This window comes from Enhydra lutris, unplaced genomic scaffold (assembly GCF_002288905.1).
Source record: "Enhydra lutris kenyoni isolate GAN:26980312 unplaced genomic scaffold, ASM228890v2 scaffoldscaffold62, whole genome shotgun sequence".
Classification (NCBI taxonomy): domain Eukaryota; kingdom Metazoa; phylum Chordata; class Mammalia; order Carnivora; family Mustelidae; genus Enhydra; species Enhydra lutris.
Window position 1 is genome coordinate 9,893,035 of NW_019154146.1, and position 144,179 is coordinate 10,037,213.

The 144,179-nt window shown below is 44.9% G+C and overlaps 1 protein-coding gene across 2 annotated transcripts; it reads right to left on the minus strand.

Moving 5' to 3' along the window:
• Positions 1-3,642: 3,642 nt before the first annotated feature.
• LOC111158655 (sorting nexin 9) lies at positions 3,643-108,720 on the minus strand. Of its 2 annotated transcripts, none has more exons than XM_022520846.1 (18): positions 108,461-108,720; positions 59,746-59,832; positions 56,576-56,650; positions 55,227-55,352; positions 41,274-41,439; positions 39,174-39,324; positions 36,661-36,745; positions 35,377-35,502; positions 35,140-35,257; positions 26,745-26,875; positions 22,222-22,325; positions 20,629-20,732; positions 16,706-16,783; positions 12,246-12,322; positions 11,041-11,130; positions 8,920-9,034; positions 7,028-7,119; positions 3,643-5,357 (listed from the first exon to the last, which is right to left on the minus strand). In XM_022520846.1, the coding sequence occupies exons 1-18, from the start codon at positions 108,470-108,472 to the stop codon at positions 5,310-5,312; spliced, it is 1,785 nt and encodes a 594-aa protein (XP_022376554.1). In that variant the 5' UTR covers positions 108,473-108,720; the 3' UTR covers positions 3,643-5,309. The 2 variants fall into 2 exon arrangements, with proteins under 2 accessions (XP_022376554.1, XP_022376555.1); XM_022520847.1 differs by lacking the exon at positions 108,461-108,720 and adding an exon at positions 62,435-62,461.
• Positions 108,721-144,179: the final 35,459 nt, after the last annotated feature.

Consider the following 144,179-nt stretch of genomic DNA (forward strand, 5'->3'; position numbering starts at 1 on the left):
GGTGCAACTGGCGGCCGGGTCCTGCTTTTGAACTGGCAGGGGTGACAGGTGATGAGAGAAGGTTCTGGGACACACCCCACCCTGCCCTGAAGCCCACTGGGACTGTGTTCCAGAGGGGTCCCTTGGGGTGGCTGTCCCAAAGAGGTGCTGTCCCCAGCTGAAGCCAGGAGGCCGTGGTCCTCGGGCCCCCAGCCTCCTCCTCTCTAAGTGACTCACGGAGATTCCCAGGGCCGGGAGGGGTTCTGGGACAAGCCCATGCTCGTCCTGGCGCTCCGCAGAGAAGGGGACTGAGGGCAGAGAACTTGTGAGACTTGTTCAAGGTGACGGACGCTGCTGTCAGACTTGATGCTCCACCTCACAATTCAGGTGTCTTTATGCTACGGAGGGTTCCTCCAGGGGAAGGCCGGTCTTCACACTTCGGGGGGCTCCTCGGTGCCGGGGCTGAACCCAACAGCGTGCGCTGAGGTCTGTGCGGTGTAGAGGGAGTCTGTCCAGAACTCGGCTCTGCTCCCTGGTCCCAGTGCTGCGGTTTTAGCCTCACCGCATCTCCTGCTGCCTCTATTCCCCATCACCCTGGGCTCTTTTTATATTTTACCGACAACCGCGTGCATTTATTGAGCATTACACTTATCCTCGTCCACGTGCATTTACTGAGCACCTTCTGTATGGACCCGGCACCATCTATTAGCCCCCAGGCAAAGAGTAATTGTCTGTTTGCTTTATATATTTTTTAAAAGATTTATTTATTTGGGAGAGAGAGAGGATGCATCTGAGTTGGGGAGAGGGGCTGGGGGAGAGAGCCTTCAAGCAGACTCCCTGCTGAGCGTAGAGCCCAACTTGGGGCTCGAACCCACCACCCATGAGATCATGACCTGAGCTGAAACCAAGACTCAGACGCTTAACCGGCTGAGCCCCCCAGGTGCCCCTTGTCTGTTTGCTTTAAAATAGGGCTTCCCAGTTTGGGTACTCTGGACATCCTGGGTGGATAATTTTTTTATGGCGAGGGCTGTTCTCCACATTGGAGGACGTTTAAGGCCTCTCGGACTTCTCCCACCAGACCAGAGGACCAGCCTCAGGAAATGCATTCTGGAGGCACCGTGACCTCAGGCTGAGAAGCCCTGCAGGATAGCCGAGGGGGCTGTGTCCCCGCTCCCCCGCTCCCCACCACATGCTGTGACGTCACTTTATCCCCAGGGAGGAGCACATGACTCCGGTGTGCTGGTAAACTTAACATTACTTTCGGGAAGTCAGTGGCTTTTCTCCAGAATGAATGACTCACCACCAACCCCACTGCGCGGGCTTCCCCGACTCTGCTCCAGGCGCTCCCTCTGCGGTGGAACTCCCCAGAACACTAACTTCACATCTTCAAGCCGCTGGTCTGGCCTGGCCCAAACGACACCCCTTACTGGTCTCTCTAGCCCCCCCCCCCCCACCCAGAGCTCTGCCAATCCCAAAGACCAATTGCTTCCTTCAACTTCTTGTTTTGGTCTAAGATGCGGCCTGTACTTCCACCTCCGGACCTTTGAACATACTGTTGACCGCCAAGCGGAACAGTCTTCTCCCCAGAGGTTCCACGGCCTTTAGACAAACTGGCTCATCGTTCCCTGCTCTGTCTGGGCCCTTCGCCTGCTGCAGGAGAGGCGTGTGTGGACGGCCTTGGCAAGGAGACTGACCCCATTCTTCCACTTTGCCTTCACCTCTCCTCTCTAAATACTGATTTTTACAGGGTTGAGATTTGTAAAGATTATAAGTTATTCTGTAATTATAGCTCTTCTGTGATAAAGTTTGGTACAAATAAAAATAAAAAATCAATATATCCTATAGGAACCACAAAATCCACCCTAGGTCATTAAAATTTTGCCACTTGAAGGAGCATCTTCTAAGCATCAACGTTGCAATGGGTAATTTTTTCACTTCCAAATTCCTGTTACTTTTCCTGGCTCACAGCCAGCTATAATTTTTCTGAGTATCTCCTGCCATCCTTTTTCCTTAGGTTCCTTTTTCATTTTCCTGGCCTCTTCCTCAGACCAATAGGGCCACCAATAGGGCCATCTGTACAGGGTGTACAGATACTTGGTGTGGGGCCCAGAACAAGAGACGGCTTCCCAGCAGGTCCAGGCCGCCAACACAGGCTGCTCTGCTCCCAGGCTGGGGCCGTAGGATCCAGCACGGCCAGTGGCACCTGGAATGTCAGAGCAGTCAGGGAGGCCGTCTGGAGCCTTCGGCAGGGCCCTAGAGCTGAGTAATAAAGCAAGCCCTTAGGATTTTGGAGCCAAGTCTTGCTATCACCGTCCCCCCACACACCCCTGCCCCTCTCCTTGTGAGAAACAGCTCTGGGTTTGCTACTGGGCCTCGGTAGAGACTAAACGCCTACCCATGGGCCCCCAAGCTACCCATCCTGACCGCAGCTGCCATCATGAACTGGGTGCTACCTGTCCCATCGGGCCGTGAAGTTGGGCACACAGGGCAGCACCCCATCAGCAAAGGGAAGTGGAACATATGTGAACAGGCCCTATGGGGACAAGTGGCCCACATGCCCACGGTCCCCACTCCAGCTACACCATCTTCCCTCTCCCAGCCTGATCTGTGGCTGCCTGGGGAATTGTCGAAGGTCCGCCGACCGACGAAGACAAGACTCAGGCCTGGTTTACAGATGGTTCTGCATGGGATGTAGATGCCACCTGAAAGCAGACAGCTACGGCACCATCTTCCCGGGACACCCCTGAAGGACACGGTGAAGGGTCAGACTCCCCGTGGCCAGAACTTCGAGCAGTGCGCCCGGCTGCTCACACAGCTTGGAAGGACAGATGGCCTCATGGGCGACTGGTTCCCTGTCCATTCTTGGGCTGTGGCCATGGTCAGGAACAGGACTGGAGAACTGGTGAGAAAGACATTTGGGGAAGAGGAATGTGGAAAGACCTGTCCTCAAAAGTGAAGATCTCTGAGTCCCAAAAATGCCCGTGAAAGATGGCCTCAGCAGAGGAGGATTTTAATCTTCAAATGGCTAGGATGGCCCAGTCTGTGGACACCAGTAAACCTCGTTCCCCAGCTGCCCCGGTCACGTCCCAGTGGGCTCCTGAACAAAGTGCCACGGTGGCAGGGACTGAGGTTATGCGTGGGCTCGGCAACGTCCACTTCGCTCACCAAGGCGGACCCGGCCACGGCCACTGCTGAGTGCCCATGAAAGGATTTTAACTGTCAAATTTTCTTATTTTGTTTGAATACTGTGTGCGTGTGTGTAGAGCAAGTATTTGATTTCTTTCCCCTCTTATTCTCTTATCTTGTGACATGAGATTTTTACACCACAGGATTAGGTTACAGCACATGGAGACAAGCAAACATCACTTCTCACACGCGCACACGCGAACACACCCCCGTCGGCTGCTTCTCTACGGATGGCTAATATGCTTGGTCGGCATCAGGATCTGTGCTTACAGTGCTCTGGTGATTAAGACGTGCTTCTAAGACTGGTGGCTCTGACTTAAGGAATTAAAATATTAATTCATATCAGGAGAATTAGGTTTTGGGGAAAAATTCATTATCTGGACTATTTTTAGGAGCTGGAAGCAAGAAGCGATTGTCCAAAAAAAAAGGAAGGAAGAAAATAAATCACACAAATACCAAAAAATGTTTTTGAAAAAGTGCTTTCAGAATTTACTGTACAGTCTTTTTTTTTTTTTTAAACAATTTACTTATACGTTGGCTTCTACATGCTCTTACATTTGTGTAAAACATTTATACATATTCTTTACAATTTGTACATATATTAAATGGCTGTATCATAAACATTGTTCTAGGAGATTTTATAAAAGAAAAATCAAGTAGGGAAAATTACTTATAAAACATTAACAAAACCCGTGATATTAAAGAACAAGAAATTCTCATACTCCTGTTCATTCGATTTCCTCTGCTACTTATTTTTTGGTTTCATTTTGTTTGTGCTGGCCCAAACCTTGCATCGCCTATACTGTCATCACTAGGTCAGGAGAATGGAAGCAGTGGGGAGAGGCGGTAAGGCAAGTGTGGAGGACGGGCTCACTGGGCCGCGGCGGGGGGATGGTGCAAGTCTGAGTGCTCGGGTTTAAAGCTGACGGTCGGCCACGATTCGCTTTCGCTGCGCGCCTCCGTCTGGAGGCCGGGGATCGGAAGAATCCCGTCGCGAGTTCCGGATGCAGTCAGGAAGAGCGTCACTCACCATCATGCTGTCCTTACAGAGACCAAAAGCTCCAGGGACCGCTGTGCAGGATTCAGCCTGTGACCCCTATCAGTCCCTAAGCGCTTCCATCCGGGGACGGAGAGGCCTACCACACTGTGGTTTCCACATTTTCAGGTAACACCCCCGCTCACTTGTCTACCCTCCAAAGTAAGTGGCAAATCACGGCCTCGGAAACAGGTCTCGGTACTTCTGCCTCAACAGCTGAAGACACCAATGCGGGGCGAAGCTCTATGGGGAGCATGTCTGTTCCCCAGAGCAGAGGCCCCAGCGCAGCCAGCTCCAGCCCTGGGAGCAGAGTCAGAGCCCTGTAGACACGTGCCCACCCCTGTCAACGTATTCCTTCTGGCAAGAACCATGCTTTCACCAGGCCTGGGGAGGAAGCCCCCCCCAACCCCCGTGGAAGGGGACAGTAAGCAGCGTTCCTGAGGGAAGTGGGGGCAGTGAATGGGATCCTGGGCTTTTGCCACACTGCACGCTCTGACGGGACACGTGAGCCCCCTCCCCTGCCCCGAGCCTCCTGGGAGGGAGCCCGCAGCCCCCAGGGCCCCTCCTGGCTTCCTCCTTCCTGGAAACAGAAGCACTGGAGTCATAAATATGTCAGTGAAAGGCATGTAGAGCTTCCTAAGTAGATAGGAATCCCACGGGACTGAAAAGAGTTATAAAAATATACAAACATATATATTTTTTATTCTGGTATATTTCATATTTTAAAGAAAGCAAATAGTAATTATCTGACATTGGGTAAGACCCAGAAGATCATGGACGACGTACAAATTACAATTTTATGTAAAATATCAGTGGGGGAACCCCTAATTTTCCATTCAAAATTCTGATAACTTTAAGTACTTTCCAAAAATAGAGACAATTTCCATTGTTTTCAGTAATGGATGTGGAAACGAACTGAAGAAGACTAACCCCACGAACCGAGGCATTTAGGTTGGTTAATAAAATAGACGCAGTTTTTTACAACTCTTTCTTTTTGGCTTTTGGTCTTTTGTTCCTCTTTGTTTTTGATGAAGGGGGAAGAAATAAAATTGCATTGCCCAAAGTCAGAAAGAAGCACTTCGGAGCTCTCTTGGTGTTCTGTTGTGTTCTACATAACCGGGAAGCGGCCGAGGGCCTGCCTCAGCTTTTCTGCGATCTGGTGAAGAAACGAGACAACCTTGAGATGCGCAGTCCCACCAGGACCTGACAGCCTTCTACTCCTGCCACCTCCTACGAGTTAGACACTGCAAACATTTCAGAGGCTTCAACTGGGCTAAGCTTCAAGTCTCCTCCAGCACCAACCAGCCACGGGGTCCCAAACCCCAGCTTGCAGGAGGCCCCCCTTCTTTCTGGCACAGCCACTGTCTCTCTCAGGAGCAGTATCTCCAGACCAGGGGTCTGACAGGGGTGGGTGTCCTACTCGCACGGATTGCCCTGTCTTGTCGGACACCCATGGACTCCCGGGCCCCCACTGCCGGGCACGCCTCCCAGACCGTCGGCGCCTCCATGACAGAGCCGGTGCGGGACTGCAGCCGTGGCTACGTGCCCAGGCCTCCCCCAGGGAGAACACACGCTCCCTGAGGACACGGATGTCGCGGCCGTTCTTGGAGCCCAAGCACCTGGTGAAAGTACTTAGTATATACTACGCGCTCAATACAGGTTTGCTCCACTGAAAAGCATGTGAACTTTAGCATTCAAGCATTGCTTTCTCCTAAAACTGTTACATCCGACAAGGGACACTGGTTAAATGTCACTGAGTCACAATGTCATTGATAATTAAACCTCACTTGGGCTTAAGATTATCTAACAAATCAACATGATCGGAGTTTTAAGAGTTGCCCTTCAAGGCTCTTCTAACGCAGAACAACAGCAACCTGGATTCCAGTACGCGAAGGCAACCGTACGGCAGCGCTAGTTAACACAGAGAGCCCAGGAACTGCACGCCGGAAGGGACAAGTGTGCTTAAGGGAATTCCTTCTGGAAGCTCAGCTCCCAAACCAGCTGCTTCCCACACACGATTCACACCCTGCGGCAAGCACCCTGGTCACAGCTGCCGTTCAAGGATCTGCTGCCGGAGCCCGACACTTCCCGCACCGCCTCGCCCAAAGACGACACGTGCACGGACGTGAGTGTGGGGCTGGCCCGCCATCGCCCTCAACACACGCGGAGCAGAGCATGGTGCGAGTGGGACACTGAGGAAGAAGCAAGGCGACCCGCACGGGGTCAACGACACGGTTGGGAACTTGCCTTCAGGTGCCGGAGTTTCCGCTTACACGCTACGTCTTTGTTCTCTGCACACACCGGTAAACAACCCAATGACTATGCAGAGCACAGAAGCTTACATTTTAGTGACCGTTCCCTAACTGGAAATATTTGAGGTTTCTCTCTGTCTCGTTTTCTGAGGTTCCTCTGGTGCACAACGAAAGCTCCTTCATGAAGCCTGCCCACGGTGCCAGGCTCCATCCCCGCTGAGGCCTGCAGAGCCGGGGGCCCCGCTGTCCTGCACTGTCCCCGGGCACAGAGAGGCTGGGGGTGGGGAACCTCCCACAGGACTTCTAGGGGCCTCACAACCAGCATCCACCACCCCTTCTCCCTTAAGAGAAAACTTTTTTAACCCAGTGGGATACAAAAAGGAAAAGGCCGATATAATTCAACGGGATTTAAAAAACCCCTACTCCATAATTAACCTCCTTTGGTTTATTACTTAGGATTAAAAGATACAGGCAGACTAACTTTATATATGGTCAAAGTTACGAGAGCACGCGTCCTCCGTGTGCATGCATGCGTGTGTGCATGCAAAGGGCCCGGGGAGGGCGGCCGACTTACTGTTTCGTAGAACTGCACCTGCTGCTCCAGGTACAGGCGGATGACGCTGTTGTAGTCGTAGATGCGGTTGCTGTGGAAGTGATTCATCTCAGCTACAACCAAAACCAAGGTATCAGTCAGTCCCCCCAGCCTTCCACAGGCCACGCGGGCTTGCTCTGCTCCGTTGGCCCGGCTGGCCTCAGGGCAGGGCCAGTCCCTGACAGATCACTTTACAAAGAGGCTAGAAAAGTCATCTGCATAGCTGAGGGCAACCATACTTTCCCCACAGAGGGGTGAATCTGTTGACATGCGGATGAGACACTGTGAAACCCAACATAGACAACCACCCACGTGTGGACTTTGCTCTCCCAGAAGGGACGGAGCAGGAGGCCGGCGTGGGGCTCCCTCTCTGCAGACTGTCGGTGACACAGGACCCAGTGAGGCACCCAGCAGGTCCCACCCCGGCCCCTCTTGCAGCTGCCTGGACAGGTTTCTTGGGGTGCCCTTGAAAGGCTGTAGGGATGGGGGAGACGCAGGGGGACCCTCTTCTGGATGGAGTTGGCTGCTCAGAGCATCAGGGCTCCCAGAACCCAACCTCTTGCCAGGTGAGAGGCTCTGTTCTCCGGACCTCTGGACCTCTGTTCTCCAGCTCTGCTGAATTTATGTCCTCACAGATGGCTCCCTTACCGCATCTGTCTCTCGGTACCAGCCCCGCGCCCATCACCACCTCGGCAGAGGCCTTGTCACACCTCCACCTGCCTCTTCCCTCATTCTGTGCACCTAGAAAGCCAGCTGCTGGCATACACGCCCACCGTAAGGGCGCTGTTTTGAGTCTTGTATTATCTGAAGTTGTACAAAGCTTCTCATTTATCTGTTTGGAAAACTTCACACACAAGTTCAAAGCCAAATCCCCTGTTTCAACCCCTTCGGAAGCCAGATCTTCTCTCAGATTTTTCTATTCCTGCCCCTAGCCGCCTCAGCTCTGGAACCCTTTCAGACACTCTTGCCTCTGACCCATGCACCTCCCTGAGGGCTGTTCCTTGGGCAAGTCTGCAAACGCGCTTCCTTCTCTCCCCGAGCACCATGTCTTCTTCGTGCCTGCAACTCTCAGACCACAGAGGCAGCGGTGTCCCGCGTGGGCTTTCTGACGACTGCCCGCCAACCTCTCCCACCCTCTCCCTGAGGTACCACCTCTCCCTGTGTACCTCTCTGCCCCTCACCATAAAGCCTTCCAGTGGCCTCTTAATGCCCCCAGTAAGACCAGGCTCTTCTGCCAGCTCTCAAGGCCCGCCACCACCACCGACACTCATTCCCCAACAGCCTGTAAGCCGATCTTACTCCTGAAGACCAGTGAGAAAATCTTGTCCCGCTATTTTGTGTGGGTTTGTTCAAACTAGAACATCCTTTCCCTTTCTCTTTTGCCCATGCCTGCTCTGTCTGTCCACCGAAACAGGAAAAACCCGTTCACGGCTCCTGTGTGCCGGAAAGCACTCAAATATATAAAAATTATTTAGTATCTTTTTACCAACACTCAAATTTTGCCGAAAAAGCCATGTCCAAACTCCCTTTACATTCTCTGGTCCTAGGGGATAGAGGTTACAAACTGCTGAAAGCTGAACTTTGGCATCTAACACAGCGTCACGACAGGAGCTGAGATGAAGGGTTATAAAAGGATCTTCACGGTCTCTGAGACACGATAAAGAAGCCTGGGCTTAATCAGGCTGGCACTCCTAGCTGTCTCAATCGGGTCCGTCTGCATTAACACCGGGACCCTGCAAACAACGGGCTTGGGAGGAAACTCTAAATCAGCTCTTATCTGCTTAGCTGTGGTCCATGGAGGGCCTTCTCTCCAGCCAGGGAAACAACAAGGACCGAAACCGTCTCTGCGAGCGATGCCCGAACCCGGGCCTTACCTTGCAATGCATAAGACATGGTGCCAACTCGCTTCACCATGTTCTGTTTGTCCTGGGGGGTGATTTTACTGGTGGCCACCAGCTTATCACTTTCTTTCACTTTCTCTATCGCTCCCTGTGAGATATGAACATAAGAGTGTTAACAGAACGACGCTCAAAGGACCAGCCTTTCATTTCACACGCAACGACGCCAACGTCTTCTACAACTTACCGGCTACTGAACAGAAACACGTCCCCACAAAGTAAGAACGTAGGAGAGCGCCTGAATGTAACTTCCTGCAAGTCACTTGGAAGCAAAAGGGTTGCTATTCTTGAAAAACAGAGCTAAGCCAAAATGGACAGTTTTCTGCTACAGCAGCATGAAAAGCAAACGGCACTCTGTTTCTGTAATATCCGAGCCCGTGCCAGGACCAGAGGCGCGCAGGAGACGGACACAGGCATCGGGGTTTAGAATGATGAGGGACATGGGGTGCCTGGGTGGCTCAGTGGGTTAAGCCTCTGCCTTTGGCTTGGGTCATTATCTCAGGGTCCTGGGATCGAGCCCCGCATCAGGCTCTCTGCTCAGTGGGGAGCCTGCTTCCTCCTCTCTCTCTGCCTGCCTCTCTGCCTATTTGTGATCTCTGTCGGTCAAATAAATAAATAAAATCTTTAAAAAAAAAAAAAAAGAATGATGAGGGACAGTCTGTGCTTGCACCTGTGCTCTCTGTCTCTGTTCGGGGCGTGCTGGCCGGGGGTGCTGGTACGTGTGGGCTGTCACCTTTACTTTGGTTTCTGGGAGGAGTGCTACCTTGATTTCAAATTGATACTCAGGTGGAAGGAGTGAGAGAGCTCCTGAACGTTTCCCACTCCAGGACCATCATGTGCTCGTGAGAGCGGTCTGGAAAGAAAAACTTTATGCTCGTGCATAAACCAGCCACCCTGCCCAAAACTCTTCATTGCTGGCCTCAATCCCTATGACAAGCTGATTCTTCTGAGTTGGCTTTTTTAACTGAGGTTTTTACTTGTGTTATATTTACTTATGTTATTTCCCCCTAGTTTTGTTGAGCTGACATTCAGCACTGCGTGAGTTCAAGGTGAGTGCAACCATGATGACCTGACGTCTGGACCCCAGGACAGCGACCACAGCGACTGCTGTTCACATCCGTCACCTCCCACAAGGACGAGTCAGTCTGATGTTTCCTTTGTGGGGACAATTTTTCAGATCTATGCTCCCAGAATCACTACCTCTGAGAGACTGCTGTGCTCTCAGGCTCACTGCAACCTTACACACAGCAGCCTTGGTGTGGAAATGCCTGAGTGTCCATTGGTGGACGGTTTGGTAAAGAGAATATTCTCAGTTTTATATTAAAGTATCTGAAGTTGTACACTACCCCTTCCCAACACTCGGATCATTAAGCTGAACGCTAAAACGGCCACACGCAAGGACTGCCAGGGTCGCAGACCAGCCCTCTGTAGAGATTATCCTAATAAATCCAAGTACATCACAGTCCCCCAGAGTATGACAGTTGACAAAATGCCCCTATTCTGAACAAATACGTAGAGTCTAAAACAAGCCAGAGCTGAAATGCGAGGATACCCAAAACATTTCGAAATTCAGTTTAAAAATACCTTTATGGTGGGAATTATATAGTTTCCTTATTAGTACAAAAATATAAAATCGATGTTGATCATTTAAATTTTCATTAGGAAACCCTTTGTCAGGCCCAGGGGGACAGAATATCTGTGCCTCGACGGGGAAGGGTCTTTGAGGACCCGCCCCAGCAGCTTACAGGGGTCTCATTAGCAAGGGCAAACTGTATTCCTAATCTTGTCTTGAATTTGCAACAGTGTGATTATTTTGTCTGCTACCTGGTCTAAGTATAGGCATAAAGGAATCTTTTTTTCACACTTTTGTTTCCTCAAAGTAATCTTTTTACGGAATGGAAGAAACCAGAAACTATGCATAGTGTAACTGTGTTACAGGATCTATTTCAACAGCCCAAGGGGACCTAGTCGGTTTCAGAAAGCTCCCTCCCCCGCCCCCCACTCAGGGCCATGTTGAGTGACGGGCCCGCGCGGTGGCCGTGGGCCGTGGCCCTGGCTCCCCATATCATCGTGTCCGCACTTCTGTGATCAAATTACCTTGTGGGCACCGATAATATCCGGGAAGCAGCCGAGGAAACCTTTATACTCATGATTACACTCCATGAGAAAATGGAGATCTTTCTTTGGCTGCAACAAGACACAGGTTGGTTATTACTGGCAGAAAAATCTAGACCGTTGAGGATAAGAAAAGGGTCGTACTGGAGGACGGTATGGGCCAAGCCCTTGGTACAAGTTACCGTCTATCAAGGGCTAAGGCATTCAACATAGTTTTCCTGCAAGAAAACAACCCTCAAGGCTATTACATTCTCAATCGTAGTTTAGAGGGAAAATAAAATATCAGATCATTTTTAGGCTGGTTGGTCAAGTTAGTTATTTTGAGGCGGTTTAAAATATGACACTGTATGCGCAAAAAACTAATACTATTTATATATGAGCAAATAAGATGTAATCATTTAATGTCTACATTTTAACAGAGAATATAAATTATTATTAAAAATCTGGTAGTCATCTTAAGTGGCAACTTAAAATTTTTCTATTTTTCTGAATTATAATTTTTAATAGCTATGTTAGGCACAGTTCTAAAAATTCATCTTCTCCTCCAAGCAGCGGTAGTCCGTGACCAACATGAAGGTGTGTGTACGTGTGTGCGCGCAGAAGTATGTTATTTCAGGAGGTCACCTGAGAAACTTTAAATAATTCGGGGACTTGAAACAACATCAATGTCTATTCCCCTTAAGGGAATCTATTATCAGTTATCAGTAAAAAGAACTGGGAACTGGACCACTGAAGGCGCCAGTAAAAGCCACGTGGCTGGAACAAAGACCCGCCCCTTGCCAGGGCCCTCATGGGTCCCTTCTCCTTAGTGGCTGCCGAAGGCGGAGAGCCTGTCACGGTGGGGTCCACAACTGCCATTACCAGCCGAGTAAAACAAGCCTCAGATAGGCTACCGGTCCAGAAGGGGGGGGGGTAACCGCAGCTCTTGCTCTAACATCCCAACCCCCGCAAGGTGGTGGAGGGTGGGTCCGAGCCACCGACACTGGAAGGCATTCATGTCCATTTCTCCATGGTCAGTGCGTCCACCGTCCACCACTGCGGCTTAGCGGAGAAACACGACGGCCATACACAATGAACAAAGAGAGAAGAGGAGATCTATCTGCAAAGTTTGTTCTACAAATTGGCTAACTGAACACATGGTTCCGACAGCCTACAGTCCGCTCGGGAGCCCGTGTGCGTGGGGATACCTGCTCTGCCACAAGACCGGCGATTTCTTCATAAGTCTTTCCTGCTTCTGTTATCGCAGCGTTGAGATCTGTTTCGCCTGGAAATCAGTACAGCTACGTCAGTGCTCATGAGTATTTTCTCTTTGTTGATATTACTGAAAAATTTTATTAGAGCAAACACTACACTTTTCAAAACTAGAGGCTAGTGTCATGAGTCCTCCTCTACCGATACCCCGGCTTCCCAACGAACGGTGCGTGGCCAGTCTCTCTGCACCTGCACCATCTACCCCTCACGTCCCCCTTTGCTGGCCACAGAGCAACACACCCATAAACTACGTCAAAGACAAGCACCTTCAAAAAGCAAGGACGATACCAACACCACCCTGGGGAAGTGAGAACGGCTCCTGACAGAAATGTCTGGTCAGTGGGAGGCTCCCGGTATCTGGAATCAAGCTGGCCGCTTTCCGATGCAGAGAAAGCCCACGTGGCAGAGAGCTGTGTTTCTTCCATCTATAGGTTCTTTCTCCTCCCTCCCTCTTTTCCCACAAATTTCTTTTGGGGGCAGTGAAGAAACCAGGTCCTTGCCTTGGTGCCCACAGCCTGGGTTTTGCTGACTATGCCTGTGGTGAGAACACAGTCCTCTGTCCCCTGTACCATCCAGATCTTTCATCTTAGGAAAGGTCTGCAAAGTGTTGCTGTTCTACTCCTGGTACTCCTTCTTGATCTGAAGCGTTTCTATAAAGAGAAACTCTCCTTTATTGACTATCTGGTTACCTTGGGGTATTGGCAGAGAAAAAGCACATTAAGTGTTTTCTTTCTCTTTACTGTTTCAGAATAATGAGCTGATCCTCTAACCATTCCCCAGAGGTAACAAATTAACTTTTTAAAAAAGTATCACTGCAAGTTTGGATTTAAAAGTACTGATAAGCTTCACTGCAGAGAAAGTATTATTTTCACTAATGCTCTAATTTTCTCTTTATTGGCCAGTGGAAGGCTTTTCAACTCAGCATCTGGGTTCTGCTAGGAGCTTGGGTCCTTCTGGGTGGGACGCAGAGCTGAGAACTCTCCCTGTGGGGGGCGCTAGAGGGGCTTCTTGCGACTGGCTTGGATATTTTGGGGATTTTTCAATGAACAGAGCAAAGCAAACTGTATTTTTTTTAAAAAGAGGAAAACCATAATGAGCTCATATAGATATTTCCAATTCAAATTTAGGACTTGAGGATTTTTCATAATGTATTTTAAAATTCATTTTTATGTTTAGCTCTTTCATTTAAAAAACTTAGTTCCTAACAACGGAAATTTAATTACATGTTTGCTTTACCCTACAATATGTAAAAGTTTTTTTTTTTTAAGATTTTATTTATTTATTTGAGAGAGAGAGAGAGATCACAAGTAGGCAGAGAGGCAGGCAGAGAGAGAGAGAGAGGAGGAAGCAGGCTCCCTGCCAAGCAGAGAGCCTGATGTGGGACTCGATCCCAGGACCCTGAGATCATGACCTGAGCTGAAGGCAGAGGCTTAACCCACTGAGCCACCCAGGCGCCCTATAAAATAGTTTTAGAAGGCTTTAGAATAACAATACTAACATTTTATTGCTTACTATATGATTACTGAAAACAAAAGATTTTTGAAGTCTTTTTGACTTTAAGGTATCTGCTACTAGGGACGTATAATCAAAATTCAGTGTTTTACAGTGATGTGAAATAATTCTTCCCTACATGGCTATGCCTTTACTCTGATGTATCAAGTGATTTATTTTGCTTTCGCTTTTTAGGGATTTTTCTTTACATTTTAATTTAAAATTTTTTCTTAGTAATAAATGTAGAATAAATAGACATGTAAAACATGCCCATGGTTCCAAAGTCAAGTCTATACAAGCTAAAACCAGAGGTCTTGCTTCTATACTTGTTCCTCTTCTCTGCTACAGTTAACCACTTCAATATTTTTATCAAGTATTTTCCACGGTAACCCGTGAGGATAGGAAGTGCCTCATGGATCTGTGCAAAGGCCATGTTCCAGCTCCGCATGCTCCAGCGTCAGTGTCTGCACTCCCAGAGGGAGCGTGGAAATTTAACATAATCCGAGACTTTCTCAGGAACTGGAAGCCTCCGAATTATTGCAAGATCAAGAGTGCAGCGCTGCCCCATGTCACCAGCGCGTCTGAGCGAAGGAGGACGTGATAAGACAGCGCTCGACTCTGTTGACCTTCATTTGCCTTGAAATGTGAAAAGCAAGTCCGGGGGGACTTGAGAAGTTCTTTGAAAACAAGATCTCTAGGAAGCTGAAGGACAGTCCCCGCACAGCATATATACTGAGTTAGCACTGCTAACACTGGACCCAGGGCCACGTGCAGCGTGAATGCCGGATACGCACCGACTGACAGCCCGAGGCAGGGCCAGCGGTAAGGAAGCGACGGTGCTTCTGTGCGGCTCGCACAGGTGGGTGCGGTGGAGAAGGCACAGTGCCTTCAGGGTCATCTCTCACTCCGCCCCCCACCCCAGGATGCCCCCATCCTGCAGGGCTCTCCCCCCACGGCCCCTCGCAGCCCTATCTATCCTTTCTGCCGGGTTGCTCTTCATTGAAATTACAGACAGAAAATTCCAGAGAAGCTGTTCTGAAGGTCTGCGGATTCTACTGAAATTCACAGAATGACAAATACATGGGATGATTTATGTATAGTATAAGGTACCAAAGAACATCTTCAGGACCCATTTCCCAGATTACCAACTGCCTTCTCCTGCCCTCTTTCCAAGACTTCTGGTTCAATTATCTGCACCCTCTATCAATGCCACATTTAGTGAAGGGTTGAGTGAGTGTCTCTGCTGGCATTGAGCACGAGAACAAGTGAATCACTGCGGGGTAGCTCTGAATGATTTTTATGTTTTTCTATCTGACTCCAAGGAACGGAAGTCCTCAAGTCTAGATCCACACTACTGGAAGGACCTAACAATGGCTACACAGCTCATCTTGGAGCAGTTCCATTTCTAGTTAGGATGGGGACAACTGCAGGACTCTTGTTCTCTGTGTAATAATACCAAATACGCTAAAACATCAGCCTTCTCCGTCAAGTCTCCTTCATCCTGTGGGGAAGAAGAAATCCAAAGGAACTCAATTCAGAAAGGCCTGAGTCTGCGCCCTAGGCAAGCTGCGGAGTCTGGAAGCCCTGGGGGAGGAGAAAGGAGCCTTCCACGGGCAGAAGGGCCCTGTTGGGACGGGAGGCTCTGCTCTGCTTTTACCAGATGCGTGGGGGCTGGTGTGAGGAACCAGCACCTGGGGGAGCCCCAAATGCAGAGCCAATCTGCCCACAGGGGTTTTGGACACTAAGGGGTGATGGCGGGAAGTGGGGGTGGGGCTGGAGGACAGAGAGCTCCCGGGGGAGGCTTAAGGAAGGTGAGATTCAGGTGGGCTCCGACATGGACACGATGGGGGTCCTGCATCTTCACTCCGGTCGAGATGCCAGAGAAGCACAAAGCCAAGAGCACTCCGGGGGTCCTGCCAGCACCTAAGCAATGGGTGGGGCCCGACCCCTGGCGGCATGGTGGCCAGAGGACTGGTCATTCCACGCCCACATTCCTCATCTTAAACATGAGGGGCCCGACGGACCAAGCCTCAGAGCCCCCATCCGATCCGAAAGTTGGGACGGTGAGGCACAATTCAGCCAGGACTTACGCGGGAGCCCCGGCTCCTCCATGCTGGCGAGAGACTCATTTCTTGTTCCTGAAAATACTCAGACACTGACGTCCACAGACCCATCTCCCCTGAGCATCAGAATAAATACCGAGACCAAGGTACCAATTCCACCGTTTCTGTAAGCGACCGGACACACTCAAATTTAGCAGTGCCGCTCACCTGACAAATAATACTTTTACTTGCTACCCGCTCCACAGAGCAAACTAAGTAAAGTTCACCGAAACGTGCTTGTCCTCACGAGTGCTGTCAACGTAAAGCGACAATGAATTCGAGACAGCACGGGACAGACAGACAGCACGGGACAGACAGACAGCACGGGACAGACAGACAGCACGGGACACAGACAGCACGGGACATTGCCGAGAGTAACTCTAGGTCGTGGAGAGGCCCGAGGCAACGTGAATTTGTTACTTAGTCAGAATGTTCCCTCCCAATGGCCTTGACGAGCTCCGGCCTTCGTAGCAGGAAGACCTGGCCTCTGAGGTCGGCGGAGAGATGAAAGCCAGACGGGGGTGACCGGTCACCGCTGCCTGCTCTGGCCAAACACAAGAGCCGCCTCCGAGCACAGAGAAAGGCGAAGAACGAGCACGAAACACGGACATAAGCAGCCTCCACCTCCACCTTCCCAGAAGCAGTGAGGGAGGTCGCAGGAGCGCTGGGGGAGCAGCGCGGCCCAGTCAAGGGTCAGTGACAGGGTCCCGAGCTGTAGCGTCCCTGCGGGGGCACAAGGGCCCGAGGGGGGCTGGTCAGCACCAGACGCTACGGGCCCAAAGGATAAGAAAATACGCACGCACCCTGGTACCCGCTGGAGCTGAACACCGTCGCTAAGCTCTGCAAGGCCTTCCCTATCTTCTGGTACTCCTTGGGTAACGCTGAAAGAGAAAAAGGAAGACGCTGGTGACGGGCCCCCGAGCGAACGGCAATGGCATCACTATTTCCCCAAAGTGATTACTTTCATCATAAAAGAAATCTTTAGCAAAATTGTCGGCTTTTTTAAATTATTGATTTTTTTTCAGTAAAATCTGCTATTAACCAATTGTTCAGTTCATGGTGGACGCGCTCATTACGAACGACCACCCCGGCGCGCCTCCTCACTCACGGCGCGAAGCCGGAGCCGCCGGGGGCTCGTCTGGAGGAGGATTTCTAGCGGCCGGAGTCCTCGCGCGTGCCCCGTCCTAGGACCACCACGACAGCCCCTCTACCGGGGCAGGCACACTGTCTCTGTCCTGCGGGATAGGAGAACAAGGCTTCGCTAAGTAAACGGGCTTGCTGGGGGTCGCATGGGGAACAGGTGGCGGATGTGGCCTCTGAGACACCTGCTTTCCCTGCGGTTATGTATGCGGGACTGATTATCTGCGAAACAAGACTAAAGGCAACAAGGTGTGGGGAAAAATGTGGCAGAAGGTCTCATAGGGCCAGCGAGGACGGATTTGAGTTTTTTCATCTGTATAACATTGTAACATGATGAACGAAATGATCTCTGAGGGTCCTTCTAGGGCTAAAATTCTAGGATTCTAGGATCATTCTGGAGAACTTTCTAGAAGAGTCTCTGTATTTTAAGCTATTTTTTCTTTGCATCTATAAATAGTCCCCTTAAACACATCTACCGCTTTTCAGCAGAATGCCTTATTTGCATTTGAAGAATTAAAGTGCAGTATTAAGAAGAAAAATTCAAATGTTTCTTTTAAAAAATCTAGTTCAGAGAAATCTGAAACATGGTCTTTAAGTTGCAATAATCAGGGGACACGATTTTAAACTCCATTAGCTTAACTTTAATAAACTGTTTGCCTTTTTCTAACTATATACGGGAGGTTAAAGACATCTGCCATGTGCTTCACTATACTTACTACGCGTTAGATTTCTCACTTTACAGATGAGGAATCTTAAGAAACTATTTTGAAAGAAAAGGGGAAAGAAGATATGCTTCCCTCAAATCCTAAACCAAGTGCTTCAAACTCCTCTCCTCCCAAAAAGGGAGCAGCCTTAAGCCAACATCCTCTATTTCGTAAATTTGACCTGATGGGTTATATGGGACATGAAGCTGACCGGATGTTGTCAGACATAGGGATTTAACTTTTTTTTTTTTTTTTAAAGTAGGCTCCATGCTCAACGTGGAACCCAACGCAGGGCTCAAACCCTGGACCCCGAGATCAGGACCTGAGCTGAGATGCAGAGTCAGACACTTAACCCAATGAGCCACTCAGGCATCCCAGGGATGGAAAGAAATCATAAGCCCAGATTTCTGTGAGATCCTTAAAATTCTGATTAAGATTTATACTCAAAATATTTCTAAAAAATAGAGCACGGCATTCAAAGAATATGCAGATTTCAACGAATAACTATTATTATGGCCTCATAAGAGCTTACAGCTCAAATTTATTATTTTACAACAAAATCACTGTTTGAGAGAAGCGCCACTCCCCTTGTTCATGAGTTGACCCTTTGTGACCACAGGCTGGTGGTGGCTTTTGTTCTCTAATGCTGCATTTGTGTACATTACCATTTTGGGCCTAATCAGTGCCGCACCAAGGACATGGCGTCGCATTTCCACGCCATGAGAAAGGAGTCACCGTCCTCGAGTGGGAACAGCTGTCCCGCCCCAGCATGTGGTTCTCCTGGTATTGAGGCTCATGTGAATGGCACAGGGTCATGCAGTGAGAAGCAGGGTCTTTGCTCCCCCCAGCAAAGGGCCAGACCATTAAATATTTTGGGCTCTCTGGGGACACAGGTTTCTGCTGGAAGTACTCGACTCAGCCACTCTAACAGGAAAGGAGACATAGCTAGCATGTAGGGAAGCGGGCCAGGCTGTGTTCCACTTTACAAAAACAGGCAGCAGGACGGATCTGGCCGCCAGGCCACGGTCAGCCAACTCCTGGTAAGGCTTAGATTTTATTACTATTAACTGTGCTCTGCTATCTTAGTTCAGCCACAAGTCACCCCACATTCAGCTTCTTGTTTACTGAAATTGTTTTCTGACTTCAAATTTTATTCTTTTCCCCTTCTTTAGAAGAAAAATATAACTTGTTAAAAAATCTTTTTACAAAACATAAAATCAAATTCCTTCCTTTGCTGAGGATCACGGTTTAATAGTGGGTATGTATGATTTTTATTATTCAAAGTAGAAGCCATTTTTTTTTTTTTTTAGTAGAAGCCATTTTTAAGAGAAAGACAAAACAGAGCTGAGTATAAATAGTATTCTTGTAGGGCGTCCATGTGGAAGGCCAGAACATTCTCAGATACCGGCCTCACGGTTGGCCTGCTGGCCTCCCCATAACCAGAGCTCAGTTTCCTCTCTGGGACTCAGATGTCTGTTCTGGTGATAAGGATGGGATGGGAGGACAGGGGAGGAAACTCCGGAGAGTCAGTGGCCCTCGAAGACAGTGTGAATGCTACGCAGTGATGACCCGGCCTCCAGAGCCCGTGGGGCCTCCAAGGTGGCAGGGTAGCTGGCTGGCGTGACCCCCGTGGCTGACAGGGTCGGTTTTCAGCCTACGTTATGTGACATGAGGTGCTGGAGAATGTGGGACACCATGGGTCAGCAGAGTGATGGTCTAGACACAAAGGGAAGGGGGGTGTGGTAGGCTGGGGGTCAGGATAAGAAGTCCTCGAGGGTGGAAAGGCATGATTGGTGGAGCCACCGGGGTTCACACTTTCCTAGTCTGACCCAGCTCATGCTCTCCACAGCCAACAACCCCAGCCTTTCCTAAAAATTAGATTGTAGTGGTTGCCTGGGTGGCTCAGGCAGTTCAGCGTCTGCCTTCAGCGCAGGTCATGATCCCAGGGTCTTGATCGAGCCCTGCGTCAGGCTCCCTGCTCAGTGGGGAGTCTGCTTCCCCCTCTTGCTCTGCCTGCTGCTCCATCTGCTTGTGCTCGCACTCTGTCAAATAAATAAATTCTTTAAAAAAAATTAGGGCCGTAGCCAATCCAGATGGCCCCGACTTAGCAATTTATAGACTTTATAACAGTGTGCGAGATCAGAACATGCACTCATGGGAAATTGTACTTGGAATTCAGTACCTGGTTCCTGCCTAGGGCTGGTGATCTGCGGGAGGACCCTCTCCGCAAAGCAGGGCCGTGGCAGCCCCACCAGCTGGAGACCGTCCTGCACCCGGACAGCCGTCCTGTGCCCCACTTTCAGTACAGGACATGCTCGACACCGGACTATAAAACAGGCTTCGTGCGAGATGCCTTTGCCCACATGCAGGCTGACCTTCCGAGTGTCCCGAACACACTGAAGGGGGGCCAGGCTGAGCCCCGGCGTGTGCGAGATCAGGCATATTGAATGCATTTTCGACTTGGGCTGTTTTCCACTTAGGATGGGCTTACCGGGCTGCAGCCCCCGTGTAAGCTCAGAAGTCTGTACACAACACCTTACCGAGTAAAGACTACGCGGTACCGTCCTGAGACAACAAACACTCTCAAAACACGCAGAAAGATGAAATGCCCATAGGTTACAAACCCCAACTAACTGGAAACGTTTAAGGCAACATGGTGTTTCATATGGGTTCTAGAATGGGCTTTGTTGGAGAAAATTCTCTGCTGTCTAAGGAGGGCTGACAAGTGAGGTTCGCCCCCGGGCTGTGGCTATGACCTGACTTGCGTTCACCACAGGCATCTCTGAGAGACGGCTCCTCAGTGCGGTCAAGGTCACAACATCGAGCTTGGACCACCACACGTGGAGCCTGTAGCCCCGAGCCGGCCCGAGGACGGCACTTACGTCCTGTGCACCGTTTCCAGTGCTCCTGCCCCACGGTCAGCAGCTCCTTCACGCCGTCGTCCATGGCTTTGGTGAATTTACCGACAGCATCACACTTCTGTTCTCTGCGGGGCAAAAACACAAGAACGCATGTCCTTCACTCTGCTACCAAATGGTCAAACAGTGTGACGTGTAGGAAGAGAAAAACCAATACAGTCAGGGGAGATTTAACGCCAAACCTGATATTGGGGGGGGGGACTTGTTTTCTTGCATTGTAATAACTCCTCTTAAACCAGGCTTGATTCAAATTTTTAAAAAAGGGGTGCCTGGGTGGCTCAGTTGGTTAAGCATCTGCCTTCTGCTCAGGTCATGATGCCTGGGTCCTGGGATCGAGCCCCTCATTGGGCTCCCCGCTCAGTGGGAAGTCTGCTTCTCCCTCTTCCTCTACCCTTCTCTCCCAGTCATGTTCACACTCTCTAATAAATAAAATCTTAAAAAAAAAAAAAAAAACCCAACATATTTTTGAAGAATTGCTTAAAAATCTGCCATTTAAATTTTAACTGTTCCCCTCCCCCCCTCAAATCCATGTGAATTTAAACTAAAATTATTCTAAAGTACCCCAAATACTGATTTCCTGACTATCTGATTGAGCAGAATTCTATCAGTGGTGGTACTGAGTGGGTCTTTATGCGTTCCAGCAAGTATGTTAGTGAATTGCAGGTAACCTCAATACCAACCAGGTCAGTGACACTGAACATCTCAGTTCTTTGAAGATGTAAAAAGTACTAACCTGAAAAACTCATCCCCAAATCATGTTAAATGGAAAAAAAAACAAAAACAAAAAGAAACCCCAAACAGATTTTGAGACAGAATGCACAGTGTGAGGTCTTTCCTGTTTCCACAATTTTCCCCTTAGATACGTATGTGCAGAGGACATTTCAGAAGACTACAGAACTGGGCCAATAAATTAACATTTATTTTTCTCTGCACAGTTGCAAGATGGTGTTTGTTTTTCTTTTTTCTTCTCTTCTTATGTTTGGTAACACATAAGTGGTAATTGTATAAGAAAAAAACTTCTTAAAAAACAAACCCAAGATTTCTTGTTAGCCTTTACATAGAAAAGGAACTACTTTTCAAAGAAAAATAAAATTTTTTTAAATTTAATTAAAAAAATTTTTTAAAATTTAAAATTATTTTTAAAAAATTACATAATTAAAAACAACAAATTGAAAAATAGCACAAAAAAGCAGGCTGACATTTGCTTCTTTCAAGGTGATGTTCAGAGACTTCTGCTTTGTTCACAATTATGTGGGTGCGCTGGCTCTGGGCTACTTTGCTTTATCGTGCTTTATTAGAAATGACTAGAAACACTGTTGTCTGCTAGGAAACCACAGACTTCAAGGTAAAAAGGAAGCAGATTTTAATCTGATGCTACAGCTAAAAACACCGTGCTTTCCTGTGCAAGGGAGGTTTTCCCAGTCACCTGACTGTGGTCCCCATACGTTCCCACAGACACACCCCTCACTCCAGCTGCCCTCGGTCACACCTGCGGAGGCCTGCGCGCACAGGAGGGGCCCGGGCTGGGAAGAAGGCAAGTATGACAACAGCGCTCACATTTCTATTAAGTCCAAGTCGGGTGCCTCTGGTTCCATGGTGGAAAATATCATAACTCCCACCAGCTCATCTCTCTCGGCCTTCCTCTTCCCACTTTTCCATTCCTGCAAAGAAGAACATTATAATGTCACAGTGGAGAGCGGAGTCAAACTGGTCTTTCCACTCCCTCAGGCAATCAGCTCGCTGACGGACTAGCTCTAATTTTCAGCAGCAGCTCCACGCCACTGTCCTCTGTACCATGGGACATCTGTACGTCCCAAATGCAATCTCGGTACGCGAACAGTGCCGAGGTGCGCAGGGTCCTGGTGAGCTGGAGTTCCATCACTTTCTTTCCCCGTGCACAGCAATGGAACACAGTGAACATGAGCACCCCTACAAATCCTGAACAAGGGCCTCAAAGTTGCAGGTTAAATGTTTTCTGAAAAAGACAAAAACTTTTCTAAAACACAAGATAGGAACCAATAGCATAAGCTATTTAAAAAAAAACAAAACTATTTTTGCAAGATACACCTATAAATATATAGCTCTATATATACATAGAAAAGTGCCCCCAAATAAAATCTTTTTTAAAAAGGGGGGGCACCTGGGTGGCTCAGTGGGTTAAAGCCTCTGCCTTCGGCTCAGGTCATGATCCCAGGGTCCTGGGATTAAGCCCCGCATTGGGCTCTCTGCTCGGTGGGGAGCCTGCTTCCTTCTCTCTCTCTGCCTGCCTCTCTGCCTACTTGTGATCTCTTCGTCTCTCTGTCAAATAAATAAATAAAATCTTTAAAAAAAAAAAAAGTGCCCCAAACACTAGTGCACAGCAACCAATTCTCACAAAGTGAGTATGTGTGTAAACTACCCCAAGGCCAAGAGAAAAAAGCGAGCATTCCAGAAGCCCCCTCGTGTCCCTTCCCAATCACCACCCCTTCCCTCCTGCACTGAGGTGACCAGTTATCTTCTCTTTAACGCCGCCCAGTTCCTCATGTTCCTTCCAAGTCGCGTGATCTAAGTGCACGTCCCTCATCTGGGTCTGCTGGTTTTTCTGAAGACCACTCTGGGTGTGTTCTCGGGTGTCCTGGGCTCAGGCTGTGCTTAGGAGTGAGGGCCACAGTGCTGTCAGAGCGCTGTCTCTGGATGCCACTGGGGCACGACGCTCCATTCTGGGCACACTCCCCAGTTTATTTATCCATCCTCCTACTGGGACCCCCCCCCACCCTGGGCCCCCCACGTGACGAGCACAGCTGCTATTCCAGGTCTCCCGGGACACACGTGCACCCATTTGCCAGGTGGGTGGAAAACATTCCACTGTGGCGGGTAATGCCGGCCGCTTTTCCGACTGGTCTTGCCCACTTGCACGCCCGCCAGCACTGTGGGAAAGCCGCTCAGCCCGCCAGGAGCTTGGTCTCTCGCTCTTTCTCACGTCCGCCGTCCCGGCCAGGGCCCAGGGGTTTTCACGGTAAGTTTACCTTGCCTGTGCGTGATGACTGAGGAGGTTAAGCCGTTTCCTACCTTTGTGGATGACCCAGACCCTTTCTTTTACGAAAGGTACCTTACCAAATCTCTTCTTCTACTGGCTTATCTTATGGATTTGTATGGGTTTTCTTCTGTTCGAAAACACAGCCCTTTGTTGGTGATAGAAGTTCAGATCTTTAGGTCATTTTTAGCTTTAAAGTCTTCTTCTGACACACAGCAGTTCTTCATCTGAATGTAGTCTAATTTATCAGCCTCTTCCTTCCCGTGTGACCAGTCATTTCTGTGTCAGATTTCAGAAATCCTTCCCTACCTTAGGGGCATGAAGATATCCCCCCACACCCCGTGCTACCTTTTCACAGCTTTATTATGCTGCCTTTCACATTAGACCTTCAAACCAACTGGAACAGATCTTTTTTTTTTTTTTTTTAAAGTTATACAATGGAAACATTCAAAGACGTTTAAAAGTACAGAGAAAAGTCTAATCCTGCCCAGACTCAGCTGTCACAGGTATCAACATTTTGCTGGTCCTGGGTTTTCTATTCTCCTCCATTCTACCTTTTATTTTCTTCTTGCGGATTTTATTTTTTTATTGGAACTTCCAGATTTTACTGGAGGTCCCAGCCATCGTATCATTTCACCTGTAAGTACCTTTCATAGATAAGGCCATGTTTTAGCAATAGAACCACAATTCCAGGGTCAACCCTAACAAAATCAACAGAAGATCATTATGAGGTAGGGACTGAATTTCACTTTTCCTCAATGACGCCATCCAGCTGACCTGGCACCATTCCCTGGACAGGCTGTCCTATCCCCCTTGTACTTAGCCCCATCTTTGCCATAAATCAAGTGTCCATTCTATTCTGTTGCACTGGTCTGTTAGTCTACCCTCATGCCAATACCATGCCTTTACCATTAGTTCAGCTTTGTACTGAGTCTTCATAACTAGAAAAGGCCTCCTCCCTCTCCCTTCATTCTTTTTCAAGAGTACCTTGGCTATTTTTAGTGCTTTGATTTGTCACACGTATGTAACATCTTTTCTGTTCCTCAATCCATGAAACAGTACTGGCACACTTAGCTAGGTTTTATTTTGCTCAAAAATGTTTCATAGTTTTTTATGTAGCGTTTCTCTGTACATTTTCTTATACTTATTCCTAGGTACATTTTTATGCTGTGACAGTTTTTTCAGACTTTCATTTCATTATCATTTATTGCGGGTATGTAAATATGTAATGTCTTCCATCCAGCTATCTTACTAAATATTTATTTCTAGTAACAGAAAAATTACTATCCATCCATCTATACAAGCTACTTCTGGCCAAAGAGTCACAGTTTTTAGTGATTATCTAGTTTTACACAGTCATTTAGCAGATGAGGAAACTGTGACCAGGGATTCAGTGCCATGGCCAAGATCACAGAAGGAGCTAGAAGCAGAGTCCTGACTCCCAAGTTCTTTCTTTTTCCTATTCTATCAAATTCACCCAAAACCCCAGTGTCTAGATGTATTATTATTATTATTTTAAAAAATATATTTCTTATTTATTTATGAGAGAGAGAGAGAGAGAGAGAGAGAGAGAGCATGAGAAGGGAGAGGTCAGTGGGAGAAGCCGACTCCCTGCCGGGCAGGGAGCCCAATGTGGGATTCGATTCAGGTATGACCTGAGCTGAAGGCAGTCGCCTAACCAACTGAGCCACCCAGGCACCCTAGATGGATTATTTTTAATAATAATATTTTGTACAAAACACAACTTTCAGAAGTGCTTTCTGAATCAAATCTTCAGAAAACCAGGACTTTTGTTCAAGGCAATAAACTTGGGAGGGGACTGCATGCAGTTTTTGTGTATACAAAGTAACAAAACGGATGGACAGAACTCCCTTGAAGAACCCAGTTTCACTACTCTGTGGTTCCAGGGAATACTGTGACTGATCATGACAGCTCACCAGAGAAATCAGAATTTTCCTGGGCCCCTTGCAAGGCTAGAGCTACGACTAGACAAGAAAGGACGAAGCACCTCCACGTTTCCCAGCTCCGGGCTTGGTTACATGCAACCCACTCGAGTGAGCCTGCTGAGTCTAGAAATCAGCAGCAACTGAAGATGAGGCACGATTAGTCATACTATGTTACGTGTGTGCCTACGTCCGTAAACACACACAGAGCCCTTATTACACCTAACACATAAATGTGTTCACATGAACAAGGGTAAGGAACTACAAAGCAGTTTAGCAAGTAAATCTCTGTCTGAAAGTTCCAACAAAGTACATAATATTCTGGTATTTGGTTAAACATGAAACTGATCTCATGACTTTTTTTCTTAGGATTGTAATGTATTTTGTATCTGCTGTTGGCATCTGAGCTAACTTACGCTTTCACTCTTTGCATTGTTTTCTAAGATATGTGATATTTGTTATGACAGAAATACAGAGAAAACATCTCTACAGAATAAAAAGATAGACTATAGAGTAAAAGCTTATTGAGAGAAAAAAAGCTATCTCCAAAGCAGACAATAATGAGATGTCAAACAGCCAATGTTTTCTTGATTCTCAACAAAGAACACACAGCCATCTGCAGAATGAGTATCCACGGGGACAAAGACAGAGCAGCATTATTTACTCTGAACGGGCAACTACAGTTTTGGAAAAATGACTCGGTTTTGAGAAGGATGGTCCACTTCTGAACCTTTTTTTTCATGACATTATTACACTGCAAGGTCAAAACACGATCTTAAGGAATCATTCACTCTATCTCCCTCACTTTATGTGGATAATATCCTGCATAGTTTGGGGCCTCTCCTATTTTTAGAAGCATCTAGGGAAAAAATTCCTCACCCTATCATATCTTTCACCTCCTGCCCACTCTGGGCCATTCCCAAATTTATGGAAACCACTCGGGCAAGCATTCTTCCTCATAGTGTGACTAACTTCCCACAGGAGTACTAAGGTTTCGGTCCCCTCTTATCTTTGGAGGAAATGAGAAATAGCTAACCGACATAGTTTTAACTTTCAGACATGAAACTGATGTGAACGTGATGATTCTGAATATGACCGAAGACTATCATAAGATCAGGGCCTACCTTTTCATCTCGGAAATTTAGAAACTGCTGGAAAAGCTCGCTTTCTGAGATCACTGGGTGCCGACACATCCTGGTCATCCACGCCTGGAGCCTCTCCATGCGCATTTTGATGAACTCTTCTTCGAAGCGACCTGGAAGGGAAATAGCAAGAGTGACTCGGAGCACGCTGTAAAGCAAATTACTGTCACACAAAGGAAAAGCCATTTGTATCTACTGGGTGCTTGGTAGAAAGTAAGGTAGTAACAGGTAAAGACCATGGCAATTTTTCACTAACCTAAAAACAAGCTGTAATACAGCGAATGCTCAGAGAGACATGGGAAAGGTATGACAGACATTTTAGTTTTTAAGAATGAGATTCTGATTTAACAAATTAAGAAACTTTTTAATTGTGACAAGAAAAATCACAGCCACAAAGTGCGAATTTCTTCAAAGATCCATAAGTACTCAAATTCAAAAGCAAATCTTATCTAGGTATGAGAAACTTTGTCTGATAAATGAAGACGATCTCAGTTCTGTGTGACCACGTGAAATCTATAGGCAGGAAAGGGGGTGAGAAAACGGAATTTAATAAGTAATTCCTACAAAGGGCATAAAATTTCTGTATTTATAAAAATATGTCCCAACACAATATAATCTCAGATACACAAACTTAAATTTAGTATTTATGAAAAGTAACTCAGGACTGTAGCTCTTTATTCTGTTTGTTTTTTTTTTAAATTACTTAAGCCAAAAACAGAAAAAGACATTTTTCATGAATGCAGTAGTGCAAGCTACCATCTACCATCTCAGAACTTATGACCATTCTAAAACATAGCTTAATGAGTGATATTTCTGTTTTAAGAGCAGAAAGTCAGCTTAACAAGCCTGACATAGCAGTCATCATGTGAACACTGAATGTATTTATAAACCTCCCAAACAAAACCACTATTAGGTAAAAGGCTAGCTATAGTTGAGCAAGGCAATCAGCTATCCCCATCCCCCTAAAACAATTCTAAAGCTGGAGAGAACCCACCAAAAGTAAGTGTTCTGGAAATCAACCAAAGGCCAACAGCCATCTGAGAAGTGTTTATATTTGCAAATCTGCTGAACTTTACGCAAGAAGCGTGGAAATCTGTGGCACTCTGGAGTGGGGCGGCTACTAACTCCCTCCGGCTGCTCCTGGGCCTCCCCACCCTCTCCTCAGTGGACATGGAAGGTCTGCCAGTAAAGGCAGACCGTGAAGACCGGCTACGGCAGGTCCCCTGGTGAGGTGAGAGGCTGGCCTGATGTGGAGTGGGGGGACATGCCCATGCTTAGTGGTGGTGGCAGGGACAATCCAGAGGCCAGTGAACAGAAGGGGCCAGTGACTCCACTAGCCAAGGTTGCACAGTTGGGCCAACCATATTCCAGGCTGAGGCTGTGTGCAGAAACAGTGCAGGCCAGATGGGATCCAAGCCAGCCACACATTCCTGGCCAACGCTGTAGGCTGCACACACTTGTGAAGGAGACACAAGAAGGCCCACAAAAAAGTGAAAGCCAGGACAGCCAACTTGAAAATTATCTGAGCTCTGAATGCAGTCTCCTACCCACACGGAGATCCATCAGTAGAGGACAGAAGCCTTAGTGGCTTGAGGCAGGCTTACCACTAATCTACACAGACACAAGGGTGAAGCCCAGGAAGCCAAACTTACAGAAAAAAAAAAAACACAAAAATCATTGAACTTCAAGGAAGAGAGATTTCAGAGACTTAGCCTGAGCAAGTTACTTACCAAATAAACCAATAAACATAAAGTAGCAACAACAACCTTCAGAGAGGAAAAATCAGAATCAAGAACTGCTGAAATATATTCTCTGAACTCTTCCGTTTTCAACAAAATATTAAGAGATGTGCAAAGAACCAGCAAGGCATGACTCGTACCAACAAAAATGTAATCAACAGAAACTGTCTCTAAATGCCTCTGGATGTTGAATTTAGTAGACAAAGCAGCTTCTAGAAATACACTCAAAGAACTAAAGGAAGTCATGTTAAAAAATGTAAAGAGGGGGTGCCTGGGTGGCTCTGGGTTAAAGCCTCTGCCTTCAGCTCAGGTCATGATCTCAGGGTCCTGGGATCAAGCCCTGCATCGGGCTCTCTGCTCAAGCAAGGAGCCTTTAAAAAAAAAAAAAAAATGCAAAGAGACATAGGACATAAAATCACAACAAAGATTCTCAGGAAAAAGACAGAACTTATAAAAAATTAAAATGAAAAGTTGGGGAGTTGAAAATACAATAACTGAAATTAAGAAATCACTCTAGGGGCTCAAATGCAGATTTAAGACGACAGAAGAAAGAATGTGGGAATCTGCAGATCAATAGAAGTTACCTAGTCTGAAGAACAGAAAGGAAACAAAAACAAAAACAAAAAAGGAAGCACAATGAACAGGCCTCAGAAAACATAAAGCAGGGCGCCTGGGTGGCTCAGTGGGTTAAGCATCTGCTTTCTGCTCAGGTCATGATCTCACGGTTCTGGGATCAAGTCCCACATTGGGCTCTATGCTCAGCAGGGAGCCTACCTCCCCCTCTGTCTCTGCCTGCCTCTGCCTACTTGTGATCTCTGTCAAATAAATAAATAAAATTAAAAAAAAAAAAAAGAAGAAAACATAAAGCACACCAAGGTACTGGTAATGGAAATCCCCAAAGGAGAAGTGAGAAAGAAGAAGAAAAAATATCTGAAGAAATAACAGGGGAATGTTTCCCAAATTTGATGGAAAACTTTAACCTGTACTTCTAAGAAGCTCAACAAACCTGGATAGGATGAATATGAAGATAACCACACCAAGATACAGCAGAATCAAACTGCTGAAAGGCAGAAACAAAATCTTGGCAGAAACGAATGAAAAATGCCTCATGATGTATGGTGTGTGTGTGTGTGGTCAGCAGAAATCTGTCAGTAGTCATCTGACTGACACCATGGAGGTCAGAAGCAGGGGAAAGACAAATTCATCATGCTGAAAGGAAAACTGTCAGCCATGAATTCTACAACCAGTACACCTACACTTCCAAAATAAAGGCAAAACAAAGACATCCCCAGATAAACAAAGATGCAAGAATTAACCCATAGCAGACCTGTGTTAAAGAAATATTACAGGAAGTCCTTCAGGCTAAAAAAATACTACCTCAGGCTAAAAGGAAATTACCCAAATTCACAGAGAGAAATGAAGAGCACCAGAAATATGTCAATTAACATAAGAGATGCATTTTTTCTAGTTTCTTCTCTTAACTTCTTTAAAAGACACAAGACTGTAGAAAGCAGAAATTATCACACCATATTGTTCAATTTATAACATATTGATATAAAATATACAATGATAAGAGCATAAAAAGAGGGAAACAGAGCTATACTGGAGAGAAGTTTCTATGAATTTTACTAGAATCGAATATGAATATGAACTGCATTGTGACATTCCAGAAAGATGCGTATTGCATCCACTGAGGCAACCGCTAAGAAAATAATTTTGAAAATTTAGTGGAAAAATTAGAGGAATTAGAACAGCACATTAGAAAATATTTAACACAAAATAAAGGCAGTAAAGAAGACCAGAGGAATACATAAGACAGAGAGAAAATATCAAAATGGCAAATATAAGTCTAAATGGGTCAATAATCATTAAATATGAATGGCCCAAAAACTCTAATCAAAATGTAGAGGTTGCCAGACTTGAGAAAAAAGCAAGCTCCAACAATGTCGTCAACAAGAGACACAGACTCAAAGACACTAACAGACTGAAAGTAAAAGATGGGAAAAGATACTTGCACACAGTAACTGTAACAGAACCAGAGTGATTATATTAATAAATACCAGACAAAATAGATTTTAAGACAGGAAATTTTACTAGAGACAAAAGGATGCATTTTATAATTACAGAAGAGTTACATCAGGAAGATCATAACAGTCACAAACTGTACATACACCCGTCAAATAGAGATATATAGATATCTACAAATTGACTCAAATTTATATGGAAAGGCAGATGAAAAAACAGTCCAAAATTATTTTGAAAAAGAACCAAGCTGGAGCATTTACACCACCTGATTTAAAGATTTACTAATCAAGACAGTGTGGTATTGGCATAAGGATGGACATATAAATCAATAAAACAGAATACAGTCGAGAAATAAAACCAAATGTTCAATTGATTTTTGACAAAATGCAAAGGAAATTCAACAGAGACAGAATACTCTCTCCAACAGAGAGTGCTAGAACTACTGGATACCCCAATGCGTGACATAAACCTCTGCCTTATGATACTTCACATCTTACACACTCACTCACTCAAAACGTATCCAAAACTACAAAACTCTCTGGAGAAAATATTACCAGGAACTTGGGTTAGGCAAAGAGGTTTACATCATGATACCTGAAACACAATCCATAAAAGAAACAACTGGTACTTTGAACTTCATTTAAATAAAAAGCTTTTGTTATGCAAAAGACACTGTTGTGAGAAAGACAAGACCAGACAAATTATTTGCAAATCACATTACATGACAGAGGACTTGTTTCTAGAATATAAAGATTTCTCAAAATTTAATAATAAGAAAACAACCTAAAGAGAAATGGGCAAAAGATTGAAACAGATACTTCACCAGAGAAATATGGAAGGGAAAGGAGCACATGAAAAGATGTTCAGTACTGTTAGTTACAAGGGAAAGGCAAATTAAAACAATGATGAGGTACTACTACATATCTAACAGACTTGTTAGAAAAGAGAAAAACTAACACTATCAAAAAGTGCAAGTTAGGATGTGGAGCCCCCGAAACTCTCACCCACTGCTGGTGGGGGTTCCAAGATGGTAGAGCCACTCTGGAAGACAGTCTGGCAATTTCTTAAACATGAACCGTATCCTTGCCAAATGACCCTGTCATTCTACCCTTAGGTATTCACCCAAGAGAAATGGTAACTTACGTTCATACAAAAACTTGTATGTAAGTGCTTCTAGCAGCTTTGTTTATAAATGCCCCAAACTGGAAACCCAAATGTCTTCCAGTGAGTGAACGGATAAAAAGATACACACAAGATGCGCGAATCTCAAAGGCATGATGCCAACCGAAAGAAGCCACCACCAGAACAATACACACTGGATGCTGCCATTTTCCTTTTGTTGTTTTTTGGAACCAGGGTCCAGTTTCATCGATATGTTCTATTGTTTTTTTTTTTTTTTTTTAAGTTTCTATTTCATTTATTTCTGCTCTGTATTTTCTTTTTTCTACTGGTTTTGGGCTTTGTTCTTTTCTTTTCTAGCTCATTAGGTGTAAGGTTAGGTTGTTTGAGATTTTTTTCTGGCTTCCTGAGGTAGGTCTATATGCTTGGATTTATAATAATACTCTGGAAAAGGCAAATTACAGAGATGAAAAGCACATCACGGGTTAGAGCTAGGGGGAGGGGCTGAATATAAAGGGGCAGCTCGAGGGAATTTGGGGGAGTGATGGCTGCATATAGTGATGGGTGTTAAGAATAGTGGTAGTTGTCAAAACTCAACACTATACACCAAAAGGAGTCATTTACTCTATAGAAGTTTACAAATTTTTAAATTTGGTATTTCCTTTAGAAATTACAAGTACAAGTAAGTACAGATTTCTTTTAGAGAGAAGAGCACTACAGATCCACACAGCGAAAACTCATTACATAAAAGGTGTCACATGGACAGCATGCGGAGTCTGGCCACTCCTATATATTCAGACACTTCAATTTCTGCACTTCCTGGAGGTAGAAATCAAGTCTACAGAAGATTAAACTATGAAGAAGCAAAGTTTCACCCCCTCGGAAAGAAGATGACCCACCTCCTGGGCAGACAAGACCCAGTAAGTCAGCATGAACCTGGGTTATATTCAATTCTCCATTTCGAAGAAAGTGAAGCGTTTATAACCTACTCATCAACTGAAATTTACTAATTAATTGATGATGCTTAGTATTCCTGAAAAATTTTCCGACATTGTTGGTTTGTTTCCAAACTCTGACTTCAGATAGTTATTTTGTGCTCGTTAGGATTTTCCTATCAGGTTCCAGAGAACTAGAAAGAAGGTCGGGAGAAGAGAGGGATTTCTGATTCCCCATTTCCAACTAATCTTAGGTTTTCACCAAATATGTGCATATACCAGTTTGCACCCAGGAATAAAACCAGATTCATTCAATATGATTTCACAAAGAATAAAATCTATCAACAAATAAAAAACACTAGCTGGGAGTTTCTCATGGATTGATTATCAAGTCCACAGAAATATCATGACATCATCTACTTGGCATTCCTTTCTCTTTTCTCCAGGATGTGAGTGAGAGGCAAGTTTATATAATAACGATCTTGTGGGGATCACAGGCAGGAGGCAAACGAGAGAAGGGAGAAATAAAGTGGCTTCTGTGCTTTTCGGTTTCCTCGGCACATATCCCAGTCAGTGAATCAAAGCTCAACTTTCTTCAGACTGAGCGGCTGTTGCTTCCTCGCTTTTCTGTGACACCCCCCTGGCTTCAGGCCTGCACTTGAAAAAAAAAAAAAAACACCAAACCTTCGTATGGGGGGAGAACTGTGACTCTACAATGTTTTAAAATAGCACTGAGTTATCTTGATCCAGAATAAACAATGTATTAAAGCCTAAAAGACGAAAGAAATCCCTACAACCCTCAAGCAGCTCATTAGTCTGTTTACCTGGACACCACGAAGCACATATCGTGCTCATCAAGCTGATACAGGAGAATGTACAATTCAGGAGAATAGACTGAAATTTGAAAAGAAGGAGAAAGGCAGGACTGAAGTCTTCATGGAAAGCAACTTATATTTGCAAAAGGAAAGCTGTGATGTCGAACAGTAAGGAGGGACAGTGAGTATGGGAACTGTGAGCGCCTGGGGTAGAAGGAAGCAGCGACCCATCTATGTCACCCCGGCCGCCCTGGCTCCACGAGGGACACAGGGAGCCGCCCCAGGTGACGGCCAGGCTGTGTCAGCCACTGGGCAAGGCAGCCCCATTGGCTCTGAAAATTTTGAATTTTTTAAAAATTTTCCAAAAAAAAAAAAAAAAAAAAAAACCAAAACGCCACAACCAAAACAACTTCTGTAAAAACAAAACTTCAAAAAATTTCAGAGAAACCTAAACATACACCAAAGTAAAGCACAAAGTAAAGTTTTAAGGAGACTGGCGTTCTTATCCTCAGGGAACTCGTTCAAGCTCTGGCATCAGATTCCAGGTCCTGTTCGCGCGGTGTGGAGCAGAGCCTGCCGACCGGCTCGGCCGTGAGATGTGCACCAGCGGTGCATAGGGGATACCCGTCTCCACGACCCTGGAAGCGTCTGGAGCTGGCTCGGCCATTGGCTGCCGGACTCGCTCTCCAACAACCACCTCAGCTCCCGCTGAGTGAGGACTCAGCCTGCTCTGTCCTCCCTGACCCCCAGGAAAGAAGCCTTCCTTCACGGACTCCACACATCCACCCTCTGGGCTTGGGTCAGCCCTGCGAGGTTGCTCTTCCTTCGAGAACCCTCCAGCGCGGACCTTTTAGGCCTTGACCCTCTATACCTACTAGTTTCATTTAGCTGCAAATCTTCTAGCCCCGTGTTAAAACTCTTCCTCATCTCCAGTAAAGCTCAGCTTCTTTCTGTATTAATTCCAAGACAAACATACTGAGTCCCGAGTACTGATATTCCAGGTGCTGTACAAGGCTGGAGGTTAAAAAAAAAAAACAAACCCGCGACACTTCTCAAAGCAGACAGGAACAAATACTCTGTGTGTTTACAGGAGCTGTGAATTATCTACCAGAGGATCACGTGAGGCAGGGGGAGCAAGGGACACAGGACACTTTAAATAAATAAGAAAAGGGATGGAGTCATAATCAATGAGAAACAAAAACACTTAGATACGAATAGTTGCCAGAATACTTGAGCGGAAAACCTGGCAACTTCTTACGTTAATGCCTGGAAGCTCTGCGGCTCCTGCACCGGACGCGTCCCTACTGCCAATGAGAGCAACACGGCCGGACCGCACAGCATCATTTGGATCAGACGTTTTTATTTCCCTTTCAGGCTATTTGGATCGTTTCTATTTTCCCAGGTGTCATTTTTCATATTTAAAGAATTCACATATTTCTTTCACAGGACATCGTGTAGCAAGGATGACACAACGACTTCGCTAGAACTTAAGATACGTATACAAGAACTCTGACAGAAAATTTTATGAAACATTCTCGTGAGGTGTATATACTATACGTAGTATATACGGATGCACAGTATTTTAGGTGTATATACTATATACAGTATATACGGATGTACAGTATTTTCCAAACTCACACGTCTTATTCTTCCAGAAGATGAAAATTCATTACTGATTTACATTAGGACAGATGCTCTACCCACTGTCTCGTTACTTGTCATCCTGAGCGTCACACGCACTCACCTGTGACTTGCTTATCTGGAAGAGACGGGATTGGAATGGCTGACCCAAACTTAACCAGGAGACGTTCATATAACCAGTCAAAGTGCTTATACCTGTGGTTTACAGATCGATTAGTGTTCTATAATACAAGGGAAAGAGAAGAAAACGTTACCAATGCCAACTACAGAAAATGAAGAAAAAGCACATTTTTGCTAGGAATGCAAGCATGAGTCTGTTTTTGGTAACTCAGATACTCACAGTAGGTGTTAACTGATATTCAATGTAGCTTTTCAGACCGTACATTTTGGAGCCTTTCCTGGGATCTGCTACCACACAGTCAAATGTAGAGGTAGGATAGACCCACATTGGGCCATAATCTCCAACCTACAAAAACGTTTCAGGGAGAGTTAATTTTGTTATATGGAAAAATAATATGTTTGATATAAATCATCAAATGATTCTTGTTAGGACTACAAGTCCTTTGGACGGTCATTCTTGCTCTTTGAAAAATTCTATGAATGCTCTCTGTTCCTAATAATGTTATATTTAGAGATACACTTGCTAGGTCTCCATGTGGACATCTCAGGCCATGGAGAAGAGAGCTCTGTTTCCCTCTCCTCCATGGTAGTGCAGGACAGAAGACAATTTCCCCCTCTCTAGTCCAGTTGTCTAGTTCTATGTGATGAAGGGCTAGTTTAAAAAAAAATTCCCATCTTTTCAAAGATGTAGGAACAAGTAATAATAAAAAAAATCCAGTGTGATTTCTGCATTTTATCAAATTTCCTAGGACCCAGAGGTTATAGAGTAAGACCAGATGTTTCCTCCTCGTTTGGGCCTGTGGTGATTACACTCAACCCCGCCCCCATCCTATAGTTACTGGAGTAAGTCGTTAGGGTCCAAAGACAGCCAGAGTTCTCTTCTCCAGAATTCATCTGGAAATACAGCACTAGATAATGCTTAGAAAGAAAATCTATCAGCAATCAACATTTGGGTGAACCCAGAGAGCTTGTGTCATAGTATGTAATAATCAAGTTATTCTAAGAGAGAGATTCTTTACGGTGTCACTAACTCCTACCCTTTATTTGCTTGCTCCTTCCTGTGACCTGACAGCTGGTTTACTGGAGGAAAGACTAATTATTACCAGCACAGTGGGAAGAGCATCTTATTTGGGTAATATACACATACTTTGCCAGGACAGAAACCTAAATATTTGAATTGGGTTTACTAAATACACAGAGTCAGTAGGAAGACAGCATGTAAAAGATGACATCAAGACGCGTCCGAGAAGAAAAAAAAGACTATGTACTACAGATGTGGTTAGTTCAATTACTAATAGTCTTAGAGATAGAAATTTAAAAATATCTACATATAATGACAGGCATTCTTTGATGCTAATTACCTTTAGTACTCTTACAACATGAATACATACCATCAAATGTGTTACCAAAACCCTCCAGAAGACTAAGAACCCTCTCAGCTTTAAGGTAGTATAAAAGAGCTTAATTATAAACGAAGCAAGCAAACAAAAATGAACAAACTTACAATGATGGGAATCTTCTCTTTGGGTTTTGCTAGCTGCTTGGCCAACAAATACTGTTCCATTCCAGGTTTCGCAAATCCAGGAAATCTGGTCATGAAGATAAATGCCCGTGAAGATAAAAAACTCCGTCTTTCCTTATAGAATTCTACGACTCTCGTCCACCTTTACTTAATGCAACAGTTTTAACCTTGTTCTGCCTCTCAGATGCACAAGGACTAGGAAACTGGTAAATGAAACCTAATGTAATCAGATTGTTCGATGGCCAATTAGTCATTTAATTAAGCTTTATCTGGTAAGAGGACAGTCTGACTCCAGAAGGTGTGATGTTTATGGATGCTCCATTTGCTTAACTGGATCAGAAACACTCTATCGCCCCACGAAGAGTGAAGGGCGGCCTAGAAAACTGTCCCCTGGGGCACGGGAGGAAAAGCATTCAGCCCGGCCGTTAGAACACACGGAGCAGTGGCCACACGCCAGCATTTCTAGATCCAAATTAAAGCCACCTTCCAGCATACTCGCTCCAGGATGCCACAATTATCCCAGAGAAACCGTCACTATTCATAAGCACTTGTGCCATTTTCTTTTAGACTCGTCTCAGAACTGGTTTATGAGACACAAAAGGAAACCAGTCTCCCCCTTAGTAAAGAGACCCGCAAACATTCTAAAACTGGAGAAAAGCTGGGATAAACACACAGCCATCTAAAGCACTACTTCTAAAGAGGACAAGATTAATTTGGGTTTTAGTATTTTTTTAATAAACAGGAAAAAAAGACCCTCAGGAAGCAAAATCCCTACAATAGAAAAAGAAGCATCATTTCTACAAAAGACCAGCGACACTACTTCTTTTTCATTCATATCCCAAATTAAAGGCTGATGCGATGGCTTCAGGGGCCTGCCTTTTCCTTCACCCTCACACGACTTACCTCTACCCTCTTTTCCCTAGACAGTCTTTAGACAGAGCTAATACACGAGAGAACAAAGAGGGGTCTCAGAGCTGGACAGTCCTGGGTTTGAGTTCCAACTCCAACAATTAATAGCTACGTGACCAGAGCCTCCCTAAGTAGCCGGGAAGGCGCGGCCACGCACACGATGCAGAGTCTGTGCTTCCTCGTTTTCAAAATGGGGCTGAGAGACACTTTACAGTACAATGGGTTTCAATGCACTTGCATTTACGCTTATTTACATCACTGCAGACCACACTGAGAACTTCACCTTCCACTTTAAGAAACAGGATAGAAACAATATGAATGACGAATTTTACCGTGCATGCAACTGAGCATGAAAACACCTAATGGAAGGAAGCAGATACAGAAGGAGGAAGAACGTGTAGCTAAAGGGCAGCTCATCTAATCATTTGATGCTACGTAAACGTACTGAGGGGAACTGGGGGGACTCAAACTTCCGTGTGCAGATCTAGACCCAGACCTTGACAGCCAGGTACACAGCATTCTGTTTACAACTGCTCCCAGACACAGATTAACAGTCCTTCCTGCTTTGAATCATGGACTTGGAACATGGACAAATAGTGGTAGTGATTTTAGAAAAACTCTATTAAGCACGCTGCTGTAAGAAGGGAATTTGAGAATTTCTAGGGAAGTCATACAGCATGTCTCCTCTGAGCTACACCGTGTGAACTATAGACTCATGCGGGACTGCCCCCGGGGAATCCCACAGTCCTCTGTCCACACTCATCCCTTCCCACACGCGTCCCTGTCAGGCACTGTGCCTCCAAGTACTGGCCAAACTCTTCTTGTTTTAAATCATAGAGGAATCTAAGTGAAAACAAAGTCTTACAACATACGAGGCATAGTAGCTGAGACATGGAGGAATGGACGGGGATCCTGACTAGATCACTTCCCACCTGTGCAAGCCTTGACACTTACTTAACCTCTCTGGGCTTCAGTTCCTCCCACAGTGAACACAGAGGACCACAGAGGGGTATGAGGGTCACATGACAGCACACAGAAGCCATTCTGCACAACGTCTGGCCCACAATAAGTGAGCAACCAACAGGAAGACATTGAAAGGAGAGTTGTTGTTATTATTATTATTATTATTTTTTTTTTTTTTAGCTTTTCTGTGATGTCAGTAATGAGACCTCAGTGTGCCAGGGAATTCACAAAGGTAAAAGCAGTATTTGGCAGATCATTAAACAACAAACACTTCACTTTCAAATGAAAAAAAATTCTTTCAATCAGCTTCTAGAGCAAAGAGCCAAACAGAAATGATCAAACGACACCCCAAACTTCACAGATCCCTGAAAAGAGGAAAGCCTCCTTGGATCTCCCGTCTGTTTCTGCGTGTTCATGTTCCCCTGCACCCTGTATTTTTTATTTTATTTTACTTTTTAAGATTTTATTTACTTGAGAGAGTGAGCGAGGAAGAACACACGAGCAGGGGCAGATGGGAAATGGGTGAGACTCGATCCCAGGACTCTGAGATCATGACCTGAGCCAGAGCCAGACGCCGAACTGACTGAGCCACCTCGGCAACCCCCTCCGCCCCCCAAACCTACTTGTTGAGTGGCAGCTTCATAGAGGAGGAGCCGGCTCGGCTGTTGCCCCGCTGAGCACCCCCTGCTTCTGCTGCCTCTGAGTCCTTGAAGTAGGGAGCGGCAGACTTGGGGTCGTCCCAGTCTTCATCCCATTCGTCATCGTCACCAGTGGCTGGAGGCGGGCACAGAAGATCACCAGTGAAGAAAAACAAAAGAAAAATGGAACCACTTCATTTTCTGATAGGACTACTGACTGCATCAGCCAATGAAAGCACGAAGGAGAGAAGGTGTAGCACAGGCTTAGAACGCAGATGCGGCGCACTGGCTCTCCGGTCAGTGCTGGGCTACAGCCAGGGAGTCTGCCTTTCCATGCAGAAGACATGTTAGAAAATGAGGCTGTCAGGGTAACCCAGGCCAGGGAAGCGCAGGCTAGCGGCGGCTCCCAGAAGGATACATAAGCCAAGGCCGGCGCACAGATAACTCTCACTATAAAGCTGTAAATAAGCAGATCAAATACCCATGAATATCACAAGTATTGGGGAGGAAGGATGGAGGGTGGATAATACATTTTTGATGGGGAATTCTTTTAATTTAATTTAATTTATTTAATAGAGCACGTGTGCACAAGCAGGGGGAGCAGCAGGCAGAGGGGGAAGCAAGCTCCCCGCTGAGCAAGGAGCCCGATGCAGGACTTGATCCTAGGAAGCCGGGATCATGACCTGAGCCAAAGGTAGATGCTTAACCGACTGAGCCACCCAGGCCTCCCAGGAATTCTTTTAACACCAAGGTTAATAATACAGGTGAGGGAAGGACAAGGGGAGGGGCGGAAGAAGGGGAAGAGAAGAAATGAGACAAGGGGGCATCGACAGACCTGCATCCTCCTATTCGAACGCTGGTGTCTGTCCGTGCACAAGCTGCAGCCAGCTTCCCCCCTTCCCTCCCCGCCCTGCTGCCTGCGCCTGTCTCCCACCCTGATGGCCTCATGTGTCCTTTTATTATTAGGCAGAAAAATGCCCTGGGATCTCTGCCTTAGGGGTGCCACCAAGAGAAGCCAAGAAACAGACGCCAAAATGAAAATGATAAAGAACAGAATGTACTGGAAGATCGGGCCGAGCTGGTACAGAACTAGGGGCAAGCAGTCAGCTCGCAGTCCTTCCACTGGCCCATGGCTCTTGGCTACGAGCAGGAGCCACTAGCACAGTCGATTCTCCGTGTGATGTGCTCACACACCGGTCATGAAAAAATGAGGGGCGGATATCGGTCTTTTTCTTTAATTTCAGAACAGGCATAAACATCCTTTCTCTTAATCCCTGAATTGTTTTCCCACCTATAAATTCCTTTTTTGCCTCTGTATTTCCATTAAAACAGGTAGTTCAGGAAAAGGTAAAACCATTAAGTCAGAGATCATAAACCAGCAGATGATAAATCACATTTGCTCTGTATACACATTTTTTGGGCCCAAGGTGTTAAAACAAATGTGTGTCAGCTGCTAAGATTTTAGAGTGGGAAGAGGACATAAAAACAGAGATGACCAGTCTCTGGCACCGTGGAGGTCCAGGACCACGGGCTGGGTCTCCTGCACTGACATCATTCCGCTGGTGACAGGAGGGCTGCCCCTTCTCTCCCGCAGCCATAGGCTGCTCTGCTCTCCTGCCTTGTGAACCTGGCCCCCGCAAACATTTGCGACTCCGCGACAGATCATGGAGCTGGGACTACAGATTATAATTAACGACTACCCACATTTGGGTCCAGAAATCTAGGTTTGCTATTAATGACAAGGGCAGCTGAGAGCACTCCACTGATTAAATTCTATTTTTAAAATATCTTTTATTTTTTTAAAAAGATTTTATTTCTTTATTATTTGAGAGAGAGAGAGAACAAGCAGAGGGAAGAGACAGAGGGAGAGAGGCAGGCTCTCTGCTGAGCAGGGAGCCCAATGTGGGGGGCTCAATCCCAGGACCCTGGGATCATCACCTGAGCCAAAGGCAGACACTTCACTGACTGAGCCACCCAGGCGCCCCTGATTAAATTCTATTTTTAACTTGGATGCCCTCCCCAGTCACTTCTACGCTGAACCAAGTTCAGGGTGGGCCTGATCACCAGCAGAACCCTCTTCCTCACCTGGTCCTTGGTAGGCCTGGGGGTGACCAAAGGCAGTGTCCCAGTTATTGGAGGTGTTTCTTTGGGCCGCAGCCCCCTCTGGCTTAGCCCCCCAGCCATCCGTGCTGTCCCAGTTTCCAGATTTGGAAGCACTCCAGGCTGACCAGGGGTCATTGCCACTGCTGACCTGTTGTCAGGGGTTAAAAAAAAAAAAGAGAGAGAGAGAGAAACAATAACTGTTCTGTCTCAAAATCATTACTTAATTCAGAAGAAATCACCTAACACTGATAAAATAAAAAAGCATGTTAAGTTTAAAACAATTAAAAAATATATTCTTAAAAGCTTTTATGTATTTTTTTGACAGGGAGAGAGTCAGCAAGAGAGGGAACACAAGCAGGGGGAGTGGGAGAGAGAGAAGCAGGGAGGCTGACTCAGGACTCAATCCCAGGACCCAAGGATCATGACCTGAGCTGAAACCAGATGCTTAATGACTGAGCCACCCAAGTGACCCTAAAACAATTTTAAAAATTTAAATAATAAATTTTCCATTTAAATAAACAGTTAAGAAACAGCAGCATCAACCTGATTTTTTTATGTTAACCTTCTGCCCTGCTTCCTGGGAACCTGACAACCAGTAACAAAGGAACTAGGACACGGGGCCGCCCAACTCCCTCTTTCTTCTTCCCTCCCCCAGTAACTACTCTTCTGAACCGTAGCCATTCCTGTGGCTGTGGCCGTCCTTCCACGTCACAGTCCACGGTCATGAACAACTGCGTTGGGTTCTTCAAACTGACATACACGGCATCACATGGGGTGTGTGTCTTGTCTGCACTTCAGTCATGTTTCTGCCATTACACATGCTGAGAAGGATCTGTTTTATTCACCTGAACTGCTTTAGAGTAAATCCACTGTATTTTGGCTAGGTTTTAATTTTTCTATGGAAAAGTCCCACCTTCCCAGTAAAAAAAAAACAAACAAACCCAAAACGCCAGCAGAATAAAAGGGTACGTACACCCTTTAAAAAATACACTTGCGGGGCGCCTGGGTGGCTCAGTGGGTTAAGCCTCTGCCTTCAGCTCAGATCATGATCTCAGCGTTCTGGGATCGAGCCCCGCATCAAGCTCTCTACTCGCTGGGGAGCCTGCTTCCCTCTCTCTCTCTGCCTGCCTCTCTGCCTACTTGTGATCTGTCAAACAAATAAATAAAATCTTAAAAAAAAAATACACTTGCCGCTCAGTCATTATCTCCTGACAGCTACCACCAACGAACTCCTTCTAGATACTGCATTGAACCTCCCACAAGCAAGGGCCCTTTTTGTTAAACATTTGTGCTCTGCACTTGTATTCGTTTTTCTCACTTGGTGACCCGATACGTCCTCTGCGGTCCACCAGCACTTCTGGCTGACGTGGCTCTTCCCCGTGGCCTGTTCCGCTGCCTTTAGCTCCCACAGCTTCCCCGGCACACGCGGATGCTCCAGCACAGGTCGCGCTGCTGCGTTTCGCTACCGTAAATACCGCCGCAGCGCACCTCCTTGTACATCCTTCCACACGTGTCCAACACAACGACTAAAATCCCCAGAGAGCAACTGGGGGGCTAATGAGAATGGGCTTTTTCAGCGGACAGAGTTTGTCAAACTGCTTTCCAAAGAGATTGTACAGCCCCATTTGACAGTTCAGTTCCTATGCTCCCCCCTGACTTGCCAACGGGCTCTGCCATGCATAAAAGGGGGTGCCATGCTCCAAAATTCATTTTAAAATATTTGTGCCCATTATTCCCTTAAGTAATTTTACCATTTAATTATTAACACCACAAATAAAATCTTGGAAAAGACAATACATGGCGCCCAATTTCAAGGACTAGTATGGTAAGAGAACCTGCAGCCCACTTCTCCCCTGGCCCCGTTCACTTGAGGTAACTACAGTTTTTTTTTTTTTTTTTTTTTTTTTGGATTTCCTTGATTTAAAAATTGTAAACCTTTGATTTTCCTAGAATTTACTTTGGTGGAGGAAATAATGTGGGAATCTGATTTAATTTTTTCTTGTCATCAGTCTGCCTAACACCAGTTACTGAAAAATCTGTCTTTCCCCCACTGAACTGAAATGTCACCTTACTCGTAGGCTGTCCTTGGGCCTATATCTGAGCTCGCTCTTGGCTCCTAGGAATCCATTTGTACAAGTACCAAGTGACTTGCGAGCCCATTAGATAAAACAGTATCAGTACTTTAGCATAAATCTTTTATCGGTTTATTTTTACACATGAACTTTAGCATCAGCTTAATGTTTTAAAAGTAAAACCACCTAGGGGCACCTGGGTGGCTCAGTTGGTTAAGTGTCTCCCTTAGGCTCAGTTTGAGATCTCAAGCTCATGGACTGAGCCCCCTGTTGGGATGTCTGCTCAGCGGAAGGCTGCTTCTCCCTCTCCCTGCCACTCCTTCTGCTTGTAACTCTTTCTCTATCAAATAAATAGATTTATTTTAAAAATTTTTTAAAAAATTAAAAAAAAGTAAAACAATCTAAACTTTTGCATTAGAATGTCAAATTTTGAAAAATGTGTTGATTTTTACTTGTACCACCTTAAACTTACAGATAAAATCAGGGAAAACAAATAGTGCCTTAGAAAAAATTTCAGTATTCAATCTGTTTATCTAAGAACACGGAATAGCAGATTTTCCCCTTGAGTCTTCTTTCTCACATTAAAAAAAAACCAAAAAACCAAAAACCAGTGTTAGTTTAAAAAAAAAAAAAAAGAAAGAGGGGAATCTGCAAGAAAGTTACCCAAACTGTCTAATATACCTAATGCTCTAGAATACTATTGTGTTGGCTTTTTTTTTTTTTTTTTTAATTCTTCACTGACAGATGTGGGGACAACTGCCTGCCATGCACCAGAACCATAAAAAACAGAGTCTATGTTTTACATGTGAAGTACAATTCATTCAAACATCTATCTTCAAGAAAAAGAGTGAAGTTACTAGTGATTGGCTCTAAGTCGAATACCAACAGAAGGACATTTTGTCCAGATGCCTGTGATTTTCTCGAATATGCCGCATGGTGATACGCACAAGGAGCTCTCGTGGGTTCTGTAGATGGAGGCAGTCGTGCTAAGGGCCTGACAAGCACACTTCGCTTAGAAGAATCCCTTTTGGTGCTTTAACAAATTTGAATAATTCTGTTTCTACTGTGATTATCTCCATGTATAAATCTTGAGGTATTGGGTACATGGATGCATATTTTCTGACTGTACTGTTATTTCCTTAAAGTGAAATCTTGATTCCATTCATTACTATTTCTTACCAAATACAGTGTCTGGCAGATGCCAAATAAATTTACATTGAATAAAAGCATTAGAAAAAAAAAAAAAAAAAGAAGAATCCCTTTTTCCAGTATATACTCTGTACCCTCCAAACTCTCAACTGTGAGGTTTTCAGAATAAGAACTTCAAAAAGTACAGAAATTTGGGACAATAAGAGGACAGTGAGTATAGACACTCATTTGTCTAGCAGTTCCATCAAGGCCCGACTGAGCGGGTCTCGCCGTGAAGTGACAGGCTGAGGGCAGCACAGTGGGGGTCACGGGCTCTGGTCAGGCCGCCGGTCTGACACTCTGCTTCTACCTCTTTTCAGCCGGGAAGCTTCAGGCTAGAATTCGAAACCAGGCAGCCTGCCTCTGATTCGGAAAGGCTGGTGGGAGTTACAGGAGGGAAACAGAGAGGGAACAGAGGGTTATAACGCAGCACAGGAGTGATGCTCAGCGCTGCTATGACATGAAGACTACAATGTTAGCAGAGAAAGGTTTTCGTCAACACCGAAGAAAGAATCAGATGTGAACTATTCAGAGGAAGTATCCCTAAAACAAACAAAAGATGGTTCCTTTGAAAACTACTGTATTTGAACGAAAACGCTGATTTGAAAAGATATATGCACCCCTATGTTTACTGTGGCATTATTTACTGTAGCCCACGTGTCCATGCACAGATGAAGGGATAAAGAACACACACACGGGGGAATATTACCCAGCCATAAAAAGTGATTTTTGCCATCTGAACAACACGGATGGACCGTAGCATAATAGTAAGTGAAATAAGTCAGAGAAAGACAAACACCATAGGATGTCACACATACACAGAATTTAAGAAAAAAACAAACAACGAATAAAGGGAAAAAGAGACAAACAAAAAGAGACTCTTAACTACAAAGAACAAACTGGAGGCTACCAGAGGGGGGGTGGGGGAGGGGACCAGTGAGCTGTGTGAAGGGATTAAGAGCCTGATCAAGACGGACAGAAAGAAATGTGCAGAATTGCTGAATCATTATATCTGGAACTAAAATAACACTTCGTGTGAATTATACTTAAATTTAAAAATAAATCAATGAAATTTATTAAAAAATTAATTAGGGTAAAAATAAATAAAACGACTTTGTTTATAAATTGCTTGTAGTAACTGCTATTATCTGGTCATCTCTATGATCTCAGCTCCTACCTAGGTTATGAAATCCTTGTAGGCAAATCTAGTAACTATTCGCTTCCTTCTCTTTGTTTTCCCTGGGACATTCCCTCTATCTTGTTTCAAGGTGACTCCTGCTGATAAGTATTTCAAAGCCTGGCCCACTGGACAGCTCTCCAGCTTTGATCACCGACTTCTCTCTCGCTCGCTCTCTCTCACTCTCAGATGGTCTCTACGGAGTCCCAGGGCCCCTCCCCCTCTAAGACCAACAACCCGCAGCAGCTCACACAGTCTGTCTCCCTCCTCTGAACCCACTTTGCCACGCACAGGTCTCTGACATCTCTGTTTTCGATTCCCAGTACCCCTTCTTGGGGCGCGTGGCACAAACATTTTCTGGGGGCTAGATGCCAGAGCCTTTGAAGTCCAACCCCTCCTGTAACAATCTGCAAAGGGGACCAGGCTTAATGACGCTATGGCCTCGGACTCCTTTGTCCTCGATCCCAATAACCCTTGTGCCCCAACCACAGGCATTTGGCCGGACAACCCATTCTGCTTCTGAGCCAAGGCTTCTCTCCTTCTGCAAGGTCTCCATCCTCTTCCCTGTCTGCCCTTTATGGTACCAAACAGCTCCTGACTTTGTGAACCACGTGATTAAGACCCCCTCATTAGCGCTCACTGTCCATGGAACAGACTGTCCACCGAGCCTCAGGGATAAGCTCCCCTAGGTGCGAATCCCAGCTGCCCTTCCAATCCCTACCTGTTCCACCCCTACGTCTCCGCGCCCCAGGAAGGCCTTCGGTAAGATACTTCGCCTGAAACAATCACCTCGCTTGGGGAAAAGGGTTACTCTGAGGAGTTTGAAATGTTTATTTCCTCTTGCATTCCGGTTTGAATTTTACCTTATTTATGGTAGGAGAAGGAGAAGATGAGGAAGGTGGTGACTGGCTGAGACCTTCAATACAACCAATCTGAGCCAAAATATCCACCTTAAAACAAAAAGGGTGCTCAGTGAATGCAGGAAAAAAAGAGCATACCAAAGCTTTTAACTAGAAATAGCAAATTTGTGACAGGGCTAAGGCCACCAGAAAATTCTAGCATGCTGTTCATTCACAAGCCTTCCGTGCAAAAGCCAAGCCCCGACTCTGGGGGAGCAGGTGATAGTCCATGCACGTTCCGGAGAGCGCTGCTGTCACATCGCGGTATCCTGAAGCGCCAAAAATAACCCCAGGCAGCACAGAAGGGGTGAACAAAATCATGCAGGTCACACAGCCAAAGGAAGAAACTCCAGAGGAAACACAAAGCCAAGCTTTCCAAAATGTTAAGATGCTGAACGAGTGTTTTCAAAGCCATGGGGCACGTGAGATGAGCCAAGCCACCTGGCCGGCACGGAGGCGGCACAATGTCGCGGTGAAGCCTGGCAGGCCCAGAGGTGGGCAGGAGCAGCCGGCCAGGCCATGCCCGCAGGAGCAAAAGTCTCTGGTGTGTGCTGCGGAGGCTCTCACTGGCTCGGTACATGGCGTCCTCGTGACAGCAGGTAATGGACACTCTCCCAGGAAGCTAATTGATGGCCACACCAGCACGGTTGGTCAGGACAGCTGTGGGGCCAAATTCCAGCAGAAACAGTTTTCCAAGGTGGCAAACTAGCTCCAACGGAGAAAGGAAAAGTGCTATTTTAGGGAAGAAAGCCACTCAGTAAATGTGGAAGAAATCGCTGTACTGATTGAGGCAAGGATGTCAGCTGGGGGTAAACTATGAGGTGAACGGTTAACAGCACTGAATGAACAGCAGAGAGACTACCCTCTGGTCACAGGGAGAGGACATGACTAGACGGTTCCACCTGACCAGCGCATCTTCTGATGTGATGTAGCATAAATATACACTATCCCTATGGTATACTCTTGCCCAGAATGTTCTGTGCCTCCTTTGAGCCTTTAGGTACAACTTCCAATTTATACGACAGACAGAGGATAGAGGAACAACTTGGACAATACCAAAGGAACCACCAGACAAATCCAAAAGACAGCAATTCCACAGGAAAACCTACTAAGAACAGAAAACTAGGGGCTGTGCTGGAAAGAAAGGAGACGTGTGAGGGACACAGTAGACAGAACCAGACATAATGCTTGGCCCTACACTGAACACCAGTTCCTAAACAAGCTGTAAAGGACATTCTGGGGTCTGCTGGGAAAGTTCAAGTTGGTCTGGATGTTACATAAGATGAAAATTTACCGAAAAGGATTGCCAACTTTTAAAAAGGCTACAAACAGCATGTCCTGTATGTGTGTCGTATGGGTACACACGTGGATAACCGTGTTCAGCAGGGAAAGTAAAGCATGAGCCATGGTGTAAATGGTAGGGAATGGTGGGGACGTTGTCTAGCCCGAATTTTCCAATATTCTACAGTGCATACGTACTGCTTCTATGATAATAAAGTGCTCTAGTTAGAAACTGCTTTTAAAGAAAATAAAAACCCTAGTGCATAAAAATGACAGGCTCTGGCTGTGTCCTATCTTGCTGTATTTTGCTTCGTATAGGACATCTTTGGGGGGACCTGGACCAGTAAGAAGCACACTGCTACTTCCAACAAGAGGGCAGGGTCTTTTTCGGATAACAGTGGTGAGATCTGGCTCGTCCACTGGTCTCGCAGGAAGCAGCTGAGACGTGGTCTGAGAAGGACAAATTTGGCTGCACACATTCCGAGCACGGCCACATGGGAGCTACGGCGACAAGACGCAGAGAAGGGTAACGGGTCCTCCCACACTAGGCTGGACACTGAGGGTGACTGAGGTCTGAGAATTAATGAAAAAGATAACACGCGTATTTCATCAAGGCTGCTTCCTGCCAAACCAGCAAACGCAAGTACAAAGGACAGACAACGGCTCAAGGAAGCCGGTGGGTGCTCACAGCTCCGGCTGCCCACCTGGCTCCTGAGAGGAGATGCTCCCATCAGTACAGGTCAATGCGGACCACACGGTCTGGTAAGTCCGCCAGGGAAGAGGCGGCCTGACTCACAGGATCACTACCTTTCACACTGTTACCTTGGGGGAGAGGCCGTGGAAGCAATCGAAGGCTCTCCTTGTCACCACACAAGGGAGTACTCGCAGTGCCTCCGTCCCACACTCATACGTTCTGTGTGGTGTTACCTGGCTTGCCGGCCACGGCCTCTCTTTCCACACTATACCCTCATGAACGGTCCCCTGCTTGGAAGCACAGATAGAAGCTTCTAGTCACAAAATTCCTCCCTTCCAGGGCAAGACTTTGTCCAGGAATTTGCTACAGGAATGAAAAGAAAGTTGCATGCTCTGTGAAGGCTGACGTGATTTATGTTTTTCTTCTTCTTTTGTTTTGACAACTCATCTGCATGACTGGGGCATCAAAGTCTTTATCTGACATTTCTCCATCAGACACGTAATGGCCACGTGCCAAATGTGTCAGAAAGTAGGGGCAGAAAGCAAATACTGTGATGCCCAAGAACGTTCAACAGTTCCTGACAAAGACTGAACTCTTCCTCAAAAGGGCCCACAGAGGGCACAAAATTCTCTTATGTAGAGAGCCCAGCCATCTCCACTTAGACTGTAGAAGAATATGCAAAATTTCCTGTTTTGTTCCTTACAGATCTTTTGCTCAAAGGATATTATCTAACTGTAATTCATTTATTCAGATGAACCTGTACTATCTTCACAAAACCATTGGTCAGAATATAAAACTTGTACGTTCTTTAAAAAAATGAGTCTAGATCATAAGAACCAATTAAACCTGTTTGTGCTGATTGGAAATGACCCAAAAAAGCTTAACTGGTTTAACAAACCCTTTGTTAACTCACATTCTGAACCCATCGGTGTCAACCGCAGGTATCTATTTTTTAAATACAGGAAATGAAAACTTATTTTATTAATTTGTCCTAAGAAGTGGGAAATACTTGTATTAGAGCGTTGACTTATTTTGTTAGCACAAAGTCTTAAGTAGGTAGCTTTATGTCCCAAACAGGAAGATGCTACGAGCAGCTTCCAGATGGGTCTAATAAAAGGCCACGAGAGATGGGCTTACGGATACCTCTGATGACAGGCTGTGTTGCAACAATGCTCACTGGCCCTTCATCAAAGCAATATTCAGGTAAAAAGCAAAACAAACCCTTCCCTTCTGTCATTTGTTTCCTGTTCGACGAAAACAAACAATGACAAGCCACCCTCAACAATGAACGTCACAGCATGTACTTTTGGAAAGGTTCCCTAGACGCATAAAGCAGTCTTAGTCAAAGCAAGGATTCGGGATCAAAAAAGCATGGAAAGTTAGTACCACTAGCCTGATGCAGTTCTAGAGAAAAATGTCAGCAAATCCTTTAGACAGAGGTCTACAGCCTTCCTTACAAAGCCCTGTAACCCATTAAAAGGGGTTCGTCTGGGGGGTGCGGAGAAAGAGAGAACCTTTCCAACAGGGTTTTGTAAAGAGGAAATCTCAACAAGCAATCGTGAGAAGTCTACGGCATTACAGATCTTATCTGAGATAATGAAATAATAAGCAAACTTAATACCCATGGAAAGCATTCCTTTGCTGATTTATTCTCAAATGAATTACAAGACAGCCTTAAAGTGGCCTAAAAATGGATTTTTTTTTTTTAGAAATGAGAAAGCAAAATGTAGCTCCAACGTAAAATTACTATTGCCTTCTTTATCCCTTAACCAATTAAAAGTCCTTCATAACAAATATCATTACACTGAAAATCTCTGAATAAAAAGATGTCATTTCCCTAAATACCCACTTAGCTTTGAGCATTTGTTTAATATCTAAATGGTTTAAAATAATTAGCAATCCCAGTGAATTTCCTGTAAGGGAATGAACCACTACTGACTTGGTAAACCGGCAGACGGTAGAATGAGGTGTTATGACGGTTCCTAGTCCTAGGCCGATGTTGAAAACGACGCTACCTCCCCTGACAGAATTCAGGCTGAATGAATTAAATACAGGAAATGAAAACTTATTTTATTAATTTGTCCTAAGTGGGAAATATTTGTATTAGAGCGTTGACTTATTTTGTTAGCACAAAGTCTTAAAATAGGTAGCTTTATGTCCTGTTTGGGACATAAAGCTACATCTCATAACATTTTCCACCGTGATATACTTCCACTGGATTTAGGGAAGAACGACAACAACACACCGTTCCAACGTGTGCAGAACACGATTAGATGCGAGGCCTCTTACAGGTTACGGGAATGGGAAAAAATAAGACAACAATCTCTGCTTCTCACCAAGCTGGCAAGTTCACAAATAATTTGCTGGAAGAGTCAGAAACAGCGCTAAGGGAATCGAGAGAAGGAAAGACCAAACGAGGCTTCATAAGGGGCGCAGTACTGAAGCTGAACCTTGGGGGCTGTGCAGACTTGAAAGGTAGAACGAGTCATTCCGTCCTTCTTGGAGAAGAGAGTAAGAGATGCAAAGTCAAGGGCGGCCAGCACGGGGCACATTTGGGGAAGGGCCCGTCTGGCTGGAGCCCAACGCAGAAGGACGGAAAGAGTGAGGATGGGGCCATGCTGGGGAGTCAGAGCAACACCACCGAGGTTGGGAAAGTATCGGTCACGCAAGTGCAGCTGAATTTCTTACACGATTTCCCCACCATGCGCTGTCCCAGGTCTGCCCGATCACTGACAGGACGGTGACCACCTGCCCCACAGATCACTCCCTGGACATGTGCAGTTGGTCACTTGGTTCGGGAGGCAATGGGGCAGCCCCGAGAGTTTCTCAAGCAAAGAGCTGACACACTGAATGTCTTGTTTTAGAGGCAGTGGCATCTAGAATACCAAACCAAACAGTTACGAAGTCCCTGCTGAGTACCCAGTACTGCTCCCAACACTCCGGAGCCGTCTCTCCATCTGTGTGTTCCTGCCGCTCTGCGGAAGTTTCCAGATGAGGACCTGCAGGCACAGAAGCGATGGGGCCCGCCGAGTCACACAGAAGCGGGAGTCCTGGCTTGAGAAGCCACGCTTCCCGGCCCTTCCCCATCTGCGGAACGCAGGCCAGGCCCGTGAGTAACAGTCCCCGTGAGGGTTTCACAGAGGAACGAGAGCAGGGCGGTAAGAACATTCCAGAGAAATGACACGGGAAGGTGAGAAAGAGAAGCCAGTTTTGTGGGGAAAAGGCCGGAACAAGAAGCCAGGAATGCAGCAAACTGAAGAGAAAACTCAAGACTGGAGAGACGTCTCCGTGGCTGGGGGAGAGGGAAAAAGGCTAGAGCAAAGCGGGCTAAGGCCTCGGGAAGACCCCCTCGGAGAAGGGCAGCAGGGAGGCCGGAAGAGGAAGTATCTACGGAAGGTCTCTTGTGCGCTGACAGCACTTCCTACGAGGGGTCCAATCCTCCCATTCCAGAGGCTGGGACAGAGGAGCCAGCCTGTCCCCCCGCGTATGACCCCCAGGCTCAGGCCCGTGACCCCGTGTGGCCCCAGGGCACAGAGTTGCAGCTGGTACCGGCTCGGGGGTTCCTGCGCTATCTGAGGAAGACAGAAAAAGCCTCTCCCAAACCTCCAGAGGAAACGTCTGGGTTCCCAGAACCTTCCATTGACACACAATCTGGGGGCAGCCACAGAGGAGGTTCGGAAACATCTACCATGAGCAGCTTTTCAGAACCAAGGCGATGGCGTGATTTAAACACGGGGAACCGGGCGCAAATCCAGACGGGGACAATTGTCCACACGTCCCTGAAGGAGCTGGTGGCCCTGCCGCCCACGTGGGTCGCCCCTGAGGCTCTAAAACCCCAGACAGAGAAGGAACAGGGAAGCCAATGCGAACCACTAAAGACAATTCTGCCTTTCTAAAGGCGCTGCGGTGGCGGTCCTCGTGCAACTCAGAATCTGTATATGAGTAAGAAAACACTGAGAATTCGATGATTTGTTCCTGAATATTCTGCAGTTGGCATCTGTGGCGTGTGTATGCTCGAGCCCAGGAGAGGTAACACGATCCCTAGTGCTGTGCCTCTGGAAACAACCACACGCCCACATCGCTGCATCCCGGTGGAGACTCGAGCTCCCCCAGGAAGCCACCTCCCCCCTGCGTGGCGGCCCTGGGGTCTGCCTGGCCAGGCCCCTCCAGGTGACGCGCGTGTCCCAGCCTCCCGCTGCTGGAACCGCACTCGGCGAAGCTTCTGCCCGCGAGGCTGTGTTCCCAGCTCCACGAACCACTGCTGGGTCAGAGAGTGCGTGCGTTTTCAGTACGATCGTTATCAGACTGCCTTCCAGAAGCTTCGTCAACTCATCCTTCCCCCAGCTTTGCATCGGAGCGCCTACCTGCGCGTGCCTTCCCTCACAACTCGGCCTTAAAACTATTTAATTCTCTGGCCATTTAACAGTGGCCTCTGCAAATGAGTCTTTTCCTATGTGTATTGGCTGTTTGCAGCTTGCCTGTGCGGGAAGAAGGCCAGATTCAGGAGAACCGGTGCTAGGACAGCAGACGCACGGATTCCAAGTGAGCAGCGTGCCACGGGGCAAGGGGGTGCGCCCTGCGGGGCCTGACCGGGGAGGGCCAGAGCGGGCCCTGCTGACACACTTGCCCTCCGAGTAAAACTGATGTCTGGGAGAGAACATACTGCCAGGGCAATGAGAAAATCCCAAGAGGCATATCCCTGGAACAAAAATAGCATTTTCCTATTGACATTCAGAGAATGAAAGAATGAGTAAACCTGACAGCAAAATTTTGAAAAGCCACCAATTAAAAATGCCCATCTGGCTTCTCATTCGTGACATTTTTCATGGTATTTATAAACATACCACCATTTTGGCCTATTTAAATTATTCTTCTATCCCAAATGACTGAAAGCACAGATGGCTATTAAAATTGTTTTTACTTGAGAAGGGGGCCCCTGGATGGCTCAGTCGGTTGAGCGCCTGACTCTTCATCTGGCTCAGGTCATGATGTCAGGGCTGTGGGACAGAGTCCCATGTCCGGCTCTGCGCTGGGTGTGGAGCCTGCTCAGGATTCTCTTTCTCCCTCCCTCCGGCCTCTCCCAACCTACTCTCATTCAAAAAAAAATGTTTTTTTACTTGATTTAAATTAAATCCAAATGCTCAGTTAATTAATTATGGTCATGCTTTCTGTATTTTGTTACTTCTAGTTTCAGTTCACTTTTTCTTTGCTTTTAAAGGATCTGGTTAGATTTAGCATTAGAATGGATTAGTAAAATCCACCTTTAAAAAGTTCATTTTATTTTTTTCTAAATAACCTGGAAGAAAACACAATTTGACTTATGTTACTCGGTCCCTGCTGCATGCTTAAATGCCGAGGAAGCTGCTTCGTAACAGACCAAGACTAAAGCCAGACGGTGAACTTGTGGTCAGAGTGCTTCGGTCCATCCTGGACAGTGGCCGGTGTAGGTCCCTGAGTTAAAATAGGATGAGTGTTCTTCCACCTCTTGCCTCCTTCGCTGATTCCTTTGCTTATTCTATTCTAATGTCCACCAGAAGCTATTTAAAAATGTATAAAATCGGGGCGCATGGGTGGCTCAGTTGGTTAGGCATCTGATTTTAGCTCAGATCATGATCTTGGGATTTGGGGACTGGGTTCCCCCCCACCCCCTACCACGTCAGGGCTCCCTGCTCAGCAGGGAGTGTTTTCTCCCTCTCCTTCTGCTTCTCCGCCCGCTCATGCTCACTGTCTCTCTCAAATAAATAAAACCTTTAAAAAACAAGTAAATAAAAATGTATAAAATCTGCAGTTAACATACGGTAATAGCACTTGGATAAACTCTCTTGGATGGTTAAGATATAAACATTCCGTAAGCAAATAATTACTAAGTGATAGGACTGTGAGGCTTCACATAATTTAAAACCTTCTATGTAGTTAAAGAATATCAAGAAATAACATCCCCTAAAGCCCATTTGTTTCTGAAGATGTAGGAAGTGGTAACATTTTGCTCTCCATCTTCTGACATTCCTCGTTGCCGCTCACCCAAGGTAATCACTTAACGATAACTGAACTAGGTAAAGTCATCTAAGCAGGTCAGACTCTCATTAAAATTAATGCCGAATTTCAGCGTATTCTTCTCAAATCAATGCCGAATTTCAGCGTATTCTTCTCAAATCGTCCCACAGTTGTGAGTTGCCTAAAGGCAACACAACAGTGCTAAGCACTGAGAGCCAGATCTGCGGCCACGTTCACCTGCCCTGTGACTGTGAAAGTGTAGGAAACATGCCAAGGTCAGAGAAGTCATTTCCTGTTTCAGCTGGAGCTCTGACACTCATCGCCTGAGTGTGGGACCCTGCCTTTCCTCCCCCTGCTTGGGAGAATATCTGCGCCTCATAGTGTCTATGTTCATATAATGCCAGACTTCTAGAAGCAACTCTCAATGAACACCCTGCATTCTCTCTTATAATCAGCTTTAGAAACAGGCGTCAGCCAGTGTAACAGGCAAGTTCTTTGTTAATGCCCACAGCAATGCCACACAGACATCTACCAGCTACTTTACGCTGTCAGGAATGGCACCCTCGAGAACGCACCACGAGCCCTCACAGATGTGCCGCTCTCAGGCCAGCCAGAGGACAGGAGACTCACCTGGTTGTTACTGTTGGCAGCTGATGAATTGGCTTGAGCTGTACTTGCTGAGAGAGAATCGAGGAAGGCTTGATCAGCCACTGAATTTCCACAAGAAAATGGGTCTTTTCCATCGCTGGGTAAAATCTGAATATTAGAAAGAACATAGATTTTTCATAGATTAGGGGCATTTCAGAGTTAGAGCCTCTAAAGACAAGCAAAAATTGTGATCTACTATGGAAAAGGAGTTTATGTTCTTAAAAGGTAAGTAAGCCTTTGAACATCTCTATTAAAAGTTCCCTTCCAGAAGCATACACAGTTCTAGGAAATGCAATTAATGCCAGCACCAACTTAAACCCTCAGATTTCTCTCTTTCTTGTCCATTTTTAGGATCCCGCCTACACAGTGCGCAGAGGTAAAACAGGACATAAACCTAAGAGCGGTGGGCTGAGTCCAGGGGCCTGTGAGCCCTCTGGAACTGCACAGGCGAGCTCGGGGTGCAGGCACACACACAGATTTCTGAGAAGTAGGGCCACAGTTTCATCAGATTCTCTAGAGGGTTCAAAACTCCCCACCCCTCATCTCCATCAGGAACAACAGGTAGACAGCGCCCAGGACATCACCCACCCCGGGCATCATTCCCCTCTGCTGGAGGGGAACCAGAAGCACCTTGTTCCTGATCTCACTCCTGTTTCACTCACAGGGCACCAGGCAACCTTGGTTTTGGTTGGTCACCTGAGGTGGGAGAGGCAAACCGACCAAGGACCCAGGATGGAGTTTGAGCGACCTACGGGCAAACAGCAGGGGGCGCCGGGAGGTTGGCTCAGAGTGGGGTTGTCAGCTGAGTGGGTGTGTCCCAGGTGGGAGGCTCCTTCCAGGGGCAGGTACACTAGCCTTGCTTAGCCTATAGGGGCTCAGAGCTTAAGCCAGGCAGCAGCTCCCAGGGAGCTCATCCAAGACCCTCTATGGGGATAGGAGAAGTTGAGGGATGGGGCCTAAACCAGCACAGAGCAAAGGGAGCTATGTCAAAAGAATCTTTTTAAACTTTGTAAATGAATCCTGTAATATAAACAGTATTATTATAGGCAGCAGCGATTACACAATATAAAGAGGAAAAATACGGACATTTATTCAGAATAACAGAAGGAACTTAATCTAGATACCCGGAGTCACTCCTTGGAGCTTATGTCTACAGGTAACATTTTTTTCTTAGTTCTACTTCAATATATTTTTCACACTTTACATAATGAGCACGTATTACTTTTACAGCGTAAATTTTTTTTATTAAAAATGAAGTTGCTACTTTCCATAATTCATAAAAACATGTCTGAAAGACCAGGTTTAATTACTATAAGACAGTAAGTTCTTACTTCAACATAGTCTGTGGGAACAAGCCCGCGTTCTCCTTTGCTGTTTCTTCCTTCCAGCCACCCTCCACCAACATCCTAATAAAGGTACAAAAAAAAAAAAAGAAAAGAAAAAAAAGATGACATTATAGTTGAAATTTCCTACAGGAATTTTGCTTTTTTATACATGAAAAGTAATTAATGTTAAGCTCTTTATTACTGCAGAGATAACACTATTCAAAGTTATAAACACTTTTTTAAAAGGTTTATTTGAGAGGGAGGAAGTGTGTGCGAACGAGGGTGAGTGAGCACAGAGCCTGACACGGGGCTTGATCTCACAACCCCGAGATCACAGCCTGGGCCAAATTGAGAGTTGGATGCTTAACGGACTGCTAAGGCACCCAGGTGCCCTCAAAGTTATAAATAATTAAGGCTTCTCTTTACTCCAGAAAATGACATCATCTAAAAAGAAGAAAAATCAAACAAGTGATCAAAGACTGAAAAGCAGCCCATTCAATAGACGAGAGTGCCATCCACGTGCAATTCCTCTCGATCCACTGGTTGGGGGCAGATGACAAAAATGGCTTGTAGCCCCAACTGTCAAGAAGTAGAATGACACCCCCATTTCTGTGGGGTGAATCTGTGTTATCCTTTGTGACCCCTGTGGCCAACAGAATGAGGTGAGGTGGAAATAATATGGGGTGAATTGAGTCTGGCCTCAAGAGGCTTTGCACACTTTTTCCAAAAGAGCTGTTGAATAACCTGGGTTGCTAGAAGACAGAGAGAAGGCCCCGTCTCCTGAACACCCCACCCCAGGCCAGCCAACCCTCAGCAGGGGACCTGCCAGACACCTGAGCGGCACATGTGAAAGCACTCAACCCCCAGCTGCCCAAGTGCTGACTGCAGACACGGAGGGAGCTCGGGTCAGGGGAACCATCCAGCCAACCCGGAGGTTCCTGAGCAAGACAACAAATGGTTGTTCATTTAAGGATTGCCTGTTACCTAGGAAAGCTAACTGATCCACGGTTCCTTTGATCTTCTGGATAAACAATGTTAAACTCAATTATAAGATACTGGAATTCCCACTTTTCAATCCATTATCTCTACAAAGTCCTACTTTTTCACCTTAAAATAAGCGTTCTTAAGTTCATAAATCATGTCTCAATTACCTGAATCTAGATAACACTTTTTTTTTTGAAGATTTTATTATTTATTTATTTAGAGAGCAAACACGCATGCAGGAGAAGGGGCCGAGGGAGAGGAAGAGAGAATCTTACGCTGACTCAGCTGGGAGCCTGACATGGGGCTTGATCCCATGAACCTGAGATCATGACCTGAGCCTAAACTAAGAGTCGGATGCTTAACTGATTGAGCCACCCAGGTGCCCCGATAACATATTCTTTTTTAAAAATCATTTTAAGGGGCATCTGGGTGTCAGATGGTTGGTTGTCTGCCTTCGGCTCAGGTCATGATCTCCAGGTCCTGGGACTGAGCCCCCAGTCAGGCTCCCAACTCAGCGGAGAGTCTGCTGTTTGTTCTCTCTCCCTGTGCCTCTCCCCTTGCTCATGCTCTGTCTCTATCTCAAATGAGTAAAATCTTTTTTTTTTAAATAATAAAAATAAAAATCACTTCAAGCCCCACCTTTGTCCATCTTTGTGCGTAACAGCAATTTAAAGACAATACTATTCTACCAAGAAATGAAGACTATTTTTTCATTTAAAAAAGTCATATGGATAAAGAATCTTTAATCTCTCTTATGATTAAAAATACAACCTATTTACTAACACACACCTAGCATATTATCTAAAACTATATATACTTTTCTTACCCAGTAATTCTTTTTTATATCTAAAACATATAAAAAAGGTTTTGAAAATACTTCCAATATCAAGAAGCCACCACCCTACCCTCTGTTGGTTGCTCCCCACTCTCCTTCCCCGGTCTCTGCACTGCCCCAGCCCCCTGTCCCCCCAACCCGGAAGAACGCCTGCATTACCTCCTTCCCTTCCCCCGTGTCCCCGGCTGTCCCCACAACCTTCTTCAAGTGCTACTCTCAGAGGTGTCCCAGAGCCAGCCTAGGCCCAGCCCTTGCCTCCAGCTCCGCATTTCCATTTTTAAACTGATACAAAGCTGTAGGGAAGAGTTCATTATTTACCGTTCTTCAAGCTTCCCTTATGTAACAGTAAACTCCTTTTATCTTTCCAGAGAAGCTTTTCTCCCTGACTCACGCACTTTAATACATCCACCATTCACTCAGGCCAAAGGCCAAAATCTCCAGGATCCTTGCCTCTTTTCTCTCCAACAGTATCTAATCTGGCATCGAATCCTCCAGGCCGGACTCGGCAAGGCCTCCTGTGTTCCGCTTTTTCCATTCCTGTTGCTATGACCCCAAGGGGCATCCCCGGGGTTGCAGCCACACCAGTCCATTCGATACGCCTGTGCCAGAGTAATCTGGAAATGCAAGTCTCACCACATCAACGAGATGTGCCCTTACATCAAGGGGATGTTACAGCCTAACATCAACTAGAACACCCTTAAATGAATCCACTACTTACAAATGAAATCCAAGGTCTACATCCTGGCCCACAGGTTCTGTCTGACTGGACTTGGAGAGCCAGTTTTCTTAGGCTGTCTGCTACTGGCCCAGATGCACCCTGTACCCCTGGGACGCCTGTTTACATGCCGTGTTCCCAGCAGAGAGAAAAAGCAGAGGCTCAGAGGCCGAACAGATGTGGTTTTGTGTCCTTGCTCTGCCACTTACAAACAGAATGATCTTGGGCAAGTTTGCTTGCCCTCTAGTCTCATTACCCTCATCTATACAACACAGGTTAGGAGGCCCTAGCTCGCAGAGGTCATGCAGAAAACACATCAAGAATACAGGTGAAGGGCTCAGCTGTACACCTGGCTCACAGGCTGTCGTCTGTCAGCCACAGCTGTGACTTTCCAGAAACACTGAATGTTCCCATCTCGCCACCTGTGATCAGGCTGGAACCTGACTGGGACATCTATTTCCATTTCTGCCTGATGGAACCCCATCCAACTACCTTTTGGGGGCTTAACTTTTATTCACCATCAGTACTTCATAAACAACAGCGCAAAAATCTGTGCGGGTTTTAAGATCACCTTATTAAAAAAAAATAAAATCCTAAAAATGAGTCCTTAAGAGACCATCGGATTTTTTTAAAACCTCTTACCGGATTTGTAATTGTGATGATTTCTCCTTCATTAACGGTCAGTTCATTATTTCCGGGCTCAGCAGCAAAATCATACATAACCCGCGCCTATTGGGAATAGAGACAAACAGAGGAAGTTACAAATGTAAACTTCACAGTAAAAAAAACAAACAATCTTCATCATACACTTTGTAAACATGCTCATGCCTGTGGCTGTGGTTGTTTTGAAATAAAGGAAGACATATTACCAAAATGATTCATCAGCCCTATTGTGAGGAAAGAGGACACCAACAGTGAGAGCCCCCTACTCTGTTGTGGAAACGGGGAAGGTTCCTGGTAGCTGCCCACACCACCTTCAGAGATGAGCTCTCAAAATGGTCTCAAAACACACCCATTTCACCAAGGTGGGGGCGGGGGGGGGGAAGGAAGTGTGACTTTTCTTTCTTTCTTTTTTTTAAAAGATTTATTTATTTGAGAGGTGGAAGGCCAGGGGCAGAGGGGGAGAGAATTGTGAGCAGATCCGCCCCGAGCGCAGAGCCCAACACAGGGTCAGACCTCAAGACCATGAGATCACGACCTGAGCCCAGACCAAGAGTTGGACGCCGAGCCAACTGCGCCACCTAAGCGCCCCAACACCCGTTCCTTACAGAGGTCAGAAGTGAAAGCAGAGATCATTCATTCCGGGCACACTCACTCTCAGGGACTGAAGGAACCCACGGATGCACTCATACGAACACTCATGTAAGAGCACACGTGTTCAGATGACTCCTGGGCCGTGAGAATGCTCACTATTCTTTATCTAGAGCCACTGGGATGAATTTCATAGAGCAGTACCCCTAGCCAACTCACCTCAGAATATAAGATCCAGGGAGCGAGATATACTTAGTTCTTCCGCTAGAATACTACCCACTCTACAATGGCCTACGTGGCTGTGCATGTCAGCTAGCCTAACAGCTGTGATTTTCAAACTTTTCCTACAATAAAATCTTAATTCCGTGGAAAACAGACTAAAGGGAAGCTGTTCTGGGTGACGGGAGGTGGGGCTGCTCCTTTAGCCTCTTCCTCAAGAGGCTCCTCCTGGAGTGCCTCAACCCAGACACATGATTCCCACAAACACCACTATGTGCGTATTCCAAGACGATCGCTGCTGTGAGCACCTGGGGGGCTCAGTCCAATAAGCACCTGCCTTTGGCTCAGGTCATGATCCCAGAGTCCTGGGATCGAGTCCCGCATTGGACTCCCTGCTCAGTGGAGAGTCTGATTCTCCCTCTGGCCCTCCCTCCCCCACTTGTGCTCACTTTCTCACAAAAATAACTAAAATTTTTATGTATAGTACTTAATATAATTTTTAATCAATTTCAAATTCTAAATAATTGTCTTTCATTGGACTATCTCATTAGAGAAGGTCCATCTTACCCAATGGAGGGAACATGTACCTAGGAAACCGATGATTTATTTGAAATATAATTGTCCTTAAGTGGCAAGTTCAGGCATATTACAGAGCTAGTCAAATAGGACTAATGGACCTGCACTCATTTAACAAATACTTACTGAACACCCGCCACACGGTCAGAACTGGAGGCCTTCCTGCCTGCCAGTGCACTCGCCCCACACTTGCTTAATGATGCCTGAAATCCTCAGAACAAGGAGGAAGGATTCATAGCTACTGGAAAAAGGTTAAGAAAAAAACCCCCAAAACCTCCAAATACTAATTTATTTTGATATACATCAAAAATAAGAAGACGGACTGAAGGATGAATGTGCAACAAAGAAGGGAGAGTGAGATGTTGTTTACAGGCGCTAGGTGGTAGGTTGATGGTGTTCAATGGAAAATGATTTTGAGTTTTCTATATGTTTGAGGTTTTTTCCATAACAAAATGTTAGAAAGAAACAAATGGTCCGGTCTGTCAGTCACAGAAGGGCATCGCTCCTGGCCTTCTGGGACTTCGTCCTGAGAGGCTAGGAAGGGGGAAGAAGGGGTAGGCTGCAGGCATGGAGAACTCCAGGGGTCAGCACACGGGCCTTTCTCCTACTGCTGAAAAAGTTGATACAATTCTGCTGGACACGTTATGGGGTATTTTTTAAAAACCACGTCACCCAAATCTCAAATCTCATGCATGGAGGGCAGATGCAGATAAATGCATGAGGTGGGTGAGGAGGGTCCCTGGGCCAGGCAGGCCCCCAGGACTGCAGGCTTCCTGGGAAGGGCCTGGTGTGCACAAAAGGGTCAGATGAGTAACCTGTTGTTTGGTTATTGCTCCTTAGGGATCCTGGCTAACAACTTGTTTTTTTAAATGCAGCTAAATCCAACTAAAAACCACTACAGAATTCTAAGGCCTCTTGTGTACCAAATGCACAACTTGATGGAACAAGTTAAAAACTAAAACTGGAAACTCCCTTCCACATTTAAATATTACTGGACTTTAGTCATGGAAAAATGTATATAAACATTGTAGGTTTGTGTAAACATTGACGTAAGCCTTAAAAAGAACCCTAGAGAGGCTTCTTAAAAATTAGAATTGAGAGAAATTTTAGAGAACAAAAAATGTTAAAAAGCATATCCCCAAATGAGCGTAACATGTCATCAGAAAACAAAAATGAGCAACCACTCGTACCAAGCTTAGCTAGCCTGGAAGCCTCTAGAATGGAAATCCTCAGGGCGCTGTCTCCCTTTACCTGCGTTTCTGGCCCCCCATCAGTTCCCCTATGCTTCATATGGCCTTGAGAAAAGGTCCATTTTTTGATACTGCTTTCCCCTGTGTTGGCTACACTTTAAGAAATAACCCAAGTGATTTCAGGAGCTAACTCTCTGCACAGTTCCTGGGCAGCGGGAACAGGATTCTCTGTGTTGAACACATACTGTCAACAGCAATCTCTTCAATGCCAATACCAAAAAGTCTTACAGACAAAGGTGAAGGAATAATAGACAGCAATCTTAAACCCAAGTTCCATTATTTAGCTACAGTAAAACAGACATCAGCATATCCAAAGCTGTCCATGTCCCAGGCACTGGAAGAGACCTGGTGTGTTGATACTCCATCATCCTTAACACATATTTCCCTTTGAGAGAGGAGAGAAGGGGAGCAAAGTATTCAATCTCCTTGACCACACTGTAAATATCTGTCTGCTCCATATCCCTTCCTTCTGGAAACTTCCTGCTTGACTCCAAGCCACTGGTAAGCATATAACCCAAACAGGGATAATCAGAACTCTTTCCCAGAAATTGATACAGATGCTGGGGAGCATGAGTCTTTTTCCCTGAAGATGCTGCCAGTGGCTAACCAGCAGAGATATGGAGAAAGTCCACCTTTGGTGGAGTGGAATGGCAATCCTGCGGAGATCGCTGAGGAAGCCTGAGGCTGCTCTCCTGCTCTCCGACACAAGAGCCAACGGCTCTCCTTTCATGCCTAAGCTGAGTTCAGATTCTATCGCACAAGGCACAACAGAGGAAGTCCAAGCTGATACAAACCAATAGTCCCAAACCAAAGAATTTATTAAGAAGACATTTTAAATAAAGAGAAACACTGGATATAGTAAGTACACTACTGTGTTTCCAATTCTGCAAAACAAAATACTAGAACCTAAAATGAACAAGAGAATTAAACAGTTCAAAATGACAAAAAACCAGGCAGCAGAAAGTTCCTGTGGGGGTCCGAATGTAGAGCACAGGTCCTCATCCTTAAGCATCTGCTTCTCTGGGTTTACATAAATCACAGTCAAATCTTGGGGGAAAAACAGCAAATCTTCAGCAATGTAGCCCTCTCACTTCAAAAACAGAGACACTCAAATAAAAATTAAATTGAAAAATTTCAAGGGATGGATAGATCCCCTGACAACTGAAGTTTTGCATGTGGTATTTCTATACTAGTTCACCTTTTCAGATGCCAAGCTTGCTTTAAAAAAAAAAAAAAAAAAGATTTTTAATTTATTCATTTGAGAGACAGCACGCATGTGCACGAGCATGACTGGGGAGGGCCTGAGGGAAAGGGGGGGGAGCAGACTCCCCGCTGAGCAGGGAGGCCCAATGCAGGACTCAAATCCAGGATCCTAGGATCATGACCTGAGCCAAAGGCAGAGAATTAACCAACTGAGCCACCCAGGCGCCCCTCAAATGCCAAGCACATTTTACTTAAGCATGCCGTTTGCTTTCTGTGAAATCGTATATAGTTAATGCCTTCCTCTATCTTCTTTTTACACAACTATCCAGACCATCAGAAGAAAAATAACTTCATTTAATAGACTCTGAAAGTATTATCACAGCCTCAATATACACAGATGTATTTGTCCTTATTGTAAATAATTAAGACTTAAATGCTTTTCGGTTTACAACAATCTGTGATTTCAGTTCAATTCTGGCCTGTGCTTGCTCAGTTGTTAATTTGCATCAAACAGAGAATCTTAAATTACCCCTCTAAAACATCCTGTTAGATTTAGCCACTGCTCCAACCTACTAAGTTTTCTGAATTCTGAAGCTATCGTCAACTATACCCAACTACTGCTTCTCCCCTCCTGCCCACGGTCCTCAGAGAGCCTGATATGCCTGCTGTCCACAGCTCCCCCTAGGGCATTACTAGAACTGTTAAAGTAGGGCAGGGGTGAGGTCCCAGACGGCCACCCACGCTAAGAAACTCCTTCCCAAAGGACACGGATCGATTATCTCATTTTGGGTAGGTGGCTCTTAAAATTTCCGAAGAATGCAGGGGCCAAGGGCAGGCTGCCTCCAAGATGGGCCTTGTGAGCGTGAAGATTATTCTGAGCTGAAGGTAATTAAGGCCCTGCAGCCTGAGAGAATGGTCTGTCCTTCCTTAAACTTCGGAGAAGATTCCACGTTGGGGGTCTTTCCCAGAAGGAGGGTTATCAGCAGAGATAAATTTTATCCGAGTGACCCACCCGGACAGCAGGGCAACCATCTAATTACGAGGTTATCCGCTCTTCTCATGCCCTGGGAAGTAAATTCCTTTCCCCTGAAGCCCCAGACCCCTGGCCCCGTCTCCTTAGGCCAGAACAATCTATTTGGAGGAGAACTTCAACCACCTGCATTTTGACCTCAAACTTTCTGATTAAGTTCTTCTGTCCAGCTTATCTCTTAGCTCAGGCAAAAACAAAAAACAAAAACAAAAACAAAAACCCTGTGGGCAAAGCATGATGAGAACCAAAACTACTCCCTTAAGCAATAAGGTCTGCCCTGAGCCAGTAAGACCCCACATGCCTGACCCCAACATGTGGGGCCTTCACGGCCCACCTGCATGGGCCCAACCACCTTCGTCCCCCAGTTTCCTTCTATAAACTTGAAGTACTTTCTGCACTTTGGAGACCGACATTTAGATGCTAGGGTGCCGTCTTCCCGGTTGGTGAGCTCAGTGAAATCAATCCCTTGTTTTTACCTCGGCTCCTTTCTCTGCCTGCGGATTCTGTCGGTGGCAAATGGCCAAACCCAGTCTGTCTGGCACCCCTGCACCCCGGCTACACAGATGCCTCATCTTGCCTGTGTGGATTCCCTGTATGGATGCTACTAAATTTCATTTTCTCTTGTTATTCTGTCTCTCTTCCAGTCCAGCTAGAAGGACAGGAATGTCCCTAGAAAGGGACGGGAATTCTTACACCGGGACAGCTGGCGTAGTTGGCAGGATACTTTACTCGCTGGCCACCTCACGCCCCGGACGCAGCCGCAGCAGGGAGATCCTGGGACATGTGACCAGCAGCCACAGAAGGTGACATTTCTTAACCATGTCAGCCTCCCGGAATCTTTACCTGCAGAATTGTTGGAGGAAGGCTGGTGAGAGCCCTTTTCTTACTTTCTAAACTTAGATTAGCAGGAGAAAATGTTTGTGGAACTAGTTCTTTGGGCTTAGTGACTCTGGATCTAGTTGGTTCCTGATCCATTTCCTCCCAGAGATGGTCTCTGTTCTCCTTTGTGTCTCTTCATCATCTGCTGCCAACAGACATCTTGAAAGCCGAAGCATAAAATGAGTGGGCAAGTGAGCACGTAAAAGCTGCCGGAGCACTGGCCCCTCAAGAAGACTCCGTGATAGGAGAAGTTGGTCCCAGAACTGGGTAGACTGACACTAGGTCACCTGCTGACCTCAAGGAAGCTTCTGCGCAATGAGGTACGCTGTAAGACAACACAAGGTCCCCAAGTGCACAGCACGTCCCTCCCGGGGATCAGCGTGGCTCTGGCAGACCCAAGGCTTACATAAAGCTGTTAGAGTTCTCCTTTCATCTGTTCCGCGTCCCAAAAGCTTGGCTTTATACCAGTGGGAATATTCTCTTTGGTCTCCACCATCCAGAGCATGCACCTTGGGGGCCAGTTGAACAGACTGGGGATCCAAGCTGCTCTCTCTGTCCAGCTGTGCCCGCTTCGGGGTGACTGTCACGAGAGGTTCCAGCCCAGAGGAACTTTTGTCATCTCAACCGCCACTGCTTGATCAGGGCTTGAGAGTCCCATTCCAGAAGCACCTGCCTGCTGTTCCAGATAGCAGGCCTGTGACGGGAGACATCTCCCGTTCCCGGGACACTGGAGACACACACCGTCCTTACTGCCGTGACTCTGCTTTCTCATACTAGTTTCAGGAGTAAAGCTTTTGGATCATGGGGTCCACATCACCTATGCCCTTTTCTGGAAACCTCTTGCAACTTTGCTTAAGCCACTAAAAGGCTTATTAATTTGAGTTGCTATTAATAGATCCTACTCACCAGTGGCCAGACAATGGATTCTTAAAATTGGCTATATTAAGAAAGAGAGAGAGAGAGAGAGAGAGAGGGAGAAGGAGCTCTCGGTGGTGTTATCAGAGTAATGGCTAGCCTCAGGGACTTCCCTGGACAAGGTAAAAGGACAGAAATTAGCCTTAAGACTTAAAAATAAATGTCTACACCCAAAGTAAATTCCCCTTCTTAAAATCCAGGCTCATCTGCCTGTTTTAAGTTCCCTTTCCCTACAAGGTTTACAGGGATCATTCTGGTCTAATCTCTAGGCTCTAAGCATCTAGGCTGCTCATGTAAAAGCTGAAAGCTAGATGATAAATCTAACAGAAGCACCTGAGACTGGCACCGAGGCTGGCCTGGCTCCCCCGCCCCCCCCATCCCCCGGGGCTCTGGGATCGCTCTGCCTGCTTTGGGCATTCTGGTACAATGTCCTTTTCTGCAGCTGTCTCCTAGATGACCTGCTGGGAAAGAATTCGCATCCCCTGGACAGCTACAGATCTTTTATATTATAAAATCCTTTTACCTCTACTTTCAAAAGACCCTACCCAATTTAGAAAGTAATTAGATAGATTACTTGACTATATTTACAACTTTGCCTCCACTGAGGAAATTGACGACCAAAATTTCTCCTCGGCTATTATACAAATGATCTGTGAAAGGCCAGTGTCTGGGGATTAACTGAAGCCAAGGGTAAATTTTTTGCTAAAGAAGCAAATTTAGTTAAAATATGGGCTAATCCCTTGAGTGTCAGGCTATAATCCAGGTCTTTGGGGAATTAGGAACCACTGTCTTTCATAGACAAATCTCTACAAAACCAGAACCGCAACTCTAGAAACACCTTAAAGCTCACCAATCTTTACCAATCCCCAAGCCTCACCTAGTCCTCTCAAAATGTTTGTACATACTATAAAAGATCAAGATATTGGAATGTAGTTAGTTGTTCTATACCTAAAAAATATAAATAAGTTTTAAATAGCAATTAACAGCAATTACCCTGAAAGTCTAGGAAAAAAAAATTTTTTTTACATTCTTTCTCTATCCCTTGAAATTATAACTCTTATCATGTCTTTGAAATGTAAACACAATCTCCTGAGACTGAAGGAAAAAAAAAGAGAAGTATTTAAAAATTGGGCCTGTAATATCCTCTCCACAAATAGTGGAAATAAAATTAAGATGCTGTCCGTATCTTGTCTGCGTATTTTTTTGTGTGTACATGTACACATACATGGTAAATGTGAGATATGTTCTTTACCTCTGGATGGTATTGCTAAAACGATCCTATAAAAGAGCTTTAGTTGATTTGGAGTCAAGCACGTGTAAGGACTGGCCATCCTAAAGCTAAGATGGAAACTCACCCAGTACACCTGGGTGGCTCAGCGGGTTAAGCCTCTGCCTTTGGCTGGGGTCATGATCTCAGGGTCCTGGGATCGAGCCCCACATCAGGCTCTCTGCTCAGTGGGGAGCCTGCTTCCCCCTCTCTCTCTGCCTGCCTCTCTGCCTATTTGTGATCTCTGTCAAATAAATAAATGAAATCTTAAAAAAAAAAAAAACTAAACTAAAAAAAAGAAACTAACCCAAATATTTTTCAATTTCAAGTGATCTGGGGCAATATTTGGTATTAAAACTAACTGAAGGTTGCTGGTTTAATTAAAGCAGATATGCATGTAGAGTTATATATAAAACGTTTATTCTGCTTGTTCACTAGTTTACTAAAAGTCAAATAAGTTCATGGTATCTCTGTTGCAAAATCTCCCAGAGGGAAAAAAAATACTTAGAATAACGGCTGACTTCGTCTGCTGCCTCATCAAGTTTTATGGGCAGTCTAAGCATAACTGTTGAGAACAAGTAAATTAAACAGATATAAATAAAACAAAAAGGTTTGTATGTAAACTTTTAAATAGCTTCCGAAATCTTCCGTCACCTAAAAACTTCAAAGTCTTGCTAAGTTCAATGATGAGTTAAGTTCACTGATTATCTAAGATCATTTCCAATAAGATAAAATAAGGAAACATTAAGTAATGAACATGGCTTATCTGTCTTACAACGCAGAAACTAAGGATAAATTTGGGTCTGCTAGTAATCATACTTCATGCTTTACTGAAAGACTATTATGAAAAAAAAAACTACATTCTTTAAAATATAAATCCGCCAATCTAAAGAATTCTGGCATGACAGTTCACAATTGAGTACTACTTAGTTTCCACTAGAAATTAAGGTTGCTAAGCATCAAGAATTCTAACAAATATAATCAAAATCACTGGAAACAACAAGGGAAACAACTTGGTATGCAAGGAAAATGGGAAGTGCTTTTCATAAGAAAAAATATGAGGAATGAAAATACATATTTGTTGGGGAAAAAGAAAATAATTTTGTCCTCGGGTGGGGCTGGTTATTTAAAGAGGGAAAATAAACTTGTAGAAGGTTTATGAAGAAACAATCTTCAGAAAGAACTTTATTTGTGGTCAGTACTGGTTGAGATGAGGATAAAATTTAAGTAAGTAAATGAGTATTAATATCAAAAGTACCCTGGTACAACTTCTTTTTTTCTTTGTTAAAAGTACAAAGTTCTCTTGAACTATTGGTCTGCTCTCCATAAGATGTAACAAAGGTTTTTCTTTACCTTTTAAGTTACCTGCATAAGAAACAACTACTGTTTGCCAAAATAATTTCCTATGGCTTATCAGCTCTTTGATTACTTAAGAAAACGGAGTCTTAACAGGAAAAGAACTAAATTTTGCTCACAACTATGTAAACTGTATTTGCCTCTGAAATCTTGTACTCTCATTGTGGTTAAATGGATAATTATGGCCTCATAATGACTTGTGATTCTATTTAGCCAAATGTCCAAACCTTTGGATACTTCTGACATACTTCCCCAAAACAATTTCTAAAATTAAAAGTCTTTTGACCACATAATCTGAGTTGTTCCAAAGGGCCCACAGAATGTTTCAAAGATTTTTTTTTGAGAAATTAAAGTAATCAGGCTTATCTGGTATGTTAAATTAAATGGGAAGCATTGTCAAATAAGTGATATTCAACCCTGCTGCATTGCACTTACATAGACATGCTATTAAAAAATAACGTGTTTTAAAAATTATATGAAACTCCTAGAAATACGATGCCCTGATACGTTATTATCTTGAAGCATATGTCACGAAAATAATCAAATTTCCCTGTCAACTGCACAGTAATGAATTATAATCAGCTCTTCAACCATGGCCATTTTTAAGTTTCTTATCATTTATAGACAGTTATACTTTGTAACTCAGATACCTCTATAGGAAGTTCCTGCAAAAGTGCTACATCTTTGATGAGACGCATGGAAAAAGCTGAGCACAGGTAATCTGGTAACCTTCAGCTCCTAAAACAGTACTAGGTAAAAATTTCTGGGGATTTGAGAAGAAAAATTAATAATGTGGAACTGAATTAAGTTGAGGAAGATAATGGCACTCTTTATGACTTTTTGTTTGGACCACTGCTGACTTTTTATAAATGTTTTGTTTTTCCCAGATTTAAGAGAACTTTTTCTCTTAAACCAACTCATTGTTGTTTGATAAAACACACCTTTTTGTACAAATGGAAACATTTATACTTTCTCCCTAGCTGAACCCTCCAGAATTCAGAAACTTAGTGAGTACTCTTACATGTTCATAGCAATCTATTTGCATAGGTTCAGGAAGAATCTGTTCTCCTTATGACAAGACGCCACTGGAAACACTGTATTACCAAAGTCCAGACTGGAATGCCATATTTGAGAGAAACATGCATAGATGCAGATGGGACCAGACAGTTTTAGGGAACCAACACTGACTTTATGTATCCAATCAAGCTCTCCTGGACACAGCAGCCGATTGCCTTGCTTACAGAGTCCCTAGTAGCCTGACTACCATAGGCCTACCTTTGACAACACACCTGCCTCACCACCTCCTGAGATGACTTTGTCCCAACTGACCTACTGTCAGGGCTAACAATCTACCAGCTCAACACTTTCTAAGTAGGTTCCATGTCCAGCGTGGAGCCCAACACGGGGCTTGAACTCATGGCCCCGAGATCAAGCTCTGAGCTGAGATCAAGAGATGGATGCTTACTGGGCCACCTGGGCGCTCCCCCTATCAACTTTTAATGTGTGAAACTGCGGGCAAGTTTCAGAGGAGGAACTGTAGGGGCTGAGGGCAGGCCACCCCGAAATGGGCCACTCTGGCACTTGGATTATTCTGAGCTAAAGGGAACTGAGACCCTGAGGGCTCAAGAGAAAGTTCTGCCCCTCCATTAACTACACAGAAGAATCCAGTTGGGGGTCTTTCCCGGAATGAGGCTTATCTGTTGAGATAAATTTTATCTGAGTGAGCCATCTGTACCGCCAGGCAACCATCTAATCACCAAGCATCTACACTACTTCTCAAGCCCTGGGAAGAGCATTCCTTTCCTGGAAGTCCCAGACCCCTACCCCCCTCTCCTTAGCTCAGAAGCACACATACCCTTCATTTTGCCTGTCACTGGAATTTCCACGTCTATGTGAACTCCCCCGGGTGTATGCTATTAAATTAGATTTCCTCTTGTTAATCTAGTCTCACGTCAATTTGGTTCTTAGTTCAGCTAGAAGGACCCTTGAAGGGACAGAATTCTCCCTTACAAAGGAAATAGCCTGCGGCATCTGGGTGGCTCAGTCTGTTAAGCATCGTGATTTTGGCTCAGGTTATGATCCCAGAGTCCTGGAACCAAGCCCCACATCTGGCTCCACTCTCAGCGGGGAATCTGCTTGAGGTTCTCTCCCTCTGACAACCCCCCCCACCAATTTGTGCATGAGCATGCACACACATGCTCCCTCTCCCAAATAAATTAAAAAAAAAAAAAAAAGTCTCAAGTGTTCACAAACAATGTGTTTAATATCTATTCAAGAATACAGTCAGGATGATAAAGTTCTGTTAAAGTTTTATTTTAATAGCTGCTCTAGTAAAAGATCTTCTCCCAAAAGAAGAAATTTCTACAAAGAACAGTAGCAGCCATAAAGAATGGCTGAAAGCTTTTCTTATGCAAAAATTTCAGAACTACCAGTGAAATTGTTATGTTAAGTGTTTTTTCCTAAACTGGGCTTATATCTATTTTCCTGAAATATGATGCACTTAGAGGAATTTTTTCACTAGTGATCAATTCGATGAGGAATTAGGGAAATTTCCAAGACAAACAGAAATATAAATAGAAATTCACTGAGTATAGGAATATAAACTTCCAAGACATATTTAGAATAATCTTAAATCTGACTGTAACAAAGGGCAATTATACAATCACAAGAGGAATAGGAAAGTTCTGAGGAGCCATCATAAATAAATCACACTGTACGGTCCACACTATTTCCCTTCTCCCTGTATCCCGTGCATGAAGCATGGTTCTGGAAAGCTCTGGGACCAAGGAAATCCTTGGAACCAAAGCAAACTGCTAGAGACTGGGATGATTTTAAGAGACTTTCTACCCAAACTCCCCCAGACCAAAGCTTCTTTATGTGCTGTGTACAAGAACAATTGGACAAAGGCGTTTTAACAGTTATTTGGTTAGGTGACAGCAAACTGGCCATATCACACATCATGTGTGATATGTATGTGTGTGTGTGACATCACTATGATCAAGTAACGTGACAAAACAGCCATTTCTGATGCCCACATGTGACTGCCCATTCTGCCCACAGGTCCTTCATAATTGCACATACACATGAAAAGTTAACTGGATTTTTTTATTTTTAAGGCCATATCAAAACGGCTGCATCACACTAAACACTTTGATGTAGTCGCTTTAAATTGGGGTTGATTAACCTTTTACTGTAAAGGGCACGATACTAAACATTTTAAGTTTTGCAACTGATACAATCTGTCTCTGTGGCCCTAGTGCAAAAGCTACCAGACACATTATGCAAATGAGTATAGCTGCGTGCCAATAAAACTTTATTTACAGAAAACACACGGCAGGCCAGATCTTGCTCCTGAGCCATAATCTGCTGATCCCTGTAACATGGGTAGGAACAGAGTTATTATAAAAAATCATTAACATTGGGGTGCCTGGGTGGCTCAGTGGGTTAAAGCCTCTGCCCTCGGCTCGGGTCATGATCCCGGGGTCCTGGGATCGAGCCCCGCATCGGGCTCTCTGCTCAGCAGGGAGCCTGCTTCCCTTCCTCTCTCTGCCTGCTTCTCTGTCTACTTGTAATCTCTGTCAAATAAATAAATAAAATCTTAAAAAAAATCATTAACATATATCGCACAGCGTATAAAGGAAAGAATCTCTGTAATTCACATCGCAAAGGGTTACTCTTTCTAATATAGAGAGCTTCTAGAACTTCAAAAAAGACCAGCAACCCAGAAAAACGGGCAGAGGAACAAACAGTTCATAAAAAAATATAAATGGTACTTACACATATGAAAAAGAAAAAGCTCAATTTCACACATAAAGAAAGACAAATTAATTTAGAAGATATTGCCAGATTTCCATTAGGGACTGTACCATTTAAATTACTGCCAGCCATATATGTATGTGTATATATATATATGAGTAATGGTTCTCTGTAGCTTCATAGACAGAATAAATTACCCAATGTTTGGATTTTCTGCCAAACCAGGGAGGGAGACATGCTATCTCAATACAGTTGCAGAGATAAATTGATCCTTTGACTCAAAATCTCATTTGAGACTTCCCTCCCTAGACGCACTTCTGTCCACAGGGTATTTATGACAGATGGCGCGGTACATGACCCCAGCGTCAAATCACAAGGAACTGGTGAACTGAACCACGGTCTGTCACCACAAGGGAGTATCAGGCAGCAACAGAGAACTGGAACGGTCCGCAGGCGCTGGCCTGCAAGGAGACTGGCACCGAGAGACGACGGCTGCGGCGGAACAGAGCGCACAGAGCAGGACTGCTGCTCCTCGGGAGAAGGATTGTATTTGGCAGCATTTCCACCAAAAAGCACTAGAGGAACAGATTATTTTAAAACTGGTTACCTACAGAGATGGGAGTGGAAAGGAGTGCATTACTCAATGGGTTTCTTTTCACATCATTTCCATTTTTTTTTTAAAGATTTTATTTATTTATTTATTTATTTGTCGGAGAGAGAAGAGTGCACAAGCAGGCAGAGAGGCAGGCAGAGAGAGAGAGAGAAGCAGACTCTCTGCTGGGCACGCAGCCCAACATGGCACTTGACCCCAGGACCCTGGGATCATGACCTGAGCCAAAGGCAGCGGCTTGACCGACTGAGCCACCCAGGCGCCCTACGCCATTTCCATTTTAACTGTGTACATGTACCACCCGCCCAAGAATTCTAGATTAGAATGGGAGGAGGGAGACACCATTTACAGTAGGAGCAGAAAGCAGAAAGTGACCTGGAAAAAGCTTTACGATGTTCCTGAAAGACACAGACAATTGGAAGAACTGGGCAGTACAGCAGATTATTTGCAAAAGTGGCCACAATAAATCCTCCTCGCCCTGCTGGGACACCACTTCTGCCACGTGACTTCCGCTCCTCCAGCACGTGAGGAAGTGAAGGTTATTTTACCACCTCTTGACTCTGGTCTTGTTCATGTGCTTGCCTTGGCCAACTGAGTAACAGCAAATATGACAGAAGAAGGCATCACAAGCACTTGCCCACGGAGCCTTGCCCACCTCAGTGACCGCTGACCCAGCCCGGGTTGGCCTCTGCAGACAACGCCGTCTCACCCGGGCCAGCCCAGCAGCCCGGAGGAGAGCCCAGTGCCGTGGGGAGGCCGCTCAGAGCTTCTCCAGCCCCAGCCGGGCTTTCCAAATTACTGGACCCACCCACCGCCTACCTATAGAACTACAGAAAAAAATTCTGTCTCTGTTGTCTTAAGTTACTGAGTTTGGGGGGAGGGGGTGTACTTTCTTATGCAACAAAAATTTAACACATACAAGAACCCTCTCATGTTTTTAGATGAGAAGCCCCAGGATTACCGAGATAGCAACTCCAATTTGTTCACTGATTTTAATAAAAATGTGAACAGATTTTTTTCCCCCTGAAACAGAACAAGCTGATCCTAACATTTGTTTGGCCATATAAATACACAAGAATAGCAAAAAAAAAAAAAAAAAAAAAAAAAAAAAATCAGCAAGAAAACAAGCAGAGACTAGAAAAAGTAGAAAGTCCACAACTAGTCCCAAAGACATGTATAACAGTGGTTCTGCAGTAGTATAACAAAGTACTATGAGGACATTATACTGTTACACAGTAACAAATAGATCTCTGGAAAAAAACCAAAGTGGGGTGCCTGGGTGGCTCAGTGGGTTAAAGCCTCTGCCTTGGGCTCTGGTCATGATCTCAACAGGGAGCCTGCTTCCCCCTCTCTCTCTGCCTGCCTCTCTGCCTACTTGTGATCTGTCAAATAAATAGATAAAATCTTAAAAAAAAAACAAAAAACCCCAAAAAACAAAACAAAAACAAAACAAAACAAAACAAAGTGAATCCCTACCTCATGCCTTATCCCAATATAAATTCCAAGATGGACCAAATACTTACACGAAGGGGAGGGAAGGAGGAATCCCAGAGCAAGTGCCCAGATTACAATTTTCAAATAGCATTTTTCATTAAAAGGAATCAGATTTACATAAAGAAATGGCTGATTTCAGGTTTTAAAGAGAAAAAACAAACAAGAACAAAACCCATAACAATATATACAAAGATGGGCCTGGAACATCTTTTCCTACCGGTTATCAAAGTCACTAGCAAAACCTGCTAAGACCTAATCAAAAGGACACAAAGCTCCAACTTGCAAAGGAGCTTGCTGTCCAAATAAGGGACAGTACGAGCCACAGTAGGGACAAAGACTGCGGTAGCCTGAAACACCAAATATATTTAAATATGGGAGCTCAAAATGATAAAAATAATTGGTAACCATTATAGGATATAGGGAACCGATGCATTTTGAAAACTGGTAAATACAGGTGAAAAAAACGAGGCATTTATCCTGCCCCTCCTTTACAAACTGTAGCATTAGTTGATCAAGTAACAGATAGGAAGTTTCCCTCTATAAAAACAATCCAGCTAATGCAAAATGGTGCAGCCACTATGGAAATCAATGTGGAGATTTCGTTTTGGGGGATGGGGGGGTGGGCAGAATGTCTTACAATATTAAAACCTGAACTACCATATGTTCCAATAATTTTACTTCTGGGTATTTATCCAAAAGAACTGGAATCTGGATCTCAAAGAGCTATCAGCACTCCCATATTCACTACAGCATTACTCATAATAGCCAAAGTACGGAAACAACATAAATGTCCTTTGACAGATGAATGGGTGAGGAAAATGTGATATACATACGTATATGATGGAGCTTTATTCAGCTTTGGAAAGGAAGGAAATTATTTTTTTTTTTAAGATTTTATTTATTTACTTGAGAGAGATAGAGCATGAGAGGGGAGAGGGTCAAAGGAAGAAGCAGACTCCCTGCTGAGCAGGGAGCCCGATGTGGGACTAGATCCAGGGACTCCAGGATCATGACCTGAGCTGAAGGCAGTTGCTTAACCAACTGAGCCACCCAGGCGCCCGAAAGGAAGGAAATTCTGCAACATGCATAAATGTGGATGAAACTTGAGGACAAGTAATAAACGAAATAAATGAAAAAGGAATAATAGGACTAGAATTGCCAGTACTGCCAGTTACGAAATATATTTGAAAAAGCAATTTATGTCTTACTGCCACTCTAGATCCTCATACCAACTTATAGGAAATATACAGGAATATATTCAACTGTGCGATGAGGATGTGGTAAGAAAATCCAGGTGTAGGAAGTTGTAGAATCCATTTTCTCTAACAAATCTCAAAGACAAAAGCAAGCCTGTCGGGGGAGGGGGTGGAATAGGGGAACCCATAAATTAAGAGATTCATGAGACTGATCCCCAATGCAATATACACAGACTTTACTTAGATTCAGAGTCCAACAAAATGCAAAAAGATTATGATATGGCAACCGAAAAGCTGAACACTCAAGAGGTATGTGATATTTAGAAGTATTCAATTTTTAGCTATCAACATGGTATTGTGGTTATATTTTTATTTTTGTTTTTTAATAAATCATTGTTTTAGAAGATTCATGTATTGGAGAGAAAGAGAGGAAGGGAGTGTGGGGCGCATGCGCACAGGGAAGAGGGAGAAAGCTGAGCAGACTCTGTGCCGAGCGAGGAGCCAGACGTGAGGCTCGATCTCACAACCCAGAGATCACAACCGGAGGGGAAATCGAGTCTGAGACCTAACGGACTGTGCCACCCAGGCACCCCTGTGGTTATACTTTTAAAGGACTACCCATCTTTAGAAATAGACTCTAAAATATTTACGGATGAAGTGATAAAAGATCTGGGATTTCTTCGGAAATTGTGTAAGAGCAGGGAAACGGATGCAGTCTGGACGGTACAAGATGAGCTGACGGTGAAGCTAGGGAATGGGCACTTCGGCCTCATTATGCTATTCTCTGTTCTTGAGTATGTTTGACATTCTCCATAACAGAAAGGCTTTTTAGGAAACTGTAAAAAGTACCGAATGAAATTTTAGGAGAATTTGAAAAAGAATCCTGCAGTAGAGGAGGACTTCAAATGTGAAACACAAATCCTTAAGTCCTCCAAAGGGAGAGAGGGAGACATTTCTCTTCGCCCAAGTAAAACATACCTGCCTTGCCTGGCAAAAGCCAATATAAATAAGATAAAAACTAAATGACAAACGGGGAAAAGAATATTTGCAATTCCTATCACAGACTAAAGGGTAGTTCCCCTACTCTACAGAGGGCACCTCCAAGTCAGTTAAAAAAAGGATGGCTCTAAAAAATGTAAAACCTCACTTACAAAACTAAACAATATTATTTTTCACCAATCCGCATGGCCGGGAAACAAAAATGAAACTCCTAAAATGAAACTCCTAACAGCATCACGGTGATGAAGGTATAGGTTCAGAGAAGCAGGTTACTCCTATCCCCCGGACGGAAGCGAGAGGCAGCGCTCGGCATGTCTCTCAAAATTACACACACAACCTCTCTTACTCAGAAATTCCCCTTCTAGGAATTTATCCTCCAGAAATACTCACACGTTTGCACAGTGACGGGCCTAAAAGGGTAGTCACCACCGCGCAGTTCACAGCAGCGAATGTCCCAGCATGGCCAAAAGGAGCACCCTGCTCTGGCAGGAAAGAACTAGCGGTGCAATGATCTCTAATGCATATGTTAAATACGAAAATAAAGCAAGTGTACCATTTGTGTGAGAGAGGGGGAGATGCCCCTGCTTGTCTGTGCATGGAATATCTCTGGAAGGACAGAACAAACTGGTAACGCTCCCCTCAAGGAGAGAAGCTGGCGGGCTGGGGGAGGAGACAGACAGGAAAGGGTCTGCAACCTCATATCCTCTGCACCTCTTAGCGGGTGGTTGTTGTTGTTTAATTAACATAAAGCTATTGCCTGGTCAACTGGTCAACAAAATTAAAATGGAAAGCTCTGCTCTGTACCTCCCCCTAGAAGACTCAGAATGCTGCTGACAATCCCACAGTCCAGGAAGGAAGGCTTCCTTGGTTGTAACAAACCCAAAAGGCTCCAAAGTGCAACTTAGGGGAGGACTGGCTACATCTTCCTGGAGCTCTCCTCTGAGTCCTGTTACTTTCACCCCACAAAGATATATACATAATACATTTTACAAAGCAGTACAATGAAGTTAAAAAAAAAAAAGTTCAAAAATCTCCTGCTCCTGCAAAGGGCACAAAGTGCTAACAGACTTGAAAGTAGCCTTCAAAGACGTCACGGGGCACCTGGGGGGCTCAGTGGGTTAAGCCTCTGCCTTCTGCTCGGTTTGTGATCTCGGGGTCCTGGGATCGAGCCCCGCATCGGGCTCTCTGCTCGGCAGGAGCCTGCTTCCTCCTCTCTCTCTGCCTGCCTCTTTGCCTACTTATGATCTTTCTCTGTCAAATAAATAAATAAAATCTTACAAAATTTAAAAAAAAAAGACGTCATGCATTTGGCACACGTGTTTGCACACATGAGAACCAACTAGCACCATAGTGCCTACGTTCCTCTACACTCCATGTTTTATTTAATCTTGGGACTGTTCGTACTGGCACATCTACCTTGTCCCCTAGGGCAGCTGCAAGGTTACTAACCCGCTCTGCAACCTCCAGGGCAAGGCGCACGAGAGCTGACCCAGCTGTGGTCAGGAAGGTAACTTCACCCCACCGCAAATTAAAACAGTTTTATTGTTTTCCTGATTGTTAAAGGTCACGTGCCTTGTAGCAAAAAAGGGACAGAAAATTATAAAAGAAAGCCGAACCCCAAATTCCAAAGATGACTGGGAAACTCCAAAGATGACTGGGAAACTCACACACTCCCAGTAACAGGGTCTGTGCCCCCCTCCCCTGGGGCCCCAGCACTGTGTTGAGAATGTTCTCATTCCCCCCACGAAACGGAGAGGAAATGCAGTCACTGACAACACCACGGTGATGAGTGGACTTTGGAGCTAGACCACGCAGGGACAACTCCCTACTCTACCATTTCAACAGCTTTCTGAACTTGGCCAAATTCCGTCCAGTCTGCCTCAAATTCCTCCAGAATAAGTTAAGGATAACAGCATATGCCTCGTGACACGAATGATAAATGAAGTCATAAATGCAAAGTGCTTAGAATAGTGACTGGTACCAGGGGCCCAATAAATGTGTTATTGTGACCTTTGGGTTTTTTGAACATTATACACACATTCTGTATTGGGCTAAAAGTTGTTGCGTAACTGTGTCCTCTTTCCAGCCCACCAAGTATTCTGAACTAGACTTGGGCTTCAAGACAGAGCTGAGTACCCGGTTACTTACTCCCACAAAAGGTCTTTCTGTCATCTGTTATGTCACCAGGTGTTGCGAGGACCAGCCCCACCTCCCAGCACAACACATGATGCCCCCTTACCCCGTGTCTCCACAGTACCACATGCAGGTAGGGATATTAGGGCAATGCTGAGGATGGTCAACCCCGATCATTTGCAAAAATAATAGAATAATGAAAAATTAGTAAGAAAACCAATTCTAAGATAAACTGGCAAAAAACAATAGTTTCTCTGTAAATAACTTGATAAAAATATAACTGGGAGGATATTCCCAATAGTCACAAAAACCAAACTACAAAGCACAAGAGAGAGAACGACAGGAATGAAGAACCTTAGGGAAGAAAGTCCCATCAGTGAATCACATCATGTACCTGAGACAAAGGCATGACACCATCAAGATGTCAGTCTACATGTACACTGCGCTTTCATCCAAAATCCCAAGGGGATATTTGGGGAGAAATTACAAATACACTCACCCTAAACACACTGTGATCACTTTACAAATGGCACCCGAAACACACTATGACTTCAGAAATACAGAATGACCACACCTTATTTTCAGCACTTTAAAGCCACAAACAAAAAGCAAGGACCATGTTTAAATCTGTCAACATTTCCTCTGGCTCTTTAACACAAACTCAGCACAGTTTCCAAAAGGGCACAAAGTACCTTGAAATATTTATTTTCCCCATGAGAGTGAAAACTTAATTCAGATTAAACTGTCCTGTAAGATAAACTCCTGTTTCCGCTGTTCGCCTCTTCTATCCAGGGCACGTACTACTTAGCCCTTTACTGTACTGATTACTTTGTGCTAAGACTCCAACAATCCCACTTGGGAAAAAAATACATTATCTCATGAAAGTTAAGAGAAAAAGTCATCACAAAGGAATCTGTCAAAATATTGTACTACTTTCCATGCCTTCAGTTCCTCAGTGAACTGAAATTTCCCCTAAAATCAGTATTTCTTAATGCAAAGACTCCCAGAGGGCTTGCTTGTGCACCGGGGAAAGGTCCAGGTGAGGGGATCTAAGCTAACATGCAGCGTTCCCGGTCACCTGGAGACCTGAAGGGAGACGCTGCAGGTAACCCTGGAGACACTGAGTCTAAGCAAGGTGGTAGAAATAATCAGTCGTGTGCCCCAGAACTTCAGCATCATTTTCCTGGGATAACCTGCATCCACTGAGGGCCTCAGAAGGATTAAACTATTGAAAGCGAAATGGAAGAGGCTATAGTACAGACCAAATAAAATACAGAAGAGAAAGACTAGTCCATTAAATGAGTAAGTCACACACCAAATTTCAGTGGTTAAAATAACAAAAAAAAATCAAAATCAAGGAGACGGCCACAGTGGAGTGACAGGTACTCAACTTTCCGTCTTACCATATACAGCTAGAAAACTGGTCAAAACACATGAAACAACAGTTTCCAGGTATTGGGCAGCAGGGGACAGTGAACTGTGCGAGAAGAGAAGCCGATGGGGTGAACCCCAGGACGCCTCCAGCTTTCTGCCTGGAGGGACCTTCTGACCCAAACACTATGGGAAGAGTCCAAGCGAAGAACCCCAGGCAGAAAACACAGTCCTGCGAAGGTGAAGGGACACCAAGACCAGAACTCCGGGAGGCTCAGCAACTGCGAACAGACTCTGAAAGCTGCTACTCTGAGAAAAAGCTGCAGAGAGCCGCACAGAGGTGTCCTGGGGCCTGCCCATGAATACTAAGGGGCGCACAACAGTGTAAAGTCTTTAAGACTGAGCATACAACAACCACAGGGGAGCTGTGGGCTGAGAAAATGCTCAGAGGTCAGGCAGAGCTGGGGGCTGCAAGGAGCCGTCGGGGGGAGGGGTAGCTTCACTGAACACACCCAAAGCATTCACCGTAGAGACCCCAACAGGGCTAGGGGAGGGCTCAAGTCACCTTAGGTTAAAGTTACTCTGGACAAAACTGAAAGAACTGGACTAATTGACAAGTAACTCAAGTGCCTACCAAACACACCTGAACACTCTTTAAAGGGAGAACACAAAATCCAGACACTCAGCAACACGCCAACAAAATGTCCACGATCCAATAAAAAATCAATAGATAAGCCAAGAAAGAGAAAAATGTGACCTAGGACAAAAACATCAGTCACTAGAAACACACCAGGAAATGACAGACATAATAAAGTTGGCAGACACTTTAGAACAGCTACTATAAATATGTTTAAGGACTTAAAGGAACATATGATTATAATGAGAAAAATGGATGTTATAAAAAAGATCCAAATGGAATGACTACAGGTGTAAAATGCAATTTCTGAAAATAAAAATTTACCGGATGGGCTCGACAGATAATTAGACATTCCAGGAGAAAAGATCAGTGAACTTGACGAAACAACAACAGGACGAAAAGAGGCTCTGGAACATGGGCAGAGCTTTCGTGGCCCGTCAGACAGTCCCACACAGTCTAACACACACGTGACTGGAACCCCAGAGAGGCAGCGAGGTATATGGAAATTTCTGAAGAAGTAATGGCAAAAAACTTTCCAATTTGATGAAAATGATAACCTGCAAATTCAAGGACCCGAGTAAATCCCACAAACACACACACATACTCACACACACAAAACCACAGAAAGAGACATTATAATCAAATCATAGAACATCAGCAATGAAGAGGAAGGTCCTAAAAGCAACCACAGGAAAAACGAGTCAACATCCATCTCTCAAGTGCTGAAAAATAACAAAGACTATCAACCTGGAATTCTGTATACAGCAAAAACATCCTTCAGCAATTACTGGCGAAATACAGCCATTTTCAGACAAACAAAAGCTGAGAATTCATCACCACAAATTGACACTGCTAGAAATGTTAAGGGGAAGCTCTTCTGCAGAAGGAAAATGACACTGGATGGAAACCTGAATGCACATGTGTTTGCACACGTGCACACACAACCCCCCCCATCAGAAATGGTAAATATGTGGGTCATGTAAAAAAAATTCTCATTGGGGTGCCTAGGTGGCTCAGTGGGTTAAGCCTCTGCCTTAGGCTCAGGTGATGATCTCAGGGTCCTGGGATCGAGCCCCCATCAGGCTCTCTGCTCAGCAGGGAGCCTGCTTTCCCCCACCCCTCTGCCTACCTCTCTGCCTACTTGTGATCTCTCTCTTTCTCTGCTGAATAAAAAAATAAAATCTTAAAAAAAAATTCTCATTGTTTACTTTCCCTAAAAGATAACTGACTTTTAAAAGATTACAGACTTATTTACTTTACAGATTACAGACTTATTTACAGATTTCTTTATTTGAGAGAGACAGAGAGAGAGGAAGTGGGGAGACAGGCAGAGGGAGAGAATCCCCAGAATCCCCACCGAGTGCGGAGGCCACCGTGGCTTGATCCCAAGACGCACGAGATCAGACGTGAGCCGAAACCAAGACTGGGATGCGTACCCGATGGAGCCGCCCAGAGGTGCTGACCTTTAAACCAAGAACAACGCCAGTGTATTGGGGGGTTTACAGTACCAAGAAATACAACGTCCCAGCCAACCGGACAAAGGACAGGAGGAGACGCGGGAGTACCCCGCGACTGCGCTCCTCTGTGTGACACCAGAGGGTGGAGTCAGAGCGTGTAAGGCACAGGTGCATACTGCAAGCCTAAGAGCAATCAGAGGAAGAAAGGAAAAAAGGGAGAAAAAGAAACATGTATGAATAAACAGCTAATAAGCCAACGATAAAGATAAAAAGGGTACTATTAAATAATCTTTAAAAGGAAAAGAAGAAATGGAAACAACAGGTAGATGTAGCAAATGAAGAAACAGCAAGACAGTACACGTGAGCCACAGCAAGGCAATCATCACACAGAATGTGAGGGGTCCCAACTCGGATTATGAGACACCGTTGACTGATAACAGAGCAAGACCCAGACGACATGCTGGCTACAGACAGAACTGCCTGGAAGCCAACGGAACAGAAGACTGAGGAGTAAAAGAACGAAGCTGCAAACAGAGGCCCTCACTGCTATGGGGCCCCAGCTCGCATCAGGATGCAGGCAAGGGAGGGGCAGAAGAAGTGGATGCAGACTGCAGACGGCCCGCCAGGACGGACCCCCTCTGCCAGCTGGCTGGGAAGCTGCATCAGACACGTGCCCGAGCCCACCAGAGCTCCGGATCCCCGCACGCCTGGGGGACCGGACTCGGGCTGTGCGTGGAAGCAGCGGGCAGGCAGGGGTCCCTGCAGAACAGCTACGCGGACACGGGTAAGGTGAGCAGAGAGGAGGGAAGGGGGACACCAGGGCCCCCTTTCTCTGAAGATAATCGGTCCTGTGTAAAGGCCAATCTGACAAAACGTACTTTAGAATGTCGTAATAAATAGGGGACAACTTCCGCTTCACAGAAGCTGGAATATCAGGTCCTGGATCCACCCTCCCACCTTTCCCAACTCAGACACGGAACAGAGTATGTGAAGCAGCAGTTTTCAGGCCATGGACAACAGGCAGCCCAGGACAGTGCTCTCTGAGAGGGAGACAAGATTAAGCGGCCACGGGGACTGCGGGCCACAGGCTGGAAGGAAGCCCGGGCAAAGCCTGTCATCTCTGCACTGAGGACTCGAAGACAGCATTGGGGGAGGGTGGGTGGCAAAGAGGGAGCGGAAACAGCTGCACAGAGACTGTGCTCTGGAGATCTGCAGAGGCGCCCTTCCTCTGAGTCTCTAGCTGAGCAGTGGTCAACACGTGCACTAAGAAAACCGCCCAAACAGGGAAGAACCACAGAAGTGAACCATCTCCAAAGTTCGCTCCGGGCTGGACACAACGAGGGTTCCCAAGGGCCATAGTAGAAAAGGCTTGTGACACAGGACGCTGGATTATTATTCAGACAGATATCCCCTCCGCGGTGGGGAGAAAAGCCCCCAAGAGGCTATCCTCATCCCATCCTGCAAAACTTACAGCAAGCAGCAGAAGGGTCCAACTGTTTCCAAGGAACTTCACTCTATTCCGGAAAACGGCTCAAGAAAGTTTTGAAAAACAGGCAATTATCTAGCACCCACCAAGGTAAAATTCACCAAGTCTGGCGTCCCACCAAAAATTACCAAGCAGGAAACTAGACCCCAATGAAGAGAGGAAATCGATGGAAATCAACAAGTTCCATCATCTGTGACTCGGCTAACATTAAGCATTAAATCAGTTACTGCAACAGATAAACATTAAAAACTAAACATTAATTTCACATTATCTGAACACTGCTATAGCAATTATTCATAACAGCCAAATCAAGTGTCCGTCAACAGTGAGGAAACCAGCACGGCGGACTATTCAGCCACACAAAGGAGTGACAGTCTTAGACACGGATGAACTTAGAAGACGTCATGCCAAGTGAAGGAAGCCAGATAGCAAAGGACGAATATCGCCGGACTCTACTTCCACGAGGCACCTCGAAGAGGCAAATATGGAGAGACGGAAAAGAGCACAGGGGCTACCATAGGCTGGGAGGGGAGAGGCTGAGCTACTGTTTAGTTCCAGTGCGGAGTTCCCACTTGGAAATCATGGACGGTTATGCAACACTGTGACTGTACTGAGGCCACTGAATCACACACTTAAAAACGGTTAAAATGGTAAATTTTATGGATATTTTACCCCAATTTTGGAGCTTGCAATAAAAATGTACAATTTTGGGGGGAGGGAAATGCATGGCCCCCTAATCGCACTTTTCTTCCTTCTGCGGATTAGTCTTCTGTAGCTGACGGTTGGTGCTAGAGCACATTCACGGCTGGCGTCTAGCACTGCTGGGACTGGAAAAGTCACGGAAACAAAGTCAGGCTCCCAGACAGGTCGAGAGAAGCCTTAGAGCAGAGTAAAATACTCTCCATACAGAAGCCTTAAAGCAGAGTAAAACACTTTCCATACGGTCACCAAGCACTGTAAAGCAGATGTGATAAGTTTTGCTGTCGATGTCTGCTACAGTGCCTCTGTGGGAGCCACCTGTAAGCCCCTGGCCTGGGCTCCACCCTCAGAAGGCAGAAGACAAAGAAAGGAAGGAAGAATTATGAGACGCCGGGAGAAAACTCCCTGGGGGGGCTCAGTCAGTTGAGTGTCTGACTCTTGATTTTGGCTCAGGTCCTAGTCTCAGGGTCCTGGGATCAAGCCTGGAGTTCGGCTCTGTGCTCAGTGGGCAGCCAGCTTAGGAGTCTCTCCCTCTTTCTGTCCCTCCCTCTCAAATAAATAAAGTATGTATTTTTTTTAAAGATTTATTTATTTGACAGAGAGAGCAGAAGCAGAGGGAGAGGGGAAGCCGACTCTCCAGTGAGCAGGGAGCCCAAGGCGGGACTGGATCCCAGGACCCCCACTGGGATCTTGACCTGAGCCAAAGGCAGACACTTCACCAACGGAGCCACCCAGGTGCCCAATAAAATAAAATCTTTAAAAAAAAAAAAAAGGGAAGAAAAGAAAAAAAGAAAGTCTCTTGGGGAACTACAGCAATCATCTGCACCTGACACCCAGGCCCACAGGGACAACGCTCCCCAAGTTCCGCTTTCCAGCCCCTCTCCCATCTCCTTCCATCATCCTCACTCATCTCCAAGCACTCCTTTGACCAATGTTTCTTAGTCTAGGAAATGACGATTTTAAGAAGAGCGGCCCGTGTTCAGGGCGTCTGCTGCACCTACTCCTTGCTCTTCAAGCCTCGGGAGGCAAGCTTTGCCAGCTGGTGCCCCCAGCATGGCTCTGGCCGAGGACACTGGCAACCTTCGAACAGCTGACCCCCTGTGCCCTCCTCTCTGTGGGCCTCCTGGCTGCACTTGACTCTGCTGTCTACTCCTTCCTTCCCCAAACTTCCTCCTCCCTCTGGCTTTGCGCACGTGCCCGCTACTTCCTCCCTTTTTGCTGCCTGTCCTCTCTCAGGCTCCCTTTGGAGCCAAGCCCCCCATAAATGTGTGTGCTCCTCTGGCCCCGTGCTCTCCTTACCCTATACCCACCCCGACAGTGTCATCCGCCATCTGTTTACTGATGAAGCCCAAATGTGTACAGACCTTCCCTCTTGCTTTACCTAAGTCCCATTCACCTCTCGGGTCCCAGCTTAGACTCCACTTACGGGAAGCATCCTCAGATCTCCCAGGTCTGTTACGTGCCCCTCCTGCGGACCGCTGCTGGGCCTACGAGTGCCTCCCTATCCCTGTATTTACACCACACTTTTTGCTGATCTACTTCTCCGGATCCTATACTACACTGCGAGTTCCTTCTCTATGTTGTTTGGGACGACGCCTGACGGCAGTCACTCACACAGATGCTGGGTGGATGAGTTATTAATCCATTCACCACACAGCACAGCAGCTACAACCTAACAGGTGTTCAGGTGTTCGAGATAATGAATTCTCTGCCATTTCCAAAAAAATCCAAATGCCCTCTTTCAGTGATGAGATTACAGGGGTGCACTTTTCTTGAGATGAAAAACTTCATTAGTCCAGGTTTACTGACTCAGCTCCAAGAACCAAATACAATCCTTGAACAGGCAATCATAAATCCCTCAAGTATATAAATGAAACATTACCTTGCAAAATGTCACTGCTTAGCCCCGTCACTTCTTAATGACTTCCCTAAAACTCTACCATAGTTTTGGTGAAGAATTTCCCCCCAGATCCTAGCCTTCCAGCTTAATGCCATCAGTGGCAAGTCGCCGGGGACACAGGACAATCACTGGAACCGATGGCGGACAGCCAGACTGAAGCTAGACAGTGGACAGGCGTTCCTGTGGTCATCCAATGTCGCAGGCGGTCGCCGCTGCTGGCCCCGTTCAGGGAGATACAGTGGTGAAAAGCGTGACATCGCATCCGCCCTCCCTCAGGGCCTGTTAGCAGGAAGAGACAACCACTCAACACACAGGGCAATGCCAGCTGGTGGTAAGGACAAGGCGAGAAGATGGGACCGAGTCACGGGCTGGTGGAGGGCTACTTTAAGGGGTCCAGGGAAGGTCACTTTGAGAGCAAAGAATGAGGGAGCTGGCTTGTGAGGAAGCAGGATGGAGGAGGACGTAAAGGCCAGGTACTGCGGGAAGGAGCACCAAGTGCAAACACCCCAGTGAAGGGCTATTCCTGCCAAGTGGAAACACACCAGAGGGCAAGTAACACAAAGGTACGTTTACAAAAGTTTTTAAAATCAACACCTTATTTTAGCACGACTTCCTTGATATTTCTATGCAAAAAAAAAAAAAAACAAAAAAAAACCCAAAAAACAAAAACCCAAAAGACAAAAAACCCATTAGCATTCAGGAGGAAAAAGGGGATACCATGTATATAACCTACGAATAAAACATACCCAAGAGCAGATTACAGGACTCAAGCAGGACTGAACCAGAACGGAACACACAGGCCCACCAGCCACATCGCTCCCGGCTCCTTCCTGGGCCCGAGCACAGATCACGACTCCCCCAGCAGAGCCTGTGTGTGGCCTCTGTCCTCAGCAATGCCCCCCCAGCTCCCTCCTGCCTGCCCTCTGTCCGCAAAGTTCATCAAAATGGATGGAATTTTTAAAAAATCTATTTTTCATGGTCCTTCTTTGTAAGTATTACATATTTTCCTGGTTTCAAAAAGATTAACCTGCAAGTAAAACTCATCAAAGAAAGTCTTTTCTTAATGCCGGGTCCTCATCATAGCCATGGTTATTGTATAAAGTAAAAGACACCGAACACTGAGTTCCTAGGCCTCAGCTTTCAAACATAAAAAACGACAGAGTTAGACTAGATGACCTGCAAGTCCCTTTGGGCCTATTTGAAGAATTTCAGTGAAGTATTTTACACCGGCAGGCTCTCGTGCATCCATGCCGGCCAGGCAGGGGTCCAGATCCACAACAGCTACCGGGAGCTCCTTCCCTGGAACGCGGCGTCCAGCCCGATGGTCAGATGCCAAGTGACAAGCCCACTGGGGGAGGAGAGGACGCCTTCGACGCGGTCTTCAGTGAGACGGGGACTGGCGAGCAGCTTCGAGGGCAGCATCTGCAGACCCGGGACCCACGGTCACCCATGAAGTTCGCACCGGCGCCTGCCCCCAGCGCTTCCGCCCCGCGCGGCTCATCACAGGCAAGAAGACGCTGCCGGTAATGACGCCATCGGCAAGGACATCGCTGACCTCATCTTGGAAACTGGCCGGCCAGTGCACAGGTTTTCGGGGCTTCCTGGTTTTCCATGGCTTTGGCAGGGAGACTGGTTCCGGGTTCGCCTCCCTGCTGCTGGGAGGTCTGTCGCTCACCGCGAGCGGTCCACGCTGGAGGTCTCCGTGTACCCACCACCCCAGCCCGGGTCCCCCCAGCTGCAGCTGCGCCCCACGACCCCGCCCTCACCACCCACCCCACCCCGGCGCGCTCTGACTTGCCTTCAGGGTGGCCGGCGAGCCCATCTCCGACGTGTGGAAACCCCCACACCGCACGCCGACCCTACTCTGACCTGAACAGGCTGAAAGGTCAAGCTGTGTCCTCCGTCACTGCCTCCCTCAGAGCGCGCGGGGCCCAGAATTCCAGACCAGCCCGGTGCCCCAGCCCCGCACGTGCTTCCCTCTGGCCACAGACTTCTGTCATCTCTGAGAAAGCCTCCCACGGACAGCCTTCCAGCAGCGCTCACCAGTGTGCAGGCCGAGCCAGCTGGAGGGGGACACGGGACCCTCCGCGTGGCAAACACACGGCCCGCTCCCTGCTGTACCACGGCGGCTGCTGTTCCCGAGGATGTCGGCGTGGTCACTGCCAAGGTCAAGGCCAAGAGTCCCATCCAGTTTGTGGACCAGGGCCTTGCTGGCTTCAAAGGCGGTATCATTACCAGGCCCCACTGGGGGACCCGGTGGAGACCCGGGCAAAGCCCGGCGAGCTATGAGCGTGCGAGCACGGCCACTGCTGAGATCTGGGCTCGCCTGGGCCCAAGTTTCACCCGATGGATGCCACGTGGGCCTTTGTTCACTGGTACGTGGGGGAGGGCATGGAGGAAGGAGGGTCTTCTGGGTCCTGAGAGGACATGGATGCCCTTGAGAAGGACTGTGAAGAGGATGGTGTGCATTGTTGCAGGGGAGGGTGAGGAAGGAGGGGATACTGAGCTCTGCCCTGTGCTCTCAAGTTAATCTGTCTGTAGCAGTGCACACTCTCATATACAATTACCGACCTTTCCTCCTATACGATTACAATATACAATCATAAATATTCTCATATACAATTACCATCCATTACTCTGACGGGTTTGAATAAAGTATCCCCTGCCTTAAATGAGAAAAAAAAAATCTTTATATTAAAATATTTCAAGAACACTACTATGGTTAAGTGAACTATACAGATCTTTAAAATTAAACGACTCAAAATGACGCTTTTCCTTCAACACCACACACACACACACACACACACACACAGCCAGGTCACACGAGGACTGTGGGTGTCTGCTCCCAGCTGCTACCTGGATGGACAGTGGCGCTCTGGACCAGGACTTATTTTTAACAGTGGTTCCTCTTGAGGACAACTTCTCTTCTAGATTTTTACAGCTAACAGAAAACCACAAAACCAAAGCAGGTTTTCACTGTATCACAAGGCTGAGGTAGTAAAATAAGACTGCCAAAGTTAGCAAAATAAAGCACAATGCCAAGAGTGAACTTCAAGTTTCTTTAGCCGAGAACAGAAGAACGAATCGCACGCGGTCACAGGAAGAGAGTTAGACTAGGCAGCAACCGAGAGACAGGAAGACCGTGGAAGTGAGGGACTCATAACACCTGAAGATCGAGCAGACAGGAAGGCTCCATGGCCAGGTCCCAACAAGGCACTTCTACGAAGCATGACATGTACCTCTAAACAGATTTCTGCCAGCTTCCTCTTTCTCCTCTTCCCGTTGGGCCTTCCTGCAAATTAGTTAACATGACCAAGAGGGAAAACCAAGTGGATGAGGAAAGGTCAGTTGGACCAGCATCCCCAGGACTGAGGCAGTCACACATGTCCTTTATTTTCAAAACAGCCCTATGGGAGCAAATGACTAGGCTTTGCCAGAGGAACAGCGGCTCACACCAATCACACACACTCAGTAGCTGGCCTTGAGGTCAAATGACCAGTAAGTGGAAGAAGTGCCATCCAGTCTCTACCCTGCACCCTCTGCCCTATCGGAGCCCCTGGACTGACCTTCCTGCTGTGACCTTCCATCTCACTCCGCCACCTCCGCACGCTGCTGCAAAGCTCCCTTGATCAAAGAGGCATCACTCGCACATCAAAAACTTCTAATGACACCCCATCACCTACAATCACGCTTGATTTCATTCCCTGGCATTCAAGATCCTTGATAATCTAAAAATCTCCCCGGCGCCCATGACTCTTTCTCACTCAGTAAGACACCTTCAGGATCCACGACATTCATGCCCTCTTCTTCCCTCTTCACTGGACCACGCCCCTCCCCATTTTGTTAAGGTTTTCGCCCCTCCCTCTTGTGAATCAGGTGAGGTGACCCCCTGTCTACCCTAGGGACTGATCTAGGCCAGGCCAGGGTCTCCTAGTGGTGATGCAACTTGTATTGGGGCAAGGGGAGGACGATTCTGCATAATCTCTGAGACCTTCCGGCACATCAGAAGTTTAACATGCCTGCACAGTTACAGATGAGGAACCCTAGCCCAGAGTGACTGACTAGTGGCCTGCGCTCAAAGAGCAAGAAAGAGGTAAAGCCCGGATCTCCAGCCAGGGATGTCTGATGCAAAGCCTGGCCTTTCTGGCACCCCCAAGGGACTCCTGGCTCCTACTCAAAATCATTTACTGAGTATCTACTCCTTACCACTCCACAAGGATATGCAAAGGAGCAAGGAAGAGTCTTCATCTTCCAAGGCTAATGGGAAAGACACACAGTGTGATCAAGAGAAGGTACTAGTAAAACAGAGGTGGCCCACAGGCGGGGAGGGTAGTCCTAGCAGGGAGGACACAAAGCAGAAGAAGCAGCAGGAGAGACGGTCCTCCCAGCTTCAGGGAGGTGGTCTGTCTTTCATTTTCGTGTTGAGTATGGTCTTGGGCCGCTGTTCTTTATTTGTTTTTGACAACACTAAAACCATAAGGTCCTCAAGGACAGAGACTATGTTGACTTTACTTTTTTTATAGCCTCTAAGGTAAACCTAGTTGCTAAAGTTGCAAATTCTAGAAAGCAAAGAACATAGGCTAAACTGAAATATGGAGAACGATTACGTGCCATCGCCACCAGGAGAATATATACTTTTTCATAGGATTAAGTCCACCCTTACTTCTAGAGCAGAAGGCAAGACTACTGCAGAAATGGTAACAATCAAGGTCCCCGTACTTGCAAGGTCTCTAAATTTAAAGACCTATATACCATTCTCGTTTGCAAAACAGGAAAAGAAAATGGTACTCTCTTACTTTAGTAAACTACATTCTGTTGTTTTTCAGGTAATTGCCTAAAACCATTTTCACTGAAAATGTCACAAAAGCACTTCTCATCATTGTTTAAATCATGATACAGGCCTACTGGGACAGGGATTTACTCAAGGCAGCTGGCCAAGGTAACAAGAGTAAGGGAGAAACACTGAATCCGGCATGTCCCATCAACTCTCCTCAAAGCCCACTGGTCCAGGAGAACCAGTCCAAGCCAAGCAACCCCAGGAAACCAGCCACAAACGTCAACGACGAGAGGGTCATTCTGCCTGTACCTCCTAGGATCACCTTCCCAGATTTGCCCACGCGCTCTGCGCAAAACATGCAGCCTGTGTAACTTTTGCATTTAGCGCGCTACTCCCTTTTATCCGTACCGCAAGGGTTCTGAACCCTGTTTATGTAGTTGTACTGGTGGCTGCAGCTGAGCAACTGAAGTAACATTGTCTTTCACACAAGACTGTGAAAAAGGAGTCATTGTTTCTAAGAAAATGAACTGAGTGTTTGGAGGAACCTTGACAAAAAGTAAGCTGCTAAAAAGTTTACTGTCAAAGTAAATATAGCTGAGACAACAGTTAAGACAAATGGGAAATCATAATTTTTAAAAATCTAGAATTCTGTATTTACAGTGCTTTGAAACTGTTTTTAAATTCTTAAAGCTCTTTACAAGAAACTAAAAATGGAAATCATTCGCGATGCATTCTGAGATTATCCAAGATGGATTGCTTAGAACTCCAATCAGACCTTGGCTTTCTATCACAGGATTGGTAAATAATGGTATATTTATGGATTCTTAAGTTAAAATAAGATGGTATTTTCATTCAACACTTTCATCAAGTGTTTAACCAACTACAGATATTACTTGGAGGTCACGTCTGAAGTAATAAATGACTATATAATCCCATTTTTCCCTAATCCTACCATTCACCCATTGCTGGCACCACCTAAAACCGCACGGAAAGACTTTCAAAGGACCTTGTCTGCTGAGGACTCTAATAAAGGCAGTGAGTTGACTAGAGGAAAGAAAGCAACGCTCAGATTCTAAAACCTGTGGTATGTTTGCTGCAAACACCCTACCTACAGCCAAATCTGCTTCAATTCACACTGGCAGAGACACACAAATGCCAATCAATAATCATTTTAACCATCGCCTAAGCATCTAGTTAACCAGACGGCATGGTCTTCATCTTAATGCATATCAAGCCATATAAATATAGTGAATTATTAACTAATGAAAATGTTTACAAGGCTACTTACCATCACACTGGGTATTTCAAGATATTAAGGATTTATTCTCAATTTTTAAGTATGATAGGAATCATTGCTATATTTTTAAAAAGTCTTATATGGGGAGGCTATATATACTGCAGTATTTTTTTTTTAATGTTTTATTTATTTGAGCAAAAGAACAAGAGCAGGGGGAGAAGCTGAGGGAGAGGGACAAGCAGACTCCACGCTGAGTGCGGAGCCTGATGCAGGGCTCGATCCCATGACCCTGAGATCATAACCTGAGCTAAAATCGAGCTCGACTGAGCCACCCAGGTGCCTCTATACCGGAAATATTTATCATGAAATAACACATCTGGAATCTGCTTCAAAAATAATAAAAGAAGGGGAAAATGGGTGAGGAAGTTCTGAAGAAAGAACACGGTCAGGAGTTGGGAGCTGTTGAGGCTGGTGATGGGTATGTACCGAGGGGGTTCACTGTACTAGTCTTCTTTTGTCTATGTTCGGAATTTTTATAAATAAAAAGTTAAAAATACTGCATCAGGCCAAACTGCTTAGACAATATCCTAAAAATCACAGACATGAAGTTTTAAAGCATAAATAATATGAAACTTTCCTAATATATTTCATTTACCCCCTCCTTCACCCCCGCAGAAGAATAATCACTCACGGAACCAGGAAAAGAATAAAGATTCATTGAATCTCAAAATCCTAAGCCAGGATGGTGCCATTTCTTCTCAGTTTGTGAGAACATTCTGACCCAATTCTCGGTGTTCCCGTTGGTTTCTTACACCACTGTTCTCAAAATTGCTGAAGCTTCAGAAAGTTTACTGCGTTAGCAAGCAGAGATTCCAGTTAGAGGAAGAATGACGTTGGGTAACTGATAATAAATATTTTCATATCTGTTTAAAACCTGTCAGTCTAAAAATATTTTACTTATTGTCTGGGTGAACACTCATTAAGCCAATAGGATGATGACAGCCAAACCATCTATCCTATACTCCAAATAAGTAAGTGGCCTGACAGGTCTACGTATCTCAGTATAACCAGGAGACATCTGAGAAGTTCTACCGGATAGAATCCTGCCACCTCCTCCACCAATGTTGTATTCCTACTGTTCCAATGATTTCTGGCCCATGGCAGGTGCTCCACAATGTACCGAAGGGACAGGGTGACGTGGTGACCCGCCACTAGGAGGATCCGGTGAGATGTGCCATCTGAGACCTCAGTGAACGGATGTGCTCGACTCACTCGGACTGGGACAGCACGCTCCGTGCTCTCACTCACACTTCTGTCCTCCCTGCCTCTAGCGTTTGGCCTCGTTTCTATCTTGTTTTGATGTATGGAAGGTAAATTACCAGAATTAATAAGGCACGCCATGGCAAAAGAATCAAACTCAAACTGTCGGACACTGCAATCTGGGAAATTTATCCAAAGTTTTGGATAAATATGAAGCAGACAGAAAGGCTGACTGCCTCCACAAGTATAACATGAAATTTGTTTCAGCTCCCTGAATACAGTTAAGGTGGAGTCTTAACCTTGGGGTCTAACAGATCTTAGTTTATAGTTTATTTTTACAATAATATGAATAACACCACTCGACCATAACAACTCTCCTTTGCTATAAGCCAGACACTTGGTAAGCCCTTTGCATGAATTTTTACTTAATTCTTGAGATAATTTGGTAGAGACAGTGTTTTTGAAATGTCATTTTTCATCCTTTGGGTTTTCGTTTCCTTTGTCTTTACTCCCACCTCCCCAACCCAAACCACCAGCGCCCACTGCCTCAGGAGAGCGACAGGGCATGGCAGAACACTGTGGCCCTCCTGGCTGCAAGTTTCAAAGGCCCTAAGAACAGTGGGAATGTTAGGTCTGCACAGAGAATACACCTGTAAGAGACACTGCACAGGAGAGATGAGGCAAGGCCTCCATTTCTACTGCCACCTCCACCTTCCAAAGCCTGGGGTAGACATGGCAGCGAAGTCCAGAAGCAAGTTCAGAAGCAATGGTGAGCCCTGCGCAGGGCCCGCACCAGGGAATCAGAGTCCCCAGGGAAATGCAAATCGACCAGAGGAGAAGCAACAGCTATTTGCTGCTTTAGGACAGAAAGTGTCTGAGCTCTGCAGAGATCTGGGTCCCACTAGAGCATGACAACAGCAAAATGGCTCCCATTCCCTTGGGCACAGCAAGGAAGTGTGGAGAGTGCAACCTCACGGAGGGCCCAGACTGTAAGAGCAAGAAAGGCCTCCCCACTGTGCAGAGAGGTGGCGGGAGGGCGAGATGGGGTTCCCCCAGGCCATGACATCAGGAGGGGATCCCCATCCTCAAATCAGACCCAAGCCTAGGCAAGAGGAGGAGGTCCCTCAACTCCCAGACTCAAGTTCTACTTCCCGGGTAGGATGGGGACATAATTTGCTGTCAATTATTAATGGAAAATAAAGTTTTGTTGTTTTTTTTTTTTTTTTTTTTACCCACCTGGACTGTGGAATTCACACTTGAGTTCATATTATTACTTGCATTTTATAGATGAGGAACCTGAAGCATTAGGTAACTTTCCAAAGTAATGTAGCTGGATTTGACTGGGATTTGAGCCCAGAGTCGCCATCTCTGTGCTATACCAGCACCACTGCACTGAAACACATGAACCTCACAATCACATGAAACTGACTTTATTTGTCCATTGCACCTCTAACAGAAAACCCAACAATATCTCTCTCCTAAATAGAAAAGTTAAGGTAAAGCAAATACTAACAAGGAAAATGGGCTTTTATGCAATAAACAGCCTTGAATCATAGAGGGATCCCAACAACCTCAAAATTATTTTTTTAAAGATTTATTATTTTTATTTATTTATTTAAGATTTTATTTATTTATTTGACAGACAGATCACAAGTAGGCAGAGAGGCAGGCAGAGAGAGAGAGGAGGAAGCAGGCTCCTCGCTGAGCAGAGAGCCCTTTGCGGGGCTCGATCCCAGGACTCTGGGATCATGACCTGAGCCGAAGGCAGAGGCTTTAACCCACTGAGCCACCCAGGCGCCCCTAAAGATTTATTTATTTATTTATTTATTTATTTGAGAGACAGAGCGAGAGAGAGCACATGCACATGTGCACGCTGAGGGGAGGGGCAGAGGGAACAGGAGAAGCAGACTTCCTGCTAATCAGGGAGCCCCACATGGGGCTTGAGCCCAGGTCGCTGAGATCGTGACCTGAGGAAGGCAGATGCTTAACCAACCACACCACCCAGATGCCCCTCAAAATTAATACATCATCCCACAAGTAACAATAATTAGATAACACTATAATTCGCTGAGAAGTACATAATGTCAAAAAAGTACCATGAAGTCGTTAACATTTTTTTTTAAAGATTTTATTTATTTATTTATTTCACAGAGAGAGAGATCACAAGTAGGCAGAGAGGCAGGCAGAGAGAGAGACACCGGGAAGCAGGCTCTCTTCTCAGCAGGGGCTTGATCCCAGGACCCTGAGATCATGACCTGAGCCGAAGGCAGAGGCTTTAACCCACTGAGCCACCCACGCGCCCCACGTTAACATTTTTAAATGTATCCATATTTTATTAATAACACAACTGGACATATATTTTTAAAACAGAACCAGCAAAAGTGAAGAAGACACATCTATGACCGCGTCTGTTCCCCTGAAGCCAGGAATCCCTAAACCCAGAATAAACCGGAGGTACTATGAACCAGGCCCATCAAACATTCCAGACGTTGTAATTAAACTGCTAACCTGGAGATCAAAAGATCTGTTGGAACCACCGTGAGACTATGTCCACGACCACAGGGTTTTGGGAAGAGCCACACCGGACTCTGTGTGGCACGTGCCACTCAGATTCCTGAAAGTGGCTTAGTGTGGTCAGTCTCAGACGAAATTTTGGACCACAACCAGAGAGACTGGAAACATCTGCTTTCTGTGAAATGTACTTTCTGTCCTGTAAGGGCAGCCGCTAATAAAGAACGCTTTAAAAGAGAACTCGGACCGAGTACGTGTCCTCATTTATCCAATGCCGCTCCCCAATCCTCCAGCAGAGAAACGATCCTCCTCTGAATTATTATGACTAATGTATGTCAGAGTACTTAATGCTTTTATTTGTTTTTAAAGATTTTATTTATTTATTTGACAGAGAGACACACAGTGAGAGAGGGAACACAAGCAGGGGGAGTGGGAGAGGGAGAAGCAGGCTTCCTGCCGAGCAGGGAGCATGATGGCATGCGGGTCTTGATCCCAGGACCCTGGGACCATGACTTGAGCCAAAGGCAGATGCTTAACGACTGAGCCACCCGGGTGCCCCTAATGCTTTCCATTTTTACACAAACTTTTCAAACTATCGTCTCTTTATTGACACAAATTCATGTTTACTCTTAAGTTTCCAATGAAAGTCAATGCAGGAACGTGAGGGTCTTATTTCTGACTCCAGATGCTGTGCCATCACTGTACATGGCATGTACTTCTACAGCAGCACCCGGAACATTTAAACACACTGAAGTGTCTTCCCCATTAGTCTGTAAGTTCTTCCAGAGTAGAAAGATATACATGCATGGGCATTTACAGAATTTGTAAGTTCTGGGTAAAGACTGATGAATGAAACAAACAAAACGACAACTCATGCATTTGATTTTTGTTGGCATACTTAACAATTCTCATACATATTTGTATGTAATAATATTTAAATGTTAATGTTAGACAGTGAAATTTAAATGTATTCCTTCCATAATAGTATATAATGTTTACGGATCTAACAAAAGACTCTGAATGGCGTAAATGCCGACAAGATTTTAAAGTAGCTCTCTGCACCGGTCTGATTTAGACGGGTGGTAATTCTCAGAGATACCGCAGGCAAGTTATGGGAACAAAGGCAGACTCTCAGTCACAAAGCTAACCTCCAAAGCACACCTTTTTTGCCTTCATGCATGGGTCCGAGACAAATCAATAATTCAAAGGTGGACTTCCTAGTTCAGGGATTGCACTCATCCTTTTCTCTCGCTTTAATAAATTCTTTAACAAAATTCTATTTCTTTAACGCTTTTTCAGGGGCCTCAGAGGAACCTGGATAGTTAGTTCCTCAACGGAAAACAGGAAAACTGAACCTGAATCAATTCGAATTCACCAAAATTAACAGGCACATACTACACAAATAAGATTTTTTTTAAAGCTTAGATTTATACAAATATCATAGATTATCTGATTTCTAAAATAATTTAAAAATGGGATTTTTCACACAGTAACACCCCTTCCATGAATTAGAAAGGGTTATCATTACACAACCACATTAGGAACACACTACACAAAGCAAATAAATGAAGGCTGGTTACTGTGAACTCTAATGATACACACAGCTATATGGCTCAGTTGTTAAGCGTCTGCCTTTGGCTCAGGTCATGATTCCAGGGTCTTGCTTGGTGGGGAGCCTGCTTCTCTCTCACCCACTCCCCCTGCTTGTGTTCCCTCTCTCCCTGTCTCTGTGAAATAAATTAAAAGCAACAGGAAATAGTTAATAACCAGCGCAGCCACCTTGCCACCATAATAATCAGACACCCATTTGCATAGAATACAAATGACCCAGCAATAGGACCCTGAAAAGTTACTGAAAACCACAAGTTGACCAGAAACCAGCCTTTCCTTGAGAATACCAATCTTCTGATTTTCAGCATCACTGAACGCAGTTAAAGTCCTTGAAACAAGAAACCATACTCACTGCTCACAGGCAGGCTAGGGTGGGCGCCCCCCGCCCCCCATTTAAGAGCCCATAGGAAGTTTTCAGGATGAACCAAGAACAGAACTCAGATTCTAGCTCTTCTTTTTCCATCTTCCACAGAGTGGTTCTCAAAGTGTGGTCCCAAACTAGCAACATCAGCATCACCTGGGAACTGGGAGAAATGCACGTTCTGGGCCCCACCTCCTGAATCCCAAACTTGGGATGTGGGGGGGCGGGGAATGGAGCCCAGGGATCTGCGATTTAACAAGCTCGGGGGCCGGAGGGGGCAGGGTGCGATGCAGTTGGGGTACCACAGCTCTACCACCAGTGCCTGAAGCCTCGGAGACACGATCATAGCTCATAAAACATCCAGGCACTTTGGTAAGAGTTCAATTTCTGTCTCAAAAGGATGCTTATTACCACTGCCATCATCTTCCTTTACAGCAGAGATTGCTAATGGGTCAGAGAAGAGGGGAGTTTGAGGAACAGTACTACTTGCATTTTAGAGACCTACCTGTTACTTTCATAATACAAACTACGGAAACAGAATGGGATATTTTTACTTATCAAAAAGGGGAATGGTTTTTAAAATGTTATAAATACTAGGGGAGTTTAAATACCAGAATTTTAAAACACAATCTCCATGTTCTTTGGTATCCTCTTGGCTTTAAACGATTAAGACAAATCAATATAAGGTAACTACAGATCTCAATAATCTAGAAGCTACTGGGCTTTCTAGGCTGGGGAGGTGGTTTGAGGACACTGAATGTATTTTACTTACTGGGCAGGGCAAATCACAAGACAAAATCTGACACATCAATAAATATGCTATAAAATCTTCAATTTAACTCTTGATTCCAAAATCTTATGAAGATGGGGAAATCAGGAAGTGATGAAAACCCAGGCTGGCCCATCAAGAGCGAGTGGCTCTGCTTCCTTCAAGCTCCTGAAGGAAAGGGTACACAGTCAGGCTGGTGAAAATTACAAAAGTATGTATAAAGCAGCAATTTTTTAAGAACTTCCGGTTCTGTGCTGGTTTTGAGTAAGTTTTTAGTTATTTTTAAAAATTTAAAAAACCATACTTTCTCCCCCGTGGAAGAAGAAAAAAATGGTGCTTCAGAAAATAAAATAAAATTTTAAGTTTCCATTTGTAATCCTACATGCATTAGCATTTTTCTACTGAAGTGCCACTTACTATTTATAAGCATTAATTAAAAACACTTTTTTCATCTTAGTATAATTCAAAGCAAATTAACAGAAGGTGGGTAAGTTTGGAAATCTGTGTTCGGGGCCCGGTTAATGACAATAAGCTTTTAAATCGGAAAAAAAAAATGAACTTGGTTTCTTCCTCATTACAAAAGCAACAAATACTCACTACTCAAAATCTTGAGAATTCAAAACAGGTTGAAAGATGAAAAGGAAGGTCCTGAGTGCAGCCACCACGAAAGAGACAAACTGCATTAACACGAAGATCCGCATTTTCCAGCCCTCTTCTGTGATTTTGGGTTAGAGAATACACTTAAGCTGACATTTAACTGCTGCGTTTCAAACAGCTCATTAGTTTTTGACTGCCCACTCTCTCAGGCAAGGATCCAGATGTTAGCAGCCTTCCTCCCAGCACAGGGAGGCACAGAGAGGCTGTGGAGTATCTGCTGAACTGGGCGGCTTGGATCCTACAGCAGAGTCTGGTCACGCACACTGCCAAGATATGTCACAGACATATCTTCAAAGTGACTGATGTGATAGATAAGGGTAAAAACTGACTCCTTGAACTAAAGAAAAAACCAGGCATTTTGAGACATGGTTCCTTAGAAAGCCCTGTGGGCTGGAGTGGCTGCACCAGGAGCCGCCACTGTGCGGGGAGAAAGCCTGCGGTCCAGGAGCCAGAACTCTGGGAAGTGCTCTCGGAGGCTAGGACGAGGTGATACACGCAGCCATCCCAAGCGGTCATCCCAAGTGTGGTGGAGGGCCTGGGACTGAGCTCGTTCAGAAGTCACAGGAAGGAGGCCTGGAATGAGGACAGGTAACAGCTCCCAGATGAATGGGGCATTTTTCACTCCTGAAGTTTACAAGTCTCTCTGACATCAAGAACCACCACCAACAGGTGATTCTGCCTCCTGCCTCTGCAGGTGATGGTACTACAGGGCTCCACTTTCAGAGACTAAAAATAGCTTAGAAGAACTGAGTCATACTGAGTAACATCCTCAGGCACTGTATTTACAATATCGAAAAATGAATAAGCAGGGCTAAACCCATCATGTGCTCTTAATAGTCAACAAGGGGAGGGGAAAGAAAAGAAACCCCCACTGGAAAGTCAAATATGCCCACAGTCTGTTATTTCGAGCGCTTGACTTAAGGTCTGGTTTCCCCTAAAATGCGTTAACTACCTTGCTTTTTCATGCTTTTCCCTCCAAAGAGGAGACTGACTCTATGTGTGCACATATTCCCTTCCTTTACTTTGTGGTCTGTTACAAAGAATGCTGTGACTTGGGGCACCTGACGGGTTCAGATGGTGAAGTGTCTGTGTTCAGTTCAGGTCATGATCCCAGCGTCCTGGGATCAAGCCCCACCCTTCCTGCCTGGCGGGGAGCCTGCTCTCCCTCTCCCTGCTGCTCCCCCTGCTTGTGCTCACTCGCTCTCATTCTCTCCCTCTCTCTCATCAAATAAATTAAAAATCTTAAAAAAAAAGAAAAAAAGAATGCCATGACTTGGGAGAGAGCCTGGATGGCTCAATCCTTTAAGCGTCTGACTCTTGATTTTGGCTCAGGTCATGATCTCAGAGTCCTGAGCTGGAGCCCCACAATGAGCTCTGCACTAAGTGGGGACCCTGCTAGAAGATCCTCTCTCCCTCTGTCCCTCCCCCCATGTGTGCACTCTCTCAAATAAACAAATCTCAAACAAAACAAAACAAAACAAAAAAAACGTGACTTGGATTTTGTTCCAGCACACATGGCAGGCCAACACCCTGAACCACTGTGCTGAATAAAATATAAAATCAAAAGACACACAAACACACACCTTTTAAAACACATTACTGAGTCAGCACAAAAAGAAAGCCCTATAGAGAGGTCACAGAGGAACAGAGCAGAAACGGTTTCTTGGAGAAAAGTATGTGCTGAGACAGGATTCCACTCTAGGAGTCTCCTCCAGACCCTGAGACCCCAGAGACCCTGAGTTTGAGTCCGTATGCAGAAGGCATACTAGGACAGGTATAAGAGCGAGATGCCTGTGTTAAGCTAGACACTGGCACCCCAAAAGAACTTCGGTATGGGGAGCCTGGGTGGCTCAGGGAGTTAAAGCCTCTGCCTTTGGCTCAGGTCATGATTCCAGGGTCCTGGGATCGAGCCCCGCATCAGGCTCTCTGCTCAGCAGGAGCCTGCTTCCCCCCTTCTCTCTCTGCCTACTTGTGATCTCTCTCAAATTAAAAAAAAATAAAAAAAAAAATAAATAAAAAAAAAAAAGGACTTCGGTATAAGGGGAACAGAGAAAATCTGTCATTCCAAAGTGGGCAGCAAGGAAAATTGTTTTATCAGTAGAGGAACAAGGGAAATCTCCCCCTGACATCCAAGGTATTTCTGCTACCAGAATGGCTGGAAGAACACAGAGGCAGGAATTAAAGTGGCCACAAGAATGTAGTGTCCCCAGGAGACCAGCATAAGCAAAGACAAATTCCCCCCGGAAGACTATGACTTCAATCTGGGTATCAGAACTCCCTCAGATGAGGTTCCAAGGAAAATGAGCAACTCACAGGAGAAAAAAAAACAAAACAAAAACAACAAAAAACACAAACATACAAGACACACAAGAAAACAAGGCACCATGAGTAAGAGTGAACAGACACAGATGGCTGGGTTAGACTGCAGACGCCAGAACACACACAAACCATAAATGTTTAAGATGCTTAACAGAAGCTTAAATGTATTAGCAAAGCCTAAGACTATAAATGACCAAGCACATTTGAAAGAGAACCAAATGTAATTTCTAAAAACAGAAGAGAACTGAAATAAAAGTAGTGGATAAAAGATCAGATGAGGCCCAAAGGAAGAGAGAGTGTTGAACCAAAGGTAAGAGCCACAGAAATGATCCAGAAGGCAGCACAAAGAGAAAGAACATGGCACGCTGAAGTACCAAGTTAGAGGTCTGCTGGACACTGTCATGCTAATTCGAGTTCCAGTGAGAAAGAACAGGGACGAGGCATGTTTGTGGAATAATCATTTCTGGGAACTCTCTACAACGGCTACATTACCCATGTGTAGCTATTTGGTTAAAATTTACAATAGTTCCTCAGTCACACTAACCACATTTCAAATTCTCGTTAGCCACACGTGTCAGGCAGCTGCCATGCGGGACTGCACAAATGTAGAATATTTCCATGGTCATGGAAAGTTCCACGAGTTCCAGAAAGTTCTAGAAAAGTTCTGCACTATTCTAGAACCACTGAAATTCCCATCCTCAGAGCCAACATACCCAATAAAGTTCATGTAATGTCAACACCATCCACACAAGGATGGACTGCGGTAACACTGCAAGGTAGGAATGCTACCCAGAAAGTCTTGAAAACAGGCAGAGAGAGGAGTCAGGCCTTCTTAAAGAAACAACATGAGACTGCTAACTTCTTAGGAGTAACTTGGAGAGCCCAAGGAAGACAGGGGACCACCACCTGCAAATAGGCTGAGAGAAAACACCGTCAACCTAGAAACCTATCTTTCAAGGATAAGGCAAAAATACATTTCCACACACAAAAGATTACCAACGACAAATCTTCCCCAATGGAAATTCCAAAGAATCCACTTTAACCAGAAAGAAAATTATCCCAGAAAGGAGGACTGAATGTAAACAGAAATAATAAGCAAAGATATGGTAAAATCCAATTAAATCTAAATAAACATTAGCTCTATAAAAAAATGAAAAGAATGTCTAATTTCTGAGGGAAAAGACAGAATTCTAATACTGGCAGTAACTGACCATACTGGGACACATGATCAGAGTTACGTATCTGAAGACCTTTTTGTAATTCAGAAGGAGGGTAATGATGGTGAGTAACTTCGAACTTTAACTTAGAAATGGTAACATACATGCTTATGATAATCACTGGAAAAAAACTGATATATAGGACAAATCTTCCAAACAGCTGGGGAGGGGACGGGTAGAATAAAAGGAAGAGGGAAAAAAAATCCTCATTTAGTCCAGAAGATGGTAGCCAGAAACCCAAACACATCAGTGAACACAAGTAAAAGCAGACAAAACTCTCTAGCTACAAAGGTCACCGGACCAGCTACAGAGGTTAAATTCAGCCATAGGCTCTTATATACCAGGCAAATACTTACCAAAAGAAAGCTAGTGAGGGGCGCCTGGGTGGCTCAGTGGGTTAAAGCCTCTGCCTTCGGCTCAGGTCATGATTTCAGGGTCCTGGGATCGAGCCCCACATCGGGGGCTCTGCTCAGCGGGGAGCCTGCTTCCCTTCCTCTCTCTCTGCCTGCCTCTCTGCCTACTTGTGATCTCTGTCTGTCTAAATAAATAAATAAATAATGTTTAAAAAAAAAAAAAGAAAGAAAGCAAGCTAGTGGAACCGCATTAACTTTAGACAAACTGTCCTTAGGAAAAAACACATTGAAGATAAAGAGGGTCCCTACACACTGAAAAAAACTCAATTCACCTGGAAGATACTACTTTGAAGCTTAGAGAAATATTTTTTGAAGATTTTATTTATTTGAGAGGGAGAGCACGAGGGGGTGCAGTGGGAGAGGGAGAGAGAGAGGGAGAGGGAGAAGCAGGCTCCCCACTGAGCAGGGAGCCTGATGCAGGGCTTGATCCCAGGACTTTAGGATCATGACCTGAGCTGAGGGCAGACACGTAATGGACTGAGCCACCCAGGGGCCCTAGCACCCTAAACTTAGAGATATTTTAGAATACCATCTTAATTAACATCTCCATCAAATAGACAAAAGATCAGCTAGATACAACAGATCACATAGAGTTTGTAAGGATACAGATATAAACAACACAGTCAAATCCAATCTAATGGTCATACACAGAACACACACATTGAGTAGTGGATATACATATTCTTTTTACGAACAGGTGGCACATTTATGAAGGAGACCATAGGACAGGTACAAAGTTAGCCTCAACAAATTTTTAGTTATAGTATGACTATCAATCAGATTCCCTGTTCACTATGCAATTAAGTTAGAAATCAATAACAAAAAGACAAATAGGAACACCCTCTACTTTTGGAAATCAAACACACTTCCAACCACCATGGGTTACAGTCTCAGAAGTATGAGGTCTGTTTTAAGTACCTGAAAACAGAAGAACCAATTCCTCATTAGTAAAACTGAATTGTTAGATTTTAAAAAGATTTCTAGTACCTGAACTATAGATGTGTACTTTCCATTGTGCATGTATACTTAAAAAGGAAAAGTTTGCTAACACACGATTATGGGCGCCTGGGTGGCTCAGTCGGTTAAAGGTGTGTCTTCAGCTCAGGTCATGATCTCAAGGTCCTGGGACTGAGCCCCACATGGGGCTCCCTGCACAGTGGGGACATTTAAAACTTACTTTTATACAAAATTGAATAGTTAGCATTTTCTACAGTGTTTTTTAAAAACGATCAAATCCACCATTAATCCTTAAGGCTTAACATTAGATTTGAATAGAAAGAATTCTATTCGGTCACTCAAAGAGGTTTTTGCTCAGGAGAGACTACAAAAGATGCTTTTTACTGTTCTCACTAATGTATATCATTGAACAGACCTGAGCAATTCACTCATTTCCTACCAGTATTTTCAATACTCCACATCCACTCAATTCAACCAAGCACTACCACAAATATTTCACTTCAGATGCTGGAGATAGAAAGAAAAGAAAAAAAGTGTATCCGGGACTCTCAGAGTCTTGTTAAAATGATAACTCCTGAAAGTGACTATGTAAGCACAAAAGGAACCAACTTAGTTACCAAAGGTTAACTCTGACATAGAAATTACAGCTAAATTATACAGCCATGGATTAACTTCCATTAACTATTTTCATGCTCCTTTTGATATATGTGGACCAAAAAAATTTTTTTTCTTTCCCAAGATTTAATAAATAAGACTTAATTTACTCCCAAATCCACATGGGATTGTGATTAAAATACAACCTTCTGAGGTTTTCAGTAGAAGCCAAGACTTCACAGGCTAATATTAGCCCCGCACCATATTTGTTAAGGGAGATAAGATTGGAGTCAGAATAAAGTACCTGCTTACAAGTGAATTCAGCATCCTCCTGAGTAGCGATTAGAAAAAAAGAAGATAATCCCTTTAAAATGTACGGTTACTGATTAACTTTCTTTGGCAGAGAAGCACTGCCCAATTAAAGTTTTTTTTCTAAAAGATAATTTCTTTCCATTGTGAACATGCCAGATTTTAAAACTCACGACAGTTCAAAGATAACTGCATCTTTGTAAAAAATACATCAGAGCAATACATAAGAAAAATTAGTTCTGGAAAGAACAGAGGCCATTCTCTGGTAAATTCAAAGGGAAACTCACACCACCCAACCCAGCCAGATACTGTGTTTGTTTTTCATCACTTGAGGCTTGCAGCCAGAGTTCAAGTGCCACAGAAAGCTGAAATTTCATAAAAAGTTAGAAGTTATTACTGAGTGCCGACCCAACTAAAGCGAGGAAAGGAAAAACCCCAAACTACTCAGATGTCCGCAAAGGCAGGGGTGTGGTTGCATGGGGGAGGAAAACAAGGACAACTCTCCTCCCCGGTAACAATGGGAAAAAAAAAAAGAGAGAGAGAGACTGGTTTGACACAAGGATCACCAGGAAGTAGGAAGACCAGAAATCGGAGTTAGGGTCCTCTTTTAACACGGGCTTCTCTGCTCTTCCTTTGCTTTTTAAGTTGGAAGTGGCTTGCCATCCTGTGAATGTGGATATGAATCCCATGGGGCAGAGTGATTAGAAAGGAGACAGACAGACTTGGAATCACAGGAATTTACCTCCAGAGTGGCGTAGGTAATAAGGTAGGAAGGGCTGACAGGTGCTTGGTTTAGGGAGGACACATGCAATTCAAGTTTAGTACAAGGATCACTGTTCTTTTCACCTTTACAGAAAAACTAAGTTCGGTTTTAACTATCAAGTTTTCATTATGCATACCTCACTCGTGGCTAACCCTAACGCTAGCCCTACTGAAAGGACGCAGTACAAGCCATGAGATCAGAGTGCAAAACACCACAACACTGACCTCCACTGAACACACATCTACCCCGAACAGCTTTTAAGGTTGCAAGATGAGCGCAAAACAGGACGTGTAACTGGTCATTTCTGGAATGTTTGGCAACAAACCTCAAAATCAAATCTCCTTAGAGATCCTTGACTCCAGTTTTGTTTTTAAAAAGATCAACACAAGGGGCGCCTGAGTGGCTCAGTGGGTTAAGCCTCTGCCTTCAGCTCAGGTCATGGTCTCGGAGTCCTGGGATCGAGCCCCGCATTGGGCTCTCTGCTCAGCGGGGAGCCTGCTTCCGCCTCTCTGCCTGCCTCTCTGCCTACTTGTGATCTCTGTCAAATAAATTAATTAAAAAAAAAAAAGATCAACACAAAATTATCTAGATTAAAAAGTTACCGGGGTGGACCACATCTAACGAAACCAAGGAAGAGCACAGCCATTAACGTATTAATAAGCAGGTAATTATTTCAGTAAGAGCAGACGACAGGTTCCGTGGAGGAAAATCTCCATTTTTTAAAAAAACAAACACTGCACCTCGGCAGATTCAGAAGCACAAACTGTAACAGGCTGAAATAACATAAGACAATCTGATCTTTCAAAGGGATTTCAAACTGTATATCCTTTCCTAAATTACCCCGGATCCCAAAACAAAAACACAACAACAACAACAACAACAAATAAGGTTTTACCCAACCCAAAGACTCAGAGTTTCAAACATAAACATGGAAGAGGGTGCCAGCGCTGAAAAAAGGCGACATCACAGAAACTATTTGCTAAAGTCAAGCCATTCCTCAAACCACATAGCCAGCTCTAGGAGGGGTCTCCCACTAGGAGTCCTCGGCGACTGTGACTTTCCCAGTTAACACTTTGCAGGAAGAACTAAAGAAAACGCCCCCAGGAAAGGCAGGCGTGGAGGGTGACTCCTGGACGCTCAGGTAGCAAAGGGTGACCGCTCCGGCCCCGAACAATACCCTAAAAGAAGCAAACCACCACTTCTGGCCAATTACCAAGCTCAAGTCAAAGTTCCACCACGTAACCGGGGCCTGTGCCTTTTTTCAAGCGAACTCGTTACTGAAAGCACAGTCATTTCCCTCTTTGTATCTTCTTCACGCTGGAAATGCCATTCAAACCGAAAAGGTAGCAAAACAAAAGAAAGAAAAACACACACAAGAAAAATGAAGGAAGTGGAGGCGCGGGGCATTCAGTCGGCCTCGTCCCTCCAGCGGGAGCGCGAGTCGGCGGGCCGTCCTGTGAAATGCCCGGTGCTCCCCGGCGGGGCTCGGGTCCCCCCAAAAGCGGCCGGCACGGCCGGGGTCCCAGCCTCCGGCGGAGGGAGGGGCGCTCTCCGTGGCGGCGGCGGCGGCGGGCAGTGGCCGCCACTCGGGACAGGACCCGGGGATCCCGGGGGCCGGGCGGCTGCCCCGAGCGGGCTCCAGGGCTGCAGGAACTTTCCCTTGCTCCGGCCCGGCCGCAACCCGCGCTCCGGCGCAAACTTCGCAGACCGCGCCGCGAGCGTCCGGGGGTCCCGCCCCGAGACCCTCCCGCGCCGCGAGCCGAGACCCCGAGCGCCCAGCCCCGCGTGACTGGTCTGGCGGGCTATCGCCGGGCCCCGCCGCCGCCGCCGCCGCCCGCGCCCCCGGCCCCGGCCCCTACCCTCCCCGCGCCGCCGCGGGCCCGAGAGGCCGACCGGGCCTGCGCCGCGCGCCCCTCACCTTGGTGGCCATGGCGGCGGCTCCCGCGGCCCGGGACGGTCGGCTCCTTTCCGGCGCCGCGGCTGTCGGCCCCAGGCGGGCGAGGGCGGCGGCGGCGACTACGGTTGGGCCCCGGCGCGGTGGCGGCGGCGGCGGCGGCTCCGCCTCGGCCCCGAGTCTCGGCGCTCAGGCCCCGCCGCTGGGCGCTCGGCGACTCCGGCCGCTGCCCGCTCCTCCAGTTCCTGAAACTCCCCGGCTGCGCGGCCCCCGCCCCTGCCGGCCGAGCCTCCCATTTACCGCGGCGTGCGCGGCGCGGCCGGCGGAAGCGCGCCCGGTGCCCTCGGCCCGCCGGGCCTCCTCTCCCACATTCCGCCCCCGCCCCGCGCCTCCGCCCCGGTCCGCGCCGCCGCCGCCGTCGCCGCCGCCGCCGGGCGCCCTTTGTTCCGGCGCCCGCCGCGTCCCGGGAGGCGGCCGAGCAGGGGTCGGCGCCCCGCGTGGCTGCCCGCGGGAAAACTTCAAGGGCGGTGAGGACTCGCCTGCGTCCCCCCGCCTGAAGGACCGGCCCGACGGGGTCTCGCAGACCGCGCGGTGGGCGGCGGCTGAAGTTTCTTGTGTCCGGTGCTCCGGGATCGGTAATAACTCCGCGCCCACCTGGCAGGGCCTGAGTCGCCCGCGGGGGACCTCTGCTCTGGTGGGGACCGCTGTTGGGCGGGTTGTGCTCCCCGCTGAGTAACTGAGTGCTAAGTCAACAGCCCGAGCGGAGGGGAGCAATGGCTTCCCGATCCCGCCGGCCCTGAGGAGAGAACAAGATGGAGTCACTCGTGTCAAGCAGCGAGCTAATCAGGAAAGCCGCCAAGGGCCCCGCAGCTGACCCCAGCTCTCAGCCCAACCCGCACAGACCGGTAGCACCAAGGACTGACCATCAGTGAGGCCACAGCACCTGGAAGAACCCGGGGCTGATAATCACTGGAACCAGAAGAGGCCTGCAAAGGCCCACGACTGATCGAACTCCTTCAAGAAGGGAGGACCTGTGCAGCGAACTGTCGGACTCTCCAGCCGCTGACCTTCCCCCTCTGACCCCGCGGGAGAGGCCGCTGCCCCGGAAGGCTCGGGCTGCTGGGTCTCTGAGCAGGACAGAGATCCCCCGCGGTGTGAACACAGCCAGCACGAGCACGGAGGGCTGACCCGGACCAGGCAGAGGCCTCCCCTCCGTGGTGCCCAGCGACTGACTTCGCTTTGGTTCATTAACTTCTTGCCTTTCTGGTATCTTGTTTGGGGTGTGACTTTGTATTATAGCTTGTCTCGCGACGTGTATGAAGCCCAGTTAAATGCGTAGTGAAATGTCATGGAGTTTGGAAGCCTGAACCTGCTTTACAATCATGTCAACCTTGCTTTGCGGCTGAATAAAGCTGACACTGTGGAAAGACACCACTTGTGTACCGGCCTTTATAGCGCGCCCGCAAAAGTTGGCTTAGTCGGCAGGATTCCATGTCACTGACTCACTAGGTGCTTTTAGAAAATTTGGAAATATTGGGGTGAAAAAACCAACAAAACCCTCCTTGAGTCTTGCTGGAATTGACTACAGCAGAATTAAAACCAATAAGCTGGGGGATAAATTTGTTATGAATATAGACCTTTCACATGTCTTGCTTGGAGCAAGATCCTAAGGTATTAGAATAGGAGGACCAAACAGACCAGCTCTATGCAAGGAGTAGTTGGCAGTGGAAGCCCGTAGTCTGGCTTACCCCTTTGCAAATCAGGCATGAGGTAGAACTAGCTAAAGCGGAAACCAAGGGAGACCACCTCAGAAAGGCACTCAGAAGCTTACGAAAAATTAAGCCATCAGGAACACTGCATAAATGCATGTCACTAAGGGCCAAAATAATACATAACCTAAAGGAAAGAACAAAAATTGTATAAAAACCTATATACATATCCCAAGTATAAGTGGGAAATAGAATTCTACACAGGTAAAAAAACTTTAAATAACAGCTGCTGGAATATAAGAAAGAAAAATACAGGCACTAGGTAAGTATCTAAAAACGAGAGTGGAAAGATCCAGAAGTCAGATGTCATATGTTGCATAGAAGGCCCATAGTACCCCACAGAAGCAAAAGTCAGAGGGAGCCTTACAGCTAGGACCCCAGGAGAAGTAATCATAGATCCCAAGGGTCCTAAAAATGTAAAACTGTTAGTGTCCCAGCTCCCCCCTGCAGAGGTTCCCATCTTACCGATGAAAACCACATTGCGGCTAGATCAGGACGAATTAAAGGGCAAGGAGCTAGCTAACAGAATAATAAGGAAGGCCAAATCGATGGATAATTTAAAGGACAAACCACTCTGGGGACCACAGGTCCCCCATCCTGAGGACCCAGGAGACTCTGATAACTCCACAGTGGGGGGGATGATTATCAAAGCAGACCTATGATTAGAAGGAGAAGAGTGGTAGATCATAATCAGAGGCAAGGACAACCCAAAGAAGTAGTGGCCGATAGGGAACCTATTCACGCTGAACTCAGATTAGGACAGATTTCTGTCCAGAACATATCTGATGCAGACGGCTTACTCCATGTGTGGGGTAGCGGAGCAAACACGACAGCACTATTTATTGGGTACAGAGATTTATCAGGTATCTTCTTTCGCCAAAAACCCCTCATTAAATCATTCAATTATGGCAATACATAGAAAGGACACGTAGGAACGCATGCGATATTCAAACAATTCACAGAAAGAAATCCCAGTGTTACTTGGCAGGAAATAAAAAAGAACATTGCAGGGATACATCATGTTGTAGACAAATGATAGACAAATACGGGTACGTTGCACCAATAGACGCATACAAACCTGCTACATTTAATTTTATAATACAAATAGATTTCACAGGACTGCTAAAAATCACAGTTATGCACAGAAGCACGCTGACACCAGCGGATACCTATACACAGCCTTGGGACAGTGGTGGCTGCATCGAGGTCCTCAGCCCACAACCATACACACTCTAGAATCACAGGCAGCTCACTTTGGAGCACCAGTAACAGTAGAAAGTGACCAGGGAACTCACTTGACAGCCACCTCAGTTAAAAAGCCCTGTATTGATGGAACTTAGAATAGCATTATCATCAAGCCTATAACCCACCAGCTGCTGGATATGTAGAAGGATTTAGTGGATTATTAAAAAGAGAATTACTATTGGTAGAAAGACAAGGGAGTTTTCAACAGGCCCTGGATGTGGCTTGCTTTATGCTAAATCAAAGAGACAGGTTACAAAAAGATAGTCCTCATAAGATCTTAAACACTTCTGCCCCATATATAGGGGAAAAGGAGGTACCAGTAGACACACCCAAACTTCCATATAAGTTAGCAACCAAACTGAGGGACAATTCTGTCTCCTTACAGGATACTGTTGCTCACAGACATGGAAACACTTAGCGGACTTGAGGGGCCAAAGGATGGCTACAAGTTCAGAAAATCCCAAACCTTTCCCCTATGGGCCTACATTAGGAATAACTGGAGGAGGAAGGTGGGGCATCTGGGTGGCTCAGTCGGTTAAGGGTCCAACTCTTGATTTTGGCTCAGGTCATGATCTCAGAGTCCTGAGATGGAGCCCCGCCTTGGGCTCCATGCTGGGCGTGGAGCCCATTTAAGATTCTCTCTCTCCCTCTGCCCCTCTCCTCACTCATGCTCTCTTGGAAAAATAAAGAAAAAAAAAGAATAATTTGAGGAAAACTGCATTCGAACTAGCATCATACTATGCCTACGGTATTATACTTTGGCTAGCAAGTAGCACACTCACGTGGACCTTATATCGTACAAGCATACCAGGCATGTGTAACATACAACATTCCTCCTATTATAGATGAGGAAACTGCCATGTACTGCCTCCAATCCGTGTGTCCCCGTTCACTGCTACAGCAGCCACTTGTTGTTGTAAGGCAAGAGATACACACACACCAACTGCACCATCAATTAGGATACAAATATGCAGTGTTGATCTAGTTTCCGGCAACGAGGCTGCTAGGGAAAACATTTTTAATAATTACCAAATAGTGTCCTGATTTTTGGTGTGACTGAACTGACTGGATACTTCACCTATCACCACCACACAAACTGCCACAGTGGTAACAGGACCCAACTATTATGCAGAAACCTAGTTAACTACACAATCTGCCTAATTAACAAAGTGTTAAAAGAACAAGATTTTGGGGGTGCCTGGGTGGCTCAGTGGGTTAAAGCCTCTGTCTTCAGCTCAGGTCATGGTCCCAGGGTCCTGGGATCGAGCCCCACATCGGGCTTTCTGCTCAGCGGGAGACCTTCCTCCCTCTCTCTCTCTGCCTACCTGTGATCTCTGTCTGTCAAATAAATAAATAAAATCTTAAAAAAAAAAAAAAGAATAAGATTTTCCGCAATGGAGAGATGCACCAAATACCATACCAGACTCCCAAGAATCTCCTGATAGAGATCTAGACTCGGCATGAATAATTCAGGAAGACAATCCAGAAATGACCCTGCGTTGGAAGCAGCCTGGGAAGACCTCTCAGCCCTCTTGGATGCCCCGTTAGATGAAGACGCCTGGTCACCGCAGGCACGTGCTAATTGGTTCAAGTGCCAAGATATGCTGAACCCCCATGAGGCATACAAATTTTAATGATTGCTTCTTTTTTTTTTTTAAGATTTTATTTATTTATTTGACAGAGAGAGCACACAAGTAGGCAGAGAGGCAGGCAGAGAGAGAGGGGAAGCAGGCTCCCCACTGAGCAGAGAGCCTAATGTGGGGCTCGATCCCAGGACCCTGGGATCATGATCTGAGCTGAAGGCAGAGGCTTAACCCACTGAGCCACCCAGGCGCCCCTAATGATTGCTTCTTGGCTGAACTAGCAGCAGCATTAGGAATTTCACAAGGACTACTGGAGGTCACAGACATAGGTCACTTATTTGATATTTGTTTCTTTTAACGTACTATTGTCAACATGTACAGAGGCTGATTAATCAAAGAGATAATAGAGGACATTATTCTAGGCTGGAAACATACCCACAAGTACCACATGATTGCCAAGATTCAGTGGCAAGTTTTATGTATCTTAATCATAAATACGGCCATTGTCCTGAGAAACATGAGAGTTACCAATAATACTTCAGCTCCTGAATACGATGTGAACTTCCCTGCACCACAAGACCAGCCCAACCCAAAACTCAATTTTTCAAATCATGCCCCAACCACAGCAGGACTGCCCAAACACATACCAGGCTATATTTTTATACAATAACGTCTCTCTTTTTTCCAGAGCTAATTATGTACGTGTTTAATAGCACTAGAACTCGAAAAGCAATGTTAAGACCTTTTGGCACTTATGGTACTGATATTAAGCTTAGCTGACAAAATTTTTACTCTTAGCTTACAGACTGTATACATTTATGGAGCTATACGTAAAATAGATCACACACTAGATAAGTGCAGACAGAATGGGATAAAGTCTGAAAGACCAGAATCATGCTCACGCCATGAAGGCTTTAATAATATCTCAAACAAATATGCCACTCGTATTACAAACAAAATTTTAAGTGAAGGCATAGAATTAACCCCATCCACTGAGTTTAAAAACATTAGTTCCGTCTTATATAATCTCACCACAGAAACATATGTACCCAGCATAGAGCTCACACTGCAGGATATCTAGACATCTCATGCGTGAACCTCGTTATACACTCACAAATCCTTCAGCAACCCATGGTATGAATTTTGGTACCAACTGGGTATGGAACAAGAGGATATGTATGACAAACATGAGTATCAAGAAACTACTACTAATAGTAATGCAGGCGCTACTACTGCTAAACCCTCATATCATTTTCCACACTTTAACTCACCCCTAGACAAAGTTCTAGTGCCACCTGGGTACCCGAAGGATTACAGAATCACATCCACTGACAATAATGTTACATAGTATGAATATTATTTGATAGATTTTCCAAGCTTTCTATTTTTTGGCCTTTTTTGCACGAGACACGGAGATTAGCAATCTCATAATACACATGGCACTTGGTATGCCAAGACTTCATCAACGTACCTAACCCCTGAAGGATTGTATACGAGAGGAAATGGAACATTTGCACCCACAGAATTAGACTGGAAATTAAAAATAGGACCAACCTTGCTTACACAGCTGGATCACCGCTTCACACATCAAGCTAGACCCGATTTACATGTACCCAAAACCCCGCATTATTAGATGGAACAATTATGCTGTAATTGGACATGGGGATGCCTGAAAGGCTTTAAAAGTAATTTTACCACACACCTACGCGGGGACAATGCTTCAAGACCAATGCTTTTAAAACCCATTCTCAAATGCTTTCCACTGAACCTTGCAGTGGCACACACAAAGGGATATTTTTACATCTACCAATTTGAAACAACTTAGACTTTAAAACATTGGTTTATAAGGCGCAGACATTACTCTGATGGACTAGTAAATTGCTCTGCAGCAGGACCTATGAGCTCAAATTCAGCGGTTGATACTTTTTGCCTACCAGCTCATAATGGAATGGAATCACAGAGCTTGAAAAAAATACCATGATCGGGCATCTCCCACTTAATGGTATAGCTGAGTTGAAGTTATACGCAGCTGACATGGGATATAGTGTGCAATGGAATGGTAGGCACCATCCAGGCTTATCAAAATTTAGATCCGATATTATATGGCAGAATATTTCCAGAGAGAGTTCCCTACTGCAGGCTAGTATCACAACTGAAAAACTGCCAGTTAATATGACTAATTGTTGGACATGTGTGTATCCCAACGTTAAAACAGAACGGTTCCCAGAACAGTCTGTAACACCTGTGCAGTCATACCTAAATGAGTTTTAGCACTTAACAGGTAAATGGGGCAATATGATCTTTACTTGTGATCATATTCTAGATGATTTTAATAGCCTTGCAGTTACGAATCCAGCCACTTTAGGTCCTTTCACACCTACATGGGTTAAGACACAACTCAACAACTCAATCGCTCCAACACTAATCCTACCTCTGACGCTTCTTCTTGTAAATGGCTTAAGATAAATGGCACGTATGATACTACCGTATTATCAAAATCGACAGTCAATCTTTATAACATAACAAAGGAAGTGATTGGTGGGAAACATTAGGAATTGATTTTAACACAGACTTAGTAACACAGATTGACCCAGACATGCAACAGTATTTCTTCTCATCGATCCAACCGTCACATGCACAGTGAGTAGATCACACATGGTGGGCGCAGCGCCCTATGAGAATATAACCAGAACTGATTCATCTGTACTGATTCACATAGCTAAAGGACTTACCTTGGACAAGTATGGTGTATCACCCAACAGCCCAGGCCCATGTATCATTGCGAGATGTTAGAATACTACACATTGTATGAGAACTTTCCACTGGAAACTACAAAGGACGTATGGCATTACCAAACCAACACCAAAAATCTTCAAGCCAAATATGTTTGAACATGTATTTCTTAATCCTGTGAGAACTGTATACAAACCTATATCACAGAGAGTTGAAATAACAAAAGGAACAATTCAGTCTGTTCTATATACAACCTGAATGTAAAATTTACACAACAGAAATAGAAGTGATCACCCACGAATTGCCTCATTTACCACCTGTTGATAAAATCAGGCTTAGAAACCCCCTACAATTCCTGGTAGGACTAGGTATCATCTCTAATTTAATTATCTCTGGGATATAAGAAGCAGAAATCCAGGCTCTTAAGAGGAGCTATTTGCATTTAAAAGAACATGTTCACCCCCTGTTTAATGCAGCAGGTGATTTAGGTTCCAAGAACTCCCCAGCATTCAGAGAACTACATTCCATTGTCTCAGCTATGTGCCATTACCACACCTACGGACTGAAATTACCTATAACATTGCCCGTAAGATCCAAGCCCTCCAACAATATTCACAATCTTAGAAAATTCTACATAAGAGAACAATTAAAAAAAATAGTTGCTACAGAATCCATAACCTACTGGAAAGAGCATGGGATGATATCAGAAAAATTATTGTAACAGGGAAGATGTCTTCTGAACGGACAGAGTCTCTCCTACAGTTAGACACCTCCAGGCCATCTGGTTATAACAATACAGGACAATGTAAACTTTCATTGTTAAGACTATTTGGGAGTCGGGGTGCCCTGGGACTCAGTCCGTTAAGCATCTGTCTTCGGCTCAGGTCATGGCCCTAAAGTCCTAGGATCGAGCCCCATATTGGGCTCCTTGCTCAGCAGGGAACCTGCTTCTCCCTCTCCCTCTGCACCGCCCCCCCCAACTTGTGCTCACTCTCTGTGCTCTCTCTCGCTCAAATAAATAAATAAAATCTTTAAAAAGAAAGAAAAACCACTACTGGGGGGTAAGAGCCTATCAGCCTATGACACATAGATCAAACATACCAACCAACCATAGATACCCTCCAAGGAGCTTCTGTCTCCGTAGCACAAGTACACGGTAACACAGCACTTTTGACAACCCACATACTCTCATGGACTGATGGATATTTACTACCCAAAAAGAGGATATTTCAGCAATGTAATTACATGTATTATACCTGGTCTGAACTGGAAATAAATGAGAATCTTCACTCTCTAGCGACAACATCCATGGAAAATTTATTCTTCCACATGGGACACTTCCACAGGATGATTTGTGCTAAGAACTCCTCAGGGGTCACCTTCTTTGATCACACTCAGAGGCATGAAATTGTCATCACCATCGACAAAGAATACATTAATATATTGTATGCTATTAACATAACATTGAATAATGTTATTAAAATGGGTACATTTATCTCAGAATATTCGTGTAAGGATTTTCCAACATCTTATCACACCAAAGTAACAGAAATACTTTGGGTGAAACTGACAAGATCGATAACTCTAGATGAAAACTTCGAAGGACTCAGGGCAGCCCACAAAACCTTGAGCAGCAGGCTAATCCACTTTGAGCATGCCTCACTGGCTCATTGTGTGGCCTTGGCACTCCCCAGCACCAACCCCGTCACACTGCCCAGAGATACACAAGACTTACATAGTATCTGTTCCTTTCTAGAATTACTAACAAAACCTTTTAAACGTGTTGTTTGTTCTGGCTCCTGGTCTATAACCCTTTAAAATACTTAAAGATGGGATGGAATTACTTCTCTGCTCATATTTGAGAATCCATTCAGGACATCCTTCTATTGCTTTTAGCTATTATTTTTGCTAGCTTATTAATGAAGCTATTAGAATGTTATGCACCATCAGGCTTAAGAAGGGAAGATTACAAAAAGACTATGATTAACCATACCCTCCCTGTTCTTTCTGTATGCGCCATGAGTCTCTGACGAAGATTTCATTCATATCTTTGGATTTCTGTCTGTCCTATTTGATAACATGATTTTCATTTGATTCTGTTGATTTGTTATCTTACCTTAATTGAATTCAGATTTAGTTTGGTTTCTGACTTAATTCTTATTAAATAGGACTTAGAGTTTGAGTTTTGATTCTGATTTGACTTTATAACCTGACTTAATTGATATTTGATTTAATCCTTAGTTGATTTTGCTTTACTCTAAATTGATTTACCTTTATTTGACTCAATTTTAATTATCTAACTGTTTTGATCTGTTGTGACTTTCCTTCCATGTTGTCAGTTGAAAATTTCATATGATTTGAGGTTGATTTGATTTTGTTTGATTTTCCCTGGAACCATGATTATATATCTTAGATTTGCCTTTATCCATAGCAGAGTAAAACCATAGTGCTGATGTGGTTAAAAACATATTTGATTCCCACATGACCCTTATGGGTTAGTCATGAGTAATCAATCATGGGGTAGGATGGAGAGAGCAAAATGGAGTCACTCGTGTCAAGCAGCGAGCTAATCAGGAAAGCCGCCAAGGGCCCCGCAGCTGACCCCAGCTCTCAGCCCAACCCACACAGACCGGTAGCACCAAGGACTGACCATCAGTGAGGCCACAGCACCTGGAAGAACCCGGGGCTGATAATCACTGGAACCAGAAGAGGCCTGCAAAGGCCCACGACTGATCGAACTCCTTCAAGAAGGGAGGACCTGTGCAGCGAACTGTCGGACTCTCCAGCCGCTGACCTTCCCCCTCTGACCCCGCGGGAGAGGCCGCTGCCCCGGAAGGCTCGGGCTGCTGGGTCTCTGAGCAGGACAGAGATCCCCCGCGGTGTGAACACAGCCAGCAGGAGCACGGAGGGCTGACCCGGACCAGGCAGAGGCCTCCCCTCCGTGGTGCCCAGTGACTGACTTCGCTTTGGTTCATTAACTTCTTGCCTTTCTGGTATCTTGTTTGGGGTGTGACTTTGTATTATAGCTTGTCTCGTGCGACGTGTATGAAGCCCAGTTAAATGCGTGGTGAAATGTCATGGAGTTTGGAAGCCTGAACCTGCTTTACAATCATGTCAACCTTGCTTTGCGGCTGAATAAAGCTGACACTGTGGAAAGACACAACTCACACGCCTGGCCTTCCTGTATTTTTGTGACACCCTCCAAGGAGCTTCTGTCTCCAACTGCGAGGTTACCACAGGCTGTGATCCCAGCTGGAGCTTCTGGGCCGGGACGTGTGGGGATTTCATTCCGAGATGTCCCATTAACCTCCTTCTGGACTCTTGATAAATTTAAAAATGCCTCAGGGTCCCCAAGGTTCGAGGGAGACACAAGAGGCTTCCTGAAGTGCAAATGAGAGGTCTAAAAATTTCCATTTTTTTTGTCAAAATGTATGAATGAATGATTCAAATTGAGTGGCAAGATTTTCACTCAAGGACAAAAGACATGACCAGGAGACAGATCTTTTTTCTTTTTTTTTTTTTTAAGATTTTATTTATTTATTTGAGAGAGAGAGACAGTGAGAGAGAGCATGAGAGGTGAGAAGGTCAGAGGGAGAAGCAGACTCCCCACGGAGCTGGGAGCCTGATGCGGGACTCCATCCTGGGACTCCAGAATCATGACCTGAGCCGAAGGCAGTTGCTCAACCAACTGAGCCACCCCGGCGCCCTGGGATACAGATCTTAATTGGTGTATTAGTCCAGTACATTTTGTTTTTATTATCAGGGATACATGTTAAAAGAGGCAGCTATCAAATCAATCAACCTTAGTCTAGAAAAGAAGTATTTAGAGATTATGTCAAATTTGTGTCCTCGTGAAAATAGTCTCTCTGACCTCCAGAGATTTCATTTGTTACATTCAACAATGGAGTTTGAAAGGATTTGGCGCTACAGAGAGCTGTGAATGTTTGTTTGCTGAGGTCAGGCTGAAACGATAGTCTTCATAACATTCCTTGACAGTCTTTCCTAAGTAAAAGGAAAGTTGGAGACACCAACGTTTGTTGACAGCCTGCTTGCCCTATAGTAGGCTCTCACATGCCTTAATCTCATTGAGTCCTTATAGGCAGCTTTGAGAAAACCATTATTGTCCACTATTTACAGACATGAGGAAATCAAGGCTCACTTAAATAATTTAGTCTGTCATATTTGTCAACATTGGAAATGAACATAATGGTGGACCTAGTGGCTTTACTTCTAGGAATTTTTCCAGCTGTCTATCTTGTGTAAGTGTGAAATATGCTTAGTAAACCATTGCCTTGTGAGAACCCCAAACAGACAGCAACCTATATGTTTGTTGACAGGACTATCTCAATAAATATGGTATATCCACACAAACGAAATACTAGGAAGCCCGTAAGAAAGAGGTTCTATTTTACGAGGTATTAATAAAGGTAAAAAGAATACTATCGTGCAATCCGTTGATGTAAAAAATTTAAAAATGCATTGTCTATGCCTAGGAAATTCCTGAAAAGATTCACCAGATGGTATTGTCAGAAGTTTTGCATAAAGATGTATTGCTTTATCTTAAGAATGAGTTTACATTTTAACAACTAAGAGCACGCACTAGTATGTGGAAAAGCCAGGATCTGAACTCAAGGAATAACATAAGTACTGAAGTTTCCATATTCTTTTAAATTTGAAAGCCAAGGACAGGTGCCTGCAGCCCGTTCAATAATGCATGTTTTGCTAGGAAGTCAAGGTCGCGCCTATGACCTGTGCGTTCCGCATGCTCAGCTGAGAAGTTCTGGGCAACCAATCATTTTGGGCACCTGGCACCAAGAAAGCCAGAAGACCAGCTTTTCCTGGTCTTTTCCTACTTGAACAATTTCTATAGGCTTGGATTAATTTGGAGATACCAAATGCAGAATAACCAATGCAAATCAATATAAATAGAGAAATAAAAGTGAATCTCCATGTATATTCTTGACCTGTGGTTTACAGAGCCCGGAAGCGTGGTCACTGATGTAATCCTCACGTAAGCCTGATCTTTGCCTCTTGTTCATTCCACCATCCCAGGCTCTGCTTCAACCACTCTGGCCTCTTCCTTCCTCCTAACTCCTAAGCAGCACACTCCCTTCCAGGGAAAGGACCAGGGCCTGCTTCTTGGGCGGCCATGTGACCTGTGCTAAAGGGACTGCGTCCAGATGGACCGTATCCTTGCTTTAATGCTCTGTTCTCACCATCTTTAAATTCTTAATCGGCTTGAACAAAGGGTCTCACAATTTCATTTTGTGCTGGGACTCCTAAATTATGTTGTTTATATTGTTTCTTTGTCTAAAAGACTCCCCAGCCGCCAACCATCCACCCTCCCCACCACACCACGCACATCCCAGCGAACCTCCCACTCATCTTTCAAAGCTCCCGCGAACAGTCGTAGTGGTTACAATTCTCAGGGAAATCTCCCTGGCCTCCAGTCTAAGTCAAGTTCTGTCCATATAAGTTCTCCTAGTACTGGTTTCCTTGCCTTTGGAAACTTATCTCAGTTTGTAATTCTACTTGCCTGCCTCCCCCATCAGACTATAAGGACATTAAGAAGAAGAGGTTCCATGGTCTTGTCTCACACATGCCTCTGCTCACCTAGCTTGCAGGAAGACCCCATTCAAAGAACTGTGTGGAAATGAATGAGTAAATGAATGAATGACAGGAGTTATGAATCACAAATTAAGCAATACAGCATTTGCCTGAGTCTACTCTCGAGCAACTCTTGGGATTCTGTGGAACACATCTGAAAACCACTGTCCCATCATTACCCATGCTAATGTGAACCATTGCATAATACAAGCTTCCACAAATTTTATTACTCAACAACATCCTGTTTTTTAAAAAAAAAAAATCTTCAGAAGTGTTATCCCTCTACCAAGTTTTAGGAAGTAATTTCATGCTATGATGTTGCTTTTGGCTGGTGTGTAGGAAAATGATGTTGTGAAGCTGAGCAGTATTTATTGGAGATGTTAAAAATGAGGTAAACGTTTTCATTATGCTCAAGATCTCTCTAGTGTGACTTATCATTGAAGCGCACATCTCTTAGGTACTTTCTAGGTATTGGCTGGCTTTTGTTTGTCTTGGATATAAGGACCAAGGTCCACTCATTTGCAGGTGCAGGAACGAGACAAGAGTGGTTCAGGGGCTCACTCACGGCTGTGAATTAAGCCAGAGTGAGGACAGGAGCCCACTTCTCTTGTGATGGTTCTCCAAAACACATCATTTTCAAACTACCAATGTTTTAGGTGAGAGGTTTGAATGGAGTTTTGTGAAGGTAAGGACAGTCACTGTTAAAAACGGGACAAGGACTCCAGTCCGGGAGGAGCCACCCACCCACACAGAGGAACAGAAGAACAGAAGAAACATGACACAGTTTTCTGTTCTGACGAGATCCAGATGTCCAGGGGAGCAGCAGCTTCTCCCAGACAAAAATTTGACTTTACTCGAGACAGTCACGGGAAGCTCTGGGTGAAATTGGGAGGCAGATGGCTTTTGTTTTCTGCTTCCATTTGGAAAACCCCATTCATGCCTCTTTCTTGCCTCCCTCCACCTCCTTCCCTTGACATCTTTCCTTGGAGATGGCACCTTCCATGGGCTGCCCGCAGAATCTCGAGCCCCAGCACTGAGACTGCCACACATTTCCTCAATGGCCAGAGCTTCCAGTGCTCACACTGGTGAGAGCACAACTGATGAGCAAAGGAATTGGTATTTGCGGACAGGTTTTTGTTATAATGAGATTGCTCTTTCAAAAGGAAAATGAGCCTGTAGCCAGAGCAATGGAGCTGTCCTGTTTAGGTTTTGCACTCTTGTCATCCTGGTGAGGTGGAGGGATAAGGGTTCCATGGAAGTCCGTGCTAGGGACACAGCTGGCGGCAAGAGGAGAACAACAGCCATGGACGGTCTGGGTTCGTTCAGTGATGTTTAGCTGGGATGACTACTATACCCTCAGGAAGTTAAAGCACTTTGGTTTTAAGTGAAGGAATTAGTGACTTCAGGGGTGCCTGGGGGGCTCAGTGGATTAAGGCCTCTGACTTTGGCTTAGGTCGTGATCCCGGGGTTCTGGGATCAAGCCCCGGATTGGGCCCTCTGCTCCGTGGGGAGCCTGCTTCCTTTTCTCTCTCTCTGCCTGCCTCTCTGCCTACTTGTGATCTCTGTTTGTCAAATAAATAAATAAAATCTAAAAAAAAAAAAAGAAAGAAAGAAATTAGTGACTTCATTGTTGTAACTCAGAAACTCTCTAGCCCCAAACTCATTTTTTCATAGCAAAATGTTTTAAAGTTCATCTTTTATTTTATTTTTGTTTTAAGTAGGCTCCCCACCTAGTGCAGAGCTCAATGTGGGACTTGAACCCACAGCCCCTGAGATCAAGACCTGAGCTGAGATCAAGAGTCAGACACTCCACCAAATGAGCCACCCAGGGGCCCCTAAAATTCAACTTTTTTAAAAACTAGAATTTCTTAGATACAACTCTGTGGTTCAGGAAAACACAAATGCAATCACCACTCCATTCCCTTCTCTTTTCTCCTCCTTTCTTCCTGAGGAGCAGAGTTTCCTGTCAACAGGTATGGATTCTGTTACTTACAACCCACGTAATCTCAGGCACATTACTTAACTTTTTCATTCTCAGTTTCCTGAGCTGCAAAATGGAAATGATAATAGTACCTATGTCATGGGTTTGCTGTGTGTGTTAAACTAGATAATGAGCAAAGGACTTCGCATGATGTTTGATACCTAATAAGCACTCAATAAATACCATTATTAACCTTCCTGTTAGTTTCTCAAGTCAAAATTAGATTCTTGTTGTATTTCAGCAGCTTGGAACACAACTCAGTGCTAGGTCAACTAATGGGAAACTACTGCAGGAATATGAAGCTATGAGAACTAATGTGGAATGGTGGGGGGACATGTGTGACTGTCCCCTTCTGCCCGTATCAGAGAATGGAAGCATGGGGACTAGTAGGGACTCCCAGAGTGGGCGTGGGTCTGATACACAATTGTATCTTCTCTCACTTGATGAGCTGTATGAAGTTGAAGTGAACCTCAAGGGTGACCTTGAAAATAGCAAAACTGGGTGTGACAGGTGCCTTTCCAATCACAACATGTGTATTAAGTCTTCGCCTTGTACCAGATATTGACAGAGGGAAAAGTCCCTGCTCCCTCAGAACGGACACTAGGTAAGGGGGGTGGGGAAGACAAGGCACCACGGTGCATATGTAAGGTGTCAGGTGTTTCAGGAAGTGCTCTGGTGGAAATCAAGCTGGGGAAGGAGATCAGGTGAAGGGAGAGAGGTTATTTTATACAAGGCTTCCCGCCGGTGTTAAGCTTGCTGGTGGTTATCTATGAAAGTGAACGTCCTTTTGTTTGGGTTGCTTAGCTAATTGGTTGGTTTTAGTTTTTGTTCCGTTTTGACTCAGTCACTTCTCTCTTCCTCTGTCTGGGAGGAGACACAGTCCACGTATTATGATTGGAAATAGTGTGCAGACCTGGAGATCTAGCAGGAACTCCTCTGCTAAGATCTGAACAAGGGAGGCAGGGACAGAGGATCGGGGCAGGAAGAGGCTGGAGGTCAGTGAGACCGCACAGATGGCAGAGGTGGCCCGGCCGGGCAGAGTAAGTCCATGACAAGGGCTGCTCCCTCTTGGTTCTGTGCTTGCCTGTTTGCTCCATGTGAGCGCACCTGACTCCCAGAAGGAAGGCTGGGATAGGAGGTTGAGATGGCAGCGGTGACAATAACGTCAGCTAATCAGTTGGCTTCCCAAATCTCCGAGGTTCCGGCATCCCTGCGTACCCTAAAGCTGCACCTAGGACATTGCTTTGCTTCTCTGACCTGCTGTGGACAGACTCTGGTGTGAGCTCTCAGAACGTGTTCATAGACAAGTGGTTGGGCACAACGAGGTGAGTGATAGCAGGAGGAGGGAGAGTTCGGTGCAAAGGTCTTTTGCGAGCTCACATGTCATTGCTCAAGTCACAGACTACGGGGTTACTTTCAAAGCTAAAAGTCCCACCCGACACGCTTGTGCACACGCAGTGACACACCTGCACGCACACAGACACGGTTCCTTCGTGGGAGGCTCTTCTAACAACAGTGATCGCCAACACGAATGCGGGGTATTTGCCACTACCCCCACTATTTAGAGCTGGTAAATGTGAATGACGGCTTCTGTCCCTGAAGTCTTGTTCCTTCCCAGGCCTTTGAGCAGAAAGGCCACCGGCTGCTGAGTGCTGAATGGTGAGCAGGCGAGCCCCGGATTTGCACAGCCCGTGGCTCGAAACTCATTTCTGCTGCTTCCACCTGTGTGAATTGGGGCAGTTTAATCTAATCTTGACCCTCCAAGCTCTCATTTATAGTGACGCTGACCTAAGCCTTGTTTATGAGATTCAGCGAAACGGCCTTTAACCCAGCAGTATGCTGTCTTAAAAGATCATTTTCTTTATTTTTTTAAAAATTTTTGTTTTTATTTATTTGAGGGAGAGAGAGCAGAGGGAGCAAGAGAGAATATGAGTGGGGAGGGAGGGGCAGAGGGAGAAGCAGGTTCCCCACTGAGCACAGAGCCCAATATGGGCAGGGCTCCATCCCAGGATGGGATCGTGACCTGAGCCAAAGGCAGAGGCTTAACCCACTGGGTCACCCAGGTGCACCTGTCTTAAAAGATCTTAATAGTTATTAATGACTGTACTAGAGGGGCCCACTCTGGTGCTGAGTTCTTTCTTTCTTTCTTTCTTTCTTTGAGAGAGAGAGCAAGCATGAGTGGGAGGAAGGGTAGAGAGAGAGAGAGAGAGAATCTTCAGCAGATGCCACACTGAACCTGGAGCTGGATGTGGGGCTCTATCCCACAGCCCTGAGATCATGACCTGAGCTGAAATCAAGAGTCAGATGCATAACTGACTGAGCTGCCCTGGCGCTGATTTCTAATCACGGTTCTCAGATCTAAATGATATTCTGAACATGTCGTTCCATAATAATTTCAGCTTTTCCATCATCCACATCCTAGACCTGTATTTGCTCACTCCCGTGGTGTTTCTTTCTTTTCTCCATCCTCACTGTTGTTCTGTTTAGCCCCTGGGATATACTTAATCTCTTCCCTGGGGTGCCTAGCATCTCAAGCTTCTCAGCATTTTCACAGATGCCTCAGCAATTCTTCTGTCAGTCATTAAACCTCTGATTAAGTCAAGAAATGTCAAAATGCAAAATATTCTTTTAAGTAAAAAAGGCCAGAGACGTTCATAGTTCGTATAAACACAAGCTCCACCTTAGTTTCAAAATAGGTGACAAGTTTAATTTTAGAGAAACAGAGACATTCTAAGCTCAATTTCTAAAAGTATTAAATTAGTAGCTGTTCAGAAACACATAGGATTCTTAGAAACAGTCGCTATCTAGCTGATACCTGTCCATGTCAATATTCGCAAAGTAGAGTTAAGGTTTTCAGGTGACAATTGTTCATTGACTGTCGTGATGCACACAGAGCTGTGGCACTTGCTAGGCATTCAAGAAACAGTGGCTCTTATTCGGACTGGTTTGGTCTATTAGCTGCTTTTTAGTTCATTCACAACATCTTTATTGTGAGTGTGCAATGGTAGTTAAGCTCAGAGTTGTGAAAAAAACGTATTTTGTGTTCCCCTAGAATTGGAAATATAAGGAAAATAAGATATCCATCCTAGTACCACACTCAGAGGCCCCAAGGTGGTCACTGTTGACTATTTACTCTTACTAAACAAACAATCTGTGTTCTTCCTGGAAACGAAACTCTCATACTCTTTCCATGAGAACCACTGGGAGAATCACCTGTATTTTAGAGAACTTGTGGTTTCTGAAGTAAAGAGAAGGGAAGAGATCTGAAAAGCAGAACAATTCTGGGGAGTCTGTCCAACCACACTACCCCGATCTCAAACCCCAAAATGCTTACCCCAGAGCTAGTGCACCTCACAACTATCCTTTGCCTGAAATGTTTCCCACTAGAAGGTAACAGTTAGAGATGAACTTAGCATGTACTTTTGAAAATGTAATCTAAAAAAAATTAATTTTGGGGGGGAGGATTAAGAGGCTCTTGGTTCCTTGCTTAAAACCAGCCTGATAAATATTCAGTAGATTGAGTTGATGGAAATGATAAGGAAGTGAATAATTTTGTAACACAGTTATAGTAGATACCTATGTTCTGAGCAGGCCTGAGTCACTTAAAACAGGGATCCAAGTTCTTTCCTCAGTTGGCAATTAATGGGTCCAGCTACATAATTTGTGGGTTCCGGAGCAAGACGAACATGTGTGAACCCTTGTTCAAACATGATTAGGAATTTCAAAAGAATGAAGTCAGTCTTATCTCACACCATATACAAAAGTCAACTTAAAATAGATTAAATGTAATATCTGAAACCATAAATAACTTCTAGAAAAATGTAGGGGAAATCTCCTTGACATTGGTCTTGGCAAAGGTTTTTTGTGTCTGACACCAAAAATACAGCAAAAAGGCAAAAATAAGTCAGTGGGCCTACATCAAACTAAAAAGCTCTGCACAACAAAAGAAACAACAAAATGAAATGGCAACCTATGGAATGGGAGAAATATTTGCAAACCACATATCTAAGGCATTAATATCTAAAATGTATAAGGAAGTCACATAACGCAATAGCAAAAATCCAAATAAGCTGATTAGAAAATGGGTGGAGGATCTGAATAGACATTTTTCCAAAGAAGACATATAAATAGCCAATGGGTATATGAAAAGATACTCAACATTGCTAATCATCAGGGAAATTCAAATAGAAATCACAATAAGATGCCATTTCATACCTGTTAGAATGGCTATTAGCAAAGATAAGACATAACAAATGCTGGTGAGAGTCTAAAGAAAAGGGAACCCTTGGGCACTATTGGTAAGAATGTAAATTGGTGCATCCATATGCAAAGCAGTATGGAAATTTCTCAAAAAATTAGAAATAGAACTACCATATGATCCCGCGATCCCACTGTTGGGCATAAATCCAAAGGAAATGAAGTCACTATCTTGAAGAGTTATCTGCACTCCCATGTTCATTGCAGCATTAGTTGAAATAGCCAAGTTATGGAAACAACCTAAATGTTCTTTGACAGATGAGTCAATAAAGAAAATATGGTATTATGGAATATTATTCAGCCATAAAAAAGGACATCCTTATGTTTATGACATAGATGAACTTGGAGGACATTATACTAAGTGAGATAAGCCAGATACAAAGAGACAAATACTACATGATTTCACCAACACATGGAATCTTAAAAAAAAAAAAAAAGTCAAGTTCATAGTATCAGTAAATAAAATGATGGTTTCCAGGGGCTGGATGGTGAGGAAATGGGGAGATTTTGGTCAAAGGGTAAACATTTTTAGTTACAAGATGAATAAGGTCTGGGGAATCTAATATACAGCATGGCAACTATAGTTAATTAAACCGTATTGTATACTTGAAATTTGCTAAGAGAGTGGATCTTAAGTGTTCTCACCGCACATACAAAAATAACTCTGTGAGATACGTTAATGAACTTGGTTATGGTAAGCACTTCACAATGTATACATATATTAAATCATCACATTGTACACCCTAAATATAAATAATTTTTCAATTATAAATTAAAAAAGCTGGGGGCGCCTGGGTGGCTCAGTGGGTTAAAGCCTCTGCCTTCAGCTCAGGTCATGATCCCGGAGTCCTGGGATCGAGCCCCGTCGGGCTATCTGCTCAGCAGAGAGCCTGCTTCCCTTCCTCTCTCTCTGCCTGCCTCTCTGCCTACTTGTGATTTCTATCTCCGTCAAATTAAAAAAAAAAAAAAAAGATGGAAAAAATAAAAAAAAAAAAAAAAAAAAAAAAAAAAAAAAAAAAAAAAAAAAAAAAAAAGCAAAGATCCCAACAAAAACACAGGGTGAACAATGTTGGAGAATTCAGGACAGAGTTAAAAGAAAAGGGAGATGTGATTAAAAGGGGAGTAGAGAGAATGTAGAGAGGAATTGATATCAGAAGAGAAAATACAGAAGCCGCTTCCGAACTGATGAAAGACATCAATCCACAGACTGAATTTTCATTTAACTCCACATCCCCTAAGCAAAGTGCACAGTAAACAACAAGCTACACTATGGTCTAAAGAATAAAGATAAGGAGGAAGATTTTAAAGACTACAGAAGCCAAACACACAAGAAAAAAGCTGATAGCTGAGATCTCAATATAAATAAAATGAGAGAGACATCAGTGGAGCATCATTTTTAAAGTGGTAAAGAAATCTCTTGATAAAACAGAATTCTATACCCAACAGCAATACTGCCCCCAAATAAAGATTTCTTTCTTTTTTTTTTTTTTTTTTTTAGATTTTTATTTATTTATTTGCCAGAGAGAGAGAGAGAGAGAGAACATGAGCAGGGGGAATGGCAGGGAGAGGCAGAACAGGCTCCCTGCTGAGCAAGGATCCCAATGTGGGACTCGATCCCAGGACTCTGGGATCATGACCTAAGCCAAAGGCAGACACTTAACCGACTGAGCCACCCAGGCATCCCCAAATAAAGATTTATTAAGACAAGCTTAAGCTGAAACATTTTGTTGTTAGCAGCACTGAATTAGAAAAAAACTCTAGAGTGAGTTCTTCATTCCAAAGGAAAATAATCCCTAATTGAACTGAAAATATAGAAAGGAATGACGAATAATAAAAAAGATAATACATAGATAAATATAAAAGAATATTGTGAAGCGATACTAGAAATGCCTCATGGAAATTAAAATATATGTAGAATTAAAGTGAATGACAACCATAATACAGAAGTCAATAAGGGTAACAATAGAATTAAAAGTGTTCAGGGTGTTAGAATTTGAGGATATAGTTTATTAGACTCTATTACGTATTCATGATTTAGTCATTTGTGTCTGATTATAATTAACAAGTTTATAGAGGGATCAATGGAATAATAAAATACTTAATTCAAAGCAATGGTAAATACTTTTTCAGGTAAAGTGACTAAGGAAACTTTAACCAGTTAGGTCAAAGTGTGGGGAAAGAGTAAGATGGTTGAAATAATCTCAAATTTATAGCAATGACGTGAAAAGTAAAGGCACAAAATATTAATTTCTTTTTAATGGATGTGTGATTTATTCTTTAGAACTTTTGAAAAATATTTTGCACATTCCTTTATTGAAAAATAAAAAGAATTTCAAGACAGCAAAAGCAGAGCATTATTTTTTTAAAAGATTTTATTTATTTGTCAGAGAGCAAGCGAGCTTCCATGTACCCCTTATCCAGACCCAGATATCATCAACCATGGCTGACCCATTCCTGCACCCACCTGCTGTTTGCCTCCCCTATTATATTTAATAAACCTTAGACATCAAATCATTGTATTGGGAAGAGCACACAGGACTTAGGGACCAATCATATGTATGCCGTATTGGGGAGGAAAAATTTTACTCTATCCTCAAGATTCTTTTGGCTGGTCTAAGAATTTAATCAACATGAGACAAATTAACAGGAGAAAAATCACATTTAATTGTGTATGTATGGGGGCTCCATGGGAATCCAAGGCCCTCATGCAGATGATTGAGGCGTATATGACATCCAGATGTAAAGAGAAAGGGGTAGGGGTCTGGGACTTCAAAAAGAAGGAAGTTTTTTTTGAACTTCTTTTGAACTGAACTGGGAGTTCAAAAAGAAGGAAGGTAATTCACAGGAAGACGAAAAAAATTAAAGGTTTGTCAGGCCATTCCTAAACAGTGGGACATAAAAGAGGAATTTTAACAAGCACACTGCTAATTTCCTCTCTGCCTACCATACCCAGCTCGTGTTATACTCTACTTATCTACAGTGATGACTCCCTTCCTGGAGCAGGTCGTTTACCTAAATTTTATCAGGCAGTTAGGAGGAAAGTCAAAGATTCTCCCTGAGCCTTCTGTTTCTTAAAAACAATTGGTCTAAAATAATCCACATACTATAGAGACACATTTCGGGGTGGCGAATTTTGCTTCCCTACGGTGGAAAGGGAAAAATTCAGGTAGCTATGGTCCCACTGCTGAATAGTAGTAATTGCTAACATTTTCTTAGCACCCACAGGGTGCTGGAGACTGTTCTTGGCATGTCACACACGAATTTTGCTAGAGAACGGTGAAGCCATGGATAAAAATGGGTGCTGGGGAGGAACCCAGCGTCTGACTCCCTTTCTCTGCAGGTGTCTTTCTGCACCTCTGGGACAAACATGATCCTTGTAAAGAAAAATTTTATGGGCCATGGCCCAACAACCCTGGAGAGTCTTAGAAGTGGGGGTAGCAAGGGGGTGAGGGTCAGTGAGGGTAAATTTTAATGTGCAATTATGATTATTGGAAGGGTTGTGGATTAGACTTGCAAAACCTTTCTGCAAACCCTTCTCCAATGCCAGATATTTGCTTGGCCTGCTAGTGTCTGTGGCTTATCCTTCAGCCTTGATGTGTTAGCAGGCTTCTTCCTGGGTTGTAGCGCTTTCTGTCCTATCTCAGGTCTCCTTCACCGTGAGGAGGGGTCCAATTCTCGGCTCCAGATCCACCCCCCCCCATTTGGCTAGGATGAGCCTGACTGGGTCTTAAGGGCTGATGTCTAGATGGAAACACTCTGGAGATATTTGGGATGGGGAATGGGATTCTACAGAGAACTTAGGTCTGAAAATGAAGATTTCGAGATAATAGAGCAGAGAAAAGATGTGAGATGTTGGAGGGATTTCTTGGGGAAGTGTTGCAGCAGGGCCAAAGACCAAGGCCCGTGTAGTGTGGCCACGAACACAGGAATTCCTAGCGGCTCAGGAAAGATGTGGCCCGTATGTCCGGTGGTGCGGGAACAGGTTCTTTCATCACAGATGCAGAGCTTTGTATACTTAAAGGCTCTGAAAACCAATTTTTTTGAATTATAAATTTTTAATTGAACTAAAAAGAATTTTATATTTGTATGGGTCTTTTCCAGCTCCAAAGTCCCTGAGACAGCAAGAGAATCAACTTGCAAATTGAACATAAAATGGTTGTATTTAAGATACTAAACCTAGAAGTATAATTTAATAACACGGTGATTGAAATGTTTGGATCAGGACCCCCGGCTGGCTAAGTTGCTAGAGCGTTCGACTCTTGATCTCAGAATCGTGAGTTCCAGCCCCACGTTGGTATAGAGATTACATGAAAGAAAGGTTCCGATCACTTGAACATTATTTTAGGGTTTTGGGGGGGGTCATTATCAGCTCTTTAAAATCATATGAAACTTGAGAAAAGTTAGCATAAACAAACAAAAAAAGAGTTTTAATTTTTTTTTTTTTTTTGCCTTTTATACTCAACAAAATGGCAAGTGATGCAGGAGAAAAAAAAATAAATTCAGTATCTGGGATTAGTAAAATAGAAACAAATGACCCAACCCCTTCCAGCCCAGTCAAGTCCTTCGATGAGCTGACACCGTCAACATTGCCACAGCTCCGGGGCCCTTTCTTAGTCATCTCCGGAAGATTCTGCTGACCTCTGAAAACTATTTTTACAGGGGTGGGTATAAGCTTCTCTACCGTTCATGTGATATTATATTTCTTGATCGCGTCATGAGGATTTCCAGATAGAGATGAGTTTCTTCACACGTTACAGAGAATGGAGTTTGAGGAATCATGAAGTCCCCGCCGCACAAAGACGTGGCCTGTGCTGTGAAAGGAAGACGCTCCCACTGTGTCAGGAGGGCATGTTGGGGAGCTCAGGCCACCCAGACAACGTGCCTCGGACCTGGAGGCTTAGCCGGGAGACGTGTATTGTCCTTGGGTACTGGAAGCTTCAAGTCCCACATGAGGGTTTGTTGGTTCCATCTAAGGGCACTCAGGAAGAATCTGTCCCAGGCCTCCTGTCCCCTAATATGTTCGTTAGGTTTCTCTAGAGAAGCAGGACCAACAGGGTGTGTGTGGGGAGAGAGAGAGAGAGAGAGAGTGAGCAGAAGAGAGAGAGAGAGAGATTTATTTTAGGGAATTGACTCACAGAATGGGGAGGCTTGGTGAGGCCTAAATCTGATGGAGTAAGGCCCACAGAGTGGAGACTCACAGAAGAGCATCAGGTCAAGTCCAAAGGCAGTCTGCTCCTGTCTCTTTCATCCACTGAACACATTTTCTTGAAGAGTCCAGCAGACTTTTACGGTAGGTGGCCTCTGGATGGTCTCCAGTGATGCCCTCCTGGTATTTGTTCCCTTGTGTAATTCCTCCGTTTGAGGGTGGGCTGAACTTACGGGATTGCTTTTGATGAATAGAACAGGGCTGAAGATGTGGATGTTCTAAAAAGACTGTGGTTTCCACCTCGGATGCTCTGGCTCTCTCTCTCTCTCTCTCTCTCTTTCCCTCTCACTCTCTCTCATCCCAGCTGCCATGTCATGAGGACATCCGGGCAGCCACTGGAGAGTTCCTCAAGGCAAGGGGCTGGGATTTGCTGCAAAAACATGGATAAGCTTGGATTTTCCTGAGACCTTCTGAGGTCAGCCAATAGTCACATGAGTGAGCTGTGAGAGGATGTCGGCCCTGGATGACAGCCTGGGACACCCAGCTAAGTTGTGCCCTAAGCAAATGTTTGCTGTTTTTAGCTCTTAAATAGTGGGGTAATTTGTTATGTAGCATTAGGTCAAGAACACAAATTTGTACTAATCACTGGGAACAAAATAATTCATAAGGTACATCTTGAGTAATGAATCACCATCCATACTGTCTTCCCAAGTATGAAATCTGATTCTTACTTTAAAAAAAATGGGTCCCCCAGGGAGGGGGGCCCAACATCAGCCGTCCAGATTGACCCCATATCTTTAGTGTCCACTTGGGGATGTGACCCACTGTCCTTCCCTGCCTTCTGCTGGGTTTTCCTCTACATCCATCATCGTCTGACCCTGCATTAATAGTTGTTCATCTGTAAGTACTCCTGTTATGCTTTTTACTTATTAAGTTTTTTTACAATCAATCAAGTTACAGAAATATAACTGTATACAGGAATATAGCACTGCAAACTTCTGGAGGGCAGAGTGGGGAGCGTCCCCAGCTGCACCTCTAGCCTAGACCGCATAGTGACTCCACGTCCGCAGATCTCCTGGGGAACCCAGGAGGACCCTCTTGAGGTGACGCAGGCGCACATTGCTGTCATTCGGGCTGGGGCATCTTGACCAGCTGTGATTCCAAGGGAACCATGCTTTACTTTTTTGTGTGTTATGGAAAGTGGTTGGTGTCGGTTGCGTCTTTAACACTTTAAGAAAAGGATTCTTTTATTTCATACATAAGGAGCAAGGAAAGGTAAGAACCAGTAAAGGGCCTTTTCTTAAATGTGGTATCAAGCTATAGGTTTTTGTTGTTATTGCTGTTTTTTCTTTTTTAAAGATTTTATTTATTTATTTGACAGACAGAGATCACAAGTAGGCAGAGAGGCAGGCAGAGAGAGAGGAGGACGCAGGCTCCCTGCTGAGCAGAGAGCCCGATGCGGGGCTCAATCCCAGGACCCTGAGATCATGACCTGAGCCAAAGGCAGAGGCTTAACCCACTGAGCCACCCAGGTGCCCTGTTATTGTTGTTTTTTAAAGATTTTATGTATTTATTTCGGGGGGGGGAGCGCACATGCTCTGGGGAGGGGCAGAGGGAGAAGCAATTCCCAGCCCAGCAGGAAGCCTGATGCGGGGCTTGATCCCGCAACCCTGAGATCATGACCTGAGCCGAAGGCAGCCCCTTAACCGACTGAGCCACCCAGGATCAAGTTACAATTTTAAATGAGCTTTGCCAGATTCACATCAATCACTGGTCAGCAATCACTGGTGAGCTAGAGTTTCTGTGTGTCGGGCTGGGGAATTAAAAAAAGATGAATAACATGGGGCATGTTGGTGGCTCAGTCGGTTAAGCCTCTGCCTTCGGCTCAGGTCATGATCTCAGGGTCCTGGGATCAAGCCCTGGCATCGGGCTCTCTGCTCAGCAGCGAGCCTGCTTCTCCCTTTTCCTCTGCTTGTCTCCCAACTTGTGCTTGTGGTCTCTCTGAAATAAATAAGTCTTTAAAAAGAAAAAAGATGAACAATGCCCTAGGTGTCTGCTGTTAACGAATTCACAAATCAATGGGGGAAAGGACCCCTAAGCAAATCATTGTAACACAGTAAGTAAAGGGTTAAGGAGCAGTCTCAGTTCAATTGGCTACAGTGACATTTCTTTTCTCTAATCCTGGTCCCAGGCAACCCACTTTTTGATACTATATTTTTGCCATTTATAAAATGACATAAATGAAACTGTACAATAGTTACAGTCTTTTGTAGCTGGCTTCTTTTTTTTTTTTTTTAAATATTTTATTTATTTACTTGACTCAAAGAGAGAGAGAGGGTGAGAGGGGGACAAAAGCAGGGGGAGAGGGAGAGGGAGAGGGATCTCCCGGTGAGCAGGGAGCCTGATGTGGGGCTTGATCCCAGGACCCTGAGATCATTACTTGAGCCAAAATTAAGAATTCGACACTTAACCAACTGAGCCATCCAGGAGTCCCTCATTTTCATTTTTAATGTTATTTGTCAGCGACCAAAACATTTTAGTTTTAAAGTCCAACTTACATTTTTCTTTGAAAGTTTGTGTCCCATCTGAAATATCTTTGCCTACCACAAGAGCACAGAGATTCTCTCATTCATTTTCTGAGTTTTGTTCTTATATGATCCATGATCCATTTTGAGTTAATTTTTATGAATGGTATGAGACAATGGTTGAGGTTCAAATTTCTTGTCGGGACAACCAGTGATTCAGGCCCCATTCGCAGAAGGACTTTCTCTCCTCCAGGGAATCGCCTTGGCAAATTTGTTGCAAATCCACTGCGCAAAGAACTATGGGGCAAATTCCTGGGCTGTCTATTCTGTGCCGCTGGTCTATTTGTCTAATCTGCCAATAGCACATCGTCTCGAATATTGTCAGTGAATATAAAGTTGATATCAGGTAATGTAAGCCCTTTAACTTCCTTCTTTCTAAAAACTGGCTTGTCTGTTCTAAGTTCTTCCCATTTTCAGATGAGTTTGAGAATCATCTGTAGTTGATTTCTACAAAGAACAAATTCTGGGATTGTGATTGTTTAAATCTACAGACCAATCCAGTAAGAGAGAATTACCATCTCAACCTTCAATCTCCCAACACAAGAGTGATAAATCTCACCATTTATTCAGGTTCTCTTTAATTTCTCTCAGAAGTGTTTTATGATGTTCAGTGTTTAGGTTTTATATGTTGTCTTTTAAGTTCATTCCTAGGTTTTGTGATGCTATTGCGAATAAGCGTTTTAAATTTCACCTTTCAATTATTCATTCATATAGAAATACTAATGATTTTTGTTGACTGGCTTTATATCTTACAACCTTGCTAAATTCATTTATTAATTCTAGAATATTCTAAAAGATTCCTCAACATTTTCTATATTAGACAATGATGTCCGTGAAAAAAAAAAGCAGTTTTATTTATTCCTTTCTAATCAATATGTCTTTTGTTTCTTTCTCTTACATTATCGTACCGTGTAGGCCCTTCAGAACAATGATGACTGGAACGATGAGGGTAGATATACATGCCTTGCTTACAATCCAAGATAGAAAGCTTTCATTCTTTCACCATAAATATGATGTTAGCCCGAGGTTTTTCACAAATGCTCTTTATCAGGTTGAGGAAGTTCCCTTCTATTTCTCATTGACTGAAAATAGATTTTTTAAATCATAAATAGGCACTGAGTTATACCAATTTTTTCTTTTTTTGCATCTCTTGATACGATCACATTTTTAGTTTTTCAGTCTGTTGATTTCGGGAATTACACTAATTTTTAAACTGTGAAACCGAACTTGTATTCGTGGAATGCAAGTGGGGATAAACCCCACTTCATTGGAAATATGCTATTTTTTTTAGACATTGTTGGATTCGATATGATCACATTTTGTGAAGATTTCTTTGCGTCTTTACTCATGACTAGTATAGATCTTTCCTTGGAACATTGTTGACTGGCTTTAAGAGCAGGATGGTGGTGATCTCACCTGATGACTTCTGCAGTGTTCCCTCCACCTTTACTTTCTGGAAGACTTTATGTAGACCTGGTATTGTTTCTTCTTTAAATTTATTTTTAAGATTTTTAAAATTTATTTATTTGACAGGCAGAGATCACAAGTAGGCAGAGAGGCAGGCAGAGAGAAAGTAAGGGAAGCAGGCTTCCCGTTGAGCAGAGAGCCTGATGCAGGGCTCGATTCCAGGACCCTGAGATCATGATCTGAGCTGTAGGCAGAGGCTTTAACCCACTGAGCCACCCAGGTGCCCCTCTTCTTTGAAGTTTTGATAGAATTCATTGTAAAGTCAAAGACCTAAGCCTAGGATTTTCATTGGGAAAACTAAAAGTTACCAATTCAATTTCTTTAGTTGGTACAGATTTATTTATATTTTCTTTTTTCCTTGAGTTAGTTTTGGTAACATGTGTCTTTAAAATAATTTTTCCACTTAATCTAAATTGTCAAATTAACTAGCATAAGTTGTTAAGTATATTCCCTTATTATCATATTTTAAAGATGTCTTAAAAAACATTTATTTATTTATTTGAGAGAGAGAGCTCATGAATGGGGCGGGGGGAGGAGAGCATCTTCAAGCAGACTCCCAGCTGAGTGCGGAACCGGTCATGGGACTTGATCCCATGATCCATGAGATCATAGCCTGAGTCAAAACTAAGAGTCGGATGCTTAACTGACCGAGCCACCCAGGCGCCCCTCCCTGACTATCATTTTAATGTCTGTACAATCTTTGGTGATGATCTGCCATTCATTCCAATTGTCGTTAGCAGGTGTATTCTCTATTGTTTCCTGGGCACTGGGTGGTGCTGGTCCCTGTACTTGGCCGGAGCTGGACACTGGAGAAGTGGCAAATCTGGTAGCTTGGACACTGGACTCTGGTGCTGGTGTAGATGGCCGGGGAAGCCATGCATCTCTTTGCATCTCTCTGCAAGCACACAGAACGAGAAAGAATGATTCTGCCTCTCTGCAGTGTTTCCGAAGTGCTCAAAAAGCTTAACATCAAGACATCTGTCAAAGGAAAAATAAGACTTAAATATTAATTAAATAATATAAAGGGCCCAGATCCATTTTCACAGAACTGGCAAAAGGTATGAATTTAAAGCTGAGAGGCCATAAATTTATAACCAGAACAGAGCACTCTGTTAAGTAGCAAATGCTAACTGATGTATGGTAGACCTTCTTGGTTAATCTTCCAAGGGCCTTAACCCCCTTTTCCCTTTTTCTCTGTTGTGGTCTGGGATATTTCTTCAAGATAGAGACTTTCTTCAAGATAAAGACTTTTTTTCCCCCAGCTCTGTCCAACCTCTGGTGCTAATCTACCTACTGGATTTTAAATTTCAAAAATGAATTTTTTTTCGTTTCTAAGGAGCTATTTGGATTCTACTGGATTGTCCCGTAGACAATCTGGAGCTACTGGATTGTTACATGGTCTTATTTTTTCATGATGATTTCTATATCCTTTAAAAAACAATTTTAAACACTCTTATTTTATCACTTCTTTCCAATTCTGCTATTATCTCAGGTTTTTTTTTTTTTTAAGATTTTATTTTTTTATTTATTTGTCAGAGAGAGAGAGGGAGAGAGAGCAAGCACAGGCAGACAGAATGGCAGGCAGAGGCAGAGGGAGAAGCAGGCTCCCTGATGAGCAAGGAGCCCGATGTGGGACTCGATCCCAGGACGCTGGGATCATGACCTGAGCCGAAGGCAGCTGCTTAGCCAACTGAGCCACCCAGGCGTCCCATTATCTCAGGTTTTTGCTAGTCTTTCTGTTTGATGTATTCCTGGTGAGTTTTCTCTCGCAGTTTATAATTTTTGTTTGTGAGCTTATTTCTTTAAGATTTTTTTTTTCCTGAGAAAGTCACTTGTATTTTCAACTAAGAAAGTATCTCTAGAGAGTAGTTTATATTTTCTTCTTCTAGGCAGCTAGAAATTTCACCAACCTGAGACTAATCTTCATGCTACAAGTTTAGCTTGGAAATTCCCACTTAATGGGGTTACTGTAAATTTCAACGCCACACCCCTCCATGGTACAGGTTTGGAACCTCAATATTTCATAGGAGGTGTTTTTCCAGGACCCTGGGCAGAATTTACTTTATTGTTGCTTTCTTGGGAAAGCGGGGAAGTTTTTTAGCCACTTAATGAAAAGACAGCTCTTTCGGGATTTCAGTTTATTTATGGGTCTTGGTTCCAGCTCCTTGCTTCCTGGGGGCCCAAGAACACATTTCCGGCCCTTGCTTGATTGTTAAAATCCCATCCCTAGCGTTTGGGGCCCGCATACAGATCTAATTCTTGCCCTCGCCCCACGTCTGAGACCTCAAGTTGTAAGTTTACAGCTCATTCTGACACCTGGAGCTTTTGAACTCGTCCATGCATTCAAAATAATTTCTGTTATCTTTTATCTAATATTTCTCCGTGACTGTGAAAAGGTTGTAAGGTTGGCAGTTACGTTTGCATTAACTCAGTATGCCATATTTCTGGACCCTGAGTTTTAGATTTTTCATCATTTTAGAATTTACAGCTGAAGATTTTAAACAGGAGAGGGACACAATCAAATCAATCTCTTTTGCAATGATCACTCTGGTAGATCTAAGAGTGAATTTTATTTTATTCATTTTTTAAAGATTTTATTTACTTATTTGACACAGAGAGACACAGTGAGAGAAGGAACACAAGCAGGGGGAATGGGAGAGGGAAAAGCAGGTCTCCCGCTGAGCAGGGAGCCTGACTGAGGGGCTCGATCCCAGGACCCCGCGATCATGACTGGAGCCCAAGGCAGACACTTAATGACTGAGCCACCCAGGTGCTCCCTAAGAGTGAATTTTCATGACTGGAGGTCATGACTGGAGGGTCAGTTGGGACGCTATTGCAACGGCCAAGATTCAAAGATGATGAGAAAGTGAAGGGTCTCCCTTCCTCCACCTCACCCGAGGAGAATCCTTGTCCTTTAAGAAGGGAAGATTGTGAAGTCATGTGGTTGCGGGACGATTCAAGGAGGAGGTGATGCCTGTTTTTATCTTTGAAAAAGCGGGAGGAATTATTTGGATGGTGAGCAGAGTAAAGAGCCTTCTTTCGGGGTGGACAGGCCCAGGCTAAGCCAAGAAAGGAAAGTGGTAGGAATGTACATGGCTTATAGGAAAGGACTGGAGAGTAGGACAGCATGACCAGAGCAGCGGGCCAAGCAGGGTGGCCGTAGAAGGTATTGGAACAACCACTGAAACCCGATTGGGAAGGCTGTTAGATCCCCTATAGATATCCTCACTGTTGGCGATTACTAATATTTTTGGGAACACAGTCCTGGGTTTTGCCAGTGGAGAAACCACAAAGGGTATTTTGGTTAGATTGCCATATGAAGGAAGCTGGATCCAAAATTGTAGTTGTCCCAATTTTCAGATCATGTACACTTTCTGTTGCCACGAGAACCTAAGTTTAAATTTCAGAAAGAAAATAAATGTTTGGCGATTGATTTATTTTTTTTAAAGATTTTATTTATTTATTTGTCAGAGAGAGAGAGAGAGAGCGAGCGAGCACAGGCAGACAGAGTGGCAGGCAGAGGCAGAGGGAGAAGCAGGCTCCCCACAGAACAAGGAGCCCGATGCGGGACTCGATCCCAGGATGCCGGGATCATGACCTGAGCCGAAGGCAGCTGCTCAACCAACTGAGCCACCCAGGCGTCCCTTGGCGATTGATTTAAACCATCCACTTCCAACTGTAATCAAAACAAACAAAGTCCTGATTTGGTTGCTACCCGCTGCCGTTTTCTGCTTGATTTTAAGATTATTTAGTAGAGAGCAGGACACAGATGGGTATTGGATTTGCTTTATGTTTTTTAAAAAATGAGATGGGTGGGTGTTTCGAGAGCAACTTTAGGATGTTTTATTTTCCCCATGAAAAGTGGCATAGCCAAAATCATATGCATGGAATAATGTCTCACAAATGTGCTTCTTTCCACAATTATCAAATATTTTGGAGAGTTGGAGTAACTGTCCCATCTGTTAAAGATAAGTCCCTCAGTAACCTCTGGCATATGCAGAAATTAGAATGGAAATAAGGAGACGGGGAAAAGCTTAGGTGATGGATTTACCATACTGAGCAGAAAAAGAAGCCAAGAGAAAATTTTTTAAATGATGACTAGTTACAAAGTGGTTCAGTTCTAGGCCAGCATTATTTTTGCCATTTATCTTTCTTAATAGACTGGTGAAAGAGATAAACACATTTTTATTAATTTTTTTGTGTGTATGGAGTTCCAATAAAAGGTTCAAATAACAATTTTTGACTCAGAGACCAGAAGCAGAATGGGTTCCTATTACTGTAGCAGCCACTTTGTAGTCTGCGCCCGATACCAGGCCCGTGGCCAGGAAGAACTGATGGATGTGCTAACCCGTAGCAGACGGGCCTTTTCTGACACATCTGGGTGCATGCAGAGCCCGACATGGTGGCAGACAGACGGCAGACGCTCAGGGAAGCTTCGCTGGATGACTGAGGATGTGCGGACATAAACACAGAAGCGATTAAGCTACAGTTCCGTAAATGTATATTTAGATAATAGGTTATATACAACAGGGGCTATAAACTGTGTGAATATTTTATCCAAAAAGTGAATCAGAGAGGAGTGACTCTAAGCTTCATTTTACCTCCTCCGGTGGGCAAAATAAATTTTTAAAAAATTTGGTGCTTTCTGCCTTTTTATGGGCACCAGCGTGTTCCGTTCTCATTTGTGGTGGGACGCCATGCAGCCCAGCACCTCTGTCTATCTCGAAACATCAGAAAATTGTGTCAGGAATCCCCTACGTCTGGCAAATTGGAATATGTGCTGCCTGTCTCCACACTCTGGGGAGGGGACCCATACTTTGGGGATGGGACCTACACTCCGGGGATGGACGGGACCCACAGGCAGACGGGCAAGACTCAGAACAGCAGGGTGTACTTCATTTCTTAGAAGGTCAGCTCTCAGGGCCTGTGAGGATGGTTAGAGGGGGCAGAGAAGGAAATATGGGAGGCCAGATCGACTGAGAAATTCAGGTTCTAGTCCAGGTGAGACATGTTGAAAACCTGGGCCAGGCTGGTGGCCACAAGGACAAAGAGGATGGATATTTGAGGTGACAGGATTGGGGACTGAAGGACTGTGGGTGCTGAAGCAGAAGAAGGGTTGAAGACAAAGCCCAGATTTCTGGTTTGGGTGGTCAGGGGCTTGTGACACAGTTGCCCAACACGGAAGAGTCTAGAAGAGGAAATCATTGTGGGAGCAGGAGCTGCTGGGTTATAGGGTCAAGTCACAAAATCCTGCTAATGTGAGTCATGGTCCATGAATCCCACTAAAAGCTTCCTGCTAGACCTGAGAGCACTTAGTGAGGAGAAAAGATATTTTTTGTTTATAACTGGGCCAAATGTTTGTTATTGTTGGAAGCACTTAGCTTCCCTTCCGGTATCTGGGCACCCCTCACTAAGGAGGACTGGTGAGGCACAGAGCCCCGCTTCTCACTGTAGGAGCGGAGGTGGACTTCTCCCTCCCCCCCGCATTCTGGCTGCCAGGATTCCAACAAGTCTCCGGGTTTAGCAATTGGTTGCTATGATGGTTAATTGTCCGTTTCAACTCAGCTAGGCCACAGTACCCAGATATTTGGTCGAACACTAGTCCAGATGTTGCTGTAAAGGTATTTTTAGATAAGATGAACATCGAAGTCAGTAGTCATTGAGTAAAGGAGATCACCCTCCACAACGTGAGTGGGCCTCACTCAATCAGTTGAAGGTATTAGGAGAAAAAAAGATTGATGTTCCCCTGGAAGCAGAGGGAGTTCTGCAAGCTGCATCATCAGTTCTTTCCTGAGCCTCCACCCTGTCTGCTTGCCCAGAAGAGGGAAGAGAGCCAGAGTCCATATCTGCTGCTTGCAATAATGAGCTTGTCTAATATAGTAACACATGCTCATTGTTGACAAATCACAAACACCAGAAAAGGTGGGAAAAAAAAACAATATAAAACTAAAAAATTCACATATACCCTGATGCAACGAATTTAAACATTTTCCCTGTTTCCTTCTGGATTCTTCTATACATGCGTCACATAGTCACATCCATATGTATATGGTATTTTATCCTGCTGATTCACTGAGCAGTCTATAATTACTAAAGCATTTAGATGCGTCCTTAACCATGGGTCATCTTACTGGTACTCTTGGTCCTATCTCAGTCCTCTTGATTTATGCTTTCTGTTTGTCAGGCTGCCTTCTTAATTTCTTTGCCTCTTTGTTTTCTTGCCCTCTGGGATCTATGCTGTATATGATTTGCTTTTAGCTCCCAAAGTGACTTGGAAATAGACACCCTGTTTAAGTCTGCTTGGGGTTACCTCTAAGTTTAAGAACCACATCGTTGAAATCAATTTCTCTAGTTACTAAAGTTGAGAACTGATGTACAGATCTCCTTTCCCCATACCCTCTCCCTGCTTTTCACGTAATACCCTAACACATGTTAAGTATTTGCTCATATAAATATTTTCTTAAGAATCGTTTTTTGCTTCATTGATTTTGAAACCATATCCCAAAGGTTACGTATATACGTTCAATTGGTTTTAATACTTACTGCATGGCATTCCTATTCTTGGAACTTGTGCTTTCAGGACGATATTAGAATGGTGCATTTTTTTTTTTTTTGAGCCCTTGTCTATTTGAGACCATCTTTGTTACTCTCACACATGAATGACAAGTTGGTTTGCTCAGAGAAGTGTTCTCAAGCTATTAATAGAAACTTTTAATGGAGGTGAGTCAGACCTCCTTACCCTCTTACCAGCCATCCATGACTGTGCTGGCTTAGATGACAGGGAGGGAGGATTCAAAAGGGTAATTTTCAATCCAACCTCATTCATTCCAAAGTCAATGGAAATTTCCCCCCATCCTGACCCATGGTGCTCTCTCCTCTCTAATGCCCAGTGGCGTCCCAAGTTCCCATATTCCCGTGTCCCTTCACAGGTATTCCAGGGAGCGGTTCAGGGAGTTCTACTAAGTAAGCCTGGGGTCTACCGTCCCATTACCTCCAAATGCCGGCTCAGAGTCTGTCCGCCCCTTGCAGGTCTGTAGCTTCACCGGCTGCTGTTACTGGCGACACAGCCGTCTTTCATCTGCATTCGTCAAGCCTCTGTGGCTGCGTGTTCATTGCAACAAACCTGACTTAGTGCAGACAGAAAAGGAACCACCTTACAAGAATGCAGGAAAGCTTCATGGAACCCAGGAGCAAAACATGTCATCGGGTCTTAATAGGGAAGTGGAAAGTTCTATGGACCCTCCACTTCTTACTCCTGTTTCTCTCTACAGTTGGCTCATAGAGACAAGCAGAGATCGCTGTCGTTTATGGAGTACTCAGTCCTTGCCACAAGGACCCTCAGAGAAAGGTATCATGTAGCCTCTCCAACC

Coding starts and splice junctions, on each gene's coding strand:
- LOC111158655 (XM_022520847.1), bottom strand. CDS start 62,461: ATGGACCTTTTCTCAAGGCCATATGAA. Junction 12,323..16,705: donor CAGCTCCAGCGGGTACCAGG/GTGCGTGCGTAT, acceptor ACTGATTTCCAG/GCGAAACAGATCTCAACGCT. Junction 11,131..12,245: donor CCGGTCTTGTGGCAGAGCAG/GTATCCCCACGC, acceptor GTCTTGTTGCAG/CCAAAGAAAGATCTCCATTT.